Source organism: Rhipicephalus sanguineus, chromosome 8 (genome assembly GCF_013339695.2).
Source record: "Rhipicephalus sanguineus isolate Rsan-2018 chromosome 8, BIME_Rsan_1.4, whole genome shotgun sequence".
NCBI lineage: Eukaryota > Metazoa > Arthropoda > Arachnida > Ixodida > Ixodidae > Rhipicephalus > Rhipicephalus sanguineus.
Genome location: NC_051183.1, coordinates 49,214,520 through 49,358,698, shown reverse-complemented (window position 1 = coordinate 49,358,698; position 144,179 = coordinate 49,214,520). Strand labels below are relative to the sequence as shown.

At 45.8% G+C, this 144,179-nt stretch overlaps 1 protein-coding gene across 1 annotated transcript; it reads right to left on the bottom strand.

Moving 5' to 3' along the window:
• Nucleotides 1-41,406: 41,406 nt before the first annotated feature.
• On the bottom strand, nucleotides 41,407-95,482 carry LOC119401852 (rab-like protein 2A). Its single transcript, XM_037668846.2, has 10 exons — nucleotides 95,371-95,482; nucleotides 58,688-58,762; nucleotides 56,971-57,120; nucleotides 47,506-47,535; nucleotides 47,303-47,382; nucleotides 46,891-46,970; nucleotides 45,128-45,239; nucleotides 43,930-44,027; nucleotides 42,970-43,053; nucleotides 41,407-41,685 (listed from the first exon to the last, which is right to left on the bottom strand). The coding sequence occupies exons 3-10, from the start codon at nucleotides 57,093-57,095 to the stop codon at nucleotides 41,611-41,613; spliced, it is 684 nt and encodes a 227-aa protein (XP_037524774.1). The 5' UTR covers nucleotides 57,096-57,120; nucleotides 58,688-58,762; nucleotides 95,371-95,482; the 3' UTR covers nucleotides 41,407-41,610.
• Between the last annotated feature and the right edge of the window lie 48,697 nt (nucleotides 95,483-144,179).

Genomic DNA, 144,179 nt, shown 5'->3' with positions numbered 1-144,179 from the left:
CCGCGGAAGCTGGCCGCTGCATGGCACCTCCATTCAGAGTAAGTTTGCTTTCTGTAAGCTAGCGCATTGGCGGTTTGAAAAGTGTAAATGCCTTTGCCGAGAAAAAACGCGGTGTTTTTTTTTTTTGGTTAGGTACACTTAATTCGAGAATAGACAAGTTGAAATACCCCGAGGGATATTTTTCTGTACTCCGAAAATGAACGCCCAACGGTGTCGCGGGCCATCTTCACTGCCGTTGTTACGTGCAACGTAGCGTTTCGTGTATTCCGCCAATGTTGGTACTTCGGCTTCTGCGAATGCCTGTGCAGCGTTGTTGAAACAGTTAGCTAATGAATACCGTGGAATCTAAGCTATGAAATGTAATCAACGGCGGGACTACAAAGCTTCAAAGCCACATTAGGCAGCCGTCCACTGGAGTGCAACCCGTACGTAACAGTATAAGCTACGTACTGCACCCAACTATTGCAGCGATCTGGAGCTTTACTGTTACTGCGCATTAATTTTCTATGTGCAGTGGGCTGACTAGCGTGTCACGCAACCAATTTGCTGTGTGCTATAAGGGACAGAAAATCTAGCAATATTCCAGTATTCCAATGATGTTTCACATATAATCCAGCATTCTCCTGATAGCCCTACACGATCTGGTATGATATAATTTGGGTTTAGACATGTCATGCGCGTTGAATTGCTTCGCAGATGCAGGAAATAGAAAAAGCGTGTGGCAGGCTCTACACCTAGCTGGGCGTACTTAACAACGCACTTTCAGGCATGTCCTTGAAAGTTACGCGACACGTGATGGAACTTTACGCGGCATCGCTCGATTGAACTACGACATGAATGAGTCACGCTACAGCTGACGTATCCGGAGTCGCTATCACTTTGTGTTCTTAACATGCAGTTAAGGTTGAGTGCGTGGGCGATTTCGGCCCTTATAAACGGGGCCTGAATGGTACGCTTGAGTTTAGCAGCGAAATGCCACAACCACTGACCTACGTGGATAGGTGCAATTCCCATTTCATACCGTTGTTTTTGGGGTGTCGGAGCGTGGTCCAAGAGCTTGTCGCTGACATTTCAGCTTAGAACTCAGCCTCTCTCGCATTAGCTGACCTGCCCAAATGCACCTCTTTTTCGTCTCGGCTGTATTAGGGCTTTTTTGATGATTGCAATCGACTGTGCCGTTCTTCTTTGAAGCCAAACATTTAGTTCTTGTAACTACGTTATAGGTTAAACCCAACTGTTAAGCGCTCAGCTGCAGGTGTTAAGAAGCCGAACATTTAGCCAATGCTGCCCTACAAATCGATCTGAATGGTTGCGGCTACAATCGTACTATTCGCAAATTCTTACGCGTATGCCCGCTATCTTTTCATTTCGGCACCGCTATTGAAACTGCACGAAATTCGCAACTTTTGAGCGCTTGTCCTTCAAGAATATTTTCGGCCGTTCTAGCAGCTTTTTCCCTAGATCGTGAATCTAACAGGCGACTGCGTTGTACGTGTGGCCATTTTACTTTAGACTGGGCTGAAAGTTTTTACGCCAACGACAGCTCTTCGCTTGGAACTCTTTGATGGCCTATTCGTTTTACATACAGTTCCAGTTTTGCCGCTAACCCTCGCTGGCGGCTGCTGCTTTCCTCAGATATGCGGCGAATACCGACGCTCATGATGCTACGAGGGATGTGGGTGGTTCGCGGCTGAACGTGCTGGTGGAATCATGGTAGCCAAGTCTCGAAAGACGGCGCTTCTGTCCATGAAAATGGCATGGAACAGTCAACCGACGACTTACAGAGGGGATCTTGCTGACCAGCAACAATTCAACGGAGGAATACTTACTCATTTTTAAGTATAAATCACCCACAATTGTTCTTCTCCCAATGCATTGCCATCCTGTCTCACAGTGAATGAGTCTTGCTGACCACACGATCAAATAAACGTGAATTCGTGGGAGTTTTTTTTAGATGTGAAGCATCTTATAGCGGAGTTCAATCCGGTGGTGGTGGTGGTGGTGGTGTGCGGCGTGACCACCCTTACTGCGCATGGGCAAGCCCTCTCCACACACCTCCTCTCCCTCTCCCCTCCCCCTCTCCCCTTCCCATTTCCCCTCCCTTTGCCCCACACCATCTCCACTTCCCCTTTCCCTTTCCCCCTCCCCTTACCCTCTCCGCCCCTCTCCCACTTTCCTTCTCCCACTCCCCTATATCCTTCTCCACTTACCCTCTCCCCTTTACCTCTCTCCACTCCCCCTTTGAAATGCAGGCTCTACATGCCGAAACGCTGCTTCGCATCGCCTCATGGTCCCCTTTAGGGAGAGATGGTGTGATTTTTAGGTGTGCTCGCAATAACCTCCCTACTTCACTTTCCTTACGCAACTGCCATTACTGTATAGCTGTCAAATGCTGCCTCATTAACTCACGTTTTCTTATCGAACCAGGAAGCGCACATCGTTAAGGAGTGTTTTAGCACTGCGTTGCAAAGAGACATGTGACAGCCCAGGCTGTTTACCTCTCATTACGCGTGCAACAGGCTGTGAGTCTGCACGTGTCCCATAAAATAGAAGAAAGGGCTTCAAAAATGTGTTAATGCGCTACCATGACGGCGATGTTCAAGCAGACGAGCAACCTGAACGCCTCATGCATGAAACGTCTGCCTGCAGTATTTGCTGTCCAGCTTCGGTGATGATGAGTATCTTGGTTAGCGCACCCTACGAAAGAAAATGGCGACTAGTGGTCGCCTCGCCGGTCCATTGTCAACACAGAAGCTCTTACTAGCTTCTGTCTTTACAATGCGCTGTCATGTACATGTGCAACGACTCCTGCGCTATACACCTGGTTCCTCCTTTATTTCACCAATATTCTAAGCCTTCCTTGGCTGCATCAGCCACTGACCAGTCTATGTTTCCGTCCGCTTTGATGCGCAGAGCCTTAAAAGACGTACGCCTTCCGCGGTAGATGCAGATGGCACTGAATCTTAAGAGTGTGGCACGGCACTGTTTCGGCGTAGTCGCTCGGAATCCGCGGGATAGAGCACCGCACGTGCCTGGGCTGACTCTAAAGCCCTGGCCCGGCGAAGGCGAGCTCGGGCTGGGCACTGGATGGAAGCCACTGGCCCGTTCACTAAAATGACTAAATCAGGCTTCCTAGCGCACATAAACATTGTGCGCTGCGTGGTCCTGTGCATTCTGTGCCAAGCTGAAATGCCACTTGCAAAAAAAGCTGGCTCTTAGTCTACTTCAGGATAGAAATTAGGAAAACAAATGAAATGGTGTTTGTTTCTCTGCTACCTAGAGACGAAGGTTCGATCGCGGTCGCATCTGGATGGAGGCAAAATGGTAGAGGCCCATGTATTTAATTTAGGTGCGCTTTAAAGAACCACAGGTGGACCAAATTTCCAAAGCCCTCCACTATGGCATGCCTCGTAATCATATCGTGCTTTTGGCACGTAAAACACGAGAAATTAATAATTGATATTGTAACAAGTGACAAAGTAAATTTACAGACGAAATGCGCAGTAGAGGTGCGCATCATAATAAAAGAGCCTTTGTCTGTCTGATAAGAGATCAATGCATCGAATCCCTAATAGGCAATATTATTTTACTGTTGCGCCTGAGTTTAGAGCAAGCGTATGTAATGGTCACCGAAGTTATCACCGTTCGGTGGGGCTAGCACAGAGATTCCGGGTTCGCTGAGGTGACGGCTGATGGCAAGTGAAGACTTACGGCAAGCAAACGATAGGGAGTGATCGAACGGTGACCACTCCTGCGGCTTGGCCCACAGCTTCAGAGATGGAACAGTTTGCGGTGATAATAACTTTAATAAAGGGGATGAAACTGGAATTAGAGAGGAAGTACACAGCGCGCCATAATATTCTCTGACAATGCCGCGTGAGTCTCACAATACGCTGCTGCGTGAGTCTCTCGAATAGAGAACCCAATCGCGGACGACGCGAAACATTTCTGCAAGTGAAGTCAGCTCAGTTCTTGAGCACCGGGTATTGCTCTTGCAGATATATCTTTTCCAAAACATTTGGTTCAAAAATAGCTTCAATCATGAAACTACATAGGCTGAGCATAACACGTGGCATATGCAGGGATGACGCGTTCAATATTATAATTTGCGTACATTTTGCCTAGTAGGATGAACAGCTTTGCCTGCACCGAAACTTACGCGTTGTGTACACATCCATAACTGTCTTTTTATTGCGTGTGCAATAGAAAGTATTGTTGGTATGGCACCGAAAAAACGACCGTTGTATCGATCAGAAGCCATGGCACTGGCTTGTGCGCTGCCGCCAATGGAGGCTAATGGGCGGTGAATCGTGGTAAGGCAGCAGTGTAGATGTCGAGTTTGTACATATAAAAAGAAATCAGAACTGGCTTTCCCATAGCCTTACTTGTTATCTTGTCTACTTTGTCTCGTCCGCCCTGTAAATACGGAGGCTGGTCTGGCCAATGAGCGATACCGCGCAAGTCTGAGCCAGAGATGAGTTAACTGCGCATACCCGATAGGCAGCTGATGATAGCCCGACGACAGGAAGCCCGATTTGCTACTTCGTTCCGCTAAGACTCGCATGACGTACTACATCGATGATGTCTGTCTATCCTGCTGTAGCTGCTGCCATGCATTCCGCGCGTTCGGTTACAGACTGGTGGGGCAAGCGTCCCGTTCTGAGCGTCTCAGTCCCACCGGCTCTCCCGAACGTTCCAGTTGCACTCCTTTTAGCGAAGGTTCCCGTTCCACTCTGTATTCCGAACGTTCCAGTCCCGCCGCCTCTACCGAACTCTCCAGTTCCACCCCATCTTTCAAGCGTTCCAGTCCCTTTACGAAGCCTTTAAGAACCACCGGCCCTGTTAAACTTCTAAACACCTCTGCCTCTCTTGAACATTCCAGGCCCACCCCTGGAAGCTTGGTTTGACTTGTCCATTCGTCGTAAGTTTATTTTCTTTGAGCTATCTCTAGTGATTTGAAGAATGCCCGCTCCATCTGTAAAAAAAAAAGAAAAGAAGCTTCTTTTGTGAATGAGCGTGTGATACAACTGATCCGGCTAGTTGCCGGTTCGGGTCAGACCTCTCAGAGAGAGGACGGAAGACTGATCTTCCCTGTGGTTACGCGCAGGGTAGCGTTTTGTGTATTCGACCGAGGTTGTCATTTCGGCTTCCGCAAAACCCTCTGATGCATTCTTGAAGCACCTCGCAAAAGAGTATTCTGCGATCTAAAGTGCTCAAATGAATAAATGGAAAGACTACTAAGTGACAAAGCCACGTTGAGAAGCCATCTGCGGGAGCCAAAGCTTTACGCGCCAGCGTATACTATATACTGTGCCTAACAATAGCGGTGATGAGGGGCTGCACTTCGACCCGCCACTGTGGTAAGTGGTTATGGTGCTCGACTGCTGACCCGAAGGTCTCGGGATCGAATCCCGGCCATGGCGGCTGCATTTTCGAAGGAGGCAAAAATGTCTGAGGCCCGTGTACTTAGATTTAGGTGCACGTTGAAGAATACCAGGTGGTCGAAATTTCCGGAGCCCTCCACTACGGCGTCTCTCATAATCATATCGTGGTTTTGGGACGTTAAACCCCAGATATTATTATTAGGGGCTGCACTTCAACTAATCCCAAACTTTCGCTGCGCAGAAAAGCCGACTGGAAGGTCGAGCAACTATTACTGTGCGCTTTGTGTCACAGGAAATCAAACATAACGCCATGGACTGAAAGAGGAGGACTGCATAATTATGATTCAAGCGTTACTCACAAGCACCGTAACCTGCGGGACTCCATACGTGGACATGAAGAACGGCCAGCGTAACAAGGTGAACATCCTCATCCGCAAAGCCTATAAACTTGCCATGGGACTTTCGCCGACCACATCCACGACAAAACTCCTCAAGATGGGGGTTCACAATACCTGGGAAGAGTTAATTGAAGCGCAAAAGGTGAACCAACTGGAAAGACTAAAGCTTACAAAAACGGGACAAGCACTTCTACGGAACCTTGGCTATACAGTAGAAAAAGAAGCACACCTGCCCCAGTTGATTCCCCATGAAATCAAGGATAAAATACATGTGTGTACAATACCTAGGAACATGCACCCGGAACATGATAAGGGACGAAGACAAGCACGAGCACAATTGTTACAGAAGAGTCTAGCGAGCTATAACAACAATGAGAGCGTACGATACACAGATGCTGCAAAATACCGAGGAGTAAACCAATATGTAGCCAGCGTGGTGGATGAAACGGGTAGAGAGCTCGCTGCTGCTTCGACACATGCAAATGATGTAACCACATATCTTAAAGCTAATGGCTGTTTTGCTACAATATATATGATGTAACCACCGCAGAGGAACTGGGCATTGCATTAGCTCTCAGTACAAGTTCTTCGTCAGTAACCATCGTGACAGATTCACAAGAAGCGTGTCGAAGATTCCTAAAAGGTACAATTAGCAGATGAGCCCTTCAAGTTCTCCCCAAGTGTGACTTCGAAGACGCAAGTATCCTCTGGACACCGGGGCATGAATCTGTAGCGGGGAACCGAGCGGCGCAGGCCGCAGCCCGAGAGCACACACACAGGGCTACCCCGCAGCGATATTCGGACTCCGGAAACTCAGAGGAGCGAATACCGAGAAAATATTCAGAAATACCCGCGCACTACAGGAAGCAACGACGCCACTATCCACCTGCTCACAAAAAGCTTACTAGAGAGCAAGCAGTGACTTGGAGAAGGCTCCAGGCAGGCACCTATCCGCACGGTACACTACTCCACGCAGTGTACCCCGGCAACTTCAGTAGGAACTGCAGATACTGCCCGGAGAGTGCTAACACCCTTTACCACATGGTATGGGGATGCCGAAACAACCCAAGTATTCCGCCCATAGATGAACAGAGCATCCAAGAAAATCCGCAAGACCAGTGGGAGGCGTTGCTGACGTCACTAAACCCTGAGGACCAGCTCCGACTGGGTGGACAGGGCTCTGGCATCAGCTGCAAGCCATGGCTACCTGGAATAAGGAAGCCACCCACCTCTGGGCGAAGAGAACGCGCGCCTGGTCAGAAAATAAAGTTTAATTCTCCCTCTCTAGTTGCGTTATAAGTTATTCAGCTTTCTTATGGTGTCGGTTCACTCTGACATGGTATCAAATATTCAGGGATAGGGCGCGGATTAGGCTGAAAAATTCAGCGGTAGCGCGAAATAAACGACGGACGTTTTGTGGTCGCTACATTCGCATCCCCGTGCTTAAAATTTCATGTATACGTCTAACTAGCGCCACCGTTTCCTTATGCATTGCAGGCCTACTCTTAAACTCAAAATATTTGGTCCTACACGAAATGAGTATGAGGCGTGCCGTAGTCCGCGTCTTTAAAACTATTTGAAGAATATGATGTATCGATAGAGGCCGGTCTTTCAGATCATCAGTTTATTTAGAGATAAAACAGACCACCGTATGCCCAAGGGCTGATAGCACAAGTACGCATGTCCTATGTTTTGACAGAGCCGATGACACAAGCATTATTGATCACCTTTCGCTATGTTTAGATAGCTTCAGTCAGACGAATGACGTCAATGCAATGTGGGATGAATTTAAAGGAGTCTTATTTCACTGTGTCAATAGGTTTGTGCCCATGAGAAAGAAGAAAACAAATAAACGGAACCCATGGATAACACGAGAAATCATACATTTAAAACGGAAAATTAGCCGTGAAAGAAAGAAGACAAGAAAAGAGCACAATAAAATTTCCGCACTAAGCATTGCATTGCGCAGGAAGATGACTGCTGCTAAAAAAACTTTTTATGATGTGACATTGCCTGATTTTATGAAGGATGACCCGCACCGTTTTTGGCGCCATTTGTCACTGGACAACGAAGGCCCCAGGGACATTGTCATTAATGACGAACTTGTGTTGGACTACTCTCGCATTGCAACTAGCTTTAATGATTTTTTTCAATCCGTCTTTACTGATAGTTCTGCAGATGGTTTTTCATCCTTTGCGCTAGAATCCGCGTACATTTGACAGATGCCTGATATAGAGGTATCACATGAAGGCATTATAGCACTTTGTCTTAATATTAAAAACGAGAAAGCTATCGGACCAGACGGTATACAAAATGCGTTTTTACGTAGGTATGCGGAGTGGGTAGCCCGATATCTCGAGATTATATTTAAGGCATCGCTAGCACAAAAACAGGTTCCAGATGATTGGCTAGTTGCAAAAGTTGTCCCGGTACATAAATCTGGTGAAAAGCAAAACATTGGAAACTATCGGCATATTTCATTGACGTGTGTGTGCTGCAAGCTTCTTGAGCATATAATATCAAAGTCAATCTATAGCTACCTTGAAGACAAGAAGGCTTTCTTTTCGCATCAACACGGTTTTCGACGAAACCTATCCACCGTTACACAATTGGTAGAAAAAATTAATGACTTTTCAACTGCACTGAATAACAGAAAACATATAGACGCTATATGTTTAGACTTCTCCAAGGCCTTTGACCGGTTCGTGCATATGAAATTAATAAATAAGCTAATAGAAATGAATATAAATTAAGAAGTTGTTGCGTGGATCCGCTCATACCTCACAGGTCGGACACAATACGTGGAAATAAACGGTATCAAATCCAATCTGTTAAAAGTAACCTCAGGCGTACCACAGGGATCCGTCTTAGGACCCCTTCTTTTCTTGGTTTATATAAACGACATTGCTCATGACATAGGCGACGACATAACTGTTAGGTTATTCGCAGATGATTGCCTAATATATCGACAAATTAATAATCATAATGATCAGGCGTCACTCAAGCGAGCTCTTATAGCAGTAGAAGGTTGGGCCGCTAAATGGGAAATGAAAATCAATGAATCTAAATCAGTCATGCTCAGGCTTACCAAGCGAAAAAAGCACGTTATTAAAGGTAATTACGAAATGAATTCCACCACTCTCACCGAAGCGGACACGGTAAAATACTTAGGCCTAACAATTTCAAATGACTTAAGTTGGAAACCACACGTAAACCAGATTTGTACAGCTGCAGAAAAAAAAAAGTTATGGTTCCTTCGCCGCAAACTAAAGCTAGCAACACCATCCGTTAAGCTGCTTGCATATTTGACCTACGTAAGACGAACGCTAGAGTACGCCAGTGCAGTATGGGAACCGTTACAATCGGGGTTGACAAATCGCATTGAAAAAATACAGAGAAAAGCCGCTAGGATAATTTTATCCCAGTATTCTCGAAATGACTCCGTTTCTGAAATGCTTCGATTGCTTGAATTGCCTACGCTGGCTCAACGCCGGACACTTGCTAGACCTAAATTTCTTTTTATGTTATCAAAAGGGCACTTTAATATTGAAACTAAGCCTTATCTTATTTCCAGGCAAACCAGCAATGTCAGATCAAGCAATCAATTTTTGTTCTTGGTTCCAAAATGCTGTCTTGATGTGTACGCGTATTCTTTTTTCCTCGAACGATAAAAGAGTGGAACGAGTTGCCAGTGTCTGTATTGACTTCAACGAGCATTGAAAGTTTTGAAGAGCGAATTAAAAATCTATTACAAAAATGATTATTGCTAGTGTTGTACGTACATTGCCACGAGTTCTCATGACGTTCGTAATTCTGTAGTTTTCTTTTTTTTTTCATATTGCACACTGTAACATCGTCACAATGTCTGTCTATATGTTTTTTCCTACAGTTTCTTATTGGTTTTTGAAAAATATGTATTCTTTTCTACAGTTTTTTTTCATTATACTATGTTCTCCTTACTATATTCTGTGTTATCATTAAAATCACTGTACCCACCCTGTTACGGCCATGACGGCCAACAGTATTTGGAAATAAATAAAATAATAAATAAATAAATTTTCGGCGGAGGCAAGAACGCTTGAGGCCCGTGTACTTACATTTAGGCGCTTGTTAAAGAGTCCCTGGTGGTCGAAATTTTTCTAGCGTCCCTCGTAATCATGTCGTGATTTTGGGACGTTAAACCCCGACAATGAGAATTAAAACGATGCAGCGCAGGCTTTCGCTGAAGCCGAAGTAGCAACGTCGGCGAAATACGCGAAACGCTACTCTGCACTTAACAACGGCAGCGAAAATGGGTCCCGCCACTGTTGCGCATGAATTTGCGCAGTACAGAAAACCTTTCCTGCGGTTAGCGCAGCTTTCCTGTTCTTAAATTAAATGTACCGTGCCAAAAAAATGGCTTTCTTTTTGGCAAAGGCACAGGCACTGTTAAAAAATCGTCGCCGCGTTAGCTCACAGAATGCAAACTTACCCTGAATGGAGGCGCGAAGCAGCGGCCAGCTTCCACGGGTGAACCGAAAACCTTCAGGAAATTGAGTGGTACCGAAAAGTTCGGTATGTTGATGCAGTCGGAACATTCAAAAGAAGTGGTGGATTGGGAACCCTCGGCCATGGGGTTTGAAATAAAACGCTCAGGCGAGGTGGTTGAAATGAAACTTTCAAAAAAGGCGGTCGAACTGAGACGTTCACACGAGGCATCTGAACTGAAACGTTCAGAAGAGGCGGCTCAACTGGAAAGGTCAGAAGAGGGGCTTGAACTGAAACTTCCTGAACAGGCGGATTCAACTGGATCGTTTCGAAAACGCGGTGGAACTGGAACTTGCAGACGAGGGGGCAGTGCCGAAACGTTCAGACGAGGGGGCCGAATTGTAACTTCCGCAACAGGTGGTTGAACTGTAACGTTCCGAAGGTTCCAGCGTTCAAGTGCAACCTTCAGAAGAGGAGGTTGAAGTGAAACTTTCACTAGAGGTGGTTGAACTGGAACTTTCACAAGAGGGGGTTGAACTGAAACGTTCAGAAGAGGCGGATGAACTGAAACGTACAGAGGAGGCGGATGGACTGGAACGCGCATGGGAGGCGGTTGAACCGAAACTTTCAGAGGAGGAGGTCGAACCAAAACGTTCAGAAGAGAGCTTCGAACTGGAACGCTCACAAGAGGGAGTTCAACGGGAAGCGTCACAGGAGGGGGTTGAACTGAAACGTTCAGAAGAGGTGGTTGAACTAGAACCTTCACTTGAGAGGGTGGAAATGTCAAGTTCAGGTGAGGAGGTAGAACTGGAACGTTCAGAATACCAGGTAGAACTGGTGCGTTCGGAATAGCGGGTAGGGCTGAAACACCCAGAATAAGTGGCTCGCCGCACCACTCTGCCATTTATGGTAGCTCTAACACAGAGCCCGGATGTAGTACGCCATGTGCGGTTTGACAGAAATAAGTGGCCAATGGTGTTTTTCTGCTTTTGGGTTTATATAACCTGTATGTCGAGTATGCGTAGTTGACATATATATGGTTTAGCCCTCGGCGGTCTCGCGCATTGGCGAAACTAGCAAAGTCTTCCTGATTGCATGGTGTGCGACTAAAATACGTGTAGACCAGATAACGAGTAACTCAAATGACACTCATTGTCCAAACTGCACTACGAGATAAGTGCGGTAGCATTACGCTGGAAGATGGTGCACCCGCGGGGTCGAGGAACTGTTTAATAGTGTTCAAATGCGCAGGTGGGCTAGTTGCTCGATCATTAAAGCGTATGGCAGCGCAGACGGTATGAAAGGACGACACGAAAAGAAACATATACGAGCGCTGATTTACGTTACATACGCGCTGATACAGCGCTGGTGTAACAACACGCGCATACACAAGCGCTGATACAAGCATTTGTGTATGATTTTCTAGCTTCTTGTCGTGCTTTCACCCGGTGGGCCCTGCCATATGCTGTGTAGGAGTCAACAAGAGTGCCGCAGTGGTGGTGCAGGCATCGCAAATAGATGTACGCAAAATACGAAGTCGACGGCAAAGTTTCAGTTCAATAAGAACGCGCTTTCCATACCAACAAGCAATTGGCAAGCAGTCGGCGCTTGCTTATGCCTTACACACGGATCGTTCTTAAGGGTACTTCTAGTCTCCCTTACAAGATGGGCGCATTTGTCGCAATGACTAGATCATCAGGCTTTAGCACTAGAGTGTCCGAGTTCCTATTTTATCAGAGGAACAATTTCTTTATGTTTATTTATACACCTACAAAACTCGACGTCAGTACTGCCCCCTTTACCCCTATTCATCGCCAGCCAGCCGCCATTCGTGGCTGCGTACAAGCCAATGGCTTTAGAAGCGATCGGCCCACTGGACGGTTTCGGGGAGCCGGCGGTCGTACTGCTAACACAACAAGCAAGCTATGAAGATTGTACGCAGAGCGAGCATCGATGCAAATCAACGTTTGATCATTAACCGAGGCCAAAGACGCCTTACAGCATGATCTGCTTTGCACATTAATACGACCAGTAAGTCTTTCTTGCCCGTACCATAACAAACGTTGCAGAGCAAGCGATTTTTTTCTTTTTTAATTGGAACGCGCACTGCGTGACACCTTTCTTTCCAATTTGTGCACTGCAGGACGCAGGTTTGATTTCGTGCCACGACGGCCGCATATTGTGACGGAATGCACGAGCACTCATTTCATCCATAGATTTAGGTACACGTTAAGAAACACCAGGTCACCAAAAAATTCCAGCAGATACCACGCATTATGGCAATCGGTATTATGCGCAGCAGTCAGCGAGTAGCTGCCTGTAGTGCTTTCTTTTTTTCAGCCAAGTGGTACGAGGCGGTTCGATGTGTTTGTGCAATACTCCTGTCACTCGGGCACTTGAAAGTCTTTTGAGCAAGAAGACATCTTCCGAAAAAGACTTTCGGCCACAGACAAACGACAGAGAGCGATCTTCTCTTCGAAAGCGGTGTCTTCTGCAAACGGAGTTTGTCGATCTCTTTCGCGGCCGTAAAAGAGTAGCCTCGAAACCAGGGGGCGCAGCAACTGTCAACTGAATAAAAAAGTGAGCACATGTTTATTTTATTTTCCCTGGGCTCATCATCAAAAGCAATTTTATATTGCTTAGAAGGTGTAATCAACTCTTTGCTGCTTATTTTCCTGTGCACTCCCTACACGCCATTTATCCCGAGGTATTCCCCAGTGACGCTTGCCCCGCATGCGGAGACGTAGCCACGCTAGCGCAAATGCTCTAGCAGTGCAAGGCCACGCACACTAACCCGGATGCTGCTTCGGCCAGGTGGGAGGCGGCCCTCCGCAGCTCCCTCCTGGCTGACCAGCTCTGGGACGTCCAGCAGGCCCGCGGATCAACCGGCAGGCTTGGTCTGACGGTCCCGACGTGGGAGTCGCCCGCTGCGCGCTGACACGCGCTTTTCAGGACCCAAATAAAGTTTTTCAACCAACCAACCAACTCACGTAAGCCTGTCGAACGGTCGGGGATAACACATAGGGACGCACGCACGCACACGAGAAGCACGCGCGGCATCGCAACACAGGCCCACGCAAACAGGTCCACGCAGAAAGCAACGCCTACAATGGTCGGAGAGGGACACTTGGACCTTATGTATAGAAATACATAACTTTATTTTGACTGGTTATGTTTTCAGAGCTAGCGCCACGCTTTCGGGAGCCCGTTCGGAAGAAAACACTTAAAAGAGATCGTCAGTGCCTTGTGTCTGCAAGGAAACCCCTGTTAATTAAATAAAAAGTTCTTCAACGGGGTAAAACCCCGCTTACGTAAAAGAGTTCCTGCGCGTTCATGTGGCAGAGGTATAAAGTGAGTAGTGTGGATACCTTGGGCTTACCAGGCACGTCGACTACACTGGCCCCTAAATGATACCTTATGGTCCGAGGTAACGTCACCACTTACGCTGGAGCACAGACGTCAGTTTCATTGAATCGAAGTGCACTCTACGGTGCAATGATTTCGTATACCATGCAAAGCGTTCGTGAGCGTATTCCTCCGGGCTCGAGCCAACACTTTAATATAGCTTGCTGTGTCACATGAGTACACGTGTATGTCTATTACGTTGTTACAAAAGCGGATACTGAACACTGCAACCGCAGTGGACATCGCCGCGACATAACGCGTGTATGGAGCCTTCTTCCAAAGCAGTTTCAAGACAAGTCATGGCTCTGTAGTAGAATACTTGACTGCCACGAAGAATGCCTACGTTCGATTCCGGCTCGATCGTGATTTTATTCTTTTCATCCGTCGGGATTTTTCACTCACTGCCAAAGCCGCCGAAGCCAGCACCAGATTTTCCCCGACACAGGCTTCTTAACGCTTTCGCGTTAAAATTTCGAATGTCTGTTCTTCCGAGTCCTTGGTTGATGTAGACTTAAATTACACCCCGATCCGTGGTGTGTCCAGACATATATGGTACATGTGACTACAGGATATACGTGACAGGCCTTTCACGCTATGCGTGTCATGACCTGTCAGCCATGTTCGTCGCACGTTCATGCCCTCATAGATAGATAGATAGATAGATAGATAGATAGATAGATAGAAGATAGATAGATAGATAGATAGATAGATAGATAGATAGATAGATAGATAGATAGATAGATAGATAGATAGATAGATAGATAGATAGATAGATAGATAGATAGATAGATAGATAGATAGATAGATAGATAGATAGATAGATAGATAGATAGATAGATAGATAGATAGATAGATAGAAACGGTCAAAGTGTCTTTGATTTGCCAAGAAATGCTTAACATTTAAATATGGTAAATTTTACGACGAGCATCGGGATTCAAGCAATATATTGCATTCTGCACTGACATTGACTCGTGTCATGAAGTGACGTTTTTGTCACGGATGCAAAAATGAAAATGAAACGATGTCTTGCTTCTAACAAAGGATTGCCATTGGTCCCCGGCTTTCCTGGGCAAATGTGGGAAGTACACAGATAGATAGATAGATAGATAGATAGATAGATAGATAGATAGATAGATAGATAGATAGATAGATAGATAGATAGATAGATAGATAGATAGATAGATAGATAGATAGATAGATAGATAGATAGATAGATAGATAGATAGATAGATAGATAGATAGATAGATAGATAGATAGATAGATAGATAGTAGATAGATAGATAGATAGATAGATAGATGATAGATAGTAGATAGATAGATAGATAGATAGTAGTAGATAGATATAGATAGTTAGATAGATAGATATCGAAAAAAAAGAATGCTCAGCAATTAAGAAATCGAAGTCCCTCACTATTGCGTTCCTCATATGGTTTTTGGCACGTAAACTCCGAAAGTTTTTTGCGTTGCCTCTGTCTTGCATTCTGAAACAAATTTCTCGTAGTTTTACTTCAACGAGCATTGAAAGTTTTGAAGAGCGAATTAAAAATCTATTACAAAAATGATTATTGCTAGTGTTGTACGTACATTGCCACGAGTTCTCATGACGTTCGTAATTCTGTAGTTTTCTTTTTTTTTTCATATTGCACACTGTAACATCGTCACAATGTCTGTCTATATGTTTTTTCCTACAGTTTCTTATTGGTTTTTGAAAAATATGTATTCTTTTCTACAGTTTTTTTTCATTATACTATGTTCTCCTTACTATATTCTGTGTTATCATTAAAATCACTGTACCCACCCTGTTACGGCCATGACGGCCAACAGTATTTGGAAATAAATAAAATAATAAATAAATAAATTTGCCACTCCCTGTGGGTCTCAACGGGCAGCTAATCTAGCAGCGGTAATTAACGGTTGCCAAATATTCTTAGAACATCTGACTAAGCGTGCTGGCCGAAATGATATTAGGAAGTTTCCTACACGCTAGCACCTCCGTTCGTAGGTCGACAGAAGCCCATGCCCCGCATTCTTTTCTTTCATTCCCTCACTAGGATTCAAATCGTATGCGAAATGTTGCAACATTTGTGCCAGTGTATCCAACAGTATATATCAGGATTTCTAGAATTTCTTTCGCAGATAGCTATAATATATTTTGCGGATATTTCACTTTACATTGTGGTAACGATTCTAACACACAAGATTGATTATCGTCCTTGAACATGTTTGTTTCTTCCCTCAGATATACTGTGGCTACCCATGCTCATGCTGTTACACGGGCTCCATGCTGTATTGTCACTCAGGTTCCACTCATGGATGAACATGTAGGCAGAATCACCGCGGCGACGTCTTGGAAGACAGCGCCTTGTCTATGAAATATTGTGAAACGGGTCACACGGCATCCGGGGAGTTTTGCCGACCAGCAGTCTTTCAAAGGAGGAAAATCTAGCCATTCTTGGCATCGGGCAATTTGAATTTTTATAATCTGCAGTACATTGTTATCCCTTGTGACAGTGAACCAGTATTGTAGTCCACACGATCAAATAAATGTCATTTCATGGGACCTTGAACGTGCAGTAGCACTTACTTCTCTACCAGGCCGCGTTCATGCAATAATTTGCGTGTCATAACGGGTAAAAGAAACGCCGCGTCTTTTCACTTTCCATGAATATTGCTGAAGTTGCCGTATTTATTGCTCACAAGAACACGGAATCGCGACACCGGACTTACTGTAGAGCTAAACTTTGACCGCTTGCACAAAGTGCAGGCGTGTTTGGCTTAGGGCTGCGAGGCCGGTGGCCGCAACGATCACGATATTTTCTCGGTTACTTTTAACACATGCTTCTCGTAGGTAATGCTCGCTCGCCATGGCCTCATACATCAGCACACACCGCGGTCGCTGTGCTAGCTACGCGTAAGGAGAACTCGTTCTTGGCCTAGTTGGTGTATACTCCTGATGAGCCAGTCGCCTTCTGTGTGATGGCTAGAGCAGTGGGCAACTGCACTAGAGGCCCACAGTTCAAATTCCGCGGTCTCCATTATTGGCCCCTCGGACGAATCACAGACGTTGACCCCGGTCACGATGTGTATCCCGTGTGAATACAAATTGTGCTGACGTTACTGGTACTTGTGCGTGACGTCGCGCCATGAAGGTGGAGCGTCGACCAATTAAGCCTTCGCCGCCCTGGCCAAAAGAATCTTTACCGGCTAAAACATAGCTTACATTTGCATTTCTACGGATGTAAACCACGCTGCTTTTATAACAGTTTTAGCACAGCATTGTAGACACATTTCTTGCACATAGTCTCTGCTAAGCAAGAGGGCGCAGGTTTGATTCCTACCGACAGCGACCACATTTTGATTGGGTGAAATGCAAAAACGCGCGCGTGCTTAGATTGAGCTAGCTAGCTAGAAAGGGCCGCAGATGGCGAACATTAAATACATTAAATCTAGAATACTCGGCTATGGAGTGCCCCCTAATCATGCCTTATTTCTGGCACGTAAAACTACGAGAAATTTGTTTCAGAATGCAAGACAGAGGCAACGCAAAAAACTTTCGGAGTTTACGTGCCAAAAACCATATGAGGAACGCAATAGTGAGGGACTTCGGATTTCTTAATTGCTGAGCATTCTTTTTTTCGATATCTATCTATCTATCTATCTATCTATCTATCTATCTATCTATCTATCTATCTATCTATCTATCTATCTATCTATCTATCTATCTATCTATCTATCTATCTATCTATCTATCTATCTATCTATCTATCTATCTATCTATCTATCTATCTATCTATCTATCTATCTATCTATCTATCTATCTATCTATCTATCTATCTATCTATCTATCTATCTATCTATCTATCTATCTATCTATCTATCTATCTATCTGTGTACTTCCCACATTTGCCCAGGAAAGCCGGGGACCAATGGCAATCCTTTGTTAGAAGCAAGACATCGTTTCATTTTCATTTTTGCATCCGTGACAAAAACGTCACTTCATGACACGAGTCAATGTCAGTGCAGAATGCAATATATTGCTTGAATCCCGATGCTCGTCGTAAAATTTACCATATTTAAATGTTAAGCATTTCTTGGCAAATCAAAGACACTTTGACCGTTTCTATCTATCTATCTATCTATCTATCTATCTATCTATCTATCTATCTATCTATCTATCTATCTATCTATCTATCTATCTATCTATCTATCTATCTATCTATCTATCTATCTATCTATCTATCTATCTATCTATCTATCTATCTATCTATCTATCTATCTATCTATCTATCTATCTATCTATCTATCTATCTATCTATCTATCTATCTATCTATCTATCTATCTATGAGGGCATGAACGTGCGACGAACATGGCTGACAGGTCATGACACGCATAGCGTGAAAGGCCTGTCACGTATATCCTGTAGTCACATGTACCATATATGTCTGGACACACCACGGATCGGGGTGTAATTTAAAGTCTACATCAACCAAGGACTCGGAAGAACAGACATTCGAAATTTTAACGCGAAAGCGTTAAGAAGCCTGTGTCGGGGAAAATCTGGTGCTGGCTTCGGCGGCTTTGGCAGTGAGTGAAAAATCCCGACGGATGAAAAGAATAAAAATCACGATTCGAGCCGGAATCGAACGTAGGCATTCTTCGTGGCAGTCAAGTATTCTACTACAGAGCCATGACTTGTCTTGAAACTGCTTTGGAAGAAGGCTCCATACACGCGTTATGTCGCGGCGATGTCCACTGCGGTTGCAGTGTTCAGTATCCGCTTTTGTAACAACGTAATAGACATACACGTGTACTCATGTGACACAGCAAGCTATATTAAAGTGTTGGCTCGAGCCCGGAGGAATACGCTCACGAACGCTTTGCATGGTATACGAAATCATTGCACCGTAGAGTGCACTTCGATTCAATGAAACTGACGTCTGTGCTCCAGCGTAAGTGGTGACGTTACCTCGGACCATAAGGTATCATTTAGGGGCCAGTGTAGTCGACGTGCCTGGTAAGCCCAAGGTATCCACACTACTCACTTTATACCTCTGCCACATGAACGCGCAGGAACTCTTTTACGTAAGCGGGGTTTTACCCCGTTGAAGAACTTTTTATTTTAATTAACAGGGGTTTCCTTGCAGACACAAGGCACTGACGATCTCTTTTAAGTGTTTTCTTCCGAACGGGCTCCCGAAAGCGTGGCGCTAGCTCTGAAAACATAACCAGTCAAAATAAAGTTATGTATTTCTATACATAAGGTCCAAGTGTCCCTCTCCGACCATTGTAGGCGTTGCTTTCTGCGTGGACCTGTTTGCGTGGGCCTGTGTTGCGATGCCGCGCGTGCTTCTCGTGTGCGTGCGTGCGTCCCTATGTGTTATCCCCGACCGTTCGACAGGCTTACGTGAGTTGGTTGGTTGGTTGAAAAACTTTATTTGGGTCCTGAAAAGCGCGTGTCAGCGCGCAGCGGGCGACTCCCACGTCGGGACCGTCAGACCAAGCCTGCCGGTTGATCCGCGGGCCTGCTGGACGTCCCAGAGCTGGTCAGCCAGGAGGGAGCTGCGGAGGGCCGCCTCCCACCTGGCCGAAGCAGCATCCGGGTTAGTGTGCGTGGCCTTGCACTGCTAGAGCATTTGCGCTAGCGTGGCTACGTCTCCGCATGCGGGGCAAGCGTCACTGGGGAATACCTCGGGATAAATGGCGTGTAGGGAGTGCACAGGAAAATAAGCAGCAAAGAGTTGATTACACCTTCTAAGCAATATAAAATTGCTTTTGATGATGAGCCCAGGGAAAATAAAAATAAACATGTGCTCACTTTTTTATTCAGTTGACAGTTGCTGCGCCCCCTGGTTTCGAGGCTACTCTTTTACGGCCGCGAAAGAGATCGACAAACTCCGTTTGCAGAAGACACCGCTTTCGAAGAGAAGATCGCTCTCTGTCGTTTGTCTGTGGCCGAAAGTCTTTTTCGGAAGATGTCTTCTTGCTCAAAAGACTTTCAAGTGCCCGAGTGACAGGAGTATTGCACAAACACATCGAACCGCCTCGTACCACTTGGCTGAAAAAAAGAAAGCACTACAGGCAGCTACTCGCTGACTGCTGCGCATAATACCGATTGCCATAATGCGTGGTATCTGCTGGAATTTTTTGGTGACCTGGTGTTTCTTAACGTGTACCTAAATCTATGGATGAAATGAGTGCTCGTGCATTCCGTCACAATATGCGGCCGTCGTGGCACGAAATCAAACCTGCGTCCTGCAGTGCACAAATTGGAAAGAAAGGTGTCACGCAGTGCGCGTTCCAATTAAAAAAGAAAAAAATCGCTTGCTCTGCAACGTTTGTTATGGTACGGGCAAGAAAGACTTACTGGTCGTATTAATGTGCAAAGCAGATCATGCTGTAAGGCGTCTTTGGCCTCGGTTAATGATCAAACGTTGATTTGCATCGATGCTCGCTCTGCGTACAATCTTCATAGCTTGCTTGTTGTGTTAGCAGTACGACCGCCGGCTCCCCGAAACCGTCCAGTGGGCCGATCGCTTCTAAAGCCATTGGCTTGTACGCAGCCACGAATGGCGGCTGGCTGGCGATGAATAGGGGTAAAGGGGGCAGTACTGACGTCGAGTTTGTAGGTGTATAAATAAACATAAAGAAATTGTTCCTCTGATAAAATAGGAACTCGGACACTCTAGTGCTAAAGCCTGATGATCTAGTCATTGCGACAAATGCGCCCATCTTGTAAGGGAGACTAGAAGTACCCTTAAGAACGATCCGTGTGTAAGGCATAAGCAAGCGCCGACTGCTTGCCAATTGCTTGTTGGTATGGAAAGCGCGTTCTTATTGAACTGAAACTTTGCCGTCGACTTCGTATTTTGCGTACATCTATTTGCGATGCCTGCACCACCACTGCGGCACTCTTGTTGACTCCTACACAGCATATGGCAGGGCCCACCGGGTGAAAGCACGACAAGAAGCTAGAAAATCATACACAAATGCTTGTATCAGCGCTTGTGTATGCGCGTGTTGTTACACCAGCGCTGTATCAGCGCGTATGTAACGTAAATCAGCGCTCGTATATGTTTCTTTTCGTGTCGTCCTTTCATACCGTCTGCGCTGCCATACGCTTTAATGATCGAGCAACTAGCCCACCTGCGCATTTGAACACTATTAAACAGTTCCTCGACCCCGCGGGTGCACCATCTTCCAGCGTAATGCTACCGCACTTATCTCGTAGTGCAGTTTGGACAATGAGTGTCATTTGAGTTTACTCGTTATCTGGTCTACACGTATTTTAGTCGCACACCATGCAATCAGGAAGACTTTGCTAGTTTCGCCAATGCGCGAGACCGCCGAGGGCTAAACCATATATATGTCAACTACGCATACTCGACATACAGGTTATATAAACCCAAAAGCAGAAAAACACCATTGGCCACTTATTTCTGTCAAACCGCACATGGCGTACTACATCCGGGCTCTGTGTTAGAGCTACCATAAATGGCAGAGTGGTGCGGCGAGCCACTTATTCTGGGTGTTTCAGCCCTACCCGCTATTCCGAACGCACCAGTTCTACCTGGTATTCTGAACGTTCCAGTTCTACCTCCTCACCTGAACTTGACATTTCCACCCTCTCAAGTGAAGGTTCTAGTTCAACCACCTCTTCTGAACGTTTCAGTTCAACCCCCTCCTGTGACGCTTCCCGTTGAACTCCCTCTTGTGAGCGTTCCAGTTCGAAGCTCTCTTCTGAACGTTTTGGTTCGACCTCCTCCTCTGAAAGTTTCGGTTCAACCGCCTCCCATGCGCGTTCCAGTCCATCCGCCTCCTCTGTACGTTTCAGTTCATCCGCCTCTTCTGAACGTTTCAGTTCAACCCCCTCTTGTGAAAGTTCCAGTTCAACCACCTCTAGTGAAAGTTTCACTTCAACCTCCTCTTCTGAAGGTTGCACTTGAACGCTGGAACCTTCGGAACGTTACAGTTCAACCACCTGTTGCGGAAGTTACAATTCGGCCCCCTCGTCTGAACGTTTCGGCACTGCCCCCTCGTCTGCAAGTTCCAGTTCCACCGCGTTTTCGAAACGATCCAGTTGAATCCGCCTGTTCAGGAAGTTTCAGTTCAAGCCCCTCTTCTGACCTTTCCAGTTGAGCCGCCTCTTCTGAACGTTTCAGTTCAGATGCCTCGTGTGAACGTCTCAGTTCGACCGCCTTTTTTGAAAGTTTCATTTCAACCACCTCGCCTGAGCGTTTTATTTCAAACCCCATGGCCGAGGGTTCCCAATCCACCACTTCTTTTGAATGTTCCGACTGCATCAACATACCGAACTTTTCGGTACCACTCAATTTCCTGAAGGTTTTCGGTTCACCCGTGGAAGCTGGCCGCTGCTTCGCGCCTCCATTCAGGGTAAGTTTGCATTCTGTGAGCTAACGCGGCGACGATTTTTAACAGTGCCTGTGCCTTTGCCAAAAAGAAAGCCATTTTTTTGGCACGGTACATTTAATTTAAGAACAGGAAAGCTGCGCTAACCGCAGGAAAGGTTTTCTGTACTGCGCAAATTCATGCGCAACAGTGGCGGGACCCATTTTCGCTGCCGTTGTTAAGTGCAGAGTAGCGTTTCGCGTATTTCGCCGACGTTGCTACTTCGGCTTCAGCGAAAGCCTGCGCTGCATCGTTTTAATTCTCATTGTCGGGGTTTAACGTCCCAAAATCACGACATGATTACGAGGGACGCTAGAAAAATTTCGACCACCAGGGACTCTTTAACAAGCGCCTAAATGTAAGTACACGGGCCTCAAGCGTTCTTGCCTCCGCCGAAAATGCGGCCGCTGCGGCCGCGATTCGATCACTCAACCTGCGGGTCAGAAGTCGAGCACCATAACCACTAGACCACCGTGGAGGGTTGTGCTGCATCGTTGAAGCAACTAGCAAATGAATGCCGTGGAATCGAAGGTGTGAAATGTAATCAACGGCAGTACCACAATGTTTCAAAACCACATTATGCAGCCGTCCACAGGAGTTAAACCCGTACAGTACGTAGAATGCGCTATTCACGGCACCCACCAATTTCAGTGATGTGGGGCTTTACTGCGCCTTAATTTCCGCTGTGCAGAAGCGCCGATTAGCATGTCGCGCAAATCTTTTACCGTGTGCTATGGGTCACAGGAAGACTAGCAATATTCCAGTCGCGTTGACCTGGTCCAGCGTTTTCCTGATAGCCCTTCACGACCTGGTATGAAATAATTTGGGTTTACGCATGTCTTGCGCATTGAATTGCTTTGCAGTTGCGTGAAATATGAAAGAAAAGTATGTTGCGGGCACTACACCTACCTGACTGCATAAAAAGAAGTCGTTGACGTCTTACGAGCGCTGCCATTCCACAACGCATCGCCGGCCTGTCCTTGAACTAAAGTTATGCGGCTGTACGCGATAGAACAACGAAAAAACTGAGTCGCGCTACAAATGACGGGTCCAGAGTTCCTATCACATATTGTGTTCCTAACGTGCAGCTAAACTTGACTGCGTGGGCGATTTCGGCCCTTTGAAACGCGGCCTGGATGCTACGCTTGAGCTGAGCAGCGAAATGTCACAAGGGAGCTACGTTGGCTGCGTTGGTATGGTATGTGCATTTCTTTCCATTTCTTTTATTTTTTTTTTTGGGGGGGGGGGGGCGGTTGCGTGGTACCAGAACTTCTTGCTGACACTTCAGTGCTTTCTTTTACGCCTCGGCTGTACCAGGGCTTTGCGATGACTCTAGAATTGATTCTGCCATGCAAAGATTTAACTCCTGTAAGTACGTTATCACTACGTGTTTAGCACTATACTACTAGTGATAGGAGCCAGAACACTTAGCTTATGCTGCCTTAGACGTTGATCTTAATGCTTGCGGCTGCATTTGTGATGTTCTCAGATTCCTACGTGTATGCATGGTATTCTTTTATTTGTACACTGACAGTAAAATTGAATACGAAATCCGCAACATTTCCACGTGTGTGCTCGTAACATTTTTTCCATTTTTAAAGGGGCCCTGCAACACTTTTTGAGCAGGGTCAAAAAGCGCTGCCAATCGGTAGTCGAGGCTCCCGAGAACACGCGAGCCAGATATTATAGCGAAGCGAGCGGCCTGGAATTTACAATAAATTCTCAAAGTCAGCTGAAAATCGCTCCCTCTTCTCTCGACAAATGATGTATTAGTCCGCAATATATGACGCGATTGTCGGCAGTTTCACCATTGGCTGATGTTATAATCCCGATAACACCCTCATTATTACCTTAGTTGTTAATTTTGAGTTCAATAAGTAGATAATATGTATGTTTATATTGTGTTATGCCGTTAAAACACCGAACAAACATTAATATTAGCACTTCCGGTCTCACCGACAGCTCGTCTGCTCGTAGTTGCGTTTTCTTCACCATGCGCAGTGCCGAAATCGTGAATATTTCTGTGCTTTTGACCATCGCCGGTTGCCGTTGAGAGTGGCAGCCGTTCGAGTGTTGCCACGCCAGCTGGAAACTGCATCGCCGGCACGTTCTCACGACCGACCGAGGCAGCGGTGCAGCATTTCTCCGATAACAATGCTGGCGCCGGCTAGTTTAGGATACCTGTGTTCGCTGTATGGCGAGAGTCCCGTTTGCTGTCTGTTCAGTATGTCATCGAGCCGTACCTCGGCGTATCCTCCCCGTAGTCTCAGGTTCCCGAGAAACCGCGACACAGCAACCAAGCAGACTCGCATTTTCACGGTAGCTGCAGACAGCCGGGGGATGGGTCCGCGCCGGCCCGATGCCCCACGATCCTTTCTTCTAGGCTTTAGTTCTTTGTTGTCAGCCCGCACTCGCCGTGCGCCCGCATTCGAAGAGCAAACAGCATCGAAGTACCGCCACTGGGAGAAGGGTGCACGCAGCTTTGCCGTGTTGAATACGATTCAAGCGCGAGCAGTGCGACGAGGCGGTGTATCGGAGTGTGGGTCGGAACTCATCTCAGCTGTCATTCGTTCCAAACGCGCACGCAAGTTTGCGTCCATGGTTGGCAGAGCGATGAAAACACTACGGCAGTTCGAGGTGCACACCCAACATTACCAAACCGACTCGCAGTTTTCAAGCACGCGCGATACACGGTGCCAGGGGCTCCGCCGCTCGACGACAACCGCGCGAGCCGACAGGAAGTGGCGCCACAGACCACGTGGTTGCGCCGAGACGCCAGAGAGAAAAAAATGAAGAAAAAAAAATGCCGCCGGCGCTGACGTCGCCTCCTCGCACCTCCGCCCTTCCTCCCCTTCACGCCGCGCGCAGCTTTCCGCGCGCTCGCTGCGTTGAGTTGAGGGAGAAAGCTTCGGAACGTGATCTCTGTAATTTGGTAACACTACTTAGACTTGACGGATTCGAAAAAAAAAAATTGCGGCATATGACTCCTGAAGAGTCATACGTCAATAATGAGACTATTGCAATATAAATAAAAAAGGTGTTGCAGGGCCCCTTTAATGGTTTTTTTTTTACATCAAGAATAGAACAAGCGACTGCGTGGCACTTGCGGCTATTTCCCCATAGATTTGGCTAAAAGTTTTAGAGCGCTGCTCTTAGGCGCCCATTTCTGTGTTGGGTGGCGTCGGCGTAACGAATAGAGCGAACGAGGACGAAAGAGAGCGAATGCGGAGTGCAGCGAGCTGCTGTGTTAGCGTCTGCAATGCTTCGGGCCTACTTGCGCTTCTTGTGGCAGCGCAACGCATGCCTCTTGCGCACGGGCACGAGAAAGTGAGCTTACCTGCGACGCTTGAAAAAAAAAAAAAAAAAGACGTGCGTTGGTCGAAAGGACATTCTGTGTGTGGAGCGATGTAGCCGACCTTTAGATTTTGTAGCTAGTTTTCCTGGCACAAGTTCGGCCATAATAAACAAGTTTTAAAGCGCAGCTCTTAGGCGCCCATTCCTGCGTTGAGCGGCTTAGGCGTCGTCGTAAGCGGCGGAGTGAACGAGGATGAAAGAGAGTGAACGCGGAGTGCATCGGAGGATGAAAAACGGCTATAGCAAGGAGAGCGCGAGGAGGAGGGGACGATAATGGCGAGACAACAGGTTCTGTAGCGGCCACCCGCGGCGCCACAGTAGTTCGCCCCGTCGTTGGGTCGCCGATGACGTATTCACTAAGGTATGTGGCGAGGGCGTCCACCGATACTACTTAAGGAAATAAAGCGCTGTTTCAACAAAGGCCTGTCTGCAGGGGCTGTTGCGGAACGCCCCTTCCGCGGTCTCCCGGTTAGAGAGGCAGTCGCGCCTCACCTCATGGCAAAATCAAAACACCTAAACAGGTGCGCTCAGGATTCGCATTAGGCAGTATCGTAATCGTCGGTGAATTTTTTTACGACGACGATTGCACTTCGTGTAGAACTCGTTCATGGCCTATTCGTTTTACCTAAAGTTCCTAGGTTGCTCTTAACCCTCGCCTGCAGGCTGCTTCTTTATACAGATACGCGGCGGATACCCTTGCCCATGGTGCCACGAGGGATTTGGATGGTTATCCCATCCTGGCTCCGTTCATATGGCTGACCATGTAGGTGGAATCGAGGTGGCAAAGTCTTGGAAGACGGTGCTTGTGCCTTTGAAAATGGCTTGGAACGGATTCATCCGACGACATATGGAGGGGATCTTGCCGACCAGCAACAAATCAACGGAGGAGAAATCAGCCAATTTGCTTAGCATACGCAACCTGAATTGTTTTAATCTCAGAACAAATTGTCATACCGTCTCACGGTGAATCAGTCTTGTAGACCACACGATGAAATAAACATCAATTCGTGGGACTCTACACTTCGTGGGACTAAGCATCAATTCGTGTGCTTGCGATCACTCCACCTCGCACACTTTCCGCAACTGTCATCGCTGCATGGCTGCCATAATTTGCCTCATCAACGCGTGTTCTTATCGATCCAGGAACTGCACTTAGTTAATAAGTGTGATTTAGCACTGCGTTGCAAGGAAACCTATGCCGGCAGAGGCGGTTTGTGCCTTAACTCGCATACAACAGGTTACAAATCTGCATGTGTTCCAAAGAATAGAAGAACGTGCTTAGAAAATATTTCAGTGCGTAACCATGACGGCAATATTCAAGCAGGCTAGTATCCTGAACGCGTCATCTATGAAGCGTGTGCTGCAGGATCTCCTGTCCAGCTTAGCCGATGATGGCGATTTTGATTAGCATACCCTTTGACGCAAAATGGCGACTAGTGGTCACCTCACCTCTTCATTGTAAACACAGAAGCTAGCAATAGCTTCTGTGTTTATAATGTGCTGTCACGTACGCGTGCAAACACTCCTGTTCAATACATCTCGTTCCTGCTTTCTTCCTCCGATATTCGAAACCTTACTGGCTTACCTCAACCACTGACCAGTTACGTTTCCATCCGCATTGAAGCACATAGCCTTTAAATGACGTATGTCTTCCATGGGAGATGCAGATACACATGGCGCTGCACCTTAAGAGCGAGCCGCAGCACCGTTTAGGCGTACTCGTGCGCAATCCGCGGGATAGAGCACTGCACGGGCGCGGGACAATTCTAAACTCCGGGTCGGGCAAGGCCCGCTGGCAAGGTGGGACCATCCGAAGCGCTTTTAGGTGAGCTCGTGCCGCGCTCTGGATTGAAGCTAGGGGCGCGCTTATTGGAATGACTAAATCAGGCTTTCTAGCATGCGTCAACCTTATGCATTGCCTGGTCCAAGGCATTCTGTGCCAAGCTGAAGCGGTATATACAGACAAGCTAGCTCTTAGTATACCTCGGGGCCGAAAGTAGGAAACCAAATGAAGTTCTGATACTGTCATTTCCATCTAAAGACGCGGGCTTGATAGCGGCCGCGGCGGTCGCATTTTGATGGTTGTGAAGTGCTATGGGCTCGTGTATTTACATATTGGTGCACGTTAAAGGACCCCAGGAGGAAACACTTTCCGGAGCCCTCCACTACGGCGTGCCTCATAATCATGTCGTGCTTCTGGCGCGCTAATCTCCGAAATTATTATTACATTTGTAGCTGAATGTAATGTAACACGTGACAACATTAGTACACTGCTTCTTGCGCTTACGTGCGAAATGCGCGGTGCCGCTGCGCAACATATTAAAAGGGCCTTACTCTTTCTTAATGATAGGTCAAAGCCGGGAGCCGCCCTATAGAAAATGGTACTTTATTACCGCAGCCTCTTTTAGAGAAGCATATAAAATATTCAGCGCAGCTATACTCGGTCAGCGCGTCTAGCACAGGAACTCCGGGTCTGGTGACATGAACGCTTGCGGCAAGCATGCTATAAGCAGTGGAGTGACCAATGTGACCAATCCTGCGGATTGGCACACTCTTAGTAAATTTTGACAATTAAGGTTAATAAGAATGATGACGAAGCACGACACAGGAATAACAAAGGAAATATACTGCGCACTATATTTTTGGTTTATATTGAATACACTGATGCGTGAGGCTTGGGAATTATGATCCCAGTCATGGACGACGTGACACTGTTCAGCCCAGTTGTTGAGCACCACTATTGCTCCTGTAAATCTCTTTTTTTAGAACGTTGAGTATAAATATAGAATCAATAACATAACTACATACACATGGTGCATACACGAAACATGCCTTCCTCATTTTAATCTGCAGGCGGCCTTTACGCAGGGTGTCATTTGGTCTAGCAGGATGAACAACTCTTCTTGCACCGATACGTACAGCGTGTACGACCTCCGTAACTGTATTTTTATTGCATAAGCAGTAGGAAAGTCTGGCACCAAAAAGCCGACCATTGGGTCTATCAGAAGCCAGCGGCTTCTGCGCTGACACGAATGGAAACGGCGAATCGTGGGAAGGCAGAAGCAGAGATGTCGAGTTTGTATATTAATAAACAAGTATACATTAAAAGAAATAAGCCAATGAATAGTTCCTCTGGTAAAAATTGAACTTGGAGGCATTTGTGCTAAAGTCTGAAGCTCTAACCCTACACTCAAACACATGATCTGGGCATGTGAAACAAATAATAAAGGCCATAATCCCGACGTTCTCTCGGTGAGATGGGCCGATGCCCAGCGTGGCCGATGCCCAGCCGCTTCGCGGGCCGTAGCGTGCCCGCGAAGCGGAGATTAGGCAAGGCCTGGACGTCTCGGCGTAGGAGACCTGAGCCCAGGTCGTCAAATCAGGACATTCAAAAAATGTTTTTCCAACAAACCCATAACCACAATGCCACGGGCGAATACATAATGACTGGTGGTTAGAACACCTCTAACGATGTCATGCGTGCGAGCAAGCACGGATGCTAGCCTCTTGAGGGTTGATATGCTCTGACAGGCTCATTTTGATATGCTCTGACAGTTTGCCGTTGGTTCCAGCCTCATTAATTTGCGAGGCCTGCAGCATCGCTAGTAGCGCTTTTAGTTACATAATTATTATAGAGTTGCCCGACCTCACCTCCGTCCAATCTGCCTGCGTCATGCTAACTCACGTATCTCGTCTTTACTGCGAAATCAACGCTGACTTTCATATAAGCTTACTGGTTATCTGTTATCTTCTCTAGCACTTTGTCTCGTCTGCCTTACAAATAGCATTGCTGGTCTTGCCAACGCACGATACCGCGCAGAACTAAGCGAGATATGTGTTAGCTGCGCCTACGCGATATGCAGGTTATATTAGCCCGATGGAAAGAAACCCCATTCGCTACTTCGTTCTGCTAAGCCGCGCATGGCGGACTACATCAACGATCTGTGTCTGTACTGCTGCGGTTGTTGCCATGCATTGCGCGAAGTCGATTTCGGGCTGGTTTGGCCAGCGCGCCGTTTCGAGCGCCTCGATTCCAGCGGCTCTCCCGAACGTTCCGGTTCCACTCCCTTTAACGAAGGTTCCCGTTCCACTTGTTCTTCCGAAAGTTCCGGTCCCGCCGCCTCTTCCGAACGCTCCAGTCCCACTCCCTATCCCGAACAGTCCAGCTCCAGCCCCACTTCAAGATATTTCAGAACGACCTCCCCTCCTAAACTGCCGAGCGCCTCTGCATGTCCTGAAACTTCCAGGTCCACCCCTGGATGCTTGGCGGCCCTTGGTGCCTCACTTCATAGTAAGTTCCTTCCTTCTAACTGTGTAGCGGTTTGAAGAGCGCAAGAGTGCTTTATAAAAGCGCCAAAGGTAATTATTTTTGGTGTATTTGTTTCGAAGATAGCAACCCTGCCAAACCTGCAATGTAGCTTTCCTGCATGGTGAAACCTGCTGAACAATGGCGGTGTGACTGATGTTCCCTGTCGTCCTTACGAGCACAGTAGCGTTTCGCGTATTCGTCCAAGGTTATTGCGGCTTCTTCTAAATCCCGTACAGAATTCTTGAAGCTACTCGCAAAAGTATATCTTGAGACCTACAGTGCGCAAATGTATCAATGGAAGGACTACAAAGGCACAAAGCCACGTTAAGCAGCCGTCTGCAGGAGCTAAACCTGTATGTGCCAGCATATGCTATACACTATACCTGACAATTGCACTGATGAGGTGGCGCACTGCAACTATATATGAATTCTCACTATGTAGAAAACTTTACTAAAGGCCGCGCAGCTCTTCTATTGTGTGCTGTTTGTCAAAGGAAATGGAGCCTTATTTTAGTCATGTTGTGTTTCATTTTTCTCCGGTCGAACCTTCATATTGACTTGGTATGAATTATTTTGTGGCAGGTCGTGAGTTTTGTTCAACTGCTTCGCAGTTGCGTTGAATAAAAGAATGTGCTGCGGGCGCTACTGCTGCGTTAATATTCTTTTTTTTACTTGCCGTTAATGTGCAATAAGCGCTGCCGTCACCCATTGCATTACAGGCCTGATCTTAAACTCAAATTATTTGGCCTTACACGCTAGACCAACGAAGGTATTATGAGGCATGCTTTAGTTTGCAACAACTTATTTCCCAGCTCTTGTGGTTCTGAACGGGCAGATAAAATTTGAGTGCATAAACTATCCTGCAATTTATCCTTTCGAAACGCGGCTGGGATAGCACCTTCGAACTCGGCAGCGGGATGCAATTACCTCTGAACAATGTCGACAGCAGCCGTGTACAGTCTTGCGCAGTTTGAAGGTTACCGCGTGAGACAACCGATGAAGCGGCCTGTTTCGGAACGGTGATAAGTAAAAAAAAAATAGCATTCTTTTCTTCCTACTTGGCTGTTACACGCTACAACAATCACCCCCACGACGAACTCGCCACCCTTTTTCTATTTTGAGCTTTCCATTAGCTGGGATCAAGCGTAGATTTGGATGGCTTTTATCTTCGCGGAAGATAATAATGGTGGGAAAGATGCGGTAAAGCTGGTGCTTGGCACTGCTTGATTTGAACGATTTTCTGAGTTGCACAATGTAATAACATCGCATCGTCATACTGTCTTTGCCTGCCAAGAAAACTGTGCACAGGATTTTTGCAGCAGCGCATTATTTTTACAATGCTCCAGACCACTTGTGCGTTGTTAGCGTGTTCCTCGGACGGGAATACGGATGGGCTAGACTGCCCTACAAACGAAACAAGTGATTATGCAAGCGACAGCTCCCATAGCAGAATCTCGCTCAGGCAATGCCGTGGTTGCTAAAGGCCCCGCACTAAAAGCGTGAGCATAGATGATGGTACTATAAGGAGTTTAACCAAACACTTGCAGCTACGTTTGTACGGTTCGGAGATTAAGCTGACGCCAAGCATGCCTCTCTAACTCGCATAGTAGCATTGAAATTGTGTGCGAAATTTCGCAACCTTGGCGCCAGTGTAGTCCAATCGTATTTCTCTGAGTTTTGGAATTTAGCATGCGGCTGCATTAGTCAGCTGGTAGTCCGCTTTACATTTTGGCAACAATCCTAACACCCCAGGTTGCCAATCTCCCTTGTCTTTTTCTTTCCACAGGTATGCTGCGGATATGCATGCTGATGATGTTCCACGGTATGCGTGCCGTGCTGCCATCCTGGCTCCGTTCATGGCTGCACATGTAGGCGGAATCCAGGCGGCGACGTATTGGAAGGAGGCGCGTTGCCTATGAAATAACGTGAAGCGAAGTCAAACGACACCGGACAATCACGATTAAGGGAGAAAAATCTAACCATTCCTCTTGGCATTTGGCATGCACTTGTACATTGTTTTCCCGTCTCACAGTGAACCAGCCTTGTAGAACATAGGATCAAATAAATACCATTTCGTGGGAACTTTTACGCGCAGTAGCACTTGCTTCTATACTTGGCTGCATCCATGTAATAATGCATATAAGCCTGACGATAGCGTGTGTGAAAAAAATGCCGCGTGCGTTCAGCTTTCGTGAATAATGGTGATATTGAAGCTGCCATATTTATTGCTTGCCAGAATACGGTATCGTGACGCATGGCTTACTTCCTGCAGATCGAAAATTGTAGACCAAGAAGTGCAGGTGTCTTTGGCCCTGGACAGCGAGTCTGGTGGAAAGAATGATCCGGACTGTCCTTAGCACTTGCTTGTCTGCAGGATTCGAACAAACCATTAGACAAAACACAGGAGAAGAGTGGCACATACACAAAGGGGCTGCGGGCATAGTGTCTGCGCACGGCATCTGGACTGGGACACAGGGTCTGCAGAGGGACGAGCACAGGGACTGCGTAGCTTGTTCATGCTGATGGTAAGCGAGCACTACTGCCGTTAAATACTTTGCAGTAGGGTTGTTCGCTAGCCATCCGCTGTTGCGTCACCAGATCCCGCAGTTCCTTTGTTAGGCACTCTGAGAGGTGATCACGTGGTTTTCATACGATGCGTGCAATGAGACTGCATACTGCTGTAGTTTAATTTTGCAAATTATCACCCTATCGTCGTTTTCGCACGTAACGTCTCGGAATCAAATTTGAGATTTGAGTTTTAAGATGTTACTGAAAGGGACCCTGAAACGGTTTTTTGAAGTTTTGTCAGCGTTTAGGCTGGAGCATCCCCATATCATTCGCACCAGAAATTAAGCGACTCACTGTGTACCAAGGCCGCTACGGAATTTATATCTATACCCTCCTCCTCACCACTGCCTTGCACCCTCAACTCACAGACACCCTGACATCGCGGGCGATCACAGCGCTCTCATCAGCGCACTCGACGGTTTGAGCTTCGCCCAGCCATGGCCTCAGATATTGTGCGCCGATGGGTTGCGTGCAATCTCGGAGGCCCAACAAAGACGAAACTCGCGGAGTGGTTGGTATCTGCTCCGACAGGTGCCGCCACACTACCAGCAAATCTTATTTTATTCTCCTGTACGGCGACAATCTGCAAAAGCATGCGGACAAACAAAAATAATTCGAGAACGATCACCGATAAGCGTAAACTCGGGCAATGTGGTTGTGTCTTCAGGGGTGAAGTTAGAGCCACAAAAACGTGGATCGTGACGTTGAACGGATAGCGAGAGCGCGACGCTCATTGCAGCGACGAGCTGAAGGGATTCCGCTCGACAGATGCCTCACGAACATTGCACGATGTCGCAGCTTTACAATGTGGTACACAACACGGCTAGGGCAATTATGTCCAAGAAGAGAAACCTCGAGATAAACACTGTCGCTCAGCTCACGTCAACACGGAGTACGTTGTAACACAGGCAGACGACGCTCGCTGGCCACAGGAGGTTCAGTGACGTGTACTGGACATATCCAATCAGATCAGCCGCCTGCGTGACGTCACGCTTCCAATACGACGCGCACTGGAAGTGGGCGGTTTGAAAATGCGTTTGGCTGAGCCGCTGGGATCGGTGGCGATTCGCAGCTTTAAAGCCTTGTAATAAATTATACAGATTACGCACAGAGCTTAAATCGGTCTGTAAATGATTCTTAGGACTTGGTCTACCGGCTCAATATGTTCGTGCAAAATCGTCAAAACCGTTTCAGGGTCCCTTGAACAGTGGGCGCATACGAAGTTGCGCATACAGAATTCCTGAAGCTACTCGCAAAAGTATATCTTGAGACCGAAAGTGCGCAAGGGAATCAATGGTGAGAATCAAAGTGAAATCAACGGTGAAGTGTGGGTTGTGTGACATGGGTTCACAGTGGCCTACGCTACTATATTTACAATGTGTCGCAACACGTGGCAGCGTGTGTAGATTGGATTCCATGAGACTGTATTTTTAATTCTTTAGCGCCGCCGTAATGGGCCTTTGAATGACTGGTTTGTCGGTATAGTATATCTTGGCAAGAAATTAACGAGGTATTGTAATGTCTAGTTCACGCCTACAACCGTTTTCGTGATTATGAGTGCCTATCGTACTGCGGCACAGTGTTTTCAGACACCAAATGGTAACGGTAATAGCCCAGAATGGTCGAGCTTAAATGCACCTGCGAAACATTGTAAACGGAAAAGACAAAAGCCATATTAGAGCCGAAAATTTCATTGCAAAAATAGCTCTGAAAGTTCTGCACCCAACTGGTGTTTTCGTTTCATTGGTATGTTGGTTTAGCCCAATTGCGTTGGTTATGTGCAACCGAACAAATTGCAGGAAAAACTCGGTAATTACAGCTGAACTGCGGTGATTGGGCGAGTTGGTAACTATTCATATTCAAATATGAGCGTGCAGAAAAGACAGACTCTGTGAAGTTGGCAAAAAAACGCCAGGCCTGCGCTGAAACCGCAGCACAGTCACAGCGAAAGCTGGAAGAGCAGCGTTTCTAGAGCCCGTTAAGCTCTTTTGGGGCTACAAAACAAGTACACTAGAAAGGTACCCACTACGCCATAAATCACAATTTTTGTGAAGTTGGGAAGCACCTACTAAGCCATTATTCGTCATTCTGCGGAGAAGCGAGGCACCACCTACACGTCAGTAAGGCATCATGTGCACTTTGTTGACGCGACGACTGATGACGATGAAGAATTATGGCTCAGCCCTTTGTAATGGGTTGGAATCTTTAAACGGCCCACCAGTTATGTAATTTGCATTGGGTGACGCCCGGTCACTATTTCCCTCTCCCGTCATGCTGTATAACATACGTTGACGTGGGAGAGAGACGGGGGGGGGGGGGGGGCGAAGAACTTTACTGAGACCCCGAGGAAATGGATCATGCGCTTATGGGCTTCCTTGGCAACCAATACAAGTGCACTTGCGAGGAACCCACTACGCTATAAATCAGTGTAATTTTACTGAGACCCCGAGGAAGTGGATCATGCGCTTATGGGCTTCCTTGGCAACCAATACAAGCGCACTTGTGAGGAACCCACTACGCTATAAATCATTGTAATTTTTGAGAAGTAGGGCAGCAGGCACTGTGCCATTTTTCGTCATTCTACGGAGAGCGTTGGTACCTGCTATACGCATGTAAGGCATTATGCGCACTTTGTTGATGCTGTGCCTGATGACGATGAAGAATTATGGCAGAGTCCTTTGTAATGGGTTAGAAGCATTCAACAACCTACTCGTTGCGCAATTCGCATTGTGTGACGCCTGGTTACAGAACTCGCGTTGTGCGACGCTTGGTGCTTCTTTTACTCGTCTACCACGCTATATTGCATATGCTAATGTGGTTCCTTTCCGACATGAAGCCTGTATAGGACCTTTTTGCAAAGCAGTTTCAAGCACCGGCATGGCTCAGAGGTTGAATACTGGGCTCCCACGCAGAGGGCCCAGGTTCGAACCTCGTTCCATCCTGGAGTTTTTTTCTTATTTCGTTTTTTTTCTTATTTCGAGCGATACTGGTTACGGACACCGGCGGCGGCGGCGGCGGACAACTACGGCGCCAAAAACGGCCGGTGAAATGATCTCATAACAGCTTTCGCTGTAAAAAGCGCTTGCATGTCAAATTTTCGGTCACTGCCGTTCGTTCGCCTCAAGATTTCACCATGAAGAACTTGCATAGTTATCGCTACGTTAAAGAAATTTTACAGCGAAAGCTGTTATGAGATCATTTCACCGGCCGTTTTTGGTGCCGTAGTTGTCCGCCGCCGCCGCCGCCGCCGGTGTCCGTAACCAGTATCGCTCGAAATAAGAAAAAAAAAACTAAATAAGAAAAAAATTCCAGGATGGAACGAGGTTCGAACCTGGGCCCTCTGCGTGAGAGCCCAGTATTCAACCTCTGAGCCATGCCGGTGCTTGAAACTGCTTTGCAAAAAGGTCCTATACAGGCTTCATGTCGGGAAGGAACCACATAAGCATATGCAATATAGCGTGGTAAAAGAGTAGAATAAACACCAAGCGTCGCACAACGCGAATTCTGTAACCAGGCGTCACACAATGCGAATTGCGCAACGAGTAGGTTGTTGAATGCTTCCAACCCATTACAAAGAGCTCTGCCATAATTCTTCATCGTCATCACGCACAGCATCAACAAAGTGCGCATAATGCCTTACATGCGTTTAGCAGGTACCACGGCTGTCTGTAGAATGACGAAAAATGGCACAGTGCCTACTGCCCTACTTCTCAAAAATTACAATGATTTATAGCGTAGTGGGTTCCTCGCAAGTGCACTTCTGTTGGTTGCCAAGGAAGCCCATAAGGCTCCCATGATCCATTTCCTCAGGGTCTCAATAAAGTCAATTCTCTCTCTCTCTCGCTCTACGTTTCTCCGGTTAAAGTGTGTTATAAAGCGTGGTGGGACAGTTAAATAACGACCGGGCGTCACACAATATGCATTACGTAACTAGTGGGTCGTTTAAAGCTTCCAACCCATTACAAAGGGCGCAACCATGATTATTCATCGTCATCAACCGCCGCATCAACAAACTGCACATAATCGCTTACATATGGTACCTAGCTTCTCCGCAGAACAACGAATAATGTCGTGCTGGGTGCTTCCCAACTTCCCAAAAATTACGCTTTGTGGCGTAGTGGGTACGTTGCTAATGTACCTGTATTAGTAGCCATAGGAGAGTTTATAACGGGCTCTAGAAATGCCGCTCTTCCAGCTTTCGCTGTGACTGTGCTGCGCTTTCCGCGCAGGCCTGGCGTTTTTTTTTGTGGACCTTGATTTTTGTTATTTATTCACCAGCAATTATGCACGCAAGGACTCGCCACGGTGGTCTAGTGGTTATGGTGCTTGACTGCTGACCCGAAGGTCGGGATCGAGTCTCCGCCGCCGCGGCTTCATTTTCGATTGAGGTGAAAATGCTTGAGGCCTGTGTACTTTGATTTAGGTGCACAATAAAGAACCCAAAGTGGTCGAAATTTCCGGAGCTCTCCACTACGGCGTCCCTCATAATCAAATCGGTGTGTTGGGACGTCATACCCCAACAATAATATTATTATCAGTGCCTCCTCTATAACTTTCAGTGCCTGGTGGATGGGGAGGAGAACAAAAGGCGCGACCGTCGGCGCGAGTACAACCGGTCACCGCCAGGCGCCGCCACCCAAACAGGGTTTCGCGGTCTTTCGCTCGCTGCCCGCGCATCACTTGCGCAGGTGCGGCTGCTAGTTTCGTTTTCCGATTTTCTCGACTTCATGATATCTTGAGATGCTGACAATGATCGGTAGAAGCAAGGCCTACTCGACCGCTAAGCTCTTGAGCTCGCTCGCAACAAACACAAGACTTGGCAAAACCCGCAGTTGCTGTTGGCACTCGGCCGCGGAGCAAGCTTATACAAAACCCGATTCAAAATCAGTCTACGTTCCACCCAATAAAACTTGCTGCTGGGCGAGTTGGTTCATACTTGCAAGGAAAGAATACTGATGCGCACACACATAAAAACACGGACTCAGGAGACTCGGACGAGCGCAAACTTTCAACTTTATTTTTCGTCGTCAACAATATATGCCATCATCATTCATTCCGAGCTATACCTTCTCGCCATGAGACGCACAGGAGGAGTAGAGTAAGAGCAAAGCACAAGAACTATTCGCGCCGAATGAAGTGTGAACAGCGCTCTGAACGCGCGGCTAGTTCAGGCCGTCTGCTGCCGACATCTAAAATAGGCAAGCGCGTCCGGTTACCGATAGTTTTGCTTTTCTTTCCTTTGACATTCCATATTTTGCTTTGCCACTGGAGCGCCACGTTAATGCTTTCCACTGATCGCAACTGGCGCAGCGCAGTTTCTCTGGCAGCAGCATGCGTGAAGCGAGTGCTCATAGCTCCCTTATAGAGTTCTCATCTTGCTTCCATCTCTGCCTTGTTATCAGCGCCTAGCTGCGATGCGAACAGAGGGCGGATAGAATAGCGAAGCTCCAGCTGCACGTGCGTTCAAGTCACCCGGGAGGTGTTGCTGTTTCGAACTCAATCGGTCTGAGGACGCGGAAACGAGCTCTCACTGGCGCCGTCTCTTACAACGAGCATCTCGGGTGCGTGCGCGCCTGCTCGCTAGCCCCGCGCTCGGGGCTGCTGCAGTGACCAAATAATTTCAAAATTAACGTCTTCAGTGCCGGCGACACCTTTTCCGGTACCTGCTGGCCTTTTAATAAAAAAGCAATTCAATCCTGCCTGCATTTTATACACTTGCTGGGCAAGAAGTCAGAATTGCCAATCCTTGCCCAAGGGTCTCATTGGAGGGGTCGTAACTATTAGTGCAACGACATTATGCTACATGTTTTCAATGATTATGAAAGCTGATGTGGAGGACAATAAGTGGACAAAGTTTAAGAAATATGAAAAATGTTTTTTTTTTTTAATTGTCGTCAGAAGTTTTCATTGTCCGGTGTTTTCTTTAACTTAGCCCGATCATGTCTCTTTACTGAAAAGTTATATAAATATAAGATTCGGCAGTGTGGTAGATAAGGATGCGAAGAACGTAATGCGCAATTTTTGTCGCTCTGCTACAAGGATTTTTCGAGATAAAGACCTTCAAAGTAAAGAAAATAACGTCTCCTGGGACTATTTTGAGGTTTTTTATAAAAAGATCTACACTACACATCAAAACTAAAAATACCTGAGCAGAAGCAAAAACATGCATATATTTAGTTAAAGAAATTTCAGCTACCTAACTTTAATATATTTTGTGCAATTCATAACGAAAGTTGGCCAAAACAGCAGAGCGGATGAGCGCTCTACTCCACCTCTTCGTCATTATCGATTTCCTGTGCTTCGAAAAAATTTTTGGTGGCAAAACAAATTGCGGATCTCTTCTTTCCACTCATCAGGCAATAATATATAAAATTTTGAAATAAATTTGAGAGGTCGACCAGCCATCGATTGTTCGATCTTACGTGGAATCACCCTAATAAAACTTTGAACTCGATTTTCTCCTCTAATAATAAACCTATAGTGATGGCGAAGTTAACGACATTAGTTCTCGGAGCACAATTTATCGATCTAAACCGATTCATTGTTTCTCTTTAGTGTCCCTTTAAACGCATAGTTCGAGAGGAGTGGCTTGAGGAAGTAAATACATATGAGGTTCACGTGTCGCACCCTGTGGTCATAGCTGCCATCACTCTGGCATTTAAGGAGCCTTGATGCACAGAGGGCTGGAACTGTGTACTTTGTCAAGGTACTGAACGGCTTTGCCAAAGTTGGGTTGCCTTTGAGCGCGCCGTCTGCAAAAGCTCGCAAAGTATTAAGGACAAAAAGGAGCTGGTCAGATGGATACAGTCCGGGCACTTTCTTTTTTTCGTCCGACTTGCACAGCGGCACGCAGCAGTACGACATCGCAATTCATGCAAGCTACGTGGTCACGACAAAGGATCAAAAAATCTTCCATCGCATTCAACTCGCTAAACCCAACCGCACGTGTCAAGGCAGAGCAAAGCAAACAAGCGCTCTAGGCCGCGCCCGCACCAGCACTACCGGCTCAGCGCCCGACGCTGTTTGCACAGCGCCACCACGCAGTCGCGGCGAGCGGGGGAAATGCAAGCGCCGACGGCCGCGGGAGGGTGTTCTACCAGGCACTGAAAGTTATAGAGGAGGCACTGTTATTATGCACGCAAAGAATCATGCATTTTCGCCGCCATCATAGCTTTGGGTTTTGTTCCGCTGAATGTAGCATCCGCGAAAACGGGCGGTGAAAATAAAGACAAACACAGAGTGCAAAACAAACGGGATACACCAGCGCTATTCAAGCATAACATCACACATAAATTTAGCAACGTAGTATTGAAAGTCAGCGCGCACTTCTGCTGAAAATGCCGGGCGTACACGCGAGCTTTTAAGTGGCACTAAAGAGCAAAACGATTTTTCTCACATTAGTAAAGTAGTCTTCCATGATATCAAAAACACCACGCTTTCTGCGCGAAGACGCTTAATAAGTGAGAAAACGCGCAAAAAGAAAACACTGGTAGCTATGCCACCTTGGGATTCCCGCACCATTTGCCGTGACGTCACATATTTTTCACGGCGCCTGCTTGGCCCTAGGCAGTTCCTAATCGGGTAAATCGAAGTAAATTGCCCTCTGAGGGGGCCAGAGACTTGACATAACGAGTTTGGGGAAATTTCGTCGAGCCAGTGGCGCCAAAATATGTTAAATTCTCTTTGAAGTCTTTTACGTCACGAATGACAAAGTTCGGCGCGAAATTTAAAAATGAAACTTTGAACTTGGTTTTCTCCTCTAATAATACACCTATGGTGGTGAAATAAACTACACAAGAGTTCTCCGAGCACACTTTATCAATCTAAACCAATTCATTGTTTCTCTTTAGTGTCCGTTTAAAACCGGGAAAACCGAAGCGCTAGTAGGGCGGCCGCAAACAAAACGGAAGCAAACTTCGCAGTAACGTGACGGGTACTATCGCAAACAAAACCAAATACGAAAGACTGGTAAGCTGAGCGACTACACTACTCACACTTCGTTCCTGCAGTACAACAATGCAAGTACTGGCAAAATGTTTTGGCATACCTTTTTATGGTGATGTGGCTATATTCACTCCTGTGTATGTGCACTTTCAGACGGAACTGAGAGCGCGTTTATAATCTAATTTGTTGCAGCGCAGGCACACCGACGCACGCGTTGAAATGCGTACACATTAAGCACTGCATCAGCGCTAAGCGATCGGGAACTCCCACCTCCAGCACGAGGGTGTACTCACTCTGACATACTAAGCGGGGCAGTTGTGACACGAGTAGCAGCGATACGTTGTTAACGTCATAATCCTTCGTGTAAGCGTGTGCTTGTGTGCGCTGCGCACAAAAACAAGCCTATAGGAATTGCACAACTGGCCCACTGCTGGAAGAAAGTACAAAGCATGGCCTACTCATCTAACCTGTAAGACATTTGTGGACAACAGCACGTCCTTTTCAAGAAAGAAAAGACAGGCACCAAGGAAGGATAGTGAGGTTATCTTCGGTACCACCTCAACGATTGAATACGCTTTTATTTGCTACCAACAGGGCGCCACATGCTTACAAAAGAAAGCCTCGACAAGGTTTTCGCTGTGCAGACTGAACTTTTTGCGTGCCAGTGGCCTATTGAATAGGCTTTAGTACTCCCGCTCTACAGCTTCCGTTTGTTTATATTTATTTTATCGCGTGCCTGCTCTTCTCTCCGCTTTCCTTTCCACCTTTCTTTCCATTTCCCCCTCCCCTTAGTGTAGGGTAGCAAACCGGATGCTACAATTCTGGTTAACCTCCCTGCCTTCCTCTCGTTTTATTATCTCTCTCTCTCTCGACAAGATTTATTGTCACGACGCTCGTTGTAAGTTGTTAATGCAATTTAATGTTTCCCTGCAATATGAGCTTCCGATGAAAAAAAAAAGGCTAGGATTGAACTTGTTTTAATATTAGAACAAATGTAAATACACGCAGTGAGTTTAAGCGACACTGTAATCCGCAGTCTGCATTGCTGCAAATATGCAAGTACCGTTATATGCGAGCTAGGTGACGGGCAAAACTTTTACGTTATAACCATACATTAAGCGAAGTAGTACCTTAAGGCTTCTAGCAATGAAACGACACAAAACGTAACACTTATGGGTTTTATTTACACGGCTTATGTAGGTACTCCCTATAAAAGGTTGCTTTCCAAACGGTGGTACTTTATACTGTGCGAATTGCTATGCGAGTGCATAAAATTCACAGCACCCCAGTCTAAGTCAGTCTTGGGCAAATTGCATTCACAAGAACACAGGACACTTCGCGGTGTTCCCTTTAAGGTCACCACCACATGGCCTCACACTGGCTTGACCGATGCACTTCCGCCAGAAGTTGAAGACGTGTCTTCAGTCTCGCCTTCACTGCTGAAGCCCTGAAATTAAGCAGCGATCTGAGGTGAGGCACTGTTGATTGAAGTGTGAACCACTCTTCAAGGAAATAGCAATCTATACACCATAACAAAAGATTGTTCACGCAACAATAACCAGTCTCTCACTGGTGGGGCTTCCCTTCTTTTAACGCCACGTGCCACGTACTTCTAAGTGAGCAACGGCGTGCGCACTATCAGCGTGGCGTAGCATCCTTGCTGACGAACTGACACACAACGAGTCTCAAGAAAGGAATTGAAAGCAGGCGAGATGACGATTGCTGTTGTGGAACAAAGAACTCCTGAAAGGGTGCAGCTGTTTTTAAAGTGTAGCGCAATGAATTCATCATAAATTTACACAGCAGCGGTGTACAAGTAATGCATTAACAAAACCTTTACTGCTAATAAATTACTACCACGACTTCCGTGGGATACTTTATATTTCGATTACCTACAAGTGAAGGTGTTGCGGTGATCACTTGAGCATTTATAATTACTTGTTTCATTTACCGATAGAAACGTAGCACAACCTTTTGTATTCGAACGAGAAAAGAGTTTCGGATAAGACGGAAGCTTGAAGTGATAAAAAAAAAGCAGTGAGCAGGGAGCACCGCAGGAGTCAACGTGTCGACGAAGGGATGTACACTTGTCAAAACGTTGGATCCGGTGACATCCCCTATTCGAGGATGTTTCCGTCTCTTCAATTATATTCGTATTCATTTTGATCACTACAAAACGTCCAGGTTTAGCCTTACTGAAAGCGAAGGCTGATGATGTATGCGAACGGCAGACGAAAACGGATAAGCACATCTGGAGGTCTACGCTCGACATTTCTGTAACTTTGTGATGTAATTAGCGATAAAACATTTACCATCATAAAGGCATGCTAGCTTGCGCTGCTGTCTTTTCTTGACATGTGACTCTTCAAACCAAAGCCTTCTGTTATTCTCCCTGAGGTTTAGGACAATGGTATCGCAACAAATAATTTAAATGAACGTTAGAGGGAAAGAAATAGCGGCAGATGTAAAGGAAGGATTTTCATATATATTTTTATTACATATAGCATCGAATCACGTTCCCGCGCTCTGCAAAGTGCCTAGACAAACAAGTTTAATTAAAATATTATTATATGTATTTTTTGTTGCTATCAAGATATGTCTGCCTTTTTCGTGATCAGAGCACCCGAAAAATATTTGTATTTCCAATTGCATTCGTCGAACATCATAGTTGAACTGGTAGCATGAAGGACTTGCATGCTGTCGTTAGCAGGATGCTTTCATATTCACGTACCTCTAGTTCTTGCAGCACTTGGTCAATAAAATCCGTGGGATCCTTCCGATACCTGTACGCGGCCGCAATGGCATCTCGAAACATCTAGACAGAAATGAAAAGCACGTTATGAAACCGCTAACGACGACAACGGGTGAACAGTACCTCAAGGAACCAACAATCAAATAACGCAATTTTTACGATAGTTTGAAATACAACATAACCAGAGAGTAATGCACTGCAACGGCAGAGTTCTCGCGGAGCGCTCTGAAAACGTATGATAGATTCATGGCAAGTTCCGTATACTTGCTTTTGTTATTGTGACAAAGGATAATATATTTAAAATTTAGATAATCGAGTTCAGAAATATCATAGAATCATGCATAAGGCAGCGTACCCACGAAAAACTCCAAGGAAGCATTTTGTCTTGTAGAAGCAGGCAGAGTCAACGAAACAAGCTTCTGATAGGGAGAGAGCAGCTAGCCTTCTAACACCGCGACCTCCTAACCTGAAATTTATCTTGTATTACTATTGCTTATCCTTTACTGCTACTCAATTTTCGCAAATTCTCCAACGCCTGTCCAGGATGTGGTGCCATCCCCACAACATTTCACGTCACCGTAGAGTGCACCGCTGCCTACTTCCCTCCCCTCCCACCAATCCTTCGGTCCACCCGCACCCCAGAGCAGTGGGAACGCATCCTTCGCGAAGGCGCCCCCGAGGTCTGTCGGGCGCTCGTCCAGCGGGCCCGGGCTATCGCAGAGGTTGCCATAGGAGTCCCGGAATAGGGACCCTCCCCGTTTTCTTTGAATTTTAATAAAGGAATGTTTTCATCATCATCATCATCGCTAAACCTTCAGTACGTTGCATTGTTACAACAAAAAATTTCATGACATGGCCTTTCATGACAGTAGCGATTATAAAGAAAGCAGCGAATTTTTTATAATTGTTACGCGAGTTTGCGCTCGTTCTGGAACTCACCTTGACAACGTTCGTGCCGTCAGATGCGGACACAAAGTAGAAGGGCATGCCGTTCTTCTTTCCAAAGTTGAAGCTCTTTTGAACCACAGTACTGTCAGCTGTAAGAGAAAGACAATTGCACAGTAAAAATACACTGGGCCTACAGAATGCGCATCTGATTATATGCTTTCACCTTGTGACGCACTTGTGTAAAGATACATAGTCACAATATTCTAAATAAATTGTAATAATTATTGCTGCGTAATTATGAAAATTCATTAGCAATAGAAAAACTGTTATCTTGATATTTCCATTCTGTTGAATGAGCCGTCAGAGAATCAAGATGTCGTGGTGTAAAATACTAATGAATGTAAGGACAGTCTATTTCTATGCTTGGCTGAAAATCATATAAACCCCGAATGCGTCCGTTATTTAAAATATGATGCGACGAGCTAAACTGCCATGTCTAAAGAAGCTGCTTGTCGTCTTCGAAGGGGGAGGTATCTGGGTGGTGTGGCGTACTAAGGTAGCCCACGTAACGCAATGCTCTTTAGTGGTCTCTATGCCTATATATAACTACTTCCACGCATTTATGTTGCGTTGTCTATTCTGGTCGTTTTCTAGGTCGATGGCTTTCGGGATAATGTCCTCAGTGGATGTTGGCTTGCTAAGGTAACGGGCGGGACCTGTAGGCGTTGTGGCGGACGCTGCCCTACGCCGGTGTGAATGCATTATTGAAACTGCTGAGTACAGAATACGCCACATAGTTCCCTATAGGCAAATGACAATGGTGCACGCGGACGATTATTGCAGGGTTTGCAGCTTTAAGCTAGTTGTAATGAGCGCATTTGAAAGTTGGGCGGTGTTCTTGGGATAGCATTATCTTGGCCTTTTTTTTTCTAATTTCAGGAAACCATGTAGTCAGTAAACGACCAATAGCCATTATCCTTACATGTCTTTCATGTATCACGATGATTTCATTAAGCAGTGTTCTGCCACCAGTTTATTCACTTGGTCTGAGCTACGTCAAAAAAATATCTCATATTTGAAAATTTTGTCTGGAACTAAACTGCTATGTTAACCGAAAACAAAAATAAGTCGTTCAAATGCTCGTATTTTGTACCACTACGTGTTTGCAGGCTTTAGAGATAAACACATCCTTGTACCTAGTGTTACAGTAGCGGTGACGGGAAGAAAAGGTACTTAACCGATTGCTCACCATCAATTTTGTTTGCTACGCACAGACAAGGTATTGCAGGCCTGTGCTCTCTGAGCTCCTTGTACCAGTTGGAAAGGTTCTTGTACGTGATCTTCCTCGTGACGTCGAATACCTGTTGAGGACAATCAGATATCAGCTTTGTAGATTGGGATGTCCACAACGTTCCGTGTATTCAAGAAGCAAGAGTCTGCTTCACTTTTACGGGAGCCAGAGCGGCTTGCGTATATATATTATTCTTTATATAATTCTGATTAGATATAATCAAGCTAAAAACTGTTTGCTAATATTTACACGAATAATACAAATATATACTAAATTCGAAGCATTTCATGATGAACAAAATGAATTTTGAACCTGTCTAACCTTCTACATCTTTGTGCTCGCGTGCGCAACGCACCCTATTATTCCATATACACAATGGCGAGTTTTGAAAGAGGCGCCTTCCTTTGTTTTCTTCTCCCTTTTGTGTTGTGGTCGAACGTCTTTGTGTTGGTGGGCAAATGAAGTGCGCTTTCGCATAAGTGGTGCCAACTGCTACAGTTTTCAATAAGGGTATTTGGCGAACATGTCGGCGCAGAAATCTTGACATCTAAAAAATAACTTTGGCATGTTCCCACGAAAACAGATTTTTTCACAAGGGTAGAGATGCGCTCTTGTTCGTAAGACATAATACAATTTTGAAGAGTATCTTGGCGCATCGTGGGAGTGCTACCATTGCATATATTTGTGCTTCGGTTTCAATAAAGCACATTGTTGAGCGATTTTGTCGCATTTAGGTAATTGTGCAGATTTCTAATGAAATGTTATAAGCCATTTAGGTAAATTTTGTTAGAGCTGTTCATGGAGCTGTTAGCGTATTTGCACCGCAGCGTCGCTGAGCACCAACTGATATAGCTTTTCGAACCGTCATGGGTGTTTTAGTGCTGTCCCACATGAGATCTGGGCTGTAGAGAGGTCGAGATGGTAAAGTGTAATGGTCGAGAAAGAGAGCCTTGCAGAAGGACAACCTAGTGCAGTAATTGTGAGAATTTGTTAGCTGCGAAAACTACACGCTCTGACGCTAAATATTCTTTTATATTGATCTTGTAGCTGAGTTTAAAACGCGAGAAATTCGTTCGTGCCAGCAGCGCAATATTCGACAGGCGAATGTTATCAATAACGTAACTAAGTTCAGAAGCTAAATCGTGGTCATGCAACTAGTCTTATCGCACTCAGTTACGCAGGCGTCCATACTGTCACTTTCATATATTCATTAGCGCTGCGTCTATTTAATGTCCCGTGGAGTGTTAATACGCTAAGCGCCGTGTATTCTTCTCGACGTCTTGGAGAAATAGACGCATTATACTGACTCCAGGTTCTCAACAAAGATTTTTCCGCTGTGCATGAACCTAGAATAGAAAAAAAAATGTCCAACTGAAAATGGAGGTGTGACATATAAAACCAATCAGCAGGTGGAATGTGTATTGGCGCCAGAAAGAAATGATATTTTCCCAATGTATTCGGAGTGGCCTTTCCTTACACCGTGATAATTAGCCACAATGCCTACAGGCGCATTCTTTGCTAGCTAGCGACAGCATTTTCTCTCGGCATATCTGCGATGAACAGTCGATTTATTTCTAAATTAGATTTACGTATACACTTCGTGCTGTATTTCGCTATAGATGGGATTTCATGTAGGCACCGATAAAATGCCTCGCGGGGCAAGACGCTTCAAAGTGGGCATCGAGTTTTACGTTGCAGAGAATACGTAAACGTCACGTTACCAGAATGCAAGCGTCCGCATGGTGGTAATAGGAAGGGTGAAGCGTCTTGAACCTTTCTTGGCCTGCGGTGTCCCAAAAATCTGGAATGACACGCGATGCTTATGGTGTTTGCCTAGACAGACAACTCTATAGTTTATATTACATTAGAAGAGGAGGAAATATCGGACAGCTAGAATATGCGCTATTTCAACAACATACGACGTGTAAAAGAAACTAGGCTCATGACATTTAAATGCCTCGGTTAAAAAGGCGTGGTTGCATCGACACGAGAAACGACGCTACTGAAGGTTACAGATTACTCAGTAATAACAAGCACTCTGACTTCGTCCCGATGAACCAATATGCAAAAGGCAGTGATTCACAGTGCAAGCATATATCTATATAAATGCATTCATGATGATTGTATACGCACCGACTATAACAGGCTCACCATCTACTTTCGTCTTGTGCCGTAACAGTGTGAGCGCATAGGTTGAAGCTTGGTGAGGCTTGCTGAAAACGCAAGCATCGGGATTGTGTAGTTAAGGGGAAAATCAAGGTTTCATAAGCGTTTATTTACCGCACAATATAGGAAGAAGAAGTAATGAGTGAGATAATGTTCACCAAAAAGGATACTAAGCATCCAGCAGGAATCGCTCCACGAGCCTGCGTCGAAGAGAAATGAAACGCAGATAATACATTAGATGATATTAAATACTGAATAAACTTAACTACTGTATGAAATAACTGTGGTGGTGGTAAGAACTTCGGAGGCTGTGACGAAGTCATGCAACTTGTGAGAACAGAACAAATGTTCTAGGGCAGGTTGAACGTGCAAAGCGGCTTGACCCTCGTTGCCTTGTCGAAACGATGGCTCCAGCGACACTATTTACTGAACTACTTCTCGTTACCAAATCACGTAGTTAGGCGCAGAACGACGCATATGAGAACACGCTAGCGAATGACGTTTATTTGAGGTCACGTGTTCGTAGTGTGTACGCCAAGTGAGTATGTATTACCGGCTCGTTCAACAAGTCACACATTTAAGTTCAATTGATTACCACGAATGAAAAAGGGGACTTTCTGAACATTTGCGCGAAAGCTGAAGGAATAATAACTTTTTCACATAAAAAACTCCAATAAAATGCATCATATAAAAGCCAGTTCACACTATACGACGGTGCTGCAAATCGAAAATGTCTTTCGATCCTGCACAATACTTCTGGCTAATTCAACACAGCAAACAGTGGCTTCCTAGGTTTTGATGCGCCATACTTGTTTTTCGCAAATATGGTTGCGCGCTGCGCTGTTGCGTTACTTACATGTGACCCAGAGTGTTGTTAATAACTTGTTGGTCATCAGAAAACCGGATTCATGCACCTGGGTTTGTCTTTTGAGTTCTATAGACGCTTCCTAGAGTTATCGCGAGCCTCCGTGAATTTCTCACACTGTGTAATGTTTTTCAAGATACAGCGTACGTTCGTTCGTTCGTTCATTCATTCATTCATTCATTCATTCATTCATTCATTCATTCATTCATTCATTCGTTCGTTCATTCATTCATTCATTCATTCATTCATTCATTCATTCATTCATTCATTCATTCATTCATTCATTCATTCATTCATTCATTGAGTTGCTTTTGTCTACTGCAGCCACGCTTGGCCTATGCAAGAGTGGTCATCATACAGCAAATGCAGAAAAAAGTCACGAAACAGCAATGCACGAACCAATCTCCAGGTTAGGAGTTCCGATGTTTAATTGCCGAAAGGAAAAACGAAACTGTGTTTCAGCACGTCTCGTCTCTTTTAAAATGCTAAAAGGTTTAATATGTTAGAGCCTTGAGTACAGCAAGGATCAGTGAACTTAATACATTTGTCTAAGAAGTAAGACGAGAGGAGTTGATTAAAGAGCGCAGAAATTTGCAGCTTTCAATGTTTGCGATGTGTTGGTAAAGAGAGAAGGTGAAGACTAGAAAGGTTGGAGGAAGACGAAAAATATCTGTAATATATACGGTACGCAAAAGGTACGGTTTTCGTCTGTACAGATTCAATCTTGTGGCTATCATTTTTCTGAAAGGGGTTCTATACTACAGGCACTTATTCAAGCATTGGCCGGATAGTCTCCCGGCTTGTATTGAAATAGTTGCCAACGCGTGTACTTGCCGAATTTTGATAGTAGGCGTTACGGTCAATATAAAGCGAGGTACAGCGTTTTTTTAGTATGGAATATTTTGATTACCTCAAACAACGTGATCTGTCAAGTGTTCCATAAAGCGTGCATCGCATTAGCGCTGTAGTCGAGAATTAATTGATCCAGCTAACCCCGTTTATGCAAGCGAACCACTCGTTTCTATAGTACCCTCATGAAATCAACGAGTCACAGGTCGATATTTAGCCACGGTGTGCCTAGTTCGACGTCGACGGGGAATAAAGAGAAAGAACGTGTTTGAGTGTTATTGTGATACGCAGCAATCGTGTCAAGAAAGCAGGTCGTGGGACTATCATCGCAACCGTTTGTCTTCGCAACGCTGTTTGAACATCCTTATATACATGCGATTGTTATGCATCGGCGACAGCAGCGAGAACCTTTTGTCGATCGAATATATTTCATTGGGCCGGCGAGGTACATATAAATCATTTGGCATCGCGCAGTGAGTTCCTGACACTTTATTTAACGTATTGTTATGTCCACAAAATATACTTCTTATACTTTTGGCGCGGGCTAGGGCGCTTTCATTAATTTCTTTATTTTTTGCCCCAATATACCTAACGTCATGCTGAGAGAATACATAGTGGCACTGCAAGGGGTCATCTTCTCTGTTTATTAGTTTTAAAAATATTTTTCTGCCCCGGTATAATATATCTCATGCTGAGGCTACCGTTGTACTTATACTCGGCGATAACTTTTCTTGGCACTGCTGTGGGAGCTACAGCACCGAAACACATGCTGTGCTAGCGCTAAGAAATAGTACCTAGTTTATTGATGGTGTTCTCATTTGCATTGCCAAAATAAATACTGCTTTATTTATTATGAGACTAGGACATTTACGGGAAGTTGTAGGTAAAATGAAATTGCAGTTCACTTTACAAAGATTTTTTTTTCTTTTTCTATTTCTAAGACAGCACCACGTTTTATGCACGCATGTTTTCCAAAGTTCACATGACGTAGCTGACGTGCGTTTATCCGTATGCGGCCGGAAACTCACCGTTTATTGCCCAAGAAAAAATACTCGAAGTCTGACCCTGAAATGTACGCTGAACATTCGAATGGTCCCTCTTCCATTCACATTTTGTTCAGCTATATGTTTTTCTGAACTTGTTAGAACGGCGAGCAGGAAAAACTGCAACTGTAACTGAGATCAGCTACAAGCGGCCTTACTAACAGCGAAGTAACACCAATGTGCGGAAGCCACGCCTCCGTAGCCTCCTCTCCACTGCCAAGATACTCACGAGTATAGTTATACGGGAAGGGGTAATCTTATTTATGTACTTTTTATTTCTTTACGCCAGTTTAACCTATCTACTGCTGAGATGGATCGAAGACGCGATAAATTCATCGTCATACAGGAAATCAGAAACTCACATAAAAAAACTGCCGTAATGGAGAACATGGCACGTTTTGCGAAGCCAGGAGACAGAAAGCCTAGCCATACTATATACTGCCCTTTCTTGCGTACCTTGGCCAAGGGCTAAATATCATTCGCGAGGTACGAGACCAGATATTGGATGTGAAGCATCTTATAGCGGAGTTCAATCCGGTGGTGGTGGTGGTGGTGTGCAGCGTGACCACCCTTACTGCGCATGCGCATACCCTCTCCCCACTCCTCCTCTCCACTTCCCCTCTCCCATTCCCCCTCACCACTTTCCCTCTCCACTGCTCCTCTCCCTTCCTCCTCTCCCCACCTCCTCCCCCCTCCCCCTCCCGTTTCCCCTCTCCCCTTCCCCTCTCCCCTCTCCAATCTTTGAAACGCAGGCTAGACATGCCGAAATTCTCTCCTGCGCAACGCCGCGATGAGCACTAGGGCATGTGCGTACCCTCCCCCTCTCTCTCCTCTCCTACGCTGGCGCCCTCTCGCGCGCCTGTCGACCGCGTTCCCCGCTCGCCCTGTGAGAATTAACGGCCAGGCTAGAGAGAAGACAAGACGCGCGTAGCGTTTCTCTTCGCGTTGCACGACGCGAGGTCCGTAGCATGCCCAGCGAACGCCAACGGAACGCGATCGTGTAAGTGCTCCGGCTTCGCATCGCCTCATAATCCCCGTTAGCGGGAAATGGAGCAATTTTGTTTCCCTGACTGAGCGGGAGCAATACTTTTTCTGCTGGGTGAGCAAATTTGTTTTCGAGTAGACAAGCGCAGTATAGGCTTAGATTCTATGACTCGTCATTATTAAAGGGACACTAAAGAGAAACGATGAATCGGTTTATATCGATAAATTGTGTTCTGAGAACTCTAATGTCATTAATTTCGCCATCATAGGTTTATTAATAGAGGAGAAAATCAAGTTCAAAGATTCATTTTTAAATTTCGCGCCGAAATCTCCCCGCGTGATGCCACGGATTTCAAAGTGTACTTATCGTAATTTGGCGCCATTGGCTCAAAAAAATTACCCCAAAACTTGGTATGTTAAGTCTATGGACCCCTCAGAGGACAATATACTTTATTTTTACCGATTAGGAACTACGTACTCCGGCGCCGTCAAAACAAGTGACGTCATGGCGAATGGTGCGGAAATTTCTAAGGTGGCGTCGCCACCCACATTTTGTTTTTGCGCGTTTTCTTCTAGCAGCAAGCGTGGTGTTTTTGGTATCGTGAAAGAGTACTTTACTAAGATGAGAAAAATCATTTTGCTCTTTTGTGTCTCTTTAGGCTCTAGGAGTCAGGTTCGATTCTTTGGCATGGCGGCCAGATTTAGGATTGTCGAAAACGTAAGGATGCATGTCCTCTCGGATTTAGGTGCATGAATGAATGAATGAATGAAATAAACTTTTATTTGCCGAAACAGTGTTCCCGAGCTCGTAAGCTCGGGGTCACCCTAAGTGGGAGGGTCCCTCAGTCCAGGAATCCTCTGGCCGCGATCGCTTCCCGGACCCTGGCGACGGTAAAAAAAACTTGGAGGATGCTTGAGCTTCGCCTTCCACAATAGAAAACGACAGCATAATCTTGAGGTTCCAAATGCCCATAGATGTTAAGATTCTAATACGCGATGGTGAAAATAAAAAAAACAAGTCAATAAACAACCAACCAAATAAATAAATAAATAAATAAATAAATAAATAAAGAATATGCAAGAAAGTTATCTGCCAAATTTCATTACCTCCTCTCTGCTGCTGGAAATCTTTGAAAAAAAAAAAGAAAACACGCTCTACTTGTGAAATAGAAAATTGACATTGTAGCTTTAAGAAAGGTTAGCAAATTGGAGCTAGCATACCGAAGGACAGCAGCCTTGTACGAAAACGTTTAGAAAGGTAAAGTTTCACTTAAACAAGATAAAAGAGTAAATTCAGAGGCCCACGGCCATTATCCTCTTGAATATTGTGATTCACTGCAGGACTTCTTTGCTCCAATATCTAACCAGTCCGTCACGCACAATACTCATATGCCAGAGCTACATTTGTTCTGTCAGAAATAAAGGCTAACAGACGCAGTGGCGCTGAGCAGCATAGCGGATTTCGTTAAATTTGAAAACAGATTAAACTTTTATAATTCATAAAGGCAGATTATTGATCATAGTAGGAAGAGCTGACAGGTCAACGTCCGGGGTGTTAACAACTGCTTCGAGACAAAAGGAAGTTGACGTTCAGAATTTATGCGGCTTAATTATTTCCTTCGAAGAGCACTCTGAAACCAAGATGAATGCATACCAACTCGCTCAAGCTTCCATTCCTTATGCACTCTGAATCCCAAACGTGAACTTGCAAGATCTCAGGTGTCATGCTTTGTAGCATACTACCGCGAGTGACTTGGTAAGACACAAATAGGTCCTGTCTACTTATGCCTTTATAAATATATCCTGTTTATTTATGTATGACATAAGTAGAGCGACTGTCTAGCCAGCATAAATAGACGTGCGCCTGGAAGGCTGCCACAGTCATCCTAATTCCAAAGCCTAGCAAACCGTCTTCAACTCAACAACCTGAGACCCATTTCCCTCACTTCATGCGTAGGCAAGGTGATGGAACATGCCTTCCTGGCACGTGTCAACACTCACCTCGAATCCAACTCTATCTATCCTCACACCATTATATGATTTCGACCTCACCTGTCAGCTCAAGAGGCTATGCTAGAACCTAAACACCAAGTCCTAAACAATCGTTCTCGTAACACGGAAGCAATCCTCGGATCGACCTTACTCAAGCATTTGACATTTCCCATGCTGCTATTCTTGATCAAGTTTGTCACGTCCTACTGGGAGAGTGAGCCTAGGAATTACATTCGAGACTACCTCTCTAACCGCACGGCCACCCTTTCGGTCGGAGATTTATTTGCAGGCACCCCGCAAGGGTCAGTCATCTCTCCCACGCTCTTTAACTTAGTCATTCTTGGCCTTTCACAGCAATTACAACAGGTCGACAATATCCACCATACTATCTACACCGACGACATCACCATCTGAGCGTGCCAGGGTAGTGATGGTCAAGTGGAGTCAGCTCTGCAGACAGCGATTGATACTCTTGAGGCCATCTCCAAGAAACCGGAGTGCGCTGCTCACTCGGCTAAACCGGAGCTTCTTCTCTACAAGCGCATTCAGCGGGGACGCCCCCTAAACACCAACTTGAGCAGCGACCCTGTGATGTCATCACCCTTCACCTTCAAGATGCCAGCCCCATCACTGCACGTCCCTAGTATCCGGGTCCTCGGTCTCATTATATCAAACAGTGGCTCTAACGGCTTGGCTCCCAACAAAATTTCTGCTCAATCTCAAAACACCTTACGTCTCCTGAAACGTATATCCAACCGAAGAGGTGGTCTCAAAGAAAAGATAAACATAGTTAATCGGTTAATGTTTGTACTGTGGCAGGTGTTTGCCACAGAAGGCCTTTATTGACACTGGAGTGCTATTCTATACACTGTCGAATTCCGCCAAGTTGTCAAATTGCGCTAATTCTCATTTATGATTGTCCCAGAGGCTACAGTCTCTCTGGTTGTCTTAAAATCGCGCCATTACGAAATTTGTCTCTATAATGAATTTTGACAGTGTCCTTAATAGCACCCCTGGCTGGCCGTGCCAACCAAGTTTATACGCGTATATGCCCTACGTAAGTTTAAACTTTGAATTTGTCAACTGCATACGAACCGCCCTTCAAGAAAATTCATTAGGAAAAGCCTATATCGCTATATAAGTAGGCTATCGCCGTTTATTCAAAATTCATGAATGTTCTATTGCCGTAACATAGTTATTAAGGTATTGCAGCACATTCGTGGTGCTTGTTTGCTGACCTGAAGTCGCGGCATCGAGTTCCGGCAGCCGCGGTATAATTTTGGATGGAGGCGAGAATGCTAGAAGCCCATTTACGTAGATTTAGGTGCATGTGAAAGAACCCCAGGTGGTGGAAATTTCGGGAAAACCCCGACGATCATTTATTATTATTATTATTATTATTATTATTATTATTATTATTATTATTATTATTATTATTATTATTATTATTATTACTATTATTATTATGTACAGCCCAGCTGATGAACAGTAGCATCAGACGAGTGTGCTGTCACGACGGGTACCTTCATTCTGGTCAACACCATCTGGTCACGCACCTCGCGCCATCGTATTCAAGGTCTGCGTGTCGGACCCAAATCAACTCAAAGCCATATTATAGCCCGGTGAAATGGCGCGGCTCCCGGCCCGTCAGGATGTGCGACGTGAGCGATTACCGCTGTCTTCTCACGCGATGTTGAGACGTCATGTATGACATATTTCGTCATGTGTTCCAGGAACTCTGGCATGCGAGAAAGAGAAGATAAATTTGGGAGCGAAATCGAGCAGACACAAATAAAAGGAGTGTCGGATGCAGTGCACTGGCCATGCGGCTTCATCGAAGACATTAAGAAGGCCAACGCGGCGCCATTATCGACCTCACGGAAAAAGGCGCACGGCACGACTTCCGGGGAGGCGAATAAATAATCCTTAAGCGCAGGGTCACGGAAGGCTCGTCTGGCGCTTGTCTGATCGCCTTTGGTAGAAACGTGACTATTTATGATGGCATAAACCTTTTATTTTCGTGAATAGAGAGACTTCCATTTCTAAGGCAAGAAAAAGACAACGCTAAAACATAGCTTAAGGGCAGCATTCCTTCAAGAGGATTAAAGGTCGTTCGCATCTAATGTGTCTCGAGCATTAATTGAGATTTTTTCTCGCTCGTCAAATGTACATTAATCGCGTTATTTCAAAGTTGTTCAAGCGTTTTCTGTGCCATTGCTGAAAGTACCACTTGTGAAAAAGACATATTGACCTTAGACAGAATATAAAGTGCGGTAGTCAATGAACGCCCATCACTTTTACGGGGAACGCTTCCCTGAGGTGCTGATGTTCTCTAAGCATATCGTGAATCATACGACACTAGCTTTGTACATTGTCCTGAATGAGTCAAGCAGCACCAGTTACAGCTCTATTTGAGGTAGAACACACTCATCTGTGAACATCGAACAGTGATCGGAATGTTACAGTAAACTGTCGCGACAAGAAGTTCGTAATTCGAAATGTGGTTTCGTGCGACGACATCGCTTGATTATTGAAGTTCGAGCCACGTCTGGATGGAATTGCTGTATGATTCAGAGATCGAGACGTTTTATGGCTGCGCGTTAAAGGCATAGGCGTGTGAGGGTTCTTCATTGGGGGGGGGGGGGGAAAGGTTTCTCCCCCCCCTTTTTTGTCGAGCCCGAAGAAAACAGGCTTCGCAATGGACGCAAAAGTGAAAATGAAATGATCACATGCTTGTAGCAATAACGTGCCTTTTGTCCCACCATTTGCGGGAATAAAGTTGGGAAGTAAACAGTTCTGGTAATGTAACATCAGGAGTTCGCCACTATTGTCAAAGACCTTCAAAGCCATAAGCATGCACATTAAACAATCCCCACGCTCCCTCAAGCGCACGCCTATATATGGTGAAAGGCATGTTCGTAAGACAGGTCTCTAAATGACATTGTGTACTTTATATGCACACGCAAAAAAGAAAATCCATTCATAAATGTTTATTACCTAGTCCTGCCAGCTTATACGTTATTTTAATAACGTTTAAATTTTGACTCCCGAAGTTTCTACTTAGCACGTCGCCAACTAAGTTGATACTTTAGGAACCGAAGAAAACGACGTCAGTAATGCATCTGATATTTTATGACAATTAAACACGCGACGCATTTGTAAGGAGTCAAGCAGATCTTTAAATGTGACTAGGTGCACGAACTCTGTTGACACTAACGGTGCATGCCAGCGAAGAGTTTTGTGAAACAGCTGCTGGTACCAAGAAGTTACACGGGCAGGGGGGGATATTTTTTAAAATGTCATTCTGTTAGTTGTGGCCTATGTGTGACTTCACTATACATTACTGGACATTGTTTCTTTTTATTTAACACATAAGAAGTATTATAATAAGTCCAGCTGTCCATACGGAGTGCTAAGATAGCTTATAAAGATAGAGCGTAGCACTAGGCAATGCGTAAATTGTCGTATAACTTGGTAAGTAACTGGACGTGACGCTCCTTCTTTACAGCGCATTATAAGAGATGATTAGTAGACGAACATACATTATATGCGAGACACTAATATAGCAAGGCTAACGAGATACATTGCATAAGGTAAAAAAAAGAAAAGGCTCGCGGTTTTGCTAAGTGACTGCTTGGTTGAGGTTTTGCACGTGGGTATATGGCCAGCGGCCAAAGAACTTTCAAACTAATCACAGCTTCATAACCGGAGCCGAAACTTCTCTCCTGTGTGCTGTCACGGGCTTTTAAGCAGCGCTACAGGCTTCAGCGGGTCATCGGTCTTGAACAGCGAACGATGTCTTAATTGGGCGACCGCACCCGTACACGTAAGACTGTGACAAGTACTCGCTGTTTGGCGACAATGTTATGAAAGTATGAAATAAATGTCAAACGAGGACTCACTTTGACTTCCCCACAGCACTGTCACCCAGGCAGATCACCTTGAGTTTCACGTGTCCGTCAGCGTCATCTGCGCTATGCTCCAAGCCCTCCTCCGTGCCTCCGGCGCCCATCGCTCCGCCGGCCATTTTCCGAGATTGGCATGCGCGTCAACTGCCACGAAGACGAGTACCGCGCCAGCGTAGCCCCCGTGCAGCGCGAGCGTGAGTGCGACGCAAACAATCAATGATGAACAGCGAATAACGTAGCACCGACGGCATAGAGACGCCACGGACGAACGAAAAAAAAAAAAAAAAGCCACGTGACAGCGAGCAGTGGGGCGTGACACGATGTGTCCCGATCGACTGGCGCTATGGCAACGTTCAGAGCGCGCGGTCGCAGGTACCGGTGGCATGCCAGCGAGCGACATCCAGTGAGCGTGACAAAGACAAGGCATGTAAAAGGCGTGGCTGGGTCTTTAGAGCGCGAAGCTTTGCTTGTTTAGAACACATATATGCCCGTAGAAAAGTGTATAATGGTAATATTAACCACTTCTTCTTTGTTACAGCAACCAGGGAACTGCTGCCATTAAAGCTTTAAAAGAACAATTTCTCGCAGAACATGTCCTTCTTTATTTCTTTTTTCTCTCTGCGCGTGTCTACACTCTAAGAAAAAAGCGAGTATTTCGGGAGTATTTCTGCTACACAACAATAATCGTCATCTGGCATGCTCGCGCTCCCTTTCTTGAACACCCGGTTCTCGTCACTTTCCTACCAAAAATGCTATGTCACGCTGATAACGCGCGGGCCGTTCGTGACCGGCAAGTGCCGGCACCGTGGTGATAACGCGAGGAAAGTACGCGAGGTCGATGACAATTATTGTTGTGTAGCAGAAATACTTCCCAAATACTCGTTTTTCCTTAGAGTGTATTTGCATGCACGTGTGCGCGTTTCATGTCCCTGTTCGCCTGTATAAACGAGGAATGCGATGTGCGGTACAAGCCACGACAGTAAGTCGTAAGTACTCGACCACGATAGCGTTAGTTTAGCTCTAGCTTTATGGGAAATAAACGGTCAGTAATGAAAATAAGGTAGTGGATTTTTCAGTAAAGCCTAGTTTGTCAGCGTTTATGCTCTTTGAGTCATAATATTGCCCATCCGGTGGTGCTTGTGGTGGTGGTGGTGGTTGTGATGTTGCAGCAGGCGGGGTCAGCCTGGCCTGCATGGCCGGCAATTGTTCTCCCTGAGCATCTCCTGAATTGTAGGTGTCTGTCACCACGTGTTGGACAGCCTACTGTCTCGCAGGAAGACCAGCAAAATTCGTTGCTCGCTCCTCCTCGTTGCCGCGGGCCCTCCAGGAAAAATGACGTCTTCAAATGTCCGGTGCCTACAACAACCTATACAGCTGTACACCAAGAAATATCTCGCGCTCTAGCCCTGAGGAAGGAGCTTTCGTCACACATCATTTTCTTTTTAATTGGTGTAATAATGTGCGAGGTAGTGGCCAAGTACTCCACCAGTGTGGCCAGTGCTTCTCTGGTTAGGGAGTGGATTACCGGCTGTGGTCACCCGTGAGGTCGCACCCTAGGCCTCTTTATGCAATTACATCACCCCGCCGATTTTTTTAAAAACCTGATGAAGAATAGCGCTAGATTCGGCAGACATATTCAAATCGTGAATGGTACTTTACCACTACCCCCCAAGAGGAAGGTATATAGCGGCTGCATCTTACCAGTACTTACCTATACGGAGCAGAAACCTGGAGGCGTACAAAGGCGGTTCAACTCAAACTGAGGACGACGCAGCGAGCAATGGAACTGAAAATGATGGGTGTAACCTTAAGGTACAAGAAGAGAACAGTGTGGGTCAGGGAACAAACGGTGTTAAGGACGTCTTAGTCTAAATGAAGAAGAAATGGACATGGTCAGGGTATGTAGCGCGCAGGAAATATAACCGCTAGTCATGAAGATATAACTGAAGAGAAGACAAACGGGGGAGACCGAAAGTTAGGTGGGCAGATGAGATTAACAAGTTTACGGGTATAACGTGGCAGCAGCAAGCACAGGACCGGGTTCATTGGTGGAACATGGGAGAGGCCTTTGCCCTGCAGTAGGCGCAGTAAGGCTGATAGGGATGATGATGATTTTCTTTTTTCTTCTCTTAGAAACCATGTTTAAATTTGGAACATGTTGTTATATAATGGATTCTCAGTCGGTGATTGGCGCTGCAATCAGCCTGCGTATGTACACTGTGCCCCTGGACGAATGTAATCTGTCTCCATTGGCAGATGCCGAATTTTTCAAATGCTATTCGTAGGTGTTGCTTGCAAGAGAGCTTTGCGATTTGTAGGAAGCAAACCTACCATCTTTTTGTCTAGTTAGGCCATATGCAGCCTTCCTTCGCGCGACCAAATTTCTGGAGTTCATGTTGAATGTCATTGGTTTAAGGCCGTAAATGACAAGAATCCATCAAAGTGGAATTCTATGACATCACGATTTCGCGTTCTATAAGTTTAACGCAGATTAAAGCAATGTTGTAGCCTTGCGAACTGACACTTTCAGAGGCCATGTATATTAGTGCGCCTCTATAGAAATTGCACTCCTCTAGAAGAATAAGCATGTGCTGCTGCACATAAGGTAGAAAATTTTCCATTCATGACTAGTGACACACCAGTGTCGCTAAATCAGAAAGTCTACAACCCTCGCGTACACGCATACTGCCAGCCTTGACACTTGAGGAAGAAACTTGGAGAAAGCAAATAAACCCAGGAAGAAGTTAAGAACAGCGCAACGTGGAATGGAACCGTAGCGATTAACCTGACATTAACAGACGGGAAGACTGTGTGAATCAGCGAAAAAAGAGGGGTTGTTGATATTTATTTGGCACCAACAAAAATGACAGGACCGGATCTGTAGCTGAGTCAAATTAATCTGTTTACGTCACTGAAATGTTCTTTGCGTACTGCCATGTATTCGACACTCTTGCGACATTCTTCGTGTAAAAATGAATTCTTCGGCGCCTAAACTTTGCTCAAAAGGCCGCACTTCAACCTAAGAAAAATTCGCTATAACAAAGTTACCTGCGAATTTTACCGACTTCGTTGTATCGAGGTTTGTGAGGAAACCATCCTACATATAAAAACACCAGTGGACATATTTGCCAACTTTATTGTTTGATAGTGACGTGAACAGCGCGCGAAACACACAAGGACGAAAAACCGACGAGGACAGCGCTAGTCCTCGTCGGTTTTTCGTCCTTGTGTGTTTCGCGCGCTGTTCACGTCACAATGGAATACCAAGCAACCCGGTCACACACCTTGCTTCAGTTTATTGTTTGAAGTGCGAAACCCTGCAAGAAGGAAAGGTCCCTGTCGTTTTTCATGGACAACTTTGCACTCGCCCGCTACAACGACCTGAGTCAGCCAACCACCCGGTAAAGTTCGTGTTCACATTTGGTGGTGGGCATGAATACAGTGAATGTGGTCTCGGAAACCAACAGTGTGTGCCACAGCCACCGCAATGGGATTGTCCCTACGAATACTCAAAACAATAAGGCAATGCGTACCCTCTCAGCAGTTTTCGTAGTTTTGAACTCCTTCGTTGGATATCCACTTTCGTAGTGCCAGGATTTCCAGTAAATATTTTTTTCGAGCTCAAAAAATGGTGCTACAGTTTCTCTTGAGTCGACTATTATGGTGACATTTCGTCCGTCTTCGTTGCCATCAACGGGTTCCGTCGTAGTGGCCGCCGATAATCAGCAAATAAACCAATTCCTGCCAGGACCGAACGCAGTTTCACACCGTAGAAATGAACTATTTCTGCAGTAAGCCGCGTGTCTTCTTTTTATCACGCGCAAGCATAAAATGCACTTCCATTAGTATTCGACAAGTCACCAATATTCTGATATCAAAAAGAAATCAGACACCTGATATAAAATACATGTCAACCATTAATGAAACCAGTCATATGTATATTATACACTAAGTCCTAATGAAAAACTCCCTTCTAAAAAGAAAGCGATGTGACCAACAAAAAGAAACAGGCGCTTAAAGCATATAATCAACGTAATGCGGGTTGTAAAGTTCATAAAAATCGGCTATATTCATAAAAGCAAAAAGAGAAAAAAGCATTCAGTGTCATGCTTAGCTTTAATAATATTCCTCCTCAAAGAAGACAAATTGCTTCAATTAAGCCCTTAACCACATTGCGTTGTGTCTACACGTCTGAATTGTGCAAACGAGCATCACACATCATTATCATTCTATATTCTGAATGCTGCCGTCATCGCACCAGTGTCGTTGCAGTGTTTCCGCCATCGTCGTGCTATCATGGTGTCTTAGAAAACATCGAAATGTTAATTTATTCGGCCATTAATGGCGTTTGTAGACGTTAGCAGTATAATCTGGGGCTTGCACTAGATCTGTACTGCCCACGAAATATATTCCGAGATATATTCATTTAAAGTGCAATAACATTCGATGGTTCCGGGAAACATTGCTTTGGAAACAACTGTTCGCCGTCTATCTAATAAATTATAGCTCATATTCAGGGCAGTATTGAAAGGGCCGCGAATCATGTATCCAACATTATTTTCTTATAAAAAAAGCGGCTCTGTTAAAGTGGAGCGACCGACAGGAACAGAGATTTCAAATATCTTATTTCAGTGACCGAGATTTTCAATGTATTTAAAGCTAGGGAATTCAGGAAAGTGAATGTTTATGGAAAGGAAAGTTTAATGTAAAAGTCTTCCGCATGAACAATGAGAACTATTCCTTTGTATCTCGAACGTAAGCAGGAATGATTTCTTTCATGTACTTCCTGTCATGTAGTTGCCTTACCATTTAATACACTGTTTTTATTTCTTTATATTTAAGACACCAAGAAAGATCGTTTGAGCTCGCTCAGTTCCGTCGTATCTGTTTGTCAGTATGCACAAGCGTACTATTGTGGTGATACTGATTTTGTGTAACATCGTGCCGCTAATCGCAGGGTTCAAATTGTGGAGTAAGTTTTCAATTATTTCTATTTAGCAAAAATTAGGTGATGGCTCTAACGTTACACTTATAAATTGCTCTAGTAGCTAGATTTAGAACAAGCTGTGTAGTTTGAAGAAATTGAGAAAAATATTTTTGTGAATGCTTCGACCGATTCCCACTTAAGAAGTGCCTTTTCGGAAAGTGGTGCAACTTGCGAAGAGAATAACAGCTATCATGTCCCTATTCGCGTTTCAATTGGTTTTAGTCTGCTGCCTTCCATGCTTGGCATTGTTATCACCTTGCTGCCGTGGTGCCAGTAAGTGTTCTAATATCAGACAAACTACCGTCCTTAAGCCTAATCTTCTTTCTTGAGAAACCGGCTCATCGTGCAGTGTTGCTGTGCACATAAATATTTTTGCGATTGGTGTTATGAAATTTATCGCTTTACTGCAAACGTAAATGACTGATAAGAAACGTCTGTGCGCGTAAAATTGGCGTTTCAACCTATTGTAAAATGCCTATTCCAAGGATAGTTGCGAAGTTCCCACTACGCCATTTATCTTCTTTTTGCGAATTGGCCAAGTACTCACTACGCGTCCCTAAGGCAACACGCGCACCGCCGCAGCTGCACACTTTGTGGATGTTGTTGCTGATGATGAAGATTAATTATGCATGTGGCTTTGTAATTGGTGGGCCTTTAAACTAACCACTCGTTGCGCAATTCACATGTTTTGAAGCCTTGTGTGATTCTACGCTTCTGCCACGCAATATTACAATGCGTGAAGGGTATTCCCCGCACAACATGACATTCCTATAGGTTTTTTTTTTTGCTTTCGAAACAGTTTGAAGCACGGGCGCGGCTCTGTCGCAGAACACCTGCTTGCCACGAAGAAGTCGTGGGTTTGATTCCAACCCAAACTGCAGATTTATTTATTATTCCTTAATTTTCATTTAGAATTTTCGCTCCCAACCAACGACGCCGACGCCGACACTGGAATTTCTGCGAAAGGAGCTTTTTAATGCTATCGCGTTAAAAAGCCTAAATAAATTCGTCTTAAATTGACCTTTAACTATTAAGTACGTGTTCGTATAAATTATGAGTGATGAACGGGTGTCAAAGTTCTCAGGCGATCATCTAATCTGTATGCGCGTGTTTTATGATATTGTTTAAAAGCTTTTATTCGAGGGTGAATCACTGATAGGTATTTTACTCACTGCGTCATTATGACACGATATCGGAAGACCAAACATAAACAACGGATATGCTGCTGAGATTGAGCCATTCGAGAACAGGAGTGATGGGAGATTACATGAATACTGCCGCTAGATTGTACGAGAACAGGAGAGTCCTTGGAACGAGCTTCGAAAAGTGTAGCCCAAACAGGGTCAATCCGCTTGTGGCGCTGCGATCGGTAGTCTGCAATGTGTCGTCGTTTAAGAGTTTCGCGCGGCTCTGCCGAAGTGGTGCAGGGGTAGAATGGCCGTTTCCACTCAAAAGGCCCGGGTTCCAATCGCAGCTTTAAAAGGTGGGTTTTATTCTCAGTGTCACCTTTTATAGCTGTGTAGGTTTTCCTTTGTTTCTTAAAACAAGCTTCCTTTGCTACGTGTTGCTTCAAAAAGTAACTCAAAATGTGAAGTAAAATAGAAGAAATTTGGCAGTGTGTGTGTGTGTGTGTGTGTGTGTGTGTGTGTGTGTGTGTGTGTGTGTGTGTGTGTGTGTGTGTGCGCGCGCTGTGTGCGCGTTCGCGTTTTGAATTGAAATATGGCACTTTCTTGTTGAAACGCAGGCTGGCTTGGATTCGGAAGGAAGCGTACGACTACTACACTTCGACCAAGTATGTGTACTTCACACTACTATACCATAATCCATTGCGAGTTATCCAGGTGGCCGTGATCTTGTTTAAAGTTTGAATTATAAATCACTGCCCAAATAGGACATCCAACTGTTCCCTAAAGAGTTACGAACAGCTGAATTGTGGCATATCTTGGGGTGTCACGTTGTTATTCGTGACAGACGAAACAACCGTACAAATAAAAAAATACATATTTCTCAACCTAATGCTGATATTTCGACGGCACACATACGTCGCGCAGAACCGTGTTCTCGTATTTTGCCAGTCTAACGAAATACTGCCGTACAAGCACAGCGCCGACCGAAATAACTTGTATAGGCTGTATGCTGGCATGGTCAAATAAGTCGAAAGCATTTTTAAAGGACAATAAGAAAAGTGCACATTTACGCTTCGTAGAGAGGTCATGTGCAAGAATGCCGTGAATCAAGCAAAAGTGAAGTAGTGACAGAATTAACAGAAAGGGTGCGTCTACAAGCGTAAACCCCGCCACTCATGTGAGCTGTGTTGCACGAGAAAAAGTTACGCGTGGCTTTAACTTACTTAACGTCGTAAACACAAAAGGAGAGCGGAGCTGAGGGGAAGCCTCAGCGATGCAGAGCGAAACAATGCAAAGGTAAACAAAGTATATCATCGTATAGGAAGGTATATATGGTTTATGCATCGCCATCCGCCATCTCAACAACCGCTATTCTAAGGTTTTGATGTTGCTATTACTTGGCTATCACTAATGCTTGACTGCCCGCCACTGTGGTCTAATGGTTATGGTGCTCGACTGCTGGTTCGTGCAGGCGCAGTAGGGGTGGTCACGCCGCACACCACCACCGGATTGAACTCCGCCATAAGATGCTTCGCATCTAAAAAAAATTAGCGCAGCTTGCACCAAGTCGCGCAAAGCTGGGTCACAGCAGAGCTTGTAGACTGCTGATGGAGTTGTGCAGGGCATTTGTTATACACATTTATTATATTAAACGTAGCATCTCTCGGTCAACGTTTTTATTGCATCCCATGGTGGACATATCGGCGCACGTGTTCTGGGGAGCGAAGCAGAAGACGAAGAGGACGAAGTTGAAGAATATAACGAAGAGAGCGCGTGCCGGTACATGAAGATGACAGTTTTCCTTACAGCACACGGCAAACTAGACATGCTATACTGTACTGTACATTGGCTATGCTTTCTCTCTTTTTTTTCTAGTCAGCTTTCTTGTGCCTCTTGCTTTCAAACTCTTTCTCTATCTGTCTATTTCTGTCTTTTTCTCTCTGTTTTTCCTCTCTTTCTTTTTTGTTTTCTACTTCTCTACATGTCTTTAGTTCTCTATATCTCTCTTTGTGTAGTCGGTCTCTCGCCTTATATCTTTTTCTCTGATTCTTCGCTTTCTTATTTCTTTCGATCTTTCTCTTTCTCTTTGCAGTCGGCCTCTCACCTTCAATTTTTTTCTCTGTTTCTTCCCTTTATTTCACTCTACTTCTCTGCTTCTATTTCTTTCTCTCGCTCTTTGTTTTATCCGGTTTTCCGAATTAACGAGGGCAGAATAAACGAGCTTTTACTGTACCCTATACATGTCTATACTGTGCTTTACCCTCTCACTTCCTCCTCACCCTCATATAACTCTCCACGTTTACTTCTCTTTCCCACTCCCTTGCTATGCTATACTTTTCTCGCTACCCTCCTTCTTCTCTCCTTCTCACACACTACTTCTCCTCAGCCTCACTTCCTTTTCCCACCTCCTCACTATACTACAATATAGAGCTGTGCACGGGCCGTATTTCCGAGCCCGAGCCCGGCCCGGGCCCGCTGACTCTGTCGAAGGCCCGCCCGAGCCCGACGGCAAAGGGCTGCGAGCCCGCCCGGCCCGGCCCGACGTACGAAAACACAAACCCGGGCCCGGCCCGGCCCGGCCCGGCTTTTTGAAGGTTCGCTGCGAAAACAAAGCATCGTTTTCCGGTAATTTGGCATTTTATTGAGCATATCGAATATGATCAAACGACACACGACGAACAGTCTCTATTACACAGATTACAAATTGTCGTGCAAAAACAGCAAGCAGTTCAACGATTCCGGCTTCAACGACGTGCGGCGCTTTTGCATTATGTAGCCCGCCGAACTGAAGTTACGTTCGCTGCTTGCACTCGTCGCCGGAATTGCTAATGTCTTTTTGCGAGCCTGGCAAGCTTGGGAATTTTATTTGCATTGCATACCTGCGACAGCGCGGCACTTTTGCTGTACAAGTAGACGGCCTCATGCCAGCAACAATGGAGTTCTCTTGCCAAAGCCGTCACGTGTATGGCGTATGCCCATGCGAGCGTCAGCTTGCACGAAGGTGATCTACGTCGGGTCGCTCGTCGCTGTCGCGTGCATTTTCACTCATATGGGGCATAGCCTTAAATCTAACACGAACAGTCGCGTGGCGCCGTCACTAGCTCAGGTGGTGTTACTTCTCTGTTTGTCGGAGTGCAACAGAGGCAGTGCTTTACCTGCTCCCCTTTTGTTTAAAGTAGCGAATGGAAAGGAAAAGCGGTAAAGGGCGGTCGCGGAAAAGGCGCTCTATGCGTGCTGGAAAACAATTCCCGCTCATTCTCTATATTTCGGGCTTGAGTCGGGCTTTGCGCCGGGCCCGAGCCCGGCCCGATAAAACTCCAAGTAGCCCGAGCCCGGCCCGGGCCCGAGGTGAAAATACGTCGGCCCGCCCGAGCCCGGCCCGCGGGCCGGGTCGGGCTCGGGCTTTCGGGCTACCCGGAGCCCGTGCACACCTCTACTACAATATATATGGCTGTGCTATGCTAGGAGCTGCTTGGCACATACCCGCTAGGCTAGGTATAGACAGCTACATAATTTTTTAGTGGACCGGAGGTGAGTCGTGGTTTTTGCCCAATTTCTGTGGCACATACCCGCCTCACTATGCTGCGAAGTTCAACGGCTATGGTCAAGCGCGGCCTTAAGAGCTGCTCTGCAAAGTGTCCATACAGTTCGAACGAATGGACTAGACTTCAGTAAATTATTTTAGTAGAACGCGGCATAACTGCGTGTTATAGCATAGTGGCTTTACGAATACCACTACTTCACCACTGCAATCAAACATTACATTGTTAGTACATACTAACTACTCAGTGAGTCATAAAACGCTTCGAAATGGCGCTGTTGCGTGCAACGTTTTTAGAACACTGGTTCTAAAAACGTTGGTTGCGTATGCCAAGCAAATGCCCTTATCCCTCGTGTTCAAAATGTTCGAAGGTGCGAGCTGCGTTTGCACAGTAGGGGTAAGGTCGAGGAGAATCGGCCTCTCTTCGTTATCAAAGTTGGGTTGATTTTGTTATAACGCTATAGCATCTTCACAGAGATTTAATATTTACGACTCACTGGATATTACAGCGAGCAGGTGAGCCAAATGAAAAAGGTTGTATTGGAAGTACGGTAGTATCTAGTGACAGTGGATTGCTGACCATGGTTCTGCGATATCTTTGCCATCCATGACCGCTACATATATCAAGACGTCGCAATACCGCAGAACAACGATAATGCATTAATGCACAAGAGAATGAGTTACACGGGAAATTCCTTCGATTATACAAAACGCGTAGCATGGGGAAAGAATGCTAAATATTATATGCGAGGCAAGCAGAATATATTCGCGGCGACTGAGACACGTATTTGGCGCTATCGAAGGCTGATAGCCGAAAGAAGTACGATATTGCTTTCTGAGTGTTCATGGGTTGTGAAGTATATGGTATGATACTTCACCACTGAACTGTTTTACTGCGCAACGTAGAACTGTGCGTCAAACTTCTTTAATATAGACAGGATAGCGTGTGGCTATGTACAAAAGCTTATCATGTACGCACTGTACATAGACTGTGCAGAAAAAGAAGTTCATTTCGCCTTCGAGTCCTCTTAGGCGAATGCATAGGAGACTCGAAGGCTAAAGGCTGTTCGCCTTTAGCCCTTGCCCCTGCAGTGGGCTCTGTATTCTGCTTACTGTGAACGAAGTACTGCTACTACTCTGTGAGTTTCTTTTTTTGTTTTCGTGCACATATATTTTTAGCAGAGCATGTATTTTTCTGACACATATAACACTTCTCTATTGTTAATACGGCGAAGACGTCGTTGCGCTTTCCTGTGGTGTGGTGAGCATTGCTGGCAAATCCATTAATTACTTCCCAACGTTTACCACTTGAAGCATCGCTGGAGAAAGTGTCTTTAAAAGCAATCCTGCAGGATAAATTCATAACCATTTCATGCATACACAGTTTACTAAGCGATTCTTCACATGCGCATCGCTAGGCATTGTTATACGTTAAGTCGCCCACGTACAACGCTCTTCGAGTGATCGACAACATGTCCACGGCGAAGCCAACGACCCGATACTTGTTTTTTCACCTTCTTTAATATTGCAATATGCACCTGATTGCGCACGAAGTTTTACTTAGAGACCAGCTTTTAGGGATTGAAGCTTATTAATTACCATAAACGCATTGCTAAAACAACTTGCTTTTTTTGTATTTGCAGCGCCTCCTAGTAGAAGCAACTACACCAGGCCAAGTGAGTGAAGAACAAAATATTCCTTTTATGCTTGAGGTTAAAGTGCATTCTGAAGTATTGATACTAAATGCCTGCTGACGAAAAATTTGCATATTACGCTGTTAAGCACCTTGCTTAAAGGGTATTTATTATTGCTTTCTCTGGAAAGTTTACGCGTAGGTTCTGGTGAACTATTTATGGTGATGAGCTCATACATATCAGTGTAAGAAAGGTGAAGCCAGGTGGTGTGAGAACGCAAACATTAACATGTGCCATAATTTTTACAAGGTAGAATGTTTTTTCTCGATCGCTGGAGACGCTGTCTTTATCTGACAAACGAATGACATGATATTTTATGCTGGGTAGAGCTTTCGAAAATATCGAGATAAAACATTGTGGTTTACTAACCATCCAACTTTGGTGGCATTAGGCGCACGCTACTTGGGATACGTGCCCTATACTGTTAGAAGAGCAGCGTTTTGAAACTGGGCAGTGTGCGGTTTAACGGTAGAGGAAAGCTGAATGAGAGAATTGCCATGTTGTCCGCATGGAAGTCGGGGAGGAACAATGTTCAAACTATTTTGTGCCGCTGTTATGCCGTAAAGTAATGTATGTCACGAGTAGGCTATGTAGATGAGGCGATTGACAGGAGACAAGTACTAATAGTGCCGAGATGGTGGGGCTGTTTCCTCTACCGCTTCCATAGAAAAATAACATAACAGCACCGAAATAAATAAATGGGCTACCAGAAATAAATAAAATTGTATGTGAACGAAAAAAAAACCTTTTTTGTCGAACATAAAGTGTCACATGAATTGACGATTGGGTGCGTATATGCAGGCTGTTCTGTATTCAGAAAACACACCTGAAAACACTAAACATGGATTTCCTAACACAATGCATATGTTTCGGTATAAATATGGTTGAAGGACACAAAGCGTACGGTGGCGTGGTAAATAAAGATAAGAGGTGTGTCGCTTGCAAACAGCTAGAAGTGCGATCGAATCAAGAGTCTGTAGCAGTTAAAGTGATACTGTTTAACGTGCCGGTCACGATCCCCTCACTGTACTAACCACTCGAACACTGCTTATAACTCGAAGAGATGGACAAATAAACTTGTCGTTCAGCCTTCTCAGCCGTACATTTAACAGACGATCAACAGCCGACCCGCCTTGCGATTCAGGAAGTAGAACAATGTAAAACTTGCTGTGATGTTATTGTGAGATTCCGCTGAATAATAATGAAAAATAACTTCTATAGCACCACGCGCCAGCCGTATTTCACGTATTATCACAGACAATAACAAGATAGATTTAAAAATAAAGAGAAAGAGACAAAGAGAAAGAGACAAAGAGGAAGAAAAAGAGGAACAAAGAAGGAGTAAAATAAGGAGAAAAAAGGCAGGCCGCCTAGCTCCGCTTTTCCTTCAGACTTGGCGCTTGTGGAAAGCTGCCTTATTTTTTTCGTATTTCGGCTACACTGGCTCAAATAAATTTCCTGAAACTTGGTACGTCATACCTCTGTACCCCTGAGAGGATATCTATTTGATTCTTCAGCTAATAAGAACCATGCAAATCCTAACAGACGCTGCTAAATTTTATGAGAACACCGGAGAGTCCGCGCGGGAACTTGGAGGTGGTCAAAGTGCGTTGGCGGGCTAGCTGGTTGTTCATGCTAAGTTTCTACGCGACTGGAGGTGATGTAATCACCTGTATTTTAGTTTTACACGTATTTTCGCTTACCAAGCAGTGTAACTGGAGCTTTTAGTTTTTCAATGGGTAATGTACCAAAAATAAGAGAAAAAAGTTCTCCTTTTTAGTGCCCCTTTATTTATAGCCGCTCTAAAAATAACGCAGTCTCTCGACTGGGATGTGCCAAAAAAAAAGTCACAGTTTCGCCGCAAGGGCGAAGCAATGAATGCGATAGCAAGAAACTAATGCTATACGAAGTGAGCCTCGCCAATGGATACTCTCAGTTTGAACAGCTCTCCTGTTGCAAAGGCGGCCTAAGCAGCGAAGGAAACTAGCGTGCTTACACTCTAGTGAAAGCGTGAAACATCCCTCTTCTCCTCACCACGAGAAAACCGCGCGAGCAGACAGCGGAAGGGCAAGGTTCTCCCTGCGCAAATATAAGAAGAAGCGAGCGAGCTCGCCGACGACTTTTAAATGTGCCCGTCGCGCTCCTAGCGCCATCTGGTAATGAAGAAACGCTTATAAACGCCTGCCGTCTCTGAGTCCTGCCAGCGGTAAAGGGTGTGTATATAACGCTCGCCGTTAGCTAAGTGAAGGATCTCCGCTTTCTGGCGTAGGGGTTAGCGCCACGCGCTGTGGACCGAGAGGTCGCTCGTTCGATTCCGCGCTTCGGAGGCATTTTTCTGAATTACTTTTCTTTGGGGCTTTTGTATATATATACATACTTATACATATACGGTGCATGACGGCAGCGACGGCAAAATTCAGCCGAGACTGTCCATATAATTGCTATCGCAATAAAACTCTTACGGGAGGGACCCAATTTTCGCAGTCTTAAAGCACACCGTATTTACTAAGGGTCACCTGTGTGCACCTCGTTCAAAACTGTACTCAGCAGTTGAACGCAATGGTGAGCGGTCTTCTAAAATAAATTCAGTGTCTTGAATGTATTCTTGCTGGCACCCGGCTTCTTCTATACGAACGGCTGGGTCATTCCTATCCGGGCGCATACCTGTGTGAGCAAGAATGGTCCACTATACTATATAGTTCGTACATTCGTTCACCTTTCGCCCGATGCTTTTCCGGATGTCTTGCACACATGCGGCGGAAGTAATGGTTGCGTACGGGTACAGTGTCACGGAGCACTTAGTAGATATCTACACTCACGTAGACTTGTATTTCAGTTGCCTCATTACCGCTAGTGAACGCAGTCTTCTTGTCCTTCCTGTGTCCTTCTTATACTTCCTTATGTTTCCTCCTGCCTGCGTCTGGCCCCAGAGCTCTCAGCATGGGCATATGTTGCTAAAGTACGGTATGCAATTGTGCGTCATTATCGGGCCACGCCGGCTGGTCGCTGTTAGTGTTAGAAAAGATAGGCCTTAGCTGCGCATTATACTCCTGTGTCGAGAGGAAGGGGTTAATAGCGGGAATGGGTTGGCCCTTCAAGGCCATAGCTACGAGATTTAGTTCACATTTTCTACTGATGGAGGGCAACGGACAAAAACACGAAAAGTTTAACTAACGCACCAACGACAGATTCGCTGAAAAAATATGCCACCATGTGTTTGGAACCGTTACGTGAGACTTTCGCGTTACTTTTCCATTGTCACGAGAGAAGTTAGCGTTACGCAATGCTTACGTGCATTGGAAGTGACACAGAACATCAATATTTTTGTCTTGATGAGGAGCGTTAAATATATTGACGGAAACTGGTTTCCTCCCTCTGTTTTTCTCTTTATCTTCAAGTAAATGTTCTAAGTTCATGTTCATTTTTTCTTCATACAGCATGTCGATATGAAAGCTGTATTTATCCAAAGAGTAAGTGCTTTTAGCGTGAGATCACGTGACCTATTCCTGTAGAAACGGCGGTCATGCGCCCTAACACATCACTGTTTTCTTTTAAAATTCATGTATATGATTAATGGGAAAGAAACACAGTACTGACGACACTAAAATTGCTGTGGTTATTGTGATTAGTAGTGTTTCCTTTCCACTATTTTACGGCGAAGTAGATAGTGCGACTACAAAGCATCTCGTACCATCTCATGCCAGATTTAGAACATCCGTTTATTGGTTAGCTATAATCACAGCACATACCATTTTAAAACGTTGGCTCAATAGGAATGCGGCGCATTTGTGGCTAGTAACCTGGCAACATTTAGTTAATATGTGAATCTTTCTTTAAGACTACTGACTATAACTGTGGGCCGCGGCAGTTGCATTTCGATGGAGACGAAATGGTAGAGGCCCGTGTACTGTGCGATGTCAGCGCACGTTAAAGAACACCAAATCGTCAAAATTTCCGGAGCCCTTCATTACGGCGTCCCTCATAATCATACCGTGGTTTTGATGTGTAAATCCCCACATATCATTATTATTATATTACAACTGTGTTAAGAGTGGTGCACTAAAGGGACCTTGAAATTGATTAGTACGCATGTGTCCATCGCACTTACTTCATATGTAGTCTGCATTTACCCTATACTCATTGTATAACCTGTATATATTATATGTCACTGGACTTGCCATTTGTTCATGACTAACTTCCTGTACCACCCTGCTAAAATCACCAAATGGTGATTGCAGTATCTATAAATACAAATAAAAACCTCATTAAAACAACCAAAGCTGTTTCATCGACGTGTTTAATGTGGGTTTTTTCAAAGCTTCATAAAAGATTCATAGTGGTGATCACACACTGCACCAGTTACCATGCGTTCACACCAATTCTTAATAAAAAAGGAACACTGCTAGTGTGAAAGGAAATCCTTGGAAATTAAGTGTTCTCGATTGTTTAACCACGTACATAACATTTGTCGGGAGGCCTTACCCGACTTCCGGACATAGATTGAGTGAATGCGAGATGTTTACTATGAAAGAAGTACGTCTCACCAGATTTTAACCGTAATATGCTCGAAATGCGAAACTTTGGCAACAATACCTTGATTTGGGCTAGTTGGTCTATCATTAGAGGATACTTGAAAAGCGCAAACGACGAAGACGAAACAAAGTGCTGTTGTATGTGTTCCGTCTTCGTCGTTTGCGCTTGTCAAGTATCGTCCAACAAAACTTTTGTCTCTTACCGCCTCAAGGTGCTAATCTGCTTCTTTATTTGTTTACAGTGTGTTATTGCCGGATACCAACGGTGTTAGGATACATACGCTACTCGGAAGGAAGTTCTCCTTGGTATTACAACAGTACAACAAGGACTTGCGAACAAAGCCCTCGGGCCGTCAACGCTTGCAATAGCTTTAATAGTAAACGACACTGTCTGAATAATTGCGAAAACGCTGCGAGTTGGCTCCGGAACAACTCGATAAGACGTAGATATGTGAGTTGATATTTTCTGAAGGCTGATTCCTGTAAAACAGTGGATTACTCATTGGAAGAGACCATCACTTTTTTGTGATTTGCTTGCAGCATCCGATAATCTACTAAACATGACATTTAGGCGCTTAAAGAACAGACACAGCGAGAAACAGACACACAGAGCGCCATGTGTGTTAGACACCATAACACACCTGGCGCACTGCGTGTTTCTCGCTGCGTCTGTTGTTTTAGCGCCTGAATGCCGTGTTTACTAAACCGCACCAACTTACCGAAGAAGTGTTATTCCGATAATCTGTTCCTTTAAGGTGACATATTAGCAGCCATGAACACCATGCATGATGTTGTATATCTAACAAAAGAGACGTGCTATGACGCCGTTTTTTACCCCAAGGAAGCTGCCAGTATCAGTCCATACTACACCGTCTCCTTTTCTTGAGATATGACATATCAGTGATGTGCATCTCCGCCGTCTCAGTGAATGGCGGTAGCAATAACTAAAGCTTATCTATTATATACGTCAGGAAAAAAATACGGGGTAATTGTCTAGGTTTTTTTAACACGAAAGTGTTTTATGCCGGGGTCCACCAAGTACTTCCGTCACGGTTATGACGTTGATAAAATGGACGCCAACGGGTGAGAAAGAAAAAAACCACGGAAAAGATCCGCCGCTGGGAATCGAACCCACGACTTTGCGGTCGCGACGGTAAGCGCCCGACGCTCAACCAACTAAGCCAACTTGACAGATGACGGACACTTCACGACCGCGCTTTATATCTTTCACACATTCTGTCTCGCACGGTGCTCTCTGTTGGCGGTGTAGGTAGGCGGGGCGGTGCCGCCGTCTGTGAGAGGTAAAAAGAAGTAATGCGTCACGATCTACAGATCTACATTTAATAGCGCGCGTGATGTCGGAGGTCATGGTTAAAGCGCCTCGATACCCGCGAGGAACACTTGCCGCGCTGGCGTCGCCGAGGGAACCTAGACGCAGTTACGTCGTTACGTTCTTTGCCTTTCGCTTCGTGTTAGCTTGCGCCGTCTCATCGGATTAGTGCAAGTTCCACTGGTTCCACATGCACCAACGGGGTTTCTCCGCCGCCGACTGCTTCGATTGCGAGAGCACCGACTAACAAAACTGCTGCAATACGCGTTGCAAAAAGGACGCGATTTCGACGGGCGAATGCCGTGCCTTGGTGGAGCGAGACAGAGGCCAGCGGGACGCACGCGTTTGCGGCTCAAGCAGGCTCAAGCTACGAACCTCTGCCTCCCGTGTTGCTGAAGCGCAGTGTGGTAGTGTACGCATGAACACAGGCGCCGGTAACCCATTACTAGTGAGCGCACACCGTGCCGCTTCTCTCCTTAATTGACGACGTTTTGAAGAAGTGCATATCGGGTACCAGTCTTGATTATGAGCTTGTTGGTGTCATCTTTACGCGCGATTCACAATTCGCTGATTCCAAATATAGCAACCACAACGGTTTAATCATGATCATGGGCGGCGTTAGTCGTCGCGATGGAGACATGCCACTAGGCGTCAACATGGGTGCATCGACGTCAAATGGTGCTATCCGCCTCGTGCATCGGTATGGTGGCGCCACCGCTCGGCTCCCCTGGTGACTAGCGAGGAGAAAGGAAGATGTGCCCTCTCCCAACCCCCCATAGGATCCCATGCATTTTGAATCAAGTTTGCGATTTCGTTGCGCAAAAACAAACTAGCGCCATCTCTCGACAATACGCCACACCGACGACGCAACACGTCCTCTTGCTTCCACCGACTGGCCATGCTCCAAGCTAATTCCTCTCTCCACTTTCTTTTATTTCTTTCGGTGGCCGTGAGAGCGCGCGCTGTGCACTGTGCTGTAGCGTACCCGACAAGACCGGCTGGGCTCGTCGCGTCTTCCTTGAACGTTGCAACGTTAATATTGTGTTAAGGCGGTGGCCACACGTCGGACGACGAGCCCTGATTTCGTTCAGCTGCCATCTCATCAACGGCAATGTTTCAGACGCCTCAGTTGTGTACTTTTGTCCGTTGGTTGCGGGACAAGATGGCCTCCTGCAAGACCGCGTTTTTCCAAGTCAGCTGTGTGTGTAGTTCTCGGCGTCGTAGCAGTTTGATGACGCGAGGACGTCAACTGGTGCTACATCGTGGGAACCGCTGAAGTGACTGCAAGCTTGACGACATTGTGCCAGAATATTCTAGCGTACTGTACGCGCACGAATGTGCTACACTTAAAATACCGCGCTTGGCCTCGAGCGTCAACCTGGTACGCCTGTGTGCAACAGGCGTGTTGTTATCGTTGTTGCGTCGGTTAATATTGAATTGCAATTGGAATACCGTTTTGGCAAAGGTAAGTGAAGCTGTAAGTAGTTGTTCTGCTATATGCTCGCTACTCCACGAACATTACTTCTAGAATCGCATTTTATTTTGAGCTGCACGTACCAAAGGAGAATCTAGCATACGAGATACATTGCACGCGTGCGCATTTCCTATATAAATCTGAGTAATGCCACGGGTGCGCATTTCCTGTATAAGTCTGAGTAATACCATGCTCAATTTAGAGCGCATGTGTTAGAGGATTGTGGCTTCAATGGTGAAAGTGATTAGATATTCCGAATTATGTGATTGCAATGCAGTTAGAACTTTCTCATATGTTAATACGGTCTGTGAACAAAAAAAACGCTGTGTGAATGTTTGTTGGTCATTTGCTACAGTACTTTCACGCATTATTATGCAGTTGCGTGACGGCTGTTAAAACGTTCAGCAAGTTAGATTTTGGTTTTCTTGGCCTAGTTGAGTGCTACGAGTGTTGCGCGAAGATAAAATCGCGTGTCTTTTGTGCGTTTCTTAAGCAGGCATACAGCCGTAATAGTCATTGTTGTACTGTTTGGGGTGTTCAATAAAACAAGAATGCTGTTTTGTACTGCAACAATTTTTATTTCATCTGTGTTAACAGATCACGCAAACAACTTGGACACATGCACGTAAGAAACGTACGCAGTGCATCGCGCGCACGCATTAAAAAACGGGCCTGTCATTTTAAAACAAATAATATAGAACAATGGACGTAACAGACGGCATGGTTGTCTAGTGGAGCAGCGTCGGCAGTACAAATATCAAACCAGAATGAAACATGAATAGAAAAACGGAGAGTAACAGGCGCTTTACCCACGGCTTCTCTGAGCCGCGCAGATCCACCTATCGCTACCGTCCGCCGTTGGTGGCGCCACCAGTACCACTGAAAGCAGCAGCGCACGAGGCGGATAGCTGCCAAACACCAATAGACATTGTAGAAGCTCTCATATATCACTACACGATAAGCACTACTTCTGTGAAGACACGTTTCACTTTCGTGTTATACCGATTCCTATGACGGAGGGATCAGCCATGTTTTTTTTAGAACAGAGCAGGCTTTTAAGTCTACTGCATGGGCATACTCGTGGTCTTGACATTTTTGCGTACTGGCTCTCGGTTGCTATATCACATAAGTATAGGTATAATGTCCTACACGGGTAAATTCATTCTACGCCTACAATTGGCGGGTGCTGCAAAAGGTATTTGTCTTTTCGTGACGCGGTCACACTGTCTGTGGCAGAAGGGAGCATTATTTGCTGAAGGCTGCTCTAAAACACTGTGCGCGAAAGCGCGTACTGTTGTTCTTTTGGACTTGCCATGTGCAAGTCCACCTGAAATTTGATTGGGATGGCGCGTATGCATAGCAAGGCGTAGCCAGAGCATGGTCTGGAATTTATCGACAGATGCAGACAAAAAAAGCATGAGGTGGCACAAAACAAGAAGCGTTCGTGCGCCCGGCACGCGGAATTTATCAAATCTACGTATCGAGGACGTAATCATTTGGTAAAGCAAAATGACCGCGGTTTCTGGTTCCAGTAAAGTGTTCAAAATGACAAGCGTGCGGGCGAACAATGAAAACGGGCAGTTTTAAAATAGGGAACGCAAAGATAGCGTCCGTTGCTCGCGTACGCTATTTCCGTATCTTAACGTGCGTACCCAGAAGGATAGCGTACGACGCATGCGCAGTGGTGACAAACGCTAACTCAAAGCTTTGCGTACCCTATTCCAAGACTCTCTGATGCATTGTGTGGAACGGATATTCTCCAGCAACCACATACTAATTGGAATGAACGATTTTATAACGCTCTTATTCATTCAGCTAGAAGGCGACTGTATTTATTTTTATTGATATTGTACACGCTCCTCAGAAATACTGATCGTCGCGAACACTAGCCAAGTGAAAGTTGATAACAAGTGAGAGCTGCTCAGAGAAAGGTCATTACATAATTTGTAAAGCCGTAGCGATTGCAGAAACTCATCGAAACTATCAATCAGAAGGTCAAAGAGATCATGCTGACTCATTTTATAGTTTGAGTTGCCCAAAGCTTTGCTGTGCGACGCTGTAGCAAGCTCGATTTCAGCTCTGTAGGTATTCATTGTTGGATCATGATGGTTTGCTTCGCGTAACTATCAGCAAACTTCAGTACCCTTCATATTATTTGGTTCGCGGATGTAACAAGTCGCGTCTGTCCTGGTGTTTTCAAATTGTCCCCAAAAAACTCTGTGATGTTTCTTGTCGCGTGACGTCTCATTGACATATATTACAGCAATGCATAAAAAAACACACGTTACTGTTTGTTATGCCGTGGTCGACAGAGAAGTGTTTAGTATTTAATCTCGTCGTGTGCTTTACTTTCACGACGGTTGTTTATTCACACATGTCCGTACCCCGTTCAGCAATGGAAATTACCAAATACTAAAGAAAAAACTAGAAGTTGTTCCGTGTACGAATACAACCGATGAGCGAAGCTCCTTAGAAATGGGCGCAAACGACTTTGGACCTAATCTCGCTGCTGGCCTTCATGAAGGCGGTAGGGTGGGGAGCGGGTGGGAAAACCGTCTGCTGCCCTCAGTCGCGGGAACGACTGAGTGATGCAGTGCGGCGCGCGCGGCGCAGGGAGAGGGAGACAGGAGCCAGCGGTGATGCAGCGGAGAGCTTCGACGGCGGCGACGGAAAGCCGTGCGCGCTCACTGTCTTTCTGCGCCGGCGCCGGGTGGGGAGAGCGTCTGCTCTACCTTCGACAAAGCGCCCGTAGTGCGCTAGAATGATGGTTGTCATTTCACAATCCACGATAAAGGTGGTGAAAGTAAAGACGACCATTATAACTAGTTGTGCAAAGAGCTTATTTCTTTTAACCTCGAATTTCTGGTGCGCTAGAACCAAACCCCTCAAGGCCTAAACATTTCCTCTTAAATCACCGGCCACTGCAACCCAAAGCGATGCTTAAGAGATGGGAGCTTCAACGGTGACGGCGGGGTGCGGGCCTAAGGAGCCTCGCTCCTAAAAATGAGTAATTGTGTATATCAGAAAAGAGAACTACAAACGCCGACGAGTTCGCAGATTTATGGGCCAGAAAATCGCAGCAAGCATTCTCTTCAAATCTAAATAAAAAAATTACACCATCTCGCACTAAGGCTAACCATGTGTGGACGCGAAGCAGCGGGCAGATGGTTCACTTGAGCGGAGATGGTGTAATTTTTTTACGAGCTGGCTCGCCAGGTTCTTAAGCCAGGGCGAAATCCCACGCTGCAAGCTGCATCTATCCATTCAAAGCATCGTGGAAAGCGAAGACGAATGCTACACGCGTCGTGTCTTCCCTCTAGCCTGGCCGTTAATTCTCACAGGGTGAGCGGGAAACGCGGTCGACAGGCGCGCGAGAGGCGGGGAGTGTAGGAGAGGAGAGAGAGGGAGAGGAGACGCGCATGCGCTGGCGCTCATCGCGGCGCTGCGCAGGAGAGAATGAGGCGCGCGAGAGGGGGGAGAGCCTAGGAGAGGAGGTGTATGGAGAGGGTTTGCGCATGCGCAGTAGGGGTGGTCACGCCGCACACCACCACCGCCACCGGATTGAACTCCGCCATAAGCTGCTTCACATGCAACAAGCATCGCGCCACACACGGGCATGATGACCGCTAGCATCCGCTGACATAATGCTGGTGTGATGAACGCTGACAGCGCGCTGCGTGCTCTTCGTGGTACCTCTCGCTTCGGCATGCCTCTTAAACCCTGCCTAACGCGATCTAAGACATAGCGCGCGGGAAGACAACGCTTTTAATGCCTGAAGTAACCTCAATTAGGCCTATCGATCGCATAGTACACGAAAGATGGGCTGTGTGGAGGGCGTTTGATCTCAATAACGCCAAGTGTAAAACAGAGCAGAAAGCGAACGTTAGGACATGCCCCCCCCCCCCCCACACACACACACACACGTAACCGCACACCCGCTAGCGCTTGACCATGTGACCGCCGTCATTGGGTACGCAGTAAGACGGCGCCCGCCGACCTTGACGGTGCACAGGTCGTTATCATGTGGCACTTGGAATTAAGGAGGTAATTGCAACATAGCGTCTACAAAAATCCGCTTGCAGTGCCCATCGAACTGATATCATAATAAAGCTTCAGTAAGAATACGCTTTCTTTAATTGAAACTTGTGGCACTACCATGTGGACGTTTATTCAAGGTATTTTTGAAACTGCATCGAATATGTGCGTTTGATTGCTGTTACTGTGATAGCAATTATATGGACAGCCTCGGCTGGTTTTTGCCGCCGCCGTCATGCACCGTCTATATATATATATATATATATATATATATATATATAAGTAAAAAAAGAGGACGACCCATTATCAAGTTCGAACGCTTCGCTACAATTACCCCCGGGTAGGAAAAGGGAGCCACCTGGCGACCTGGCAACTAGTCACTATGAGGGGGTCGTGGTAGGGCTTCAGGTGCTCCACGTTGACAATGTCGCGCCCTCGACGGCGCATGTCCGAAGACGGTTCTATGGGTTCGATGAGGTAGTTGACCGGGGATGTGCATTCGACGACACGGTAGGGGCCTTCGTATTTGGGCAGTAGTTTGGAAGAGAGGCCAGTTGCAGTGGTAGGGACAGAGAGCCAAACGAGCGCTCCAGGGAGGAACGTGGGCGCAGAAGTGGTGTTGTCACCGCGAATGCTCTTCTGCCGCTCTTGATTATGCGTAGTGAAGGTCTTGGAGAGCTCACGACACTCCTCAGCAAGTCTGGCTGTGGCAGAAATAGGCGCACATTCAGAGCGATCCGGCTTGTATGGAAGTATCGTGTCCATGGTGTGCGACGGGTGCCTTCCGTACAGTAAGAAGAAGGGTGAAAAACCAGTAGTGCTCTGAGGGGCGGTGTTATAGGCGTAGGTGACGAAGGGCAGAATGGCATCCCAATTGGTGTGATCGGCGGCGACGTACATCGAGAGCATGTCGCCGAGCGTGCGGTTAAAGCGTTCGGTTAGGCCATTCGTCTGCGGGTGGTAAGCAGTAGTTTTGCGGTGAACAGCATGGCACTCCTTGAGAATGGCTTCCACGACTTCCGACAAGAAGACACAGCCTCGATCGCTGAGAAGCTCTTGGGGTGGTCCGTGACGCAGTATGAATCGGTGTAGTAGGAAGGAGGCAACATCGCGCGCTGTAGCCGCTGGGAGGGCGGCGGTTTCGGCGTATCGCGTTAGATGGTCAAAAGCGACGATGGCCCAGCGGTTATCAGCCGAAGTCAGAGGAAGTGGTCCGTACAAATCGATGCCCACGCGCCCAAACGGACGGTTAGGGCAAGGTAATGGTTGTAGACCTGGTGGCGACACGTGCGTTGCAGGTTTTCGGCGTTGGCAATCGAGGCAGGAGCGAACGAACTTCTGCACGTAGCGGTACATCCCTCGCCAGAAGTATCGTTGTCGAATGCGGTGGTAAGTTTTGGATACCCCAGAGTGCGCGCATTGCGGGTCAGAGTGGAAGGCCTCGCATATTTCATAACGCAGACTGCGGGGTATCACTAGTAGCCACTAGCGGCCGTCGGCGTCGTAATTGCGTCGGTGCAGTAGGTCGTCGCGAACGGCGAAATGGTGGGCTTGACGACGCAACGCGCGAGTGGATGGTGTTGCGGACGGATCAGTGAGCAAGTCGATCAGCGAGGTGATCCATTTATCCTTGCGCTGTTCGGTAGCGATGGTGTGAACGTCGATTGAAGCAACAGCTATGTGAGATACTGAGCAAGGGGCATTGTCGTCAGGCAAGGGAGAGCGCGAGAGGGCGTCGGCGTCAGCATGCTGGCGTCCGTTGCGGTACAGCACTCGGATGTCGTAGTCTTGCAGGCGAAGTGCCCAGCGGGCGAGACGGCCTGAGGGATCCTTCAGTGACGACAGCCAGCATAGTGCATGATGGTCGGTGACGACATCAAATGGGTGGCCATACAAATAAGGTCGAAACTTTGTAAGGGCCCAGATGATCGCCAGGCACTCTTTTTCCGTGACCGTGTAATTGGTCTCGGCTCTGGTAAGCGTACGGCTTGCGTATGCCACGACATATTCGGGGAACCCTGGTTTGCGCTGCGCAAGGACAGCGCCGAGGCCTACACCGCTGGCATCCGTGTGTACCTCCGTTGGGGCCGTAGGATCGTAGTGGCGTAGTATGGGAGGAGACGTCAACAAACGACGGAGCTTTGCGAACGCGTCGTCACACTCGGACGACCACGACTTTAGGGGTCCGTTACCTCCAAGGAGCTTCGTCAGCGGTGATATGATGGTGGCAAAGTTTCGTATGAAGCGTCGAAAGTACGAACACAGTCCTACGAAACTGCGCAGTTCTTTGACGGACGTAGGTTTGGGAAATTCGGCCACGGCCCGAAGCTTGGTCGGATCGGGATGGATTCCGTCCTTGGACACGACGTAGCCGAGGATTGTCAGCTGCCGTGCTGCAAATCGGCACTTCTTCAGATTCAGTTGGAGGCCGGCGTTGCGCAAACGCGTCAAAACATGCCGCAGACGTTGGAGATGCGTGGAGAAGTCCGGAGCGAAAACCATGACGTCGTCAAGGTAACACAAGCACGTGTGCCATTTCAAGTTGCGCAGAACGGTGTCCATCATGCGCTCGAAGGTCGCGGGCGCATTACACAGACCAAACGGCATGACGTTGAACTCGTGCAAGCCGTCGGGCGTGACAAAGGCTGTCTTCGGTCGAGCGTCATCCGCCATGGGCACTTGCCAGTACCCCGAGCGCAGATCAAGAGATGAAAAGAATTCGGCTCCTTGCAGGCTGTCAATCGCGTCGTCGATTGCGGCAGCGGATAAACATCCTTGCGAGTGATCTTGTTGAGCCGTCGGTAGTCCACACAGAACCGCACGGAACCGTCCTTCTTCGCAACGAGAACAACGGGAGACGCCCATGGGCTGTCCGAGGGCCGAGGTTGTTGTGAAGGCCCAGCACCTCCACCAAATTATAAAGAGGTTTATTAGCGGCGACGATATTCGACGACACAGCGACAGTCAAGGCGGGGCCGACTCTCAGCGCGAGCTGCGTTCTCTTCGAGCCGAAGAGGGCGACCCACTAGAAGGTGTTCGAGAGGACGACCCATTATCAAGTTCGAACGCTTCGCTACAATATATATATATATATATATATATATATATATATATATATATATATATATATATATATATATATATATATATATATATATATATAAGTAAAAAAAGATAATTCAGAAAAATGCTTTCGAAGCGCGAAATCGAACCAGGGACCCCTCGCTCTGCATCCCATGGCACTAACCACTACGCCACAAAGCGCAGACCCTTCAGGTAGCTAACGGCGAACGTTATATACACACCCTTTACCGCTGGCAGGACTAAGAGAGGGCAGGCGCTTTTAAGTGTTTCTTTATTACCACCGAGATGGCGCGAGGAGCGCAACAGGCGCATTTAAAAGTCGTCGGCCAGCTCGCTCGCTTCTTCTAATATTTGCGCAGGGAGAACCTTGCCCTTCCGCTGTCTGGTCGCGCGGTAGTTGCTGCCGGATTGCAGATGTTTTTGCAGCGTAGCAACGCGTCCGTGATGGGCCCCTTTTCTTGCTATCGCATTCATTGCTTCGCCCTTGCGGCGAAACTGTGACTTTTTTTGGCTGTATTATTTAAAAGTGCTATTATCAAGTCTTTCTTTCTTGCCACGCGGATAAATGAAAAATCAGATATAAAAACTGCCAATAATTAAGTGTTTGTTGTGTTTATGACTCATCGTTACCTTTCTCATGTAGGTGAAAGGGAGCCGGGCGTAAATGAAATGACTTCGCTGCAACCGATATCTAAGAATATCGGCAATATCTCGCGGCAAATAAAGAACGTTGTTTTATCTAACGTTCACTGTCTCTTTTATTACCTACGCGTTTGTACTTCGGCATATATATTCATTAATATTCTGGAGATACAGGTGCTATCAACAGCCACAGCAGTTCGTTACTCAAATCTCCTTTACAGTATGGAGGAATCAAGTTTATTTACATATATGGTGCGGTCCTCAGAGTGGCTCCACGTGGGCAGCGACCCTTTCGGCCCTGGCAGCCATAGCGAGCTGCGTTTCCTTAATGGAAGTTTTAATAAGCTCCTCCCACGCTGACCGCGAGCGAGCTGGAAGGAGCGTTCTGGGGGAAGGAATGCCTTCACAGACCCACAATATGTGATTTTGTGTGGCCAATTCTTGCGCGCTGCAATTTGGGCAGATTGGGTCAACCGATCCGCATGTAATTAGCGCCAGCCGATGATGACTAGAAAATGAGTCAGTGCGAATGCGGCGGAGGATCGTGGCCTGCGCTCTCGTGAGGGTTTCATCGGGCGGAGGGTAGACTCGCCGTTCACCTGAATAGATATTCTTTATATCATTAAAGGAAGTCGGTGTGTCACCAGGGTAGACCGGGTCCGAAAGACGCGCCTCCCGCTCTGTTAGACCTCGGGATACAGGGTGCGCCTCCTCGTTCCCAGGGTTCCCCGAGTGTGCAGGGACCCATACTAATTCAATAATTTTTAGAACAATTGAATTCTAAAAATAGTTTTTTTGAGCATCCTCGCTGCTCTCATATTTATGATTCCTTTCGAGATATTCATGATGGCTCTCTTCGAGTCACTTAAAATCGTTCGAGCGGAATCGCTCGTCGTAGCCAAAGCTATAGCGGTCTCTTCAGATTCTACAGTGTGACCCGCATTTTCCCACCTATCGCTAAGCATGTCGACAAAGAGGCTCTCCGCGTTAGGCCTCCACAATACGTACTGCCGAACTGAAGGCGAGAATTCTGAATCTCAGAAAGGAATCATCTAAGTCAGTCACAGTCGGGTAGAGATATTCGGGTCAGTATAGGAATCGTGCCGTACCACACACTTCTATGAAGGACTAGTCCACATACCGAAAGATATCCGCAGCATGATCTCTGTCGCAGCACACCAACATGAATTCGATGTCTTCAGCCTTGTAGGTCTCTGGCGACTACCTCAACGAAACAACGTTTAACGGTATTGGAAGGCCTTTGCAACCTCGTCCCGTTGCCCATGGTCGTGATACCGGAAAAATGAAAACGTAGAGTTCAGGAAAGATTAGCTCAACATCCGTGCATTCCGCAGACACAGGCTGCACGGCGAGGTATAAGACAATCTGAACGCAGAGTTCAACAGAAGTGCCCAAGTCACAGATGTGGAAGTCAAGAGTCGAGCCATCCACAGGCATGGGCTGCACTGGTAGATATTTTACATCAGCCGTTTGGTTTCCACTCAGAGAAAGCGGAGTGGCTGTGAAATCAGCCAACGACTGAGCTTGAAATCATGGACGAAGCTCTGATGGTACTGAGAACACATTATTATTGATAGTGGTTATGGACTCCTCTGTCTTCTGGATTAGTAGCGCACCAATAACCTGAACAGCCGACGCGTTCAAGTCCCCAAGGAAAGATGAGCTTAGGGGCCATGTTACCGGCTGCTGTGCCTGGAATATGATGTCAGCCTCTTGTAACAGTGGTCTCCTGTTGGATACCGATGGAGAGTCACAGTAAAGCCTGAGCCTAGCGTTCAGGGGATCTCCGCCTACTGGGTGCCTGCTGCAGCAACCTTAGCAAATGCCGAGATCAACAGAGGCGCTACTTAAACCTCGAAGCTGGAGATGGCCAAAGATTTGCGGCCCCGTTTTGAAGGAAGAAACCGAAAACACACATTTGCTGGTTGGTTGGCTGGTTACTGTCTCAGTTGCTTGACGCAACGCACGCCGAGGAATCGAAGGGTATTGTTTTTGTTTTGTCGCCTAGGGAAACTGGCTCCATGCCTTGGACCGGTTGTTATATTGTGCCTTCATCTTTCTCGTCCTCTCATCCACCGGGTTCACGCTAGCGCCCGAGCGCCACTCTGTCCCACATACAAATAGACAAAAGAAAAGCGAAGAACAGTTTTATAAAAGACCTAAATGGGTGGACAATGAAAGTTGACGATGTATAGAGCTAAACGGAGAACGAATGAGCATCTGCTTGCCACGCAAACGGTCCGGCTTCAATCCTCAATGGGACCAAATATTTTTATTGTTTATTTTATTTGCATCTTTCTCGATTTTTCGGTCGCGGACGATTTTTCGCTCACAACCGACGACGCCGCTGACACCGGACTTTCTGCGACACGAGCTCTCTAACGCTATCGCGTTAAAACTGGGGAGGGGTGAAGCACGTAGGCAAGGGTGTTTCAGCTCCACTGACGTGAAACCTGAGGAGGGGCGAAGCATGCAGTGTGCGCCGGTGTTTCCTACAGCAAAATTGCTGCTAATGGGCAATGAGAGACAGAAGAAGAAGAAGAAGAAGAAGGGCCTGACCTAGGCAACAGGCTTTGGGCTTATTGCGCAGAATGAGCAATCGCAAATTTGGTGTACGTAGGGACACAATGATAATGGTATATAAGATGTATATGCGTCCAATATTAGAATTTGGATGTGTGTTGTTCTCGGGTGGACCAGCTTACAAAATTAAGCCGTTGATTATATTGGAGCGGGAAGCTCTGCGCTTGTGTATGGGGCTCCCTAGGTTTGCAGCAGTTACTGTTATGTATCAGGAAGCGCGTCTGCCTTCATTGCTCTGTCGATTCCGTGTTTTAACAGTACAGACATTTCTAAAATTTCATAGCTTGCCGGTAAGAAGAGCGGAATATGTTTTTATCAGTGACCCAGATTCCTTCTTTCTCGCTCATTGGCCACGATATCACACACCACAGATAATCTTCGTACAAAAGAAACTGGAAATTATAAATGTCAACATCAGAGAGATAATTGTAACCAATAGCTCAAATCAGGTTCTTATGATAGATTACGAAGAGATTTTTCCTCCAAAATCAAAATTTCAATCCCAAAAATTCTTAGAGAACAGGTTAGAGGATTTTCTGATACATGCACAAACACGAAACGTAATAGCCACTGATGCTTCCGTGAACGAAGAACGGGCAGGCGTAGGAATTGTCTCCCAGTCGCTGGGCTGGTCATTCGCTGTGAGGTTACCCGATTTTACTCCGGTTTTCGAAGCTGAACTCATGGCCGTCATCATGGCACTGCGAAAACACCCGACAGACGAGATCAGGGCGATAATAATAACTGATTCGCTCTCCGTATGCACAGCACTTACAGCTTCACATAACTCTCGTGCCCTCAAGACATTTCGATCTTTAGTTCCGTCTCAGCTGAAGCACCTCCTGTTGGATACCGATGGAGAGTCACAGTAAAGCCTGAGCCTAGCGTTCAGGGGATCTCCGCCTACTGGGTGCCTACTGGGTCAGCTGAAGTGTGGGTCTGAGGTCACTGTGGCTTAAATTTAAATGAAATGGCTTATGCTTTAGCGCGCGCATCGCTAGATCTCCCAATAATCCAGGTTCTTCCAGTGGTAGAATATTTCACCGCAATCAGATACAGAAAATCGGCAATTCACACTGATAGGATGGAAACTATAACAACGTGGACGGAATACAAACATCTCAACTTCCCATGGAAGTCTCATTGGAGCCAATCTAGACAATCTGAAGTTACGATCACCAGATTGCGATGCCGCGTCCCCCCCATTAAATCTATACTTACACAGAGCTGGTCTGACGATATCGCCCCTATGTCAATTCTGCGGAGAATGAGAAAATATTGCACATTTCTTTTTGTCATGCCGCAGATATTCAATTATTAGATCACGACTGCTCATTACTCCGCTGTTAAAAATAGGCTTAAACTTAACTGAAGAAATTATACTAAGCTTCGGAGCCTCAGGGTTGGGATACTGCCATAGGGATGCCTTCAATGCCGTGTGTAATTTCATGCAAAACACTAAACGTGTACCTTTTTAATCTTCCTTCAAAAACGCTCTTAATTAAAATGCGGTTCAATATATCTAATCTCACCAAATTGTTCTGATAAGGTTAATACGGCTGTCTGAAATACGAGCGTAATAGCATAATTTTTGAAGTATTAATTTGATGTCTTATTTATTGTTACCATTTCTACTCCTAATTCTTTTTAACCATTTTACATTCTTCGAATAAGATTTTAAGCTTCAACTACATATTCTTGGCCCATCCCCCAGAGTGGGTACGTGCCACAGAAAAGTAGGCAAAACAAACAAACAAGGTGATGCGCCGCATTGTTTTGAGAGAGATTTCCTTGATGAGGCATTAGCGGTGCCAAGCCTGAAACCGGGAATGTAGGGAAGGATGTTTCAGCTCCCCTAACTCGTCGGAAAACTGCTTCGGAGAAAGAGAGAACAAAACCTTTTTAATGAAAACCAATGGTTTCCTCGATTGTGGGAGGCGACGACGGTTAGTCGGCCAGGAGCCCCTGCTCCTTGGCGGCTGCCTCTGCCCGCCCCGTGATCCAGACCTGCACGGCAGGGTCGGAGCTGAGCAGTGTGGCCTCCCACTGCTGCGTAGTGGTAATTTGCAAGCCCTGTGGGCCACAATGCACAGGTTTACTGGGACAGCCCCAAAGCATGTGAAAAAGGTCGGCCCGGGGGGCCCGGCACAGCTTGCACTCAGGTGTAAATATAGTAGGAGAAATATATGAGTAGAGAATTGGCGTCGGAAACGAGCCCGTCTGGAGTTGCCTCCATAGAAGCTCCTGTCGTTTGGTTAGTGATTCGTTCCCTGGGGGATACTGAAGTCTGGCCAATCGATAATACTGCGTAATTTCGTGATACGTCACCATACGGTCGCGTGTCGACCACCCAATTTCCTCTATCTCATTCCCCGTTCCGACCTGGGTTGGGCCATGGGCTCGGGAGGCGAAAGCTCGAGCCTGTCGGTGGGCGGCCTCATTACCAGGGAGTGAGGAGTGGGCTGGGGCCCATATAATTTGGACAGTGCGATGTTTAGTATTCTGGTTCAAAATTTTGTTAGCTATTGCGGAAATTCGCCCTTTGGTATAATTGCGAATAGCGGACTTCGAATCACTGATTATGTATGTTGCGGCAGTGTTGGCTATGGCCAAGGTGATGGCCGCCTCCTCTGCCTCCTCTGGATTAGTCGTTTTGATTGAACCTCCCGATATGACTTGCCCCGCATAGTTCACCACGGCGACCGAAAAACCCTGGTGTCCATTGAGCTCGGCCGCGTCAACATATCCCGTTTTCGTATTTGTCTCAAAGCGGCTGTGCAGGGCCTTGGCCCGTTCGATCCGCCTTTCAGTGTGATAGGTGGGGTTCATATTCCGAGGTATGGGGAGAATTTTGAGATGTGATCTCTGATCGGAGGATATATTGATTTTAGGAGATAAAGCAGGTGTGAAACGGATGCCAGCTTCTGCGAGAGTATAGCGACCGGCTGGGGTTCGCGATAACCTCTCCTACTGCGCGGTGCGGTGGGCCTCCCCATCTCCTCTAACGTATTGTTGAGGCCCAGGGCGAAAAACTTCTCCGTAGAAGTGCGTATCGGTAGGCCAAGTGCTACCTTGTACACCTTCCGTAAGAGTGTGTCCACCTTGGACTTGTCAGCTGTCGTTAAGCGCAGATACGGCAAACTGTATGTAATTCTGCTCAGCACAAAGGCCTGAACGAGCCGGAGAGTGTTGGACTCCTTCAAACCCGCGTGCTTGTTAGTGATTCTAGTTATTAGCCTGAGCGTTTGTAGTGTTGCATTTTGCAATCTACTCAGCGTCTTAGTATTGCGCCCTGTGTTTTGGATAAAAAGTCCGAGGATCCTGATTGTTGGGACTTCCAGTATTGGTTGCTCTCCCGCGAAGATTGTGATCTTGGGTGGGGGGCTGCTTGAACCCCGTCTCCCGCGCTGCTCCCGAACAACGAGTAATTCGGATTTCTGCGGCGAGCATTCGAGCCCTCGAGGTCGGACATAGGCTTCAATTGTTCGTACCGCCTGCTGTAAGGTTTCTTCGATGTGTGCGTCGTTTCCTCGGGTGACCCAAAGGGTGACGTCATCAGCATAGATGCTATGTTTGAGATCTGGGATCTTGGACAATAGAGGTGGCAATCCTCTCATTGCCAAATTGAAAAGAAAAGGGGATAAAACTGATCCCTGAGGAGTACCTCGACTGCCTAAAAGAAGCGTTTTCGAGCTGAGATCACCAATGCTGAGCTCCGCTGTCCTATTGTTTAAAAAATCCCGGACATAAGAGTAAATGCGCGGGCCCACGCCTAGTTGATGTAGTGATTGAAGAATAGCAGAATGGGCGATATTGTCGAAGGCTTTTGTCAAGTCCAGTCCCAATATTGCCTTAGTGCCCGCCGCAGAGATACTATCTAGCACGTCGTGCTGAATGCGCAGCATGGCGTCCTGAGTCGACAGTCCCGGGCGGAAACCGATCATTGTGGGAGGAAGCAGGTTGTTATCCTCCACATAGCTGTTAAGTCGATTAAGTACGACATGTTCCATTAATTTACCTAGACAGGAGGTAAGCGAGATGGGGCGGAGGTTTTCTAAACGTAGGGGTTTGCCTGGTTTGGGTACAAAAATAACCCTCGCATGTTTCCATTGTTGTGGAAGCGCACCCTTCTCCCAGCATGAGTTCATGTATTCCGTGATAGCCTTAATGGAAGTGTCATCTAAATTGCGAAGAGATTTGTTGGTGACTTTATCTGCTCCTGGAGCGGATTTTACCTTCAACTGAAGCGTAGCTGCCCTTACTTCCGCTTCTAGGATGGGAACATCCACGGTGGGTGCATCGGGACCAGTGTAGTCTGGATGAGCTTGAGGTGGGTGGGAAGCTATGTATGTTTTCTGGAGGGTTTGGAGCAACTCATCATGACTGCCCTGAAACTGGTGAACTAAGCAAAGGAGCCTTTCTCGTTGGGCCGATTTACATGTGGCCGGTTAAAGAAGATAGCGTAGGACCTGCCAGGTACGAGCGACGCTAAGCTGTCCTTCCATACTATCGCAAATTTGATTCCACTTCTGGGAAGTCAGCTTGTCGGCATATGCAGCGATTTGTGCGTCCAACTGTGCGATCCTAAGTCTAAGTTTCTTATTGAGTCGCTGATTGCGCCATCTGTTCTGAATACTGCTGCGAGCCTGCCATAAATGGAGGAGATGGGAGTCCACCTCCTCAATTCCGGCGGATTCGGGAACCTCCTCCGTGACAGCTGAGACATCTCCATTCAGTGTCGCAGTCCATTCCTCTAGATTTTCTATACAAGTAGGTGCGGTTTGTTCTCTGTATGCGCGGAATTTGTCCCAGTCCGTCAGAAAAGATTTTCTACCTGTGGGTTTAGCAGGGCCTGCTTGTATATGTGATTGGATTATGCAATGGTCACTACCTAGGGTTTCGTTTAAGTTTTTCCATTTCCATTGTGGAATGTTTCGAACAAAGGCAAGGTCGGGGGCAGTGTCCCTCGCTGTACTTGTGCCAATACGAGTGGGATAGCTGTGAGCTGTAGTTAAAGTAAGGCGGTGCTGTTGCGCCTGATTCCATAGGTCTTTGCCTTTGGGTGTAGATGTTCGGTATCCCCAGCATATGTGGGCAGCATTAAAGTCACCCACAATTATAAAGCTGTTGTGCTGCACTAATTGCAGTGCCTTGGCAAACAGTGTGCCAAAGCGATGAGCTCAACATTTTGGGGGGCTGTATAAATTTAATATGAAAAGACTGTGCCCTCCTCGTTTTCGTTGGATGAGTTCTAAGAAAACATGTGCTATGCCCATGTCCTCATCAAAGTGGTGCTGCAGAACTGGGAGGTTGCGGCGTACTAATATGGATATAATAGGGCTATACATTACGTTTGCAGGGCTATAAGATTTGTAGCCGGCTAGCTTCGCTTGTCCCATTACTTCTTGCAGGGCAATTATATCGGGTGCATCCCTGGTGTCAACGAATTGCTGGAGGGTCCCCCGTTTACGGCGGAACCCTCGACAATTCCATTGCCAAATCGTATAGTTATTGCGTTCCATCATGAGCGGGGGGTCCGTATAGCTGCGCTGGGCAAGGGAGCGCAGATTGGGACGGTGCCTGTGTAGGGCGAGGTATTGAGGTAGTCGACCGCCGGTCGTATGGTTTACTAGGCTTGGTAGCTTTAAAAGACTGTGCCGAGTCACCCTGACGTGTAACTTCGGCGATTTGCACAGTCATGCTATCAAGCCGCGCGTTCGTCATATTGATTAATGTTTGTACAGTATCCACTAGTTGCGCTAAGCTTGTTTGAAAACTGTCAAATTTGGTTTCCAAATTAGTGACTCTCGTTTCGAACTGAGTCGTGCGGTCCACTTTCGTAGCCTTACGCTTAGGCGGAGGCGAGTTATCATCCAGGTTATTATCTTCTTTGGCCGCTGAGGGCTCATTAGGATTAGCTAAGACCTGGGTGGTCGGCTGGTCAGACCGCTGTAATTGTTTAAGCTGCGCTATTTATTTCTCTTGTCTTGAAATTATTTCACTTAACTGCGCTATTTGCGCCTCCAGGGCTTGCAATTTCTTATCATCGACAGCAGCCTGCAAGGGAGGCCCACTAGGCCAGCGCACCTGATTATTCCTGGGTCGGGATTGGGCCTCGGCTTGGTCGGCAGCGGCGGGAAGGAGAGGGAGCGGCTCCTGCTCCGAGCAGCCTCCGGCTCTTGTCGCTTTCGTTCCTTGGAAAGGCTAGGTCTCTGGGGGTGTCCTCCTTGGTGTGGGGTTGGCTCTTGAGAGGACTGTGACACTCGTTGTTCGAGCCGTCGCCTCCGGATAATAGGTGGCGTCGCGAAATGTTTCCTACAGTCTTTCGAACGCGCCATGTGCGGGCCTCCACACACCACGCACTTCGGTTCACACTCGTGTTCCTGCAGAGGATTGTCCTGACCACATTTCTGGCACCGTTTAACAGCAGGTGTTGGGCAGATGTCCTGGCGATGCCCTATGGCACGACATATGCTGCAGACTTCAATTTTCTTCTTATACAGTAAGCAGCGCATAAGAGTGCCCCTGTACTTCACGTAGTGAGGAACCATTGGTCCCTCGAAAACGATGATGACAGAGTTAGTGGTACCCAGACGCCGAGCTTGCAGGACCCTGGGTGTATTGTTCCGCAAGCTGGCCATGATATCCGCTTGCGTGTCATATCCGGGGATGCCATGTAGAATCCCTTTCGCAGAATCATCCGGAGCAGTGACGTAGGGGCTCACCTTGTAGGATTTGCCATAGAGCAGAATCTCTGACAAGTTGCTGTAGGCCTTTGCTCGTCCTTCGTCCGGCGTAGAAATCAGCACCAAGTTCTGCGCACGATTTACCTGCACCACATCTGTGATGGTCGTGGTTGTCTGGGAAACGTAGAGTTTTCCTGATGCAGTCAGCGATTTCAGCTTCACTACAGACGCTGAGGTTCAGTCCGTCGCGGGGCCGAACGACGATTTTGTAGTCATTGGCAGGCATCTGCGGCGGAGGTGCACGCCGACGCGGCCTGCGCGGCTCACCTGGTTTAGACGCTCCGCTCTTTTCAACGATGGATTTTTGCGACGCCGTTTGCGACGCATCGGTTTGTTTAGATGTTGCGCTAGCGTCCATGAAAGCTCCGGCGGCAGCCTTCTTGGTAGTTCTTCCACGCCCAAGGGCCTTGTGGGCTTCCATCCAACCGGGTTGGTCAAGTTCTTCGGGGGATACGTCGGTCCCATCCACTACCACCTCCATGTCTGCAGGATGGTGGGCGATGTTGGCGACGCCGGCGACGCCGGCGCTAGGCCTAGCGCGGCCACCGGTGAGCCAGACTTCAAAGGTAGTGCGTTACAAAATATGGGTGGACTTGCCGAAAGAACGGGTTCAGAGGGTGCTGGACGACTTCCCATGCTGATGGTGAAGGTTTGTTTCCCGACACTTTGCAACTGCCGGTCGCTGGAGATCGAAAAACGTAGAGCTCATGCGAAGCGCGTCCGCTTGGCGTGGCTCCCTAGCGGCCTCCCCTAGGGTGCCTTGATGCGCGTTTTGTTGCGCGTTTTGTCCAGGGTGAGGACATCTGCGGCGTCTACTGCGGCGCGGCTGCCATATTTTAGCCCACGGCTTCTTACCGGCGTCTCACCCCTCTACGGCAGCTGCGCTGAGAGGCACGAGACGCGGGGCAAAAAATGGCATCGTGGCGGCATCAGCCCCTTCAAAGAATGGCAACACCCTAAGGGGGGCGCACACATCGAGGCACACTAGCCTCCCCTGCTTCGGAATGCAGCTTACTCTAAGGTGCTTCTTCTTCTTCTGTCTCTTACTGGCCATTTGCAGTGATTTTGCCGCGTCTTCGTGTTACACACTGCTACATGCTGCGAAGTATGCTTTACAGGAGAAAAGCTGGCATTTGAAACCAATTTTGAGACAAAATTTAGCAAATGTTTGTTAATTAATGCAATTAAATCCTGATACGTCATCAGCTATTTGATGGGAAAACTGTTGCCTTCATCACTTTTAGTGGGTCGATGGCCAGTAGTGGGATTTATCTAATGTTTCTGGCACATACCCGTTTATGATGGACCGCGCCAGCGACATGATACGCGGACAAGCCGATACCATAAGGTGCTTCGCCCCTAAAGCTCCGCGCAGCCATGACGTCGCCGCGCGTTGCCTAGCAACCGGTTGCATAGCTGTGCGTATGCTTCGCTAGCCCATACAATGATCCGCCACCGGCGTGCCTGCCTGGACAGTGCGCGCAACCACCTGACGTCACGGTCAACTGCGCATGGGCGTCTTCACATTATATAATGCTGGTGCGTGGAGGCGGTGCGCAGCGACAGACGCAGACATGGGGAGACCGAAGAAAGGTCGCACTGCCCATGAGGAAGCTGCTTACCGGGAATCGTGGCGCGCTGCCAAGCGAGACTGCTCGACTCGACTCGTTTAAAGTAGTCCACGACATAGTACAGCCGAATCGGCGAGAGGTGACTGTGCTGGACTCGACTACAACTTGGCATGAATAAGCCTTACTTCGTATAACTTAGCGTCATATTGTACAACTTGGGATTACTTCGTATGACCAGGACCAGCAAGCTACGTACGTTGTTTTAGTGACGTCGATCTGATTCGCTGGGCTCAACATATGATTTGTACTTTAAACAAGGTGGGCAACCGCAGAGATCGCTTCACTTCGACATTAATATAAATTTATTACTGATATTATTATTATTCTTTTTCAAAATATCTAAGCACGCTCAAACATTTTCAAAGATACCGAAAAGGCACGCCTCTAAGCACCATTATTGCACTCAGTCCTTGTCCCATGTATGTCGTACTCTTGAAGTGACGAAGTGCCTGAATATCTTATTGCAAATCAGTTCTGCGGAATCCCACAAGGTGGCGGAAGGGTTAAGAAAGGGAAAGGGCTTCGTGCTACAAACGCTTGGTTGTCTATTTTGCCTGAATATCTGTACAGAGAACTTCTCAAAAATGGTCCATGCAATAAATTTGATAACGTGCTGCCAACTGCGCGAGCAGAAAATGTCCTTTTTTTTTTTTTTTTTTTTTTTTTCTGGGGTTTAACGTCCCAAAACCACGATTTGATTATGAGAGACGCCGTAGTGGAGGGCTCCGGAAATTTTGACCACCTGGGGTTCTTTAACGTGCACCTAAATCTAAGTACACGGGCCTCAGACATTTTCGCCTCCATCGAAAATGCAGCCGCCGCGGCCGGGATTCGATCCCGCGACCTTCGGGTCAGCAGTCGAGCGCCATAACCACTAGACCACCGTGGCGGGGCAGCAGAAAATGTCCTAATTATTGCACATAAACGATGGCCTATAAATTACTATAAATACATTCGTAAAACATACGACGAATACTTCCTTAAGCGAGTGGGAGTACGATTTTCGAAAGAACGAGGATGAGCACACAAGTGCACTTGTATAGTGCCGCCCAAATCTTTAACTACCGTGCGTGAGCGCCGACTTTTTTTGTGCGTGAGCGCCGTACGACGGAGCAAAGTTGCAAACAGGGCGAGAGTAAGCGCATGCCCACGAAGCACGCTCAGCTGGGCCCATCGTCTGCTCGCCTGTTCCTTCGTGAGAACGTCACCCTGCATTAATGGCTCATTCACACTGGGGAATCCGCCCGCCACAGCGACCGGAATTCGCGCGCCGCCGAAATTCCACATTGTTCACGCCACTTAGCAACCGCACCGCCGGAACTAGGGCGTCTAGTTGTCATCGTCCCTTCGCGCGAAGGAACGCTGACATCGACGCGCTCGGCGTTGTGTACGCGTTTCGTTACGGCGAAGCGCATAAACCGGAGCAGGGTCGTCGAACTGCTGGGCCTGCTGCAAAGCAACTTTCTGGCGATGTCTGACGAGGATAAACATGCATTCGCCGAACAAAAGAAACGACGCAAGCAGTTGTGGTTGGTTCGTCCTGATTTGCAAGACGCGAGAAGCTTGGTCGAGCCGAGGTAATGCTACCCGTTTTGCGAGATCGTGATGATGTATTGCAAAGATGCTAATCGCGACAACACTTGGTAGTTATCGAGCGAGCTACATTTACGAAAGACTTCGCTGTTGCTGCGGGCTTCGACGACTCCGATATCACAAGCGCGCCGCCATTTTTCGAATGTTCGACTCGCGTTCCGATTGGTTCGCGGTGAGGGAATCCGGCGGCAGCTGCCGCAAAAATCGGTCCGGGACCGATCGGCGCGGAAAGGGCTTTTCCGGCGGATCTCGCTGCCGCCGAAGCGGATTCCGCGCGCTCTCGCCGCCGAATGTCTCAGTGTGAACGCGCCATATCTCAGTTCAGACGAACAGGCAGCGCGTCTTGCTCGTATCTTATATTCCAAAGATCAACAAGCAACCGAGAAAATTAAATCCGCAGATACGTCACACTGCCCCATGCATAACATAAGCTGAAAAATGTGGGCATGCGCTTACTCTCGCCCTGTTTGCAACTTGGCTCCGTCGTACGGCGCTCACGCACAAAAAAGTCGGCACTGCGCACGATAGTTAAAGATTTGGGCGGCTGTACATGATGACTGACGGAAGAGAACGAACTATATAGAGCCGTCTTCACTATTAAATATGTTCATTGATAGGACAGACGTTTAAAAGTAAAGTCAGTCACGTCACCCAAAATATACTTCCGAAAATGTACTTGTCTGTCCTTCGATATTCAGACAGTAATTTTTACCTGTTTTTCAATACGAAACAAGTGACGTTCAACTAGAATGACGTCTCTGAGGTTAATAGCTTTATTAGTGTCAAAAACTAAGTTCATTGTCTTAATAAGATATGTCAAATGTCTTTTTCATTCGGTCGCTTCATTAATAAAAGTCTGTCTGTTTCATACGACAACACTGTATAGTAACTAGAAAAGTCATATTTAAACGCTGTCCAGACGCTAGCTTATAATATCTTAAATCGGGGATCTGAAACTCACCTCAGCTAGCGGGCCGCTGTCCCGAAGCTGTCTCCCGCAATGCCCGTGACAATGAAGCTCGGAGAGAAAGGGTGGTGGGAGGTGAAGGCGTTTGAACAAAATATCAGCTAACGTTGCCATTTGACAGAAGGCCTTTCCCATATCACACAAATGGACCATTTGAGAAGGGGATTTACGTTAGAACTTGAGAAACATATCGGTACTGATCCCCAGAATGACTGATATTTAGACCCCGATTCTTGAATTCAGAGTTTGTGTTACGCGTTTATATTTCGGCACACTGTAAGCGCATTGGGTGGCTCACGAAAACAGAAAATGTTTGATACTGGTCGCCCGTCCGTAGATCATGGACCTACATATTAAAACGCTATATATATATATATATATATATATATATATATCAGGAGCGTTTTGTTCAGAGTTACCGCAAGTATTGCAGTAATCGCTGAGCATTTATGCCACGTAAGTGAATGGGTTTTACGGGCAAGCGAAATGAAGGGCACCCAAAGAAACAGTTATTATGTTGCAACTGTACTTGTGTCTTCAGAGAGACGCTCTCACAAGTTCAAAGAGGTTTGCACACGTTATCGATGATGTTTTTTGCTTCACGGCACAGCAGGGACGTAGCCAGCAATTTCTTCCTGAGAAGGGGGGTGGGGAGAGTCAATCACCTTTTATGTATGTTCGTTCGTGCGCTTGTGTCTGTGCCTGTATACGTACAGATGCAAAATTTAAAAAAAATCGCAGAGACTTTAGCACCCCCTCCCCCCTGGGTGTATGGCCAGGTAGTGTGGCCACGCAACTTCGCCTAGGCGATGATGAAGCGATGTAATGATTACTGTAAAATTGTGATGGTGTGGCGGTTTAATGTAGTAAGAGTCACTGCCAATCAAGGAACACCAAGGCCTTACGAGATTGGAATTACACATTTAGCCATGTATGTACAGGAAAGAAAGGAATGAAGGAACAGAGGAAAGGCAGCGATGTTAAACAATCTAGCAAAACTGGTATGCGACCCTATACAGGGGGAAGTAATGGGGGAGTTTGGCAGTTTGAGTTAAAGGGAAAGAGAAAGAGGGAGACGGGCAGCACGCTGACACAAAATTATAAGTTCTACTAAGCGATGCGCGATACTTGCCTACATAGTTATAGCTTGTGGCAACTTTCATTCGCGGCAACAACTACCATATTAATAATGTAAGGTAACTAATGAAAATCAGGTATGCGCGTATTGTGGTGACTGTCGTATGCTTCTTTTTCGAAACACACTTTAGTTCCAACTGTGCGCGTTTAAATATTGGACCAGACGAAAGAAATCTTGGCTGTTACAATGGAATTCGATGAACCTGTAATGTTACGAAGGACAGGCCGTAGACGTGGGCCTCTAGTTTAGCCTGTAGATTTTCGGTCGGTATCTACCATAGTGAGGACGGCAGGACGAGAGATAATAAAAATACGACACGTGGCCTTTTTAGTTTTTCGCTTGTGCCACGCATGAAATACCGGTGACGGATATTCAGGATTCAGTAGCATTCACAATTTTCGTCGTTCGGCTAAATAGTCAGAAGTGCCACTGAAGGTTTGAATCCTATACCCTAGGCGGTTACCAGTGACATTTGCTAGTATTTTTCAGTCTTCATATTGAGTACGTCAAGACAGCACGTGCCTCACACTAATGCACAGCCTCATCAAGCCAGAAGTCAATTAAGCCAAGAAAGGCATAGGGGACTTTATTTAGACATTTTAACTATAGTGCACTAACTGTCAGAGGAACTGAAAGAAACTCAAGCGGACGAAAGAATGAGTTGCTCTCGGAAGGCAGTGAACCTCTAACCTTTTGATAACACGTCCGGTTCTCTACCAATGGATATATGACCGTGGTCGTTTCCCCGTCCCCTTTAGTGGATATTTCTGTGCGTATACTCCCCGTAACTGTTAGCAAATGCCATTCGTGGCCTTGATCATGAATGTGGAACAGACTTCTTGTGCCAGCTGGTAAAATAAGAGTGTTCATCTCTTTTCTTGATGGCTTCTAGTAAAGAGAACGGGCCTCTTCTCAGTACATACCATTCCGACACGTAATTCAGCATAAGTTCGCTCGTCCTAGCGTAATACTACCAGCATATATGATTAATGAGAAATACTGGAAGTTGTAAAGGAGTACGTCTACTTAGGACGGGTAGTAACCGCGGAGCCGAATCCTGAGAGTGAAATAACTAGAAGAATAAGGACGGGATGGGGCTCATTCGGCAAGCATTATCAAATCATGAATGGTAGTCTACCACTATTCCTCAAGAGGAAGGTATATAACAGCTACTTACCTACGGCGCAGAAACCTGGAGACTTACAAAGAGGGTTCAACTTAAATTGAGGACGATGCAGCGAGCGATGGAAAGGAAAACGATAGGTGTAACCTTAAAAGACAGGAAGAGAGCAGAGTGAGTCAGGGAACAAACGGGGGTTAAGGATGTTATAGTTGAAATCAAGAAGAAGAAATGGATATGGGCCGGGCACGTAGCACGTCGGCAGGATAACCGGTGGTCATTAAGGGTAACTGACTGGATTCCAAGAGATGACAAACGCGTGAGGGGGAGACAGAAAATTAGGTGGGTAGATGAGATCAAGAAGTTTGTAGGTACAACGTGGCAGCAGAAAGCACAGGACCGGGTTGATTGGCGGAACGTGGGAGAGGCCTTTGCCCTGCAGTGGGCGTAGACAGGCTGATGATGATGAACAGACAATAATGTCAAGAAAAGTTTAGGGGATGGTATTTGTAATAATTGCGATATGAATGTACATTCATTGGCATTATTGTCTGTTAGTTCTCATTAACATTGTGTCTAACAAAGAAAAACGAGCCCTCAAGATGTTCGTCATTTAGGACGAAAATGTTCGTCATGTAAGGAAATGCTCGCCAAGTAAACAATTTAAATAAACCACGTTAAGTTTCCCATCAGTCTTTTCATGCTGCCTCTGCATCTTCCTCACGAGTTTCCGGTGCGTGCAAAGAACCGTCGCAACAGTACTCACAACTGTTCGGACTGGAGCGAAGTCGCACTTTACGTGCTTGTTTGGATAAGAAAACTAGACAGCGAACTTTCCTAATGGGTGCTTAGTGTTAGCAGCAGTACTCGGTGGAGTGAGACAGGTGCCTAGTAGTGGATATGCATAATAATGCGTAAAGCATTGCAAGGTTCATTACGTGTGAAAAAGCGCGAAATGAACTGTCGTGTTTTGTTGGCTCATAATGGCTGCACCCAATAAAGTAAAAAGAAAATCAGTAATGAATAATAAAGGCAAGTATAGCACGTCACTTGAAAATCTAAAAAAAATTCACAAAATGAATGTTAAAACTTCGGAATCCCATATCAGTTCAACCTGCTACCTCTAGCACGAAAATGAAATGCAGTACTCATCACGCCATAAACACATTTTATTAACGCGAGAGTGTTAAAGAGCCCGTCTCGCAGAAATACGGTGTCGGCGTCGGCTGCGTTGTCCATGAGCAAGAAATCTCAGTGGAAGCAAAGGTTAAAAATCAGGGTTTAAGCTGGCATCGAATCCTGGCATTATGCGCGGCAGTCGAATTTTATATGACAGAGCCACAACAGTGCGTGAAACTGCTTCGAATAAACACCCCATGCAGACGTCATGTAAGACGAAATGTTTCGTTACCATATATAATATTGCGTGCTTGAAGTGTAGAATCGCACCAGGAGTCTTACCATGTGAGTGGCAGAATGAGTGGGTGCTCAAAGGCCCATCCATTCTCAAAGGCCCATCCATTACTAAGCGCTCAGACATAATCATTGAATATCATGAACTACAGTTTTAACAAAACGTGCAACTGCGGAGGTGCGCGTTTTGCCGTACAAACGTGTAGTGGGTGCTTCGAAAAATGGTGAATTGTAGAGTACTGGGCACTTCGCTACCTTAAGTGCTTCAGACACCTTAAGTGCGTTAACAACAGCATGTGCGACACGTAAAGACGTCCGTTCATGTGCGGCACCATTCTGGTGTCCACCGCGAAGCCGAGCATTTTAAGCTATTGAGAAGGCGATGCGAACGGGGCCTCCTCACGCTGTCACGCTCCAATCTGAACTTGTCAAAATGTATGACTGGGCTAGTTGGTGATTCATTGTGCTTGCTTGCTTTAAATGCGAGCGCTTAACGTAGACAAGGACGTAAAGGAATAGCACACGGACTGTCCGTGTGTTATTTCTTTACGTCCTTGTCTACGTTAAGCGCTCGCTTTTCAAGCAATCCACTCTTAAATGCGAAGCTTAAGCGTCCTCCAAGTTTTAACACGAACGTGTTTTATGCCGGGGTCTACTAAGACTTCACTGACCTTATTTCTGTCCCGAATATGACGTCGGTAAAATGCACAAAAACGCATGACGAAGAAAGACTAGGAGAAAAAAGTTCGTTGACACGTGGGTTTGACACGGGAGTCAAACCCACGACCACACCGCGACAATAGGCGCCCTGAGCCGAACATCGCGGTGTCGAACCCCGGCCACGGCGGCTGCATTTTCGATGGAGGCGAACATGTTTGAGGCCCACTTACTTAGATTTATGCGCACGTTAGGAAACGCCAGGTGGTCTTAATTTCCACAGCCCTTCACTATGGCGTCCCTCATAATCATATCGGCGTTTTGCGACGATAAACCCCAGATATTACTATATCAATAGGCGCCGAGCACTCTACCACTGAGCTACTAACGCACATGCACGTAGTTTTACAAACGCGCCTTATATCTTTCACACCATCCTCTCAGAGTGTTCTTCGTTGGCGGGGGCGGTGTAACCGTCTGGGAGCGGTGTAGTGAAGTACTGCATCATGACAATAAAGAGCGCCGACGGGGAGCCTTTCGGTAGTTTCAGTAAGCGTAGGCTTTTGGTGCGATAGCGCAGGAAACTGTACGATTGGCGCAATGCGGCATATGCGGTGATTCGGTTAAGTGTCGACGCAGTGACGTGCTTTGCCTTTCGCGTCGTGTTCGCTTGCGACGCCTCGCGCCAGAGCAGTGTATCTTCCACATGCCCCAGCGGTGTTTCTCCGCCGCCTACTGTTTTGAGTGCGACAGCACCAAATAATAAAACAGCTGCAATAAGCGCCACGGTAAGACAACGACGTCGACAAGCGAAAGTTGCGCAAGTGAATGTTTGGTGCAGTGAGAGACGCCAGCGGGAAGCGCAACGCTTTCCCTCGTTCACGGCTCAAGGTAAGAATTCTGCCTCTCGCGTTCCTGAAGCGCCGTATGGTGCTGTACGCATGAGCACATGTGTAGGTTACTCTATTAATGGGAAGTGCACAGCTTGACGTTTCTCTCCTCAAATGACGACGCTTTGAAGAAATGCATATCGAATTTCGGCGTTTATTATGTGTTCGCTGATGCCATCTGTGCGCGGGATTCACCACATGCTGTGTTCAGGTGTATTTGAGTACTTCAGCTAGTATAAAAGCTTAATCATGGTCACATACGTTATTCGTCGGGATGGAGAAGTGCCTGGGCGCATCCACGTCAAATGGTGCTATAGCTGCCAAACACCAGTAGGCATTGTACAAACTGTCGTATATCAATGCACAATAAACAAACTACTTCCATGAAGACACGTTTCACTTTCATGTTAGATCGATTCCTATGGTGGAGGGATCAATCATGTTTTTTCTTAATTGCGATATCCAACAAAGCATATACCTACAAATGCAAAATAAATGTCACCTGGCAGCATGTATGAGGATCATTGCACGTTCATGGGAAGTTTGAACCAGGGTGTCGGAACGAAATGTTTTTCGTTTCGGTTTTAGTTTCGTTCCACCGCAAAAAGTTCCGTTCCGTTTCTGTTCCGAAACGAAAAAAAAATGTTCCGTAACGGTTCGTAACGGTTTTTAATGCAAAAATTCGAAGTTAAGGTAATCATAAAGAACATTGGATTTGCGACGTAGTTACTTGCCCTCCTCTTAGGAAAGTGGGACAAGGGTAAAACACGCTCTTCAGAGGAGCGGAAGTAACTGTACCGCGAATTCCTACCAACGAGCACAAACCAGTTTTATTTTCAAAGTCATAGTATTTATTTTCTCAAAAGACAAATACGAATTTTTTTTAGTAGGCTCAATGATTTGTGTCAAGCGAGTGAGCACGATCTCAGAAGCAGCACGTCATTGAGTGTACTCTCTGATGTGCGAGACCGCTGTTCTGATAAAAAGATCGCCAGGCCTGCGCGGAACACGCAGCACAGTCACAGCGAAAGCTGGAAGAGCGGACTTTGTAGAGCTCGTTGGAGAGTCTCTTGGGGTAATAATGCAAGTACACATGCAAGGTGCCTACTACGCCATAAGTCATCCCAATTTTTCTGAAGTAGAGAAGTTCCCACTATGCCATTTTTCGTCATTCCTCGGAGTCTCGTGGTACACGCTACACTTCTGTAAGGCATTATGTGCACTTTGTGCTGTGGCTGACGACGATGAAGAATTATGGCTGAGCACTTTGCAGTGGGTGGGAAGCGGTGTTGCGGAATGGGCGCCTTCATTCCATTTCAATTCCATTGCGGGGAATTAGAACTTACAGCAATTTCATTCCTTTCAATTCCTCGGAATGAAAAAAACTTAGCCCATTCGCACTCTGGGAATGGCCGGGCAGTTCAATTTCAATCCTGTAATTCCTCAACGTAGGAAAAGCATCTTGATAGTTTTATCGAGTTAAGAATGAACGCCCCATAAAGCTGATGCCATCAGATGCATTAAGAACTGCAAAAGTACGCAAAACACGTTAACAAGGTCGAGGGATAGTAGCTTGGTGACATATCTCGTGCAGCACAACCCCCCTACTAATTCCCATAGGGGCAGTTCTCCCGCTACCTATAGTATTTGCATAGTCAGCATGTTTGAACAAATGGTGGTGTTTTAATAGTGTTTATGCTTAAATGTGTTAATGCTAAAATGACGACATAGCGTATTTTTATGCTGACAAAAGTAGTATTCAAGAAGACTAAGTGGTATTGCCACGCGTCTGGAGCGGTCGTGAATACGAAGAAAACTAAGACGTGGTTAATGGGGAAGAAAACCCTCTAGAGCTGCTGGTATTAGTTGGAACAGTGCACCGCTCGGGCACCTTGTGCCTTTGTACGGAATGCGGAACACTGGACCGCACTGCTAGTCAGCACGCACGCTTGTCAAGCGCGCCTCGCTAGCGTGGATGGGGTGAGGAGAATTTTCTGTGTTCGCCTGTGCCCAGGTATGCAATGTCTTCCTTGTCGCAAAGGTTATTTACATGTGTCAGGTACTAAACTGCTCGTGAGATAAAGATCAGGATGTGCATAGAGCATTCACTACGTTTTGTGGGGGTATCAATGGGAACCAACGCGCAGGGATAACTTCTTTCTCCCTTGAGTATCTGCTGGGATAATGCATTTGTTTGTACACTAACTTACGCCTCGGCTTCTAGTAGGCACGTTGCTTATAAATGTACCTTGCTTGTAATCAGCCAAGTCATTTTAAAAATACTGCTTTATTGTTAATTTCGAGGCTCTCACTTACCAATGTCTGAAGTTTGAAAAACAGCATGTAGACGAAAACGTGCTCTATTTTCGGAAAAAAGACGTAATTCCATTCCCGTTCCATTCCGTGCAAAGGCGCTTAATTTCATTTACATTCCATTCCTCCAAGCGTTGTCCCCATTCCATTCCGCGGTCGCGAAAATGTGGAATGATTCCGGAGTCATTCCAATTCTGGTGGGGCAACTACGCAACACTGGTGGGAAGCATTAAACCACACACTGTTTGCGCTATTAGCATTGTGTGATGACTGGTTGTTATTTTACTCTGCTGCCACGCTATATTACATATATTAACACGATTCCTTGCCCGACATGACGCCTGTATAGAGTATCCTTGCGAAGGAGTTACAAGCATGTGCCAGGTTGTAAATCGCTTTCTGTTCTTACGCAATGTACAGGACCCTTTTCTGCGCACTGTGTGCCAGCTTCGCCTGTGCAAACGGTTGCCGAACATTGTTGTATCCACGAAATATTTGCCTGGAAGCTTACATGGATTTTTAAAAGAAGTAGTTTTAGCTAGTGATTTTTTGTCCGCTCGCTTTTCTCTCGATTATCTTTCCACTGTGACACGGAAGAAATTGTACAAAGACCTTTGTGACGTTGTACTACCTGTACCGCTGTATAGAACCATGTACCCTGCGGGTCGATGGAGAAATGTACTAAAAAGGGTCAAAAGAATGATGGTACCTGCAGGAATGAAAACATTCTTCTTTCAACTACATTCAGGTACACTTCCTGTCAAACCTTGGCTGGAGGAAAAAGGCATGTTTGTGCCATGGGGAACCGATTGCTTAATATGCAGAAAAGTAGAAACAATAGACCACATGTTCCTCGACTGCTGGGACGCTGTGTTTTTATGGGACGTACTGCAGCGTACCATCAAAAAGGATTTCCCCTTAGACCCCCCTGGAATTCGATATCTCTCTGTTGAAAGTGATGACGGGACACCTTTTGATCTGATAATGTTGATTGCACTCCACAGCATATGGAAGTGCAGGATGGCCATACGGCACGCTGATGCGGACGCCCGTCCGGCGCGTCAATACTTCAAAGAAAGCGTAACCCGTTTTGTTGAAGAACAAAAACTTCTTGAAGATGTTCCTGATTGGTTAGATCGTGTAGAGCTTCTTTTGCAAATGAAGGAGGTTTAGAGCGTCCTCATTAGTCCCAGTATGGACTTTCCTTTTTTTTTTCCTGTCGATCCCTCTCCCTTTTTACGCAACCAGTGTTTGTATTGTAAATAGCGTTTCTTCTTGTTTTTGTTTGTTTCTTGTCAAAAGCAGGCAATAAAGAAAAAAAAAACAGCGTGGCACTGTGGTGGAAGACCCGACTGCCACGCAGAGTGCGCGGGTTCAAATCCCACCCGATCCTAGAAATTTGTTTCTCATTTAATTTTTTATTATATCACGCGATAGCGGTCACGGACATCGGCGGCGGCGGACAACTATGGCGCCAAAATCAGCTGTTGTGATCTCATAATAGCTTTCGCTGCAACAAACTTCAGCGCCGACAATGCCCTCTCAACGCTGGCCTGCGTGACAGCAACGCAAAAGTCCACTGGCGTTAATATAAACATCTCTGGTAGCCACTGTTTTTGTTTTTCGCACAATTTCAACATATCTTTGCCTTGGAATTCCTGCCTGAGGTACGCGCTAATACCGTACCCTGAGATATGCTCACAATGCATGAGCTCAGTTGCTTCGGATTGGAAAGTTTTCTCGTGAACCGAAAAACGATTGAAAAAATTTCGGTTTCACTACGGAACGAAATAATAAATAAAGTGGTTACGTTTTCGTTCCGTTCGAAAATGTTGTTTTTTTTGTTTTTCATTTTCGGTTTTCGTTCCGTTCCGACACTCTGGTTTGAACAGTTTTGGGACGTGTAATAAACGAAGCAGTTCCTGGTCAGCTCCTTGGTGTTTCAGCCTATATTACACTTAGACTGACAAGGAAAGAGGTGGTGTAACGAAAACTTCAACTAGCATATTCCCTCGCGGTACCCTTTTGCACTCGCTGTATCTCGCAAGACACCGAAACGACGGCCCATTCCGCTGTGCAATAAATAAAATCTATGTTATGGGAGTGTGGCTGCCACCCATGAATACCATCTGTCACTGGACCAAGCATCCAGGAGCGGGAGGCTCGTATGACGAGCTCAAGCCTTGAAAAGCAGCGACGCCTGGTGAACAACGCTATGCTGTCAGCTCAAGCCCACGGCAACCTGGAGTAGAGACGGTATCCAGTTTGGACGACTCTGCGGGCTTTATTTATTCAATACAGTTTATTTCTTGCTTCCTGCAAAAACATACGCTCCGCAGAATCAGTGCCTGAAAAGAAATGGTTTCCTGTAGCTTTATGTAAGACAGGAATCGGCAACCAGCGGCCCGCGGCCCACATGCGATCCACGGGGCAGTATTATGTGGCCCACGGCACAACGTCAGAACACCCCCCCTCCCCCCGCATCTAGCGAATGAACCCTCCACGACTTTCTGCGTCTCTCGGTGAGCAACCTTCATGTAGATATTAGCGGGTTAGCTAAGAATGTTCAGCACCAAATGTCACACTGACAGTTTTCTTTCTTTTAACACTAAAGTGTTTTATGCCGGGGTCCACCAAGACTTCACAGATTTCCGTCACAGAAATGACGTCGCAAAACTTTACATGATCAGATGGCAAAGAAAAAAATCACAGCATATCCACGGAGTGAATGATGATGAGTGGGCGAAGCTGCGGAGGTTCATCGGTAAACCGTGAATCTTCCGTGAATTCTGCCCAGTACATCATCACCGACGTGAGATCGGGCGCGTTTATACTAAAGGTTCGATGAGTTATGACGACTTGCAGCTCACTTTAATTTTACATGTACGCTGTGAATTTTCATTGTTTAGAAAACCATTGCTTTAGAAAACTTCTGGCGTCTTTCGTTAAGCAGCTAGCGTCTTTTCGTTTTGCTTTAGAAACATCTGGCGTTCTTTCGTTTTGCTTTTAGAAAACATCTGGCGTCTTTCGTTGGTTTATTTCATCAATCAACGGCGTTTTGAACAAAATTTTTATTGTTTAATCACGCACAGGAGAAATCTCACCAGGCACTACCTTGGAGGTAAACAATGGCTGCTAATTGGAATGAGAGACAGAAGAAGTCGGCTTTTAGCTAACACTTACACTTCTACTTCTACTAACGTTTCCTACTGCAACATGCCAATGGCTGCTAATGGGGAATGAGAGACAGAAGAATTCGGCTTTCAGTTAACGCGCACGCTGCGAATTTTTTATTGTTCAACAACGCACAGGAAAAATCTCCCACCGGCACCACCTTGGAGGTCAAGATCTGGTACTAGCGTTACGACTGGTTACGCACTACTACGACTACGAGGGACGAACGGGTGCCGCCCTAAGGAGCTTCGCCCCTAAAAGGTTCTGCCAACGGGCATCAAACCCACGACCGCTCGGTCCACAACAACAGATGCCGGGCACGCTATCTACTGCGTCACGGTCGCAGACTCTAGAGCCTTTACAAACGCGCCTTTTATATCTACCACTCTCCCGGTCAGCGCGGTGGTGTTGCCCTCTTGGAACGGTAAGGTAAAGTAATTCGTCATTAATATGGCCTCCGCAATTAGCACCTGCAGCGCGTTACACATCCGTCCCATGCCTTAACACACCGAGAGGTGGCGATCTTAGCCCAAGCGGCGGCTGTGCTCATGGCATCACACTAACCTAAAGCAAAAATAGCTCTGCGACGCGCGCCTGCCTCACCTGGCTGTTACACCGCGTTCCCCGCTCACGCGCTCGCCCCGAGAGAGAGAGACTTTAATAGCAAGTGTGTTTGGACACCCGGGTCCCTGGACCACTGCGTGGTCCTAAGCCACGTCTACACGGTTATGCCTCCCACCGCGATGACATCGGCAGCCCAAGTCACCGCAGCAAGTTGCAAGAAAAATCGCAGCCGGGGGGCGGCACGACGCGCTGTGCGTTTCCCTCTAGTTCGGCCGTGGTGTTCAATCACATTTTAACATGCCGCGGGATGGCGACCAAGTTCTGCGTCCAATATGCGACGCTCTTCTGGCTATCACACCTCGTTCTCTGATTACGCTTTCACCGTTCTCTACTACAGCTACCACAAGGTTTTGTGTAATCATTTAAAATGCACGTTAGTCGTCGGGATGAAGATGTACCACCAATCATCAAAGTAGGTGCATCTACATTTGCTATACCTGCCAGACATCAATATACATTGTGCAAACTCTCTTATATCAATGTAGTGTATACATTCACTTACTTCTGTAAGGGCACGCTTTACTTTCGTGTTATTCAGATTCCTATCATGGAGGGATCAACCATGTTTTTTTTTTTTTTTGTCACCTATGTTTATAAATTGAACCTTGTGAAATGCGTGCTCAAAGTAAAGATGGTTGCTATTCCAGTTTTGTACATTAATGCCAATTTGTACATTAATGGCGTGGGGTGCTAAGCATCTCTGGGTCAACACAGTCTGCCATTGGAACCTCAGCTTCGCTGAGGTTCCAATGGCGGCTTGTCCTACCGATTGACGAAGCGGAGAAGATGCAAAACGCGCTATGAAGACAAGAAACTTGAGTACCAGACAAATGCCACATTTAAAGCCGGTAAAACAATTGTAAAACAATTGTAAAACCCTAAACAATTTTTTTTGCATCTGAAAGCTTTCAGACATGGTTCCACTTAATTTGATAGTGTTATACATTGGAATGTGACGGCTTTCTTGTAGCTTATTTGCTTAGAATACTTTTAGTTTGTGCGGCTTAGCCATAATTTAGGATGTTTTGGTGCAATGTTGAGTGTAAGCTTTTGTATCTGATTTTTTTGCTCTGGTACTAAATAGCATAGCTTGATACAATACCTATTGTTAAATAGAAAATTTATTGCTATTCTTGTAACCTGATGGGATATAGCAGACAAAGATATCTTAACTCATAAGCCTCGTGAACTAAATAATTCCAACTTTTCTATAATATGCAAAACTGCGCTGCAAACATTTTGCGTATGTTGGATTATTTTTCTTTTTTTTTCATGTTGGGAGCACAACACTAGAATTGTCCTAAGCAATGCTGATTAAATCTTGTTTTCCTAAATACTCTTGTACATGTTAATCTACTATATGCTTTTTATTGTAATACAATTGAAAATGAAAATCTCTTAGCTTTACATTGCTATATCATATTACACTGTATCTATAATATTATATATAACAAAAAAAATACTAAAGCTTACAAAACGTGGCCAATTTTCCAACGGTAACGAAAGAGTAATGGACGGCAAAAGCTGGAAAATAAACTTCCAAGCATAAGCAGTGGACTGAGAGTGACCTTATACATGTCATCAAATTGAAGGAATGTGTTGTTTTGTGCGAGTTTAGGTAGCTAATGTTAATTGCCGTGTAATTAAATATCTAATAATTCTGCAATCAGTCAGCTTCAATTCTTGCATAAAAGTAATCAAATGTTAGGCCGAAAACGAATGCACAGTTTGTTTTTAGGTTGTGTTCATTTCGAACGAAGAAAAAGAGTACTCTTGACGTTGATCCTGGAACGCCGCACGTCGAACAGTCATCTAACATGGTAATGCCTCCAGCAAAGGGATCCTCTGCAGCAATACGCAGCACAATGAAGTTAAATGGCCGCCGGTTCTCCACTCAGGCAGCCAGCACGAATGCGCACACTGTGTTTCAAGCTATTTGAAGAAACACGCGGTGCGTGACGCCCCTCCGAAATTGATATGTACAATTGTACATACCACCACTGAAGGGGATAATACAGTTGATGTGCCACTTACAGAGGCGAACCCATTCCTTCTAGTGTGAAACGCTTCTAATAGTGCCCTCGCCATTCAATCTCTGCTGCTGCCAATAACCATAACTTGCGTGAAACGCAAGTTAAGGTTATTGCTTATTGGCACGCTCGATTTCGGTTAATCTGATCATAATCAGTATACATTTCATTATATGTCAGTGCCGGAAACGGTATCTACTAAAACGAGCAAAAATACTCACTGGTTCAATGCTATTTTTACATTGCTTCTAAACCAATTATCGCAAATTTCGAACGATACAACCATGGCGACGTTTGAATGCTATAAAAATAGTCTAACTGTAGCGGAGCACAGTAACCAAAGAAAAACAACACCCTACCATAGACTTCGCCTCAGCGCAGCATTCACCAATAGCTACATGTGCCTCCTTGGTTTGACCAAGGAGGCACATGCATGCAACCTATGCATGCACCTATGCTTTCACAACTGTAATGCATGAGAAAAAATAGGGAACAATAGAACACATTTTGTGAGATTACCAGGCGTAGAGAAAAGAAAGAACTCTTTAAAGTAGAATATGCTCATCTTCCCAAGCGCCGCTAGATCTCGGGAAAATACTTTACCATTACCTTGTGACATGCACATACCAGGATCATAATATTTTCTTTCGTCTTTCCTTTTCTTGCCCTGCCCTGCTCCTCCTAGGGCATTTCTGCCCTCAATCCGCTTCCCTTATACCAAGTAGCATCCAGGTGCCTTTATATACGCCGGCAGAATTCTCTCATCTTCATTATGAGCTTTCTTTATCTCTCAGCAATCGAACATCAAAAAATTGCCGTCGGCGCTTTTTATTAAAATTACCTTCGAAATGAAGGGTGGTGCCACGCGCGGCATCTACAGTTATTGCATAAGGAAATACGGTTGTATTCAGTGCTGTACCATTAGAGCACATGATCATGAGTAGTTTGAAGCGATGACCTGAGCGCAGCGTGCGCCTTATGCTGGATAATGATATACATGGGGTATAACAATATTCTTTCATTTTTTTTGCATTGCGCATTCTTGAAGAGGGAATCTCTCTGATATCTCTCTGATGCTCCCGGTAAAGATATTCCGTCAAGAGATCAGAATAAAACATAGAACGCAGAATCGTTACGTCTCTTGCCTCTTATTTTTCTGCGAAATGGAAGAATGCAGCATCAAAAGATTTTTAAATATTTTTGTTTTCATTCAAACATAGGAGTCCAGCGGGCAAGTGCAGTAGCTAAATCCTGAAATAGTTTTGATTTTATTAGGAGCAAAGTGCGTCAACTATGTTTTAATCTCCTCTAAAATAACATAAGAATGGGCGTGTTTTCACTACCACCTTACAAAAAAAAATGTGTATCTTGAGCGCTTCGGTGTTGCTGTCAATTTCGTTTGCACAAGTGGGCTCTCCTTTTGTAGAAATATAATACAAAGTCAAAAAAGCGCGAGCATTCTTAATGACTAATTGCCTTCATTTCAAAAGAATGACGAATTTAAATTTCACTTATGACATCACTCTTGCGAATAGCCAAGGAACTGCGGACAACCAAAACTGCAAACACAGTTGGCATCGCCCCAACTCTCTAATAAGAGAAAAAAAAACTCATAGGGTCTCTTATGCATTTGCCTAAGACCACTCGAAGGCAAAAGCCGTCTTCCTTTTCTTCAGTCGTATTGTTCCTCACCCCACCGCCCTCCGAAAGCTTTGTGGATCTAACATGGTTTTGCACTGCATCCAAGATCGGAGGCACTGCAAGCTTTCTACACCTCATCTGGTTTCGCACTGCCTCCGTGATCGGTGGGCCGATCACGAAGGCAGTTCAAATCGGTGAAGTCATGGGATGACGTCATCGCGTGAAGTCACGCTACTCGACGTCATAATGACGTCACAAGCGTTGGTCGTATGGTGACGTCACTACGCAATGATTTTTGACATCCCTCATGTTTACGCCGCCGACGTGGGGCGCCGACGCCGTGGACGCCGGCGGTTAATTTTCGTGTTTGCTGAGGCATCAAAGGTTTTCGCCAGAGCAGGTGCAGGGCTAGAAGAATGAAAACATTACTTCGTTCTGCTAGTCTGTGATAGTGGACATCGTGTTGGTGTCATTTAGAAAATCATTTTTCTGCTCAACTTCTTCACGCTCTATACTTCCTAATCACAAAATTTCATGGAGCACATGAGGGCCCCTTGCTATAATAGAAGAGCTTCCTGCACGAGCAGACATCGTGCACTATACGTGCATGACTAAAAAGCGCAAGGCACATTCGCTTACCACAGAGGCGCGGATTAATATGCATGCGCAATTTAAGCCTGAAACTGGTAGCATGTGCACAAGCGGCAACACAGCGGTAAATGACACCATAGACTGACAGTCACAGAAACGAAAACCACATAACGTACAACACATGCCAGATAACCGCCGCAGCTGACGCGCGGCGGCGCTAACTTGCGATTTCGGAATAAATCTTCCTTTACAACATCACGGTAACATCCCAAGCTCGTGCTCAGAACGTGGAATAAATTACGTAAACGCAACACATCAGGCTTGACACTTATTGCGTGATCGCTGCAAAATTTCAATCGGCCCAAGCGTTCAAAACGCAAACCATAAAACCACATTTTTCAGCGTGACAAAATGTCTTTTTAAGTTTGTGCGCCTGAAAGGGCCCCATTGCACAACTAATAATATATTTGTGTTAATGGTGAGCTGTTTACAATACCAGCAATATTCAAGCGAAATATTTCAGTTTATATCTCGCATAACATGGAGCAGTCGGTCGGGGTCCATTTGCTGCGTCTGATGTTTCTAATCCAAAGGCGTCGTCGCGTCTTTTCTTTGGGAAGCCTAAAAAGGCGGAAACCCTGCGCGCTGCTGTTTGAGCAGCCAATCGCGCAACAACAGCCCATCGCACGCAATGAATTCATGCATGAAAGCGAGGAGCGGCTTCGCACAAGAGCAGCGCAGCCTCGCTCCTCAGCAATGATGCGGCGCGCCGCCGCGGCTTCGCCAGACTCCGCGCGCCGCGCTGCCGCCACTGCCGCCTGCCGCCGCCGGCGAGGAGAGAGGGTTTACGTCACGAGAAGAGGGCGGCACTGGGGCGGGGCGCGGTGAGCGGCGAGATGAAAGAAACGCCAAACTCTCCCGAAGGGTATATATGGCTCTGGGTACGCGCAACAAGTCGGGATGTATGCCACGTAGCAGGCCGTTCAGACGTCCTAAACTATAGATTAGGTATAGTCCATGTGCAGAAAATTTGCGCGCAGGTATGAAATTCTGTGGCGTCACCTGCAGACTCGCACTTTTCCTTCCCCTCACCTCCTTTATGGCATTCATCTCTTCAGTTATCTTTATGCCTATTGTTGATTTTGCGACTTCTCAATAGCACGCTTAAACAAGACCATGTGGCGCTGCCTTAATCACCCTCTTCCACCTTTCCTGAAACACTTAATTTCTAGTGAGGAGCAGTAAGAGGCTGCCTTTGCTCAGCTCGAGCCCCGACATTCAGGAGGCCACCCTGGAGTGAGGTGAGAGGGTACAGGAGGCCTACGTCAAGTAGTTCCTCCCCCCACCCTCTTTTCCTATTGCCACCTTCCCTTTAATCAAAGACAAATAAAGCTGCTTATTCATTGATTTATTCGCCAGTCGGGCGAGAGTTTCTTGCTACGCGATTTCATGCTTCGATTCTCTAAGTGATATGTTATCTAAAAAACAACATAAACTGAGGAAGAAGCTACAAATGGGATACAAGCACGTAAGTAAAATAAATGACACATGCACACAGTGAGTGGTAAGAATTACCAGTTCTTTTTTATTTGTTTTTGACCTTTCACTAAGTGTGGATATTATTTCAAGTGTCCAAACATCCAAACATATAGAAAAAAACATGGCTGATCCCTCCGTCATAGGAATCGGTATAACACGAAAGTTAAACGTGTCTTCACAGTAGTTGCTTATTGTATAGTGATATATGAGAGCTTGTACAATGTCTATTCGTGTTTGGCCACTATAGCACCGTTTGACGTGGATGCACCCATGTTGACGGCATGTCTCTATCGCGACGACTAACGCCCATGATCATGACTAAACCGTTGTGGTAGCTGACGTTGTGAACATATATTTGGACACAGTGAATCGTGAATCCCGCGTAAGAATGTTATCAACAAGCTCATAATCAACACGGGTACCCGGTATGCACTTCTTCAAAGCGTCGTCAATTAAGGAGAGAAACGGCACGGTGTGCGCTTTCTGACAATGGGTGACCGACGCCTGCGCTCATGCATACACTACCACACACTACGCTTCAGCAACACGGGAGGTAGAAGTTCGCAGCCTGAACCGCAAACGCGTGCGTTCCGCTGGCCTCTGTCTCGCAGGCGCTGGTGTCGCTCAACCAAGGCATGACATTCGCCCGTCGAAATCGCGTCCTTTCTGCAACGCGTATTGCAGCAGTTTTTTAGTCGGTGCTCTCGCAATCGAAGCGGTCGGCGGCGGAGAAATCCCTTTGGTGCATGTGGAAGCCGCACTACTCCGATGAGCTGACGCACGCTAACATGAAGCGAAAGGCAAAGAACATAACGACGTAACTGCGTCAAGGGCGCCTCGGCGACGCCAGCGTGGCCAGTGTACCTCGCTGGTATCGAGACGTTTTAACCATGACCTCCGATACCGCGCGCAATCTCGGAGTAAGCGCTAGTAAGTGTCGATCGTGAAGCATTACTTCTTTTCACCTCTAATAGACGGCGGCACCGCCCCGCTCCGCCGCGCCTACCTACACCGCCAACAAAGAGCACCATGCGGAAGAGAGCGTGTGAAAGATATAAGGCGCGTTCGCGCCGTGTCCATCAACTGCCGAGTTAGCTTAGTCGGTAGGGCGTCGGGCGCTTGCCGTCGCGGCCGCAAAGTCGTGGGCTCGATTCCCAGCGGGGGATCTTGGTTTTTTCTTTCTCATCCGTTGGCGTCCATTTTATCAACGTCATATCCGTGACGGATATACTTAGTGGACCCCAGCATAAAACACTTTCGTGTTAAAAAAACACTACTATCCGCATTGATTAGGTGTTACGTCAAATATACCTACCTGTACAGTAGAAATCTGCAATTTAGGTGATGTAAATGTATTCAATATGTGAAGGCGTTCAGACACTGTGAAGCTATAGTGCACACCTGTGCCCCGTTTCATACATCAGGTGCAGCGCTGTTGAAGCCAAATGTGCAAGTCCACACATCTGGAGCTTAGATTTTGTCGTTGTTAACGTGGCTTCCACGATTGGCTCCGGGCGCGCGCCACATGAAGCAAACGTGGAGGCCACGATACGAAAGCAAAGACACGCTATAGGTGATTCAGAACAACCTAGTGATAACCGTACAAATAGCGCGGTTCGTTTATACTGTAGCACAAACTATGTTAATTTATTACTCAGTATAAAACCGAAAAATAAACATCTCATTATAGGTGGTAAAATCACTAAACTATTTCTTGGTGCGAACTTGTCTAATTCAAGAAGTCTCGCCAGCTTTGACAGCGCTCCACCTGGATTATGAAACGGACTATAGAACGGCTACGGCTACCAACTGCGATGGCGCTTAAAAATGTATCGCATGAACACGTACACCTGGAATACACCTATTTAGTCTTGAGCACATACACATGACTAAAATTGAACACATTCACATGGATTTACGTACCACTTGTCCTGAATCGCTATGTCGTACGCATATAAAGAGAAAAAGGAAAGGAAATGCACTTTGCACACTTTTTATTCATTTGAAACGATGTTCACGACTGATTCATATGAAGTGTTTAGACGCTGCTTCATCTTTATCCTGCCATAACTACGTTTGTGCTGTGCGTCCTCGACACGATGTTAGTATTTGGCAAAAAAAAACGCTTTCTGTCCATTTTAGTATGCATTATCTCCGCCGCTTCTCGTATGCACGCTATTGTTTATGGGTCTCCAGTACAAGCGGCCCTGGCATAACGTTGCCGCAGCACAAACCATTATTACCCCCCTTTTAAAAGTTTCTTGTTCAAAAAGTTTGCTGTTGGCTTAGGCGCCATCAAATCGCCAATACTAGGCCCTTAGGTAAACAAATGAAATGCAGTTAGTATACCCGCTGCTCCATCTGCCCAAACGGCGGCATTCCCGTAGAAAATAGTGTAACTTGGACTCTCTACGAATTAAAGAAATGTGTTGTGTGTATTAGAACACTTTGGCCCTTTCTTGGTGCATAAAAATATTTTGGTAGATATAGAAAGACTGAGTATACAAAATTTGACATACGCACGCAGGAATATGGTGAGACCCTGAAGTAGCTTGAGATTTTAGCGCATTTCCCTATGCGTGGAATTCCGCTACTAACGCGAGCCGGGTGTAAAAAATAGCTTAGAACCGAAAGTCCTCATCTCTGGAGACACTATAGAAAAAGTAATCTTTGCGTTACTGTCGTGGTTACGATTCAACATGAAGATATCCCCGAGATCGCGGTTATTTGGGACTGCTTATAATTTCGAATGGGCGCAAATAGCGACTTCTAAGTCTCTAACACCCTCTGACTGTCTAACATTAGGAGATTTCTATTTCCTCATTGAGGAACATTCAGATGACCGCATGAGGTCGGTACAACGCCCGCGGTCGATGCACGTTCACTGCGAGACACAGCAAATAACGGAAATCATATTTCGTTGGTGTAAAGCACATGCTATATTCACATACTAGATGAAAATGCTAGCAAAATACTTGCAAATGTCACTGGCAAGCAGTAGCTCCCAGGGTCTAGGGTTCAAGCCTTCAGTGACACTTCTCAGTATTTAACCCAACAGTGACAATTGTAAATACTACTGCAGCCTTGACATTCACCACCTCTATTGTTTGAGGGCCTGGTCCGGGTTAAAAAAAACCATTAGCTTATTGCCATTAGCTGTTGTCCCGCTGCCGTCACTGTAAAAAATACTGAACCAAAATCGACAAGCTAAACATTAAGCTTACGCTATGGCATCTTTCATAGCATTGCACATCTCTAGAATTCCTTAGTGCGAACCTGTTTTTCTTTCGTCTAGTACCAGACTTAAAAATGGATCCAGATGTGGGTCGCGAAACACACGACAATTTTGATTAGTACACAGAACGCGAATTCATGCTGTGGATTATTTTGCATTATTACCCTAGTTGAACTGAATGAATGTCGCTGAAACCTTAAAAAATATTAGAGGTGTTGCACGTCGATATAGTAGTAACTTGAACAAACATGGGAAATTTCTTTATTCAAAACTTGCAATCATATGGTACCCCTTGGTCGTCACTGCTCTTACCTCATTCAACCATACACGATCACCACTCCGTAGTCGTCTGTTTATCGTCGTCTAAGACGTTACCGCGCCGTCAAGCAAAATCTATCAACAAAAGCTTATGCACATGTAAATGTGTGATAAATCTCTAAAGACAGCAGTGCAATTCTACGTAATCACTTAGTTTGTGTTATTTATTTGCACGTTCTGTAAAAGTCATTTGTTAAGATCGCATAAATCTTCAGGTATTTATAGAATAATCGGTACACAAGTGAAAAAAGGACACTCTTTACCTTCGAAAGATTATAGACCAGGTTGTGACAGCACTTAAATTTAAACAGTAAAAATATTAGTTTTAAGAACAAAATGGACAGAATTCTGAAACGGAAGCGACTGCCTGAAAAACACACGAAAGATATCGAACTCGAACAATTCATTCAGCTTCGAACGCCAGTCGAAACTATCAATCTCAGAAGGGTCACTATGATTAAACATGACTGCCTTTCGCATAAACATAATGTAAACATTTCTCTATGAATGTACAGGAGAGGTCAGTGCATTTTAGAAAATGTGATTCCTGTCAGGTAGTTGAGTTTTCTTTTAGATGTTGTTCTTATTGATGAGGATATTTAAGATATGCTTGGCTCCCTTGTGTTCATTCTCTCCCGGCATCTTCCAGCATGGACAAGCGTGTTTTTGTGCTGATCCTCATTCTTTCAAACATTGTACCCCTTCTCGCGTGGGGAAGTCTTGGTACGTTTTGTGAATTTTCTTATAGCAATTTTTCTACGGTAATTTATATTTGTGTTGGATAACAGTCTGGCTGTGATGTGTTGAACTTCTGTAACATTATGGCACAAATGAATTTCGACATCTTGTGTGCACATATAATGTACCACATGCTCCCTTCAAGCGATGCATATTATATATATATATATATATATATATATATATATATATATATATATATATATATATATATATATATATATATATATATATATATACCTGGTGCTGTCTGTAAAGCCAAGGAAAAGGAAATGGGGTTGCTTTACAGACAGCACCATGTTTGACGTCTGCATTCCAGGTCAGTGGGCATGGGCTGAAGATTGCCGTTGCGAATGCGCTTCATGCCGCTTGAGTTACGTCGACGAAAAGCTGGTGGAGATACAAAATTTAAAAAAAAAATTCCTCAAGTTAAAAAAATAATACTCTTTTGTAACTTTGCCTATGTTCAGCTAATACATAGAGCTTTCAGATGAAGTATCGTGCATATTTTTAGTTTTTTTGTCGCTGAAAACAGAGCTTTTCTAAAAAAAGTGATATTCGCAATTTTTTTCAGACGATCTGTTACACCTTCAGCAATTAAATTATTTTCCTTTTGTAGTATGTCGAACAGGCCACCAGTATATAATTCATTTCTACCCTTTGAGTTTGCCTTGTTCCTGGAAAAAAAATCAAACTTTGCAACTTTATTCAATTTTGCTCGTGAGAAAAGCTGTCAAAGAATCGATATACATAAATAAGTCATTATTTTTACAGTTACATCACTTCATTAGCTTGCCGGAAATACCATTTTATCGAGTGCATTCGAGAAACGTCCTTTGAAAAAAAATTGATGTTTGATGCCCTTTAGCTCAGTCGGCGCAAAACTACAGACTCTCACAAATAGACGGGAAAATTTCTCGCAATAGAAATAAACGGGCAGACTGAGTTTCGAACATCAAGAAAAACGTGGAAATGTTTTCAGCCATATTTGTGATGGTCGGAAAAACGCTGGATGATTTGGCATGGAACGACCCATATATATATCGCACTGAGGACGACAGACTGGTACCGTGGCGCTTCAAGTGATCGTGGACCAGTTTTCCAAGTAACCATCCACAGATCTCCATTTCGGAGTTTATTACTCCATTAATCGATCACCACAATTTTTTTTCGCATCTGTCAAGAACGAGCTGAGTTACCGGTGTGTCTCGCACGCTTTAAGCGTTTTTTCTCTTATTTCATCCCGACGAGCGCGCTCGAATCTACACCGGGAGGGATGATATGGGGGAAGAAATTACGTAGTAACGCGCACGTCATGAAGCACGATTGTTCTCTCTAGGTGTGATTGCGGTGTGCGCTAGTCTTGCAACTATGTAATTTAACACCATGTGCTGGGGTGCAGCGCTCGGCACATGGCCGCACCCTGTGGCAAAACGCGCATCTCATCCGAACTTTGCACTTGGTTTGCGCCAGCTATCGACCAATAGCAGCAACTTGTTGTGTGACGGAAGATGTGGTGTGTGACAGTTCTCCGAAGGGCGTGAGTACGGGTATCTGTATGAGGAGAGAAGACTTGAGAAAGTGGCAACATCGCGCACAGCTTGAGCACTCTCCACGCCGTGCAAGACTGCAAGATTTGGCCGAGCTGTTCACAGCAGGATCAATCTGCTGTGGACTCTATGTGTTTTTTTCACCAAGCGCGAGTGATGTTTAAGGACCCCTTAGGAGCGTGTGATTTGCTGGATTGTTTTAGCGCGCAGTGCCAGCGTTAACTTGAAAATAAATTTAAATACATATGACTAAGTTGTGGTGGTAAGGAAGTTAACTGCGTTTGCGCACTATTGGTAAGAGGTGGTTGATTTTACCATTTTGGGCCAAATCCAGCGTACTGACGCGAGTAAAGCATCATGATCAGTGAACATTTGTAGCCTGTTGCTTACACCAACAGCAGTCTCGAAGGAAGCGAATTCCTAGCCCGTTAGAAGAAAAGATGATGTCGATACAGTGATGACTCATTCACGCCGGTGATGGAGGAGGTCGTGCCACCGAGGGGTGGTTGATGTTCTAGCACACCGAACCGCAAAATGACTGTTTTGATATCTGCGTGATCTTGCAGCCAAGTGATTGCACAAATGAGCACCACTGAGCGAGTCAACCCAAACAGTTGTTTTTCAACCAGATGCGTCACTCTTGCGACATAATGAGACTATTAGTGATTACTGGCTTTGAGTATTTAGTGTGCTAGAGTATGTGCGACCGTCTCGGCCAAAAGATTATGAAAGTCACCGATGAGTTCTTAGTTTGGCTGACGTTGGGAACCCACCTGCCATTTCACCACGCACTAGCCGCGACATTGGATTTATGGCCGTGATAGTGAAGTTTTCAACCCGAGAATGTGAGCTGGCCTACCTGGAAAGCGTAACGGAAGACACAAAGAGGCCTTGAAGGTCCACTTCCCCTCAACAATTTCCCTTTGGTGTGCAGCCTTGAGGGCTGCACTAGCGCTCCGCATGGCGAAGGGATGAGCTGCGGTGTTTAGCTGAAAGAGGACGAGCCTGTAATTTGTATATTTCCCTTGCTATCATCACGCATTTATTGCATATCTATTTTCCCATCCACGAAGCCGGAAATCGTACGAATCTCAAGTGCCATGTTACACTACCGCTTCACTTACAATGTTAAACCCATAATATGTATCTTGTTGTGAGAACTCGTAGACCTACAGTAGCAAGCAACCAGATTATGCTGCCTGAATATTAGCTACTTAGGTGAATTATATACCGATTGAGTAAGTACTAAGCGTTTGCCTCTCTCATGCTATCTCTCTCCCCCCCCCCTCTCTCTCTCTCTCTCTCTCTCTCTCTCTCTCTCTCTATATATATATATATATATATATATATATATATATATATATATATATCTAGATAGATAGATAGATAGATAGATAGATAGATAGATAGATAGATAGATAGATAGATAGATAGATAGATAGATAGATAGATAGATGTGTTGACAAAGGCTGGCCCACCAGCCGAAACGGTTGTGATTACAGTAAAGGTGTTTCTACGGACGACGTGCTTTCTCGCTCATGGTTTACCAACGGAGCCAGTGCGCTGTCTTTTGCCGCCGCGTCTTATATATATATATATATATATATATATATATATTATATATATATATATATATATATATATATATATATATATATATATGTGGGGGGGGGGGGCTTGGGGAGAGTACATATCTGTGTAGATGTGTGCGCGCATATATACGCATATTCATTCAGTGTGCACAAATCTCAAATGCAGCCCGACTATTCCCACGGCGGAAGACGACGCCAAAGCCTCAACCAGGTAAGCGCATGTTGCAATCTTACAGTATTCATTATAAGCTGAACAGGAAGCTGTGTGGCCTTGTTAAACGCACATGTTTGATGTACAAGTTCTTGGCGATACATTACAGAGGCGCGTTTGGGCGAAAATTAGAGAAAACTGGAGGGATATATATTCCCGAGATTAAGGCTAGGATAATTAAAAAAAGTAATTGTGATGAGAAAATTCGAGAACATCTATGCCCTTCTTATCAGTTGCGAATAAGAAAGCTTCATTGTCCACTTGAAAGCCCGAGGCAGTAGCGTGCTGCCTGCCCCTCAAAGAGCATAGCCAGGAGCTGCCTGTACTGCCAACACCGCATGCCACCACCACTGTCCGCGAAAGAAGACCAGGGAAGCGAGAGTGGCCACCAAGGCCGGTAGGCCCGAGCAGCTGTAGAGCCCAGTAGGAGTGCGTGTGTGTGTTTGTGAGAGGGAGAGAAGAGAGGAATGAAAATTAATTGAGTTCAATGAGACATTGTGAGCAGGTGGGACCGTTGCGGTACCTGGCTGAGATCCGCATCGGCAGCGCGCGAAACACAATGTTCACTCAAGCATTACATCATAGAACATGAACGCCGACGTACGAGTGCAACTACCAGACACGTAAGTCAAATATTAGGGTTGCCTTCAGAACTTTTTCATTACTGACTTCTTCCCTATTTTTCCATTAATTTTCTCGATAACGATTAGCGATGGGAAGTGGCAACGCAAGCGAGAGTTTTTACGGACAAGGAACACGCGGATAACACAAGTTTCCGAGAGCGACGGCAACATGGCTGCACAGGGTGCACCAGCGCGTCAGCTTTGCTCTGTAGCGGCTCGTACGTAACGTCGTGTGGCAGCCAATTTGAATTTGAATAGTTCTTTGTCACTGAAGGCCAGAGGCGCGTTGCTGCAACAGCAAAGACAACATCAGTCGTACACGAAGTCAAGCCAGTCGATTCGCCACTGTGTAAATAACCGTGAAACTTACCGCTTATGTCTTCAAGATGCCGAGGGGACAGTAATACAATTGCATACTAAAATTAGGTACAACGAGAATCCGCTGCAATAAATCAGCCGCGCTTTCGTTACGCTGTCGCGCACGGACTCTCAAATTTCTTGGCTGCGAGCTTATCCTGATTTAAGTGGAACGCGAGAACAGGCACGCACCTAGGTATGAACAAACATCACGTTCCTACGGTTGGCCTCAATCAGTTTAAGGCATGAGCGTGCTGCCACCGTGCAGCCACTTATGAATTTGCTAAATGGGGCTCCATTTTTTACTTTTGTAAGTAACTTTTTTAAAAACAAACATATAAAACCCTACGTTTCCTATAAAACAGCATATAGGTGGGGCATGAAATATAGTCACTAGTTTTTATACGTCTGTGAATGAAGTCCTTTTCCGTGCCCATAATTAGCTTTTAATGTTTGACGGTGTGTCTGCTGTGTTATGGTGTCTTTCTCACTTCCTTTCCTCTCCATCTTTAAATCTCCCCCACCCTGTTTCTATGCGTACGGTAGCAAACCGATTTTCCTAAACTGGTTAACCTCCCTTCCTTTGCTTCTTAACTATTTTTTCTCTTCTCTCTTTCTGTTGAAATGTCGTTTTCACTCATGTGTAAAACGCCTTATTGGAAGTGACTTTTGAATACGTAAATTTTAATTTTGTTTCATACGACATCGATTATTAGCTAACGCCGAGGCAGGATGCTTGCATGCGTTACGATGTCGCGCGATCGAGGCGTTAGACCTCATACATTTCTTGAATAATCCATTCTGTACAAAGGAATCATTATCATTAAAGGATGTGTCCTCTTGTCTGTTACGGTCTAGCGGCATATCGAGGTCATACAATGGATCAATTTCGTGAAGACGCCCAAACTGGTGACTAGCAACTGTCTAGAGGGAGCCAAATTCAGCTGTCAGACTCACTATTGTGCGCTCAATGTAACGTCCCAGAACACCTGAAACATGTTCTGTGTGAATGTAGATGACACGCATCACAGAGACGATATCTGAAGGCGACCTTGCACCTTCAACGGGACTCGTGCCTAGAACGGAGACATAATCTGGGCTCATGGCAATGCAGCACCTGTGCGTTACGCGCTGAGAAAGCGCTACTGACTTTCTTGCCGGTCACGAGCCTGAACGAAACTTTGTAATTAGTGTAGTCTGTGTGTGTGTGGTTGTATGCATTAGATGGTTATCAGCGCAGATATCGTAATCATCACCCAGCACCTGGAGTAACATGTCAGGCGTATAGCCAGGGAAACATCTCCAGCTTTTCATTAAATCATTTCTCTCTCTCTCTCTCTCTATCATTCAAACAAGGGATCATTCATTTAAACAGCACATGGAGACATGATCAAACAACCAACATTATTCTGCGTATATTCCTTTCGAGTGTTGATCTTTTATTCTGAAAATCTCACACTGCAATTCTTCTTCACTTGAAAAGCTTTTACTTGAACCGACTTCTGTGTTCAAAACGGCCTATTTTACCATAAATATCTATGAAGATAAAGCCAAACCAGGAGGCTCACGTGTGTTGCGTTGTCATTGCCATTATACGTCAACTGAGGTTATGCCCCAGTGAAAATATAGTGCAAATCGCGCTGGCGCGGCGCATGTTATAATAATATTTGGGGTTTAACGTCCCACAACCACGATATGATTATGAGGGCCGCCGTAATGGAAGGCTCCGGAAATTTCGACCACATGGGGTTCTTTAACGTGCACACAAATTTAAGTACACGGGCCTCAAACACCTTCGCCTCCATCGAAAATGCAGCCGCCGCAGTCGGGATTAAACCCCGCGACCTTCGGTACAGCAGTCGAGTGCCATAAACAATAGACCACCATAGCCGGGCGCGGCGGATGTAAGACCGCAATGTAAGGCCGCAATGGCCGATGTGCCAAGCGAATGCAAAGCTAAAAATAGCGACTTTGTACACACGTGAGAAAAACAGCAATCTACGACGGCAACAGGATGCAAGGCAACAGCTGAGGCCATTTTATGAAGGCGCCAGAACATTCTAAAGAGCCGGCGTTTTTACCGATGCGAATGTAGATCGAATGCATTTAATGTTCTTCTTTCCTTTCTTTCGGCAGGACTTCCACAACGTAAACCAGCTGGAGGTACGTAATGTGTACGAGATTGCTGTTCACCAAAATTGGTTCCGTTCATGCTCTTTATATTAGAACATCGTCTAATATTTGTTCAGAGGTTTCCAAAAAATTTACTTGCCTACATGTGCTACACATAATATTTAAAATTACCTTGCTCTGATTAAGCACCTACTCAAATGAAATTAACATGCATAACTCTGGCCAGCTAACGATAATTTGTGCGGGTGGATTATTACCAGCTTCGAGAAACCTTGTGGTAGCGCTATAATTACATATTACAAAGAAAAGTGTGCTCAGTTCTCTATGAGTCCTTTTGCGATGCACATGGTCACGTATATCAGGTGCTTTATAAGCGAAATACGTCTTTAGACAAGCGTGTGCCGATAAATAAAAGTATACAAGCAAACTGACAGTACTGCGCGGCGGACAATAAATGTGGGCAGCTTACACTAGCGGTGCAAGCATAGACTATGAGTGAAGCTTGTGGCTGACCTAGGTTATTAGCAAAGTCTTCATTAACAATGCAGCAATTAGCATGGTGTTAATCAGCACGACCTGAATTATCATTGCCATAGTTAGCTAGGTGTTAATTAAAAGGTCTTAATTAGCAAAGCCTTAACTAGCAGTACCCTCATTACCAATGTGCCAATTAGCATGGTCTTATTTAGCTTGCTCTTAATTACCGAGGTCTTATCTTTATGTTCATGTCTCTCCTTATTGGTCCAGCATTCAGTGCCATGCCTGATTATGGGCCTAGTATCGCGCTGCATACTGGAACGCTGGAGTGGCGCTTCAAGGGGAGGCACTGAAATAATTATTGTTGTGTTCTGAAATAATGGCTAGGTTTTATGCTTAATATGCAGCCTTTTGATGCTTGTGCATTGGTCGGCTTTTACGGAAATAACTAGGTCTTCCACATTAGAAAGTATTTGCTGTGTGCGCGTGCAGTCCTACTGTCATTTAGGAGAACTTGCATATGGCCTAGTTGGTGCTTACTGCTTGACATTTTGACCGCACAAAAAAGTGAGGACAGAGGGAGGTACGACGACACGGGCGGTAAACTGACCGCACCGCCCGGACCGCACCGCCCGTGTCGTCGTACCTCCCTCTGTCCTCGTCTTTATTGTGCGGTCAAAATGTCTACTGTCATTTGTCCACCTGTGCTAACAAACCGTGTTGTCTGTGCGTATGACCATTTACTAGAGCTAGAAAAGTCAAACGCTCGAGATTGATCCTACGAAGGTCGTAAGAAGTGCGCCACAGAATATACGTTGTGGATTTGTTATCTTGCAGGCCACTCGCAAAGAAGAAATTACACTGTATCGAGTGAGTATCGTTCTGCGTTTGTAGACGTTCTTTAAGAAAATAAAGGTGCTGTATCGTAACCTATGCATCATGTAAATTGCATTTATGAACGGAATGCAACATGAGGGTTAGGCAATGTATAAAGGAAGGAAGGGAATTTTCGAAGGGTCCCTTTTTTGTTTGACAGACAATAATGAAAACCAGCAGATGATTAAGCCAAGGAACGTATAGGGGCGTTCATTTCACTATTTTAAGTGTATTGTTAAAATTATGATATAGATGTGAAGAAAGTGGGGAAAAGACAACTTGCCGCCGGCAGGGACCGAACAGTCGAGGGTTCATAGCGAGGGTGTCGTTCCGTCAGAGTTGATGCCCTCAGGTAGAATGCGAGGGCTTATCGGTCAACTGTCCGCTCGTAAAGGTTCACGTTCTACGTAATGGTATCTGACAAAAGAAAGAGTGTTCCGCACTCGCCGTTATGTCTAAGAGCCGCGCTGACTAAAACTCACAGCGTTTACATGCACATAAATAGCCGATAAGTAGAAGAGGGGACGACCACCGCTGTAGCTCAGTTGGTAAGAGCATCGGGTGTGTTATCCGAAGGTCGCAGGTTTGGACGCTGCCGGAGGAAACTTGTCTTTTCGTCCACTTTGCTTTCTTCACATCTATGTCACAATTATAGCAATACACTTAGAACAGTAAAATTAACGCCACTATACCTTGCTTGCCTTCATTACCTGCTGGTGTTCATTAAGGTTTGCCAAACAAAGAAACGAGCCTTCGAAAATTTCCTTCTTTAATTCATAGCGAGGATCTGCTTCCGGCAGAGCTGATACCTCCAGGTAGTATGTGAGGGTTCATTGTTCAGCTGTCAGCTCGTTGAAACTTCACGTGCTACGTGACACCATCTTTCAAAAGAAAGGGTGTACCACACACGCCGGTATGGCTTAGAGCGGCGCTGACTAGCCCTCTGAGGGTTTGCATGCACAAAAATATCCGGTGAGTTGACGAGGGGACGACCACCGCTGTAGCTCAATTGGTAAGACCATCGGGCGCGTAATCCGAAGGTCGCAAGTTCGGTCCTTGCCAGTGACAAGTTGCCTTTTGGTCCTCTTTACTCTCTTCACAGCTATATCACTATTGTAGCAATAAACTTAAAACAGTGCAATTAGCGCCCCTATACATTCCATGACTTCATTATCTGCTGGTTTTCAATAATCTATGCATAATTTCAATACAATGCATAGGAGTATCATTTGTCTGTACCTTGCTGGCTCAGTAGTACCGCACTGAATACGCCACATGCACGCTACTAAACAAGCAAAAAACAAGCTCGATTTGGTAACAATGGAAATTAGGATGTGGGGAGTATGCATAAATAATCCGAATATGACACCATAGTATTTCAATGAAAGCCTGCCTTTTTCTGATTTTAAAGGAATATGAACACCAACAAATGTATTGTGTATCGTACTGTGGCGGGAAACAAAATGGTGGTGAATTAACCCAACATGCCGTTTAAAATATATCAGGTAATTGAATGATTTACTGAGATTGAGTACAGACAATGCTTCATGAAAGATGCGTCGAATGCTGCGGTGAAGTTCAGGTTTTTAAAATATTGTATTGATTTCTTCATTTCTTATATTTTTAGTAATTGGCACTTTTACCCGCATTCGTTTTTGTTTGGCTGTTAAGTTTTTGTTGTTCGCTATTTTGGGCTAAATTTGGACATCGGATATAACCATAGGCAAATGCGGAACGCATTTAGCGTATTATTACACACGGCAGCGATTTAGATCAAACTATTAGGCACGACCAGAAAGATAGATATTACGCATTTTAAAATGTGACCAATATTCAACAAACTTTTATCGCTGACAGTTGACACTGCTCCAGTGTGTGATGCTCAAAAGCTGCACGTGGCATTGCAATAAAATTTATGAATGTTTCTTACATTACATGTAATTATTCCCTAGAGATGACGTTTAGTGCAGCCACAGTAAATTTCACAGCTAGCGCTTCTTCAAAATACATTTTCAACCTTGCCGTTACATACAAGGTGTCCCAACTTCAATGCGTCTAAATTTAAAAAGAAAAATTGGATAAAATGAGGTGATCATAATTTAGTGGGGGCGTGGATAGCCCTTAATGAGAATAGCAACAGAAAAAATTAACTACTAAAAAGCAGACCAACCTAGATGTATACTCATAATAAAAGCCCAAGAATTTAGTATTGCCCTTGAGAACAACCACAATGTTTTAGAACAAGACAAAAATACCGACATTGACAAATTTACCCAAACTATAACTATACTGATTTCTGCCGCGATTGAAGTCGGAGGTAAAGCACCAAGGCAAGAATCTGCAAAGTTTTCCACACCTCAAAATATCTCATAAAGAAACAACACGTGGAACTGATTTATTTAGGATTCACAGAACTAACAATGCTGATCAAGAGCAATAAATTCCGGGACATAAAGAACAACAAATTCAGTGACATACAGGCAGCAGACAAAAAAAAAAGTGGCAGCATCAAAACAGCAGAAAGAAAAATGTGTAAGAGGGACCAAAATGCACGTTATGAAGGATAAGCTTATTGATCATAAAACGATTTCAACGATGTAGTGAAGGCAGTCAGCGACCTCTACGCTCAACTGTAAAGAATGCAGACGTCATCCACCTTCGAGCGAAAGCAGCGTGGAACAAGGCACTGGAGCTCCATACGCAACATACGCGAGGTTAGGAAGGCCACACGCGATAAGTCCTACAAAAAAGTCATTGGAGAACATAGCACAACAGCCGATTTGATAAAAAAATGCGCGCAGCTTGTACTGGTCGCTCAAAAAAAAAAAACGGCGGAGATAATGATCGACCTCGCTACTTCTAAGTTTTCGGTAGTAATGCCAAGCTTTTGCTAGGGGTGCTAAGTTTTTGCAAGAGTTACTAAGTACGGATAGGCTTGGCTCTTCTCCGGTTTCGGTCGGTTCCCCACTATACGCACGTGTTACGTGGTTTTGGCGGGAACATGTTACATAACTGGCTGTTGCGTATATCTGGGGAAAACATGTTACATGACTAACTGCTAAGTGACATGATTTTAGCCACGTGACTTGCCCTTACAAACTTCTTGGCAGGATCATGCCATGTGCCTGGTTGTTACGTGATGTTACGTAATTTTGGTCACTGGAGTAGTTACATGACACGTCAGTTTTGGCTATGTGACAGTTGTTATTTGATGTTACGTGATGTTAGATTATTTTAGTCACATGACTAGTTGTTAAATGTTTTTCTCGAGAACATGCCACGTGACTAGCTGTTACGTGACCTTGCGTGATGTTAGCAACGTGAGTAGTTGTTACGTGGTTTATAGAGTGAACATGTCAAGTGTCTAATTGTTACGTGATACGTGATTGTTGTTACATGGTGTTGTTACATGGTGTTACGTGAGTTTAGTTACGGTACAAGGTGTTATTTATTGTTACGTGATTTTCGCCACGTTACTAGCAGTCACATGACTAGTACGTGATTTTACGTGACTTTTAGTCACGTGTCTGGTTGTTAGGTGGTGTTGATGATTTCAGTCACGTAGCTATGTGACGTTACGTGATTTTAGCCACGTGAATAGCTGTAATTGTGCCTAGTTATGTGATGTTATGAGATTTTCAATCTCGTGAGTAGTCGATAACTGATGGTACGTAATTGTAATGTCATGACCAGATGTCATGTGATTTTAGTCACTTGAGTTGATGTTAGATTATGTTTCATGATATTTAGTCACGTGACTAGTTGTTGCGTTATGTTACGTGATTTTGGTCACCTGACTAGTATGTGGGGTTACGTAAAAGACACGTAAAAGACTCGCCCATTATGGTTATTGCATTCCACGCCGTAAAAGTCGGCGCATGTGTTGTGGGAGCGAAGAAAATGCGGATGACGACGAAGCGAGCGCGAACCAGTTCATGATGATGATAACTTAATTCGCTCTACCCTGCGCAACGAAACGCCTATCAGCTCTACTGTTAAAACGGAGGCGACTTAATACAGAAAAAACTTTCTGCACTTTACACTCCGTGCCTCAAGGAGAAGGAGGAGGATAATATGAATATAATAATTGTTGGCGCTTAACGCCCCAAAAGCACGATATGATTATGAGTGATGCCAATGGACAGCTCCGAAAATTTCTACCACCTGGGGCTATTTAATTTGCACCTAAATATAAGGTATATAAGTGTGCACACGAGCCTCAAGCATTTTTGCCTCCACCGAAAATTCGGCCGCCTCGGCGGCAATTCGATCCCGCGACCTTCGGGTCAGCAGTCGAGCACCGCAGACATTAGACCACCGTGGTGGGTAGGAGGAGAAGAAGGAAATAAAGAAAACGCAAGGTCAATCAAACGCTCCATCGTTTTGCTATGTAACACTAGGGTGTCGCGCAGTGCTTCAAAACAGCAAAAGTGACAGTGAGCTCGAAAAGTGACATTAAATGATTCCACAATAACATGGCAGACTAGAAGAATTTAGGCCTGTCAGCTTTTTTGATGACGCGTGAAATATTTGCGAATAAGTATTGCGAAGCAGTTCTGCTGAATTCTGAAAGGTAGCGAAGAGCTTATGAACGGGGCACTTGAAAATGACCCGTTTGTAGCACAAAACTACAGGAAAATCGATACAGATTTCTGCAGCGCTCTTCACTGCATGCTTAGAAGTGTTTAAACACACAAACTTGGAACAAGTAAGAACCTGCAATTTGCAGTCACATGGTGCTCTTCAGCAATGATAGCGATGGATTGCAAAAGTTCATGTAGGACCTAGACTGGGAAAGCATTAAATTACCACTAAATATGAATATGCTCAAGACAAAGATAATGCTGAAGAGCCTGCTAAACTAAAAAGGGTTCGTATTTGGCAAGTGACCGCCTGTGTGTGTACACGAATATTTATACGTAGGTTAATTAAAAACACATGATTGTACATGTGAAAAGAAAATTTGCGAAACATATTGTCGTTGCTGTGACGGTGAAGAAAGTCGAAGTCAGACTGGTAAATACGGAAATTTTTATTGGGCAAACTTGTGCCCAGTAAAAGGAAAACTCAAAATAAAAGCTATACTCGCTGGACACTGATTGCGGCCAGCACAGTCATCGGACGTCGATAATGTGATCGCCGGCGGACCACGGCATACTCTATAAAAGTGTGATCAAAAATTCCAGCGTTATCACTCGTTCTCGTGTTAGCTCGACAATAAACTAGACCATTCGCGGCGTGCGAACAATCTTACCAGAACGTTGTAGCACTATCGCGAAGTTTCCAAGCGTTGCTGCGCGGCCTGAGCCCAGACGCAGTGACAGCTTTTTGTGGGCGAAAGACAATCACATAAAGTAATAAGCATGCCTGGCAATACGGATTGCTTGGAGCGGATACGCAAGACGCTCCCAAATAAAGCTCGGTAATCTGCCACTGTCCTTGAAGCAAGAATTATACAATCACTTCTTAGTGCCAGTGTTTAGCGCTTCACTGAAACTTGAAAGATAACAAAGAAACTAGAGCGAAAGTCAAGGACCACGCAGTGTGCAATGGAACGGAACAAACTAGGCTTAATATTAAGATATTAGAAGAGGGGTAGCAGATATTCTAGTTCACATTAAGCGATAGAAACGGACCGGCACCGGCGAGATAACGTGTAGGACAGGCAACCGATCGTAATTTAGAGTATTGTCTACCGGAGGATGGTGATATACCAAGAAGGGCACCGAGTTACATGAACTGAAATGAAGTTTGACGTGATGAAATGAAATGAGGTCGCGCAACATGTGGCGAATTGAAGATGATTGGAAGATGCCGTCATTTTGCAGGGCACGTAATATAGGCTAACAATGATGATGGTGATGAAGAAGAAGAAGAAGGTGCTGATGATAATGATGCCTTATGCGAAGACAAATAAGTACTTGTTCTGTGCACAATAGGGTAGCCGCCACTACTTTATGGTTCTCGGTATTGAAACAGTGCAAAACGCCAAATAGGTTTAACTCTAGGTGTACTGGTCTGATTATGTATCTAAACACAATTAGACAATTCTAGTTATGTATAAAAGACATGTATATATACTGCAATGACGAAGAGTGACATATGCACTAGCAACCTGATTTTGTAGTTGCTTTGCTTGGCCGAACGCTACTGACCCCTGCCCGTTCGCCGACGTCTCTTCCTAAAAAAAACCTCTTAGCAATGGATAGGTAGAGCCGCAGAACAAGGTGACAAACGTGCAAAACGCAAGCTTACGAACGTTTCGGCAGGAGGTTGTCAAAACAATAATTGCCAGTGTGTGAACGTGGGTTACCTTATACGGCACGTGGGTACTCCTTCATTGATAGGCGACAACCTTACAAAGCGAAGGAAATGCACTGAGGTGCAATCCTCTTGATCGTGCAGCGCATCATACAGCGCTGATCGAAACCAGAAGCGCTAGTCCTAATGGTCTCCCAGTAACACACCGTCAGAGCCGGTGATGGGGGATGAGGGAAAGTGCGGCACGTTAGAAGGATGTGTAAGAAATCTCCTGGCTTGCCACATAGTTTGCATGGGGAGAGGAATGTATCTGGGTATCGGATGTTTTGTAGTACAGGGTGTAGGCATAGCCTGTGTACAATCTGCGCTATTTTCAGTGATGAAACTATGGGATATGTACAATATTCATTTGGTGCTGAAAGTACGAGAGAAAATCATAGAAGGAGAGCCGGCACTCCTCTGCATTTGAAGGGGGCTCGATTTCTCTTGTCTGAAATGTGAAACCTTGGTCTAGTGCATGAGCCTCCTCGTTGACAGTGAGGCTGACATGGGCTGGTGGCCTGTGCCATGCGAAGCATATATATATATATATATATATATATATATATATATATATATATATATACGCATCTTGCTTACGTACCGCGGGATATGTTGCCATCACTAGTTTTTGTGAGAATGCGACTACAAATCAGTGGACACATACGTGGCCTTAGTCCAAATACAGCTCAAAGCTGGCGACTCTATACTGACTGTGGACTAGCATATTTAGCCCCCAAACTAGCGTAAATAAGTTCTATAAGATAACACTACACACAAGAAACTGTTCATGCAGTCACAAAGCAAGCATAAGAAGGAAAGGTGATCAGCAATCGAAAAGATGTTAATTATAATTTTATTACTGCTGTCTAAAAAAAGTATATCCTCCGTGTTCCTGATTCACATGTTGATAATGATTCGTAATAATAACAGGGACGGATGAAGCACGTAATTTCGTCTTGTGTGATCATTGATCAAGCTTCTGCGTTTATTGTCATATTATATGCATAGCTGACATTAGAACTGTACAAATGTGCTGGATTTTTTAAGCAAACACTATGTTTCCCTATCTTGATCGTAAATCTGAAAAACTCAAGTGTCTATGCGTGAGCTCCCGTTATTTTGCAGGGAACTTCCGATATATTCGCATTAAACGAGTTACAATATTTCTGTTCTACATCAGGGTGCGATGGCGGAAACGGACACTGCATCTATCCTTTAGGTGAGTTCTCAATGACAAAATATTTCCTGTTGCAATATACTTCAAAAATTTTGATAACGCAATATTGACGAAGGTCCACTCTATATCTATACTTCTCAATATAGGGTGGACTTTCAAATAACATATTAGGATGGATGTACTCGACACTTTCACGAATGCGTGCCTAGCGAAACAAGCTAATTGATTTTGCAAAATGGGTTCTCCTTGTTTTAATGCCTTTACAAATTGCGCTATAGCCCAGAAAATTGCATATAATTGCTCCACATATAGCTTGGCTGTTTTCTAGTATTAGAAGCCCTAAGGTATTTGGGACATCTAAATAGCATGCTGACCTCTTTCGTTTAAGCGTCGTCGACTTTTTCAGATCGGGAAATTAATATTTTCAAATATATAACCGCATTACATGCGCGCTAGCTGTGTACGAGGTGGCCGTGTCGTACAGGTAGCTGCAAGGAAAAATATTATCAAAAGTCACCGATGATAGGAGCAGCATTATCGAAACTTGCACTGACAACTGGGGCTTCAAGATGGTCCGCCTTGTGCCGAACACCACCACTTTTGGGCATGGTTTGTTCCTGCAAATTTCGCAATTACATGCATTACATGCGTAAATACCGGTGCTGCGATTGTTTAACTTCTTTCTTCGACACTAGTGCTTTCCGCTTCAGCTGCCTACAAATTTAGTTTGGAGATATCATCACATAAACATTGTGATGTAAAATTATTCAAAGAAGTGAATTTTTTATCTGTTGCACAGAAGACAAATTTTAAATGCGTTTTCTTGAGCGTAATGTTTTCAGTTCGTTTCCTCGAAGGTAAGATACAGCACGGTACTACGTCCCTATTCGTGCTGAGGCGCTGGTAATGTGCTAATGCGCAACATCAGTCTCTGAATATAATTCAGTCTCGACAAACGAGACACTGTGCAGACTACCGAATGGCATAACATTTTTTTCGTATTCGCGCAAGTGTGAAATGCTTTGGCTTTGGCACGTTTCCAATGTTGGCCAATAAACGCGTGCGGAAGACATTAAGAAAAAATTGAGCAATTGCTAAATATTTCTTTACAAAACATTTACTGATGTTGTGTACTATACCTTCTGCTAGGAAAATGACTTATCGAAGTGCGCAAGCTACAAGCGTCACATATTTGCCTCTTGTTTATAAATGACTGTATACTTCGTTTCCTCACTTTCAGCATGCTTCTGTCCTAAGCCACTTGGAGGCGGTTACATTCGTCTACCGGTGAACGAGTTTCGCTGGCGCTACAATAGTACAACGCAGCAGTGCGAAAAAGGTTCGTTTCCGCCAGGTGGCTGTAACAATTTTGACGAGAAAGAGCAATGTGAAAGGCATTGCAAGAATGCTACCGCAAAAGTGAAAATAATGTACCCAAGAGGATATTGGCCAACAGGAGTACACAAGTAAATTTGGAAGTGCATTTAATAAAGCGCTTCTTGCAACCCACCTTTTCCGTCTGCTTTATTAGGCTGCTGTTTTCGCATGCTGCTATATGTCTTTTTCATGCCGCTATTTAGAGAAAACAACCCACCGCCGAAGAACATGTTGCGCATTAACATGCTGTACATGAGAAAAACGTGTTTATGCGTTAAACACAGATTTCCTACAAGGACACTTAATTTTGTGGCTACCTAAAAACCTGGCAGCGTCGCAAAGACTCCTAGAGCAATGAGTGAGATTCAGTGAGAGAAAAAAATTGGCCGCGTATCTGCGTGCTCCGCTGCAAATGCCGTGTAAAGACGATAGAGGAGGCGCTGCGTCTACGCTGCGTGAGATATGGACGCCATCTGACAATACGTCGGGAAACATGAACTTGTGCAGAGGGTTTCCTTCCTCCGTGGCAGAGGGCGTTCGTCAGCGCGCATAGCACGGCATTTTCAGCACAGCTGCATTTTCAGCGCAGTCGCAGCCATAGCTTAAGAAACAAGGTCTTTAGAATTATGTATCTATGTATTTTCTATTAAAGGAACACACCACCTAATACTTACGTAGAGCTGTTGCGCCTCAGGTATGCGTAATATTTACTTTTTGATCGACAACGTTTACAAGTATGAGCAGCCGTACCAGTTCAAGATGGGTGGGCGGTAAGCAAGTGGTTCATCTTTGGCCGGGTGGCTGAATGCCTGAATCGGGTGACAGACAGACAAACAGAAAGACAGACAGACCAAAATTTCTGTGTTGAAGTTCCTCAAGAAAACCTATCATGTATAAAAAAATTGGCCGCGTGTATGCGTATTCCGCTGCAAATGCCGTGTAAAGACCATAGAGGAGGCGCTGCGTGAGATATGGACGCAATCTGGCAATACATCGGGAAACATGAGCTTGTGCAGAGGGTTTCCCTCCTCGATGACAGAGGGCGTTCGTCGGCGCTCATAGTCATTTTCAGCGCAGTCGCATTTTCAGCGCAGCTTAAGAAACTAGGGTCTTTAGAATTACGTATCTATGTGTTTTCTATTAAAGGAACACACCACCTAATACTTACCTAGTGATGTTGGGCCTGAGATATGCATAGTATTTACTTTTTGATCGACAACGTTCACAAGTATGAACAGCGCCGTACCAGTTCAAGACGGGTGGGCGGTAAGCAAGTGGTTCATCTTTGGCAGGTCGCTGAATCGGGTGACAGACAGAGACAGACAGACAGACAGACAGACAGACAGACAGACAGACAGACAGACAGACAGAAATTTCTGCGTTTGAGTTTCCCAAAAAAGACTATCGTCTTTAAAATTAGACCATCTCCCACTAAAGGGATCCATGCGGGGATGCGAAGCAGCGCATGGGTCGACTTAAAGTTCCGTTCATCACGGGCACCTTGCCCGACGTTAACGCGTCCATGCATGTGGAGCAAACCATGAATTCACTGTAGTGGCTGTTGCTGTTACTCTTCCCGAACTCTTGTTGGAGCACGCCACGCGGGTTCATTACCACGTCACGAGGGAGCACGTGCGTTCATCGCGCGTCTGCAGAATATCGTTCCCCGACGCCATCACGGTGATTGCTCAAAGATAGTAAGGGGGAGAGGCCACAGCGTCTTACCCAGCCCCTTAGACAGGCCCGAACGCGCTAGCGTGCCAGCGTGCTCTGACTAGGATACAATGCGTTAGTTCATCGCGCGTCTGCAGAATCTCGTCCCCCAACGCCATCATATGATTGCTGAGAGAGTGTAAGGGGGAGAGGCCACAGCGTCTTACCCAGCCTCTTACACAGGCCCGAACGCGCTAGCGCGTGCCAGCACACATGGTTCCCGAGCGGACGGTCGCCAATGCAAGGACGGACACAGCCGCGAGCAAAAGCTGCTTCGCATCTAAAATTCGTCCCGAAACTTATATTCAAAAATAGCTTACGCTGCCGAAGAATGGTGACTCTCAGAACATTTCTTTTTATAAATTTAAACATTTTATTATGCACTATGCAACCCAATGAGACAGTATTGCTGGACATGTTAGAATAACAATGAATGCTGGGCTGTTAGCCAGCGCCGCTGGCAGCGATGACGGCGAATGTGGAACACTTTTTGCCAGTGGCGCTGATTATGCTCCCAGGTCTACATGCACACAAATGTTCGATAAAGTGGACAGGATGGCGACCGCCGCTGTTGATCAACTCGTATAGCATCTGACGCGTTATCCGAAGGTTGCAGGTTCAGTACCTGCCGGCAGCAAGTTGTCTTCGTCCATTTTAATTTATTCATGTATACATCATAACTGCTACAATACAGTAGCAATTATGACTACAAAAACATCCCCTATGCCTTCCATGGCTTCAATGTTTGTTGGTTTTCATTGATGTTATGTTTAGAAAGAAAAAAATATTAAAGCCAGTTCCATGCCTGTGCAATCTGAGTAAACAGCGGATTTGACAAGCACGTGCCTCCACTTGGCAAACAAAGATGTAGTTTTTAATTCTTCCTTGATCTTGTTTCTTTCATGTTTCTTTTTCTACACCTAATTCTTTCTTCGTTCGTCCACCTTTTTTTCCTTATCTCCTATATTGTCCTCTCTCCTCTTTTTCCTCCTGCTGACTCTCACATTACAACCCTCACTCACACTTTTCTTTCCCACCTCTTACTTTGTCATACTGTACATGATTATGCTATGGTTTACCTTTCACTCCTTGTCACCAGTCCACCTCACCCTCACTTCCCCTTCTTACAACCTTGCTAAACTATAGTATTCAAGGCTATGCCATTCTTTGTCCTCTTCTCTCCTCCTTTCTCCTCACTCTCACTTCTTTCCACTCCATTGCTTTACTGTTCTGTCCACGGCTATGCTATACTAGGAGCTACTAGGCACATGCCCGCATTCAGTGGCGCATACTCACTTTACCGCCCCCCCTTCTTCTTTGCTTCCTTCTCACTATCGCTTCCATTTCCCACCCCTTGCATTACTATACTATGCATGGGGATATATGGTCAATCCCCGGGGTGACTTCCGTCAGGTGCCTGAGGAACAACTATGCCATGCTAGGAACGGCTTTGCGCTGGTCACGCAAACCGACGGAGCGAAAAGCTTAAACAGCACCGCTGATAAAACTACAGGTTTTCCCACTCACTTTAATCCAAGTGCCAGCTAAAATAATCCGCACGCCACAGAAATAATCTGAGTGCCAAACCATTTAATTCATGTGCCAAACATTTAATCCCAGCGCCAACATATTTAATCCAAGCGCCACTACCAATAGGCCGCGTGCCAGTGAGTTTAATCCAAGTGCCACCATGCTTAATCCAATCGCCAACAACTTTAATTCAAGTGCCAGTCAGTTTAATCCATACACAAGAAACAGACGTTTTGCCATTTATATAGACTAAATGTCGGAACAAAGTAAACATGAAGCGAGAGGAATATTTATTTTTTGCCAATGCATGGTCGCGCTTAGGAAATAAGGTACTACGATATTTTGCCCGAACGTTTTGGTGTCATTTATCTTAGAATTCAAAAAGCAGTGCGGTTTAATTATATATGTTCGGGTATTAAATGTATACGCTCATCATAAGCACGTGGTAAAGGTTTAAGCATCGAGACAGTTTATGCTTCACCGCTACTGCAAAATTTTGGGTAAACGCCTACTCCGTTGATCGCACCTGGGAGGGATTCACGTCGTCTGCTAGCAGACGGCACTAAGGCTACATTTCCGCTAAAGCGTTCGCAGTCGTCTGCTCGGCTCGATGAGAGCGATGGTGACTTACAGATGATATTCACCCATTCCTGAAATCAAAGAATAACCATTTAAAACAAGTGACCGTGCATTTATTTGGGTTTATATGCAAATAAGCTTTATGTAAAAGCGTCAAAGGAGATGGCCATGTTCATGTAACAGACGGCGATGTGTTCCTGAGGCGTCGTCACTTGTAACATGCGTGTTTTCAGAGTGAAATATTTCCAGACGAGAAGAGAGCTTTGCTTGAAGTCATGGCTGGACACAAGCGAGGGCCACGTTTCAAAGATCCAGATGAACCTCTTCGAAAAAACAGCAGGGTGTCGGTGCTCGACATAGCGAGGATTGTGGACGTCTACAGGCGTGGTGGCGACCTAAAGCAACTGGCGGAGGCCCTGGGCATCAACACAAAAACAGCAAGATCGATTGCAGCTACCGACTGACAAAAATCGTTGCCGGGTGGCGGTTCTAAAAAAACGTTTGGAGATGATGTTGTGAGTACTTTGAGGTGAATTGCCGACGAAAACTGTACATTTAATCTAAGACAGATTAAGGCGGCCCTGGAGGGAGAAATGCCTGGAGTGACGATCAGCACAAGCACAGTTGCTCGCTTGCTGGATGCCCACAGCTACTCGGTGGAGCTCGTGACACAGAGGCCCGCAGACCGCAACCGTGACGACGTCAAACACAGCCGTAAGCTGTACGCCCAGTGGCTGCAGTCCGATGGACCACGTGTGTGCCGGTTCTACTTGGACGAGACAAACTACAATATCTGGTGTTCCAGGAATTTTTACAGGGAATCTAAAGGGCAACCAGCTGTCCACACAATCACGACGACAAAAGAAGCGAACTTGGTACATCATGCATGTATGTCCGCAAATGGCGTTATTCACTGGACTGCAGTGGACAGAGTTCATTGGGCTGTTTCCAACGATTTCCTCAACGATGTTTCACCCGTGTGGAAAGCGAGGAGCCAAACAAAGAAGCTGTGTTCATTTTTGATGGCGCACCTGCTCATGCTCGGGCAGAGCAGGCAGCTTTGGCTAACTCAATGCACTCTATCAAGCGCCTGCCAGCGTACAGTCCCTTCTCCAACCCAATAGAAGAAGTGTTCTCGAAATTCAAGTCGCACGTGAAGGCCTACCTAAGCGAACGCCCTGATTTAGTGCTGGCGACACCGCAAGGTATGACGAAAAAGGAGCACAGGCGTTCTTTGCTGCTGGACGCGGCTCGGCACTCCATGCAGCAGATACATCGCGTGGACGGCGCAGCCTTTGACCGGCACAATTTTTCTTTTGTCCTTGCAGCATTGCGTGAAGATTACTTGTGAACGTCCGTTTCCAAGCCCTAGGAGACAGCGCTATTCTATTAAATACTTATTATAACCTGTGCTTATGTTGCAATTCTCGAGTGATCTGGAGTGTGCAAAAATATTGTTCTCTTTCGTTTTACCTATAATTCCATTCTGCCCCCTCTCATTGACTAAATATATGTATGTGTTTGTGTGTGTACACGTTGGATATACAAAATTGATGCAATAAATTTATCATTTCGCTGACCTCCGTAAGATTCAAATGTTCGGTGAGATGCATAATGCAGCGCGGAAAAACGAGTATAAAGTAAAAAGAAGGAGCAAGGACCACCGCTCGTCCTTGTGCCTTATGTTTTCTCTGCGTATGTTTTCTCGCACTGCATTAAATATGTCACCGTGTGATTTAGGCCAACAGGTAATACTGTTCAAATCACCGGGCACATCATTTTGTTTTATTAAAAGATAAAAACTAATACGAATATAAAATATAACTTCCGTTTTCCACATATCGTAATCAGCAGTCTATGTTTTAGTACACTGCAGAACGACAAGCTTTTGGAATTACCTCCAATTCGCCCTGCCCTGCGCGAGCCTGATAATTTCTTAATTCCGTACTCCATTTGAACCATTGCTGCCCTCAGCTAGGTTTTCCACATCTTGGTAGCCATTGCGTCACTTGAACTGAGCATAGATTGTCTTTCCTTCGCATTACACGACCTGTCCTGGAGCTGCTGCTCTTTTGTGTGCCAAAACCAAAATACAATTATGAGCTCTAATGATTAAAACATAATTTTGCTGAAATACAAAAGATTCGTTAACATGTTTGTAATGAGCAGCACGCAGATGCCTTTCTTTCGTTCCCATTAATATGATCGCACCCGTGCCAAACATTGCCCCACAAACTGATGCATAGCAAAGTATAAGCCCTCCAAACACGGCTCAAGCAAACGATGGCAGTAAGTTTTTTTCTCGTGAATAATAGCGGCGAATACAAATATTAGTGCAGTCTTCTGCTTTCTGGATACCTTATTTCATATTGTAGCAACTGTATTTCAACTGCACTGCCGTTTTCACGCCCCGTATTACTGTTTATTGTTTATAGATTAAAGAGACTGGCACTTGAATTAAAGTTGTTGGTGCTTGGATTAAACATGGTGGCACTTGGATTAAACTCACTGGCACGCGGCCTAATCGTGCTGGCGCTTGGATTAAATATGTTCGCGCTTGGATTAAATGTTTGGCACATGGATTAAATAGTATGGCACTCAGATTATTTCAGTGGCGTAGGGATTATTTTAGCTGGCACTTGTATTAAAGTGCGTGGGAAAACCTGTAGTCTCAAGCATCGCATTTGACCATGGCATCATTTCGCGTCCTGCACATACGTGTGTGCCCGGGAACGAACAGGCCGGCCGACTCGCTTGTGCAATTACACACCGAGTGACGGATGCGCCTCTCGACTAATGCATAGTGCCTGATGACGACGAGCCACCAAGCGGTCGAGCCGACAATCTCGAAGCTCAACGGATGAAGCGATGCACCATGGCACCACCTCACCCGAAACCGAACAGTGAGCAATCTAGAGCCTGGCACTAACTGCAGACGAACGCACACCTCAACCTGCACGTATTTTTTAAGATACACCCCTCCGATGTCGCGATGAGTGCCCCTTGCGCGCAGGGATATCAACACTGACACAGTTTACATACGTGTCCCGCGCGTCTCGCTGCCGCAAACTCCATGCTGAGACAAACACACACGTTACCACAGTGGTCGAGGGAGGTGCGACTCTCGGAACAGGCCTTGGGAAGCCAGCTCGCAATTCTGGACCAAGCCCAGCGAGCAGCTCTAGCCAATGGAACACTGCTCGAAGGGCGCCACCCATTTACCTTTTAGAAAACTGCTTATAAACGTCTCCTTTCTTTAATGATACTCTGCATACAAAACGCAAAAGGCAGGGATGGTTTTACGGTGATGCTTCTTGCTACCACGTCACCACATTGTTCAAGCTTACGTTCACCATTTGACCATGTTATTCGAAAGGCAGCTTACCGGTCAAGTTGAATGAATACTTGCATAAATCTTACGTCCCTGCTAGCGGTAAACACGTAGTGACGGGACGACGGCCTACGGAGCGAGCCGCGCGAGAGATGTCGCATATACAGCGGTTCCACTGATGTGCGACCTGTGGCAATCCAACACACCAAGAACGTCCGGGAAGCCTCGCGGGCCCAGCACAAGCCCGTTCGCGGAAGAGGAAGGCACAGCGCGTCCCCACTACCGGTAATAATAGTATCGACTACACATTCCGTTTTTACAAAAACATTGTCTCTTGCAATAAAGCGAAGGGTAAATTCTTCCTTTCGGAAGAACTAATGTCCACTGTTAAAAAATGAAGTCGGCTCCGCATCAGTGGTGCCAAGACTCAAGGAAATTCGGAGCTGGGCAGCCTTTGTATCTCTTTATTTTAACACGAAAGTGTTTTATGCAGGGGTCCACCAATATTTTCATGACGTATTTCCGTCCCGGAAATACGTGCCAGCTTACTCCTGGCGCAGCAAGCTGGCTGCGGTTGAATTCGTGTAAACCTAGTTTTCACGAGCGAAAGTATTCTTGGTTTCGTTTCGCAGAAACTGCGCACACAGGCGGCGGCTACAGTAGTTTCGGTTCTGATATGCTTCCGTGCTTGGTAGATTCTCTTTAGCATGACAATCAGGCGTCTGTTTGCTCTGCAGTTCCACCAGGCAACTTTGACTTTGCTTGAGATATTGCATCCGTCCTTGTGGCTATGTCTACTGGATGATTGGATTCAGCCTGTAGCTAGCGCTGAAGCGCACGCACAGACGGCCCAGGCTGCGCGGCATCCATGGCGAGAGTGAGCGATCAAGCGCTGGAGAAACAGCTGTTAAGCCTTCCCTCAGTCACATCGTACCACAGGGCGAAGCTCCGAGCGAGCGCACCTGCGATGCCTTTTCGCCACCAATCGTAGCATCACTAAGGAACAGAAGCTGCGGCTGTCACGTGCAAGTCGGTCGAGAGCGAAGGTCGTTCTCCTATATGTATCGCTCGCGCCTCGAGCCATGCGGCTCTTCATTCACGAAAGCTGACCGGACGAGCCTTGCGTTGCGGTGGCACTCAGGCGGCTAAAGGTCATTGCGACGCTATGAATGACCTTGCGATACAAAGCAGCTGAGCCTTCGCTCTAAATATACTTCGAGCACGAATGTTTGAGCTCTATATTTCAAGCAATTTGACAAGGCATACGCATATGGCGTGACCGCAACTCTGTCCCTTTCGTCCTGGTTCCGCTTACGGAGATTGAACCATTTGATCTACTTAATAAGACGCTGGCATACGGCCTACAACATGGAACCAGCAGAAGCGGTACCTTTCATCCGAACTACCTTTTTTTGGTAAAGCTGTGTTGCGCGAACTGGTGACATGACTTGGTGACAGGTGATTTGAGCAGCGTCTGCGCTGTTCCGTCTTTTACTAACTTTGAATGTATGAACTGTGTGTATGCTTTAATCTTCACCTGTTGTCAGGAATTGTAGTGGTAGTGTATGTTGATACCAAAGAAATAGGACTGTACACGTGCCTCTGGCCAAAACGTATATTACTTAGCTCTTTGTGCGGCAGTGGAACTCGTATGTCGCACAGTTTTCTTCGCCATGTTCGAACTTTTTAGAACAAAACCACGGAATCGATTGCTTTCAGACTTTTAGTGCGACCGCGTGGATGCTCTAGAAAGCGGTTTTGTTTTTATGGCGTTCGCAAGGTGCCAGCTCATACATGTGTTCCAAAGGAATCATTCAGCTTGCACGCGCTGAATCCTTTTTTCTTCAGATTTTGGCGCGTTCTCCACCTGATTCAGCATGAACAATAACCTTGAGAAGTTTATTTCATACTCACGAGTTCCTAAATATGCTATTAAAGTGGTTTTATTTGTTCCTACCCGTACTGT

Excerpts from the sequence above, each read along its gene's own strand:
- LOC119401852 (XM_037668846.2), bottom strand. The coding sequence starts at position 57,095 with ATGGCCGGCGGAGCGATGGGCGCCGGAGGCACGGAGGAGGGCTTGGAG. Across the intron at positions 47,536-56,970 it reads AGTGCTGTGGGGAAGTCAAA|GCTCGTGGAGCGATTCCTGC; the intron begins GTGAGTCCTCGT and ends TCTTCGACGCAG. Across the intron at positions 43,054-43,929 it reads ACGGCACGAACGTTGTCAAG|ATGTTTCGAGATGCCATTGC; the intron begins GTGAGTTCCAGA and ends ATTTCTGTCTAG.